Below are 144,179 nucleotides of genomic sequence, written 5' to 3'. Positions count from 1 at the left end.
GTCCTTTGGCACATGGGATCTGCGATCAAATTTGGGCTCCCATTGGAAGCTAATTTGGAATTATATTAATTTGGAAACTCATCTCCCCACCCGTGTCCACTCCATTATCACATGCATTTTGGAAGGATAATGGGAGCTGCTGACGGAAAGATGAGCTTCCTTTCTTGCCACCAGCAGCAGCTTATTGCATCACTGCATAGCTGAGCTTGCCAGCTGCTCTTTAACCACATCAGCTCTTGTCTTTTTAAGAACTGTGTACAGGCTCTATATGCACCCAGTGTGAAATGGAGAGGAGAGATTTTTGGCAAAATCATTTAATTAGTACAGAGGGGGCTGGACGATGCTGAAAGCGGGGATCAGGTGTCATGGTTTGAAAACAATGTCTTCCTGGAAAAGTGGTGCCTCATCACTGCCAGCTCCTTTCAGATAAAGAAAGGGGGGACGGGGAATGTGAGCCTTACTTGTTCATTAAGCAGCTAAAGACACTGGCTCTCCAAGTGACCCAGAGAAACAGCTATGTGTGTGTTTGTGCTTTGTCTTTAACAGTTGAGCTGCCTGATCTGTGTCTTGTCAGCCAACAATGCTCATAACTTATGGATTGTGTACTACTGTACATCTCCAACATTGAAATAATATGGATCTTTTTTGTAGTATAACTAAGGAGAGGCTGGGAATTCTTGCATCAGCACTGAAGTACTCAGGGGTTAAATAACTTGACCCCACATGGGTCATTCTATTCACTTCACTCTCTCTCTCTTATCCACCACAGTGACAGGCATTTTCAGTTGTCTTTTTTCTTTGCCATTGTTTTTATCACTATTTGCATAAAGTCTGGAGGAGGGCGGGGGGTCAGAAATGGGACAGTAATGTAAGGGACTGGGGACAGCTCTGAAAATCTGAAGCAGCTGCCAAAGCAGAATTAACAGCATATTTTTGCCACCACCAGCATCTTTCCTGCTCATTCATGAGGTTCCAAATACTATTGAATAAATATCTAAGCAGACAATAACATGGTAGATTGAATAGAGCTGCACTTGGAAATATTTTTAGATGAGATTTTTAGAAGTAGTTTTCTCAAATTATTATTTTCTATCAATTAAACTGTCAGAAAACACCTACATGTAAATATTCTAAACTTAACCTTCACTAATCATAGTTAAGCCAGATCATATCAGCCTTCAACAGGCTAAGAAAAAGTGCAGTTTCCTAGGTTATGTCAGGTTATGCGAGTTTTAGCAACATTAGCAGGTTATGGGGATGGCAAAGTCGGTCAACCACTTTAGTCAAGACTAAAACATCTAAATAACTATTGAATGGATTTTCATAAACAATTTTACACGCATTTATGGTCCCTAGAGGATGACTCCAACTTTGCTACATATTTTTAAAGTCCCTTAAGTAAATATTCCAGTGACTTTTGGTCTAATTTGTTTAGGTTTAATTAATTTTTTTTTTCCAATACCTTGGTTTATGATCCAATACTGTACCTGCAAAACAAATGACATTTCCACCAACTATACTTGAGTTATATGTTCTTAGCATGCTAACTTAGGGTTAAACTATGATGAACATGGCAAATGTCATTGCTAAAGATCTGCATGTTAGCATTTAGTTCAAATCACCATTATGTCTACGAACAGCCTCACCGGGCTACTGGCATGGCTGTAGACTCTTTTTATTGTTTAGTGCCAGCCTTCAAAATTAAGTTTAGCCTTATGACTAACACCACAATAAAATGACTAAACTTGTATCCTTAGTTGAACTACCGTTTGTGCTTAACTTGGAAAAGCATGGACCCTGCATGATCGCCTGCACAGTGTTAATGGAGCTACACCATGATCCTTTGGTACAGACCAAATAAATCAGGACTCTGCACACATATCACGCTGAATAAACCAGGTTTGCATTGACGGTTTCAAAGACATTTCCCCTCACATGTAACACAGAAGGCACTTTAAACTGGAGCGAGTGGTACTGATGTATGTACTTGCACTGTGGAATGTAAGCAGAAAGACATAAACGTTTCTCCTACTCATGGAAGATACTGCCATTTCTGACATCACTGGCTGAGAGATTAAATACAGGCAAATTATATATTTTATGTTAAAAGATATAGCATAAAAATGTAAATTCAATGTGATTGGTTACTGAAGGTTTGTTTTCCTTCAGATGCATTCTCCTTTAACTAATCCCAGCACTCAATAAGTGTCTTTGTGGATTAGGGAGGAGGCTCAGAGGCGGGTATCTGCATGCATGCATGCATGCGTGTGTTTGTGTGTGAATGTTTATTGCAAGACTGTGAGAGAGAGTGTGTGGGTGTGTGTACTGTACATGCATGCACGCATTTGGTGGATCAGTCGATTGGTTGATTATTTGGTTGGCTGGAGACAGACAGAGGGAAAGGACTAAAGAGGGCAGGATTTGGGGCATAAACTCTCTTTGTGAGACAGTCACCTGTATGCATGCTTCTGCTGGGTTTTGGTGCACCTGCAAACGACATAATTTCCAGGAAGATATTTCTGGTGTATTAAAACTAGTGTTAATCCTATGTCACATATCTAAACAAACACCTGGCATATATTTAACAGAAAAAGTTCAAATGGTTCAAACACCAAAAAAATGTGAGTAACTGTTGCTATCATGGTGTTTGCATACAGTATGCGTGGTGCTCTGCATTTCTAAGGCAAATATTGTGACTTATTGAAATGGGGCATGATAGAATTTCACCATAGGGGTCCTTCCTTTGCTTTCCCATGCCAAAAGCAGGGAAAGACTCCGTATTATCTTCCCATTGCTCTCTATTTTTGTGTGTGTGTGTGTGTGTTTGCTTCCAGCCTCTTTGTTTATGGGCCGGGGTTGCAACGGCTGGAGCTGAGTTGAAAAGTAATCTGAGATGTTTTACAGTAATTAGTCGTCTTTGTTGCTGCTGTGGAGACTGCTGCACTGACTCTGAATGGGGGAGAGGGGACTGCAAGGGGGTTGGGGGTGAATGTGTGAGTGGGTGGGTAGCAAGGGTGGGTGTGGGTCCCTTCTTTTGTAGGCTGCACTTCTCTCCCTCGCCATCGAGAGAGGGAATGGACTGAGGCAGCTGTCACTTAACATGTGAATGTTCCAAGGGCGGCCCAGGGGTCTTTAGAAAACTCTCCTTTTTTTGCTCCCCACCCATCCCATTTTTCAAGCAGAAGCAGCATGGAGTTTCTGAGCCACAGTCAGACCCAGAGGAGGGGCTTTGTTCGATGAGAAGGGGGAGAGAGTGAGAGGAAAAAAAAAAAAAGCTTGGGGTAGGTAAAGGGGGCACTTTGCCGCCTTGCCGCCTGGTACAGGAGCAACCTGAGCAGCAGCAGCAGCGCTGGTGAGAATGCCACCGCCTTGCCGTTATATGGAACCGGCTCAATCTGACCTCCATGTGAAAACTGCTCTTGGCTGGGAACTGTGGGAGTTCAACTGAGCCGTTGGAATACATTGTCTCCATCTGGGTGCACTATCCCATCGGCGGCGTTAACAAGGAAGGAATTCCTCTATCACAGCTCCCACAACAAAGAAGAAAGGGAGAGGAGCAGAGCTGGTGGGAGGAGAAGTGAAATGAGGGGAGGGGAGGGGTGCGCTGTGAGGGGAAAGGAGGACATTGTTTGCCTGTGACTGTGGGCAACGGAAAAGCATGAGTTATCAGGACATGTGTGAGTGTGTTTAGAAAGTGTGTTTGTATGTGGGCATGTGTGAATGAGTGGACTTGATTGAGTGTGCGTTGGAGGGAGAATGTATGTGTGTGTGAGCAGCGTTCATGTTTGGGATGGTGGAGCTGGGAGGCCGTTCAAAGGATGCTCAAACAAAGCTGGATTTTTTTTCCCCTATCTCTCTTTTCTGAATGGTGATTGAGGACTGGCTGGATTCCTTTACTCATGCTGTTTGGCTCAACTGTGCTTCTGGGTAAGTGTGGTTCACGTAAGCTTCAAACCGCCAAAACTGCCAGTAACGTAGGTTTGGCTCAGAGAGAGTTTGGTTTTGGACTTTGCGATTGAGGGAGCCATGTGACAGTGACGGAGTTGTTTCTTCATTTACTCTAGCCAAATGAAAAATACAAGGGCAGCAGGCAATAAAATATTCCAGTAGAGACAACATCATTGTGAATGGATCATTCTGATGTAAGTATATTTTATTTAGTTCAACAGTTTGCTCTTTGAAAACTGTCTTTTAGCTGCTTGGATAACTTGAAAGGATTCAGAATTCTGATCAAGATTTAACGCACCTCAGTAGGCATGGCCATGTTTAGTAACTATTCATTTTACCAAAGCCATGTTGACTTTAGATTCGATACAGTAGCTTTGTGTTGCATGTTCTGAAGGCTGTCTTTGAGGTGAATGTGTGACCTTGTACAATATCCACCCTAAAATGTTACGAGTCTCATGGGTGAATGAGCAGCTGCCATCCTTGATTAGGGACCACTACCATGATTACTACTTCAGGACCACCGTTAACCGAGGCAGACACACAGCAGTGACACAACATTATGGCGCTCTACTGTTGTGATTGATGATTATTGTTTTGCTGCTAATTACAAACCCACTCACAGGATGCTTCTTGTATGATGCAAATTGTTAAATTGATGCAATATGCAGGGCGAACATTAGATTTTTTTTCATAATATTCTGATAAGTGAGGCTTTTCTCAAAAAATCTGAATACATACATGTGTCTCCCATTTTGAGTTTTAGATAAGAACTAAACATGAAATGTGAAACCACAGTATTTGTAAACAATAATATAAAGATTTTTTTTCATATTTCGATTGCATGAAAAAGTCGCTAGACTGTGGTCGTAATCAAATTCATCAGGAAATGGACTGCAGTCATGTATCATAAATCACTGTTGAGAGCACAGAAAGGGCTGGTCTGAATTAAGGGCCCATTTTAAAATAGGTTAAGTAATGGGATGGGTAGGTCATTCGCAATATGAGTTAAATGGTGGAGAGGTTCTCTGGTTCCCTGGCTCTCTGGTTAGTATCATTATGCTAGTAAGTGTGAGGTGTATATCAGATACAGGCTTGAGGCATTTTGAGAGGGTTTCCCCGATTTGCTTTGACTGTAGAATAATGTAGGTCATGTCATGGTATTCTTATTTTGGGACTACAAAATGATCAAAATGCCCCAAAAATATGTTGTATATCAGCGTCTGAGTGGCCCAGTTAAGTAGACATAATAAAACAATAAGTCTACATATTTATTTTTTATAACATATTCCTGGTAGTGTGTCATGTGTGCTTTAATGAGACTACTCAGCATATCCTCACATGCATTTGCTATGAGATCACTGTAGTGGCAACTGTGTAATTTAGCAAACGACCACACATGCACTGCAGTAACCAGACCCGGCACACCCTCTCTCTTGAATTGTTAACCCATATGAACACAGCCACAGACACTCTCTCTGCCCTCCTCAGGAGACCACTGGGCAGTGATCTGAGCTAACTGGGTAATCATTGATCTTGAGGCTGAGGCTTTGTCTGGGCACCACTCTCTGATCTGACTGTGTACTCCCCTGTGGATCCACTGACTACATCATCTGCTCAGCAGAGACATACATGATGTTGGTAATTACTGGCCTAATGCACATGGAGCCATCATATTAAAGTAGGTCATTTTTAGATTCTCATTTCGTTAAAAGCCGTGATAAATCTTCATTTTAACTAGTTTGGGAGACACACGCATGAGATTTCCTTCAAATATGAGGTGGATATTGACAGTAGCACAATGTGAAGTTCTCCCTGGCTGCCGACTGTCTTTGTGTCTAACCTCTGGCAAAGATAAGACAGCTGCATATTTAGCATAATCTTGACTAAAGCATCTAACTGCGCTCATACAGCACCGCAAATCTGCCTCTTCTGCTTTATTAAACCAGAAGGAAAATCCTTCTCAGTAGCTCGAGGACCCAACATCCCAATTTTCCTGTTGTTGACCCACATTGCCCCCCCACAGGTCTTTAGTCACCAGGCATGACCTGAGGTGACCTGTTTAATTGTAAATGAACTAGTCCAACCCCTCCTCAGAGGGAGGACCCGGCCTCATCAGGAACCCTCCCTGTGATCTCCTGATGGGCTCACCTCAGCTCCTCTAGACCAAGATAATTACATTCACCTTTAACCCTTCTGTCAAAACAATGAAGGCACTGAGCTGAGGGGGAAGCAGACAGGCTGGCACAGTTTGATATTGTCACTGGCAATGAGTCTTTTCAGTATCATACTAATTTTAGCCAAAAAAGATGTTGACGATTTCATGGTTGGATTTGAAATTGGCATTCAGTAATGTGTAGTGAGAGAAACATCCTGTATCCTACCAGCCCCACTCGTTGATCATGATTGCAAAGCATGTAGTTTTGCTTTTTGCCATAAAAACACCATGATTTTACAGTGCACACGATACTGGTATACTGTTGATCGCTGTTGTTTTCCTACCTACCCCCCACTGCCCTCATACCACTCTGTGTTCCTACCCCACCTCCTCTTGTTTTCACCCCTGAGAAATGAGGCGATGTCTGCGTTTTTATGGCTGTCATATTTGATCAGATCCTTAACGGGTTTCCCAGGACTGGTCCAGGCTGTGTTAGAGAAAGAGCTGGCTCTTTGCCCATGGTTCTGCGTGCCAGGCTAAACAGTGGGATCCTCGACAAGCCTGTCACATTGATTTCTAAGCCCAGAATATTTTGGATGGTGATGTGAGATGGATGGGGAACATGTGTGTATGTGGTCTAAAGGAAGACAAAGGGAAAGCGAACATCCAGGCCAAGTATCTCTGCTGTGGTTCCCTCTGGTCTTTCAGTGCCAAGAAAAGGGCAATGTTGGCACAGAAATTTAGCAAATAAAGGATGCGATAGACTGGGTTCCTTTTGTCTCATGGCAATTTTCTGAAAATGTAAGCTGTGGCAAGCAGTATTTAGTGACTGTAAAGCAGGGAAGTCGTGATTTTAAGAAAGAATATCATTGGTATTTTTTTTTGTTGATTTACACACTTGTTCATTGCATGATGACCCAAAGCCCCCTTGTCTTATTTTAGGTAGCTGAAGGATCTTCCGCATGCATGGCCGAGGGGCCTTACCTCACCTATTACCTCACTAGCCTCTGGGCTGAAGGACTATGGGAAACCTCATCAGCCGGCCCAGTTGCCTGGGCCAGAAGTCCAAGCATGTGAGGTCAGACGAGGACTTCTTGAAGGAGTGCTACCAACGAAGAAGAGAGTGGCAGCCCCCTGAGCAACATGGGGAGGCTAAACCAGAAGTGGCTGTCAAAGACAAAGCAAGGGAGGATGCAAACAAGGAAGGAGAGGTGCAGAAAGACAAGGAGGCACAGGAAATTGATCATAAGAGGGAGGAGGGGGCTCATACTCCCATTTCGGACAAACCCCTCCGCAGCTCTCCTGCCTCCACAATCAGGAGCACCAGTACTTTGGATAATGTGTGGCACGGCAGCCCTTCTCCGATAAAAACATCCAGAAATGGGACACTAACAAGGATAACAGTGCCTCCGGAGTTTGCCAGATCCCCCTTGGCTCACCTGGACAAGAGCGCTGCAGAGAGGAGGGCCAGCTTCCAGAGGAGAGACTCCAGAGAGGGTAGCCCCTGGTCCTGGAAGACTCTGGCATCACGTGAGGTTACGGAGGTGACGGAGGTGACGGAGACGATCGTAACTGAAATCGTGGAAGTGACAGAGTATCCACATGGAGATAAAGGAGGGGACCCCATAGTCACCAGAACTGTAAAAGTCCTGAACGGTGTCGCTGCGGAACTCGCTGAGGTTGATAAAAACACCAACTTTCTACAAACAACACAACAAATCTCATCTGTCCTCCATTTCATCCTTCATTCCTGTCATCTGAACTTCAATTTCTCACCTATACTCGTTCTTTAAAATCAGTGTTTTGTTTCTATAACACCGTGGCAAGAAAGCAGTGACTTTATGAATTGAAACAACATGTGGACTGTCTTTATTTTGCAGCTCCAAAGTGATGGACACTCAAGCTCAGACCAGGATTCCAGCCTGGATAGATGGAGGGTATGTTTTTACCCTTAATTCTTTCCTCCTTGTGTTGTTACAGTAAAACTAGCCATGTATTACCTGGAGTAATTATCCTACAGTGTTTTTATTAATTGATACTTCATCTATTTTTTTGTTATGGTCTTTCTCAAGGGACCAAGATCTGCCTTGGCACTGAGGGATGTGTCAACAGATTCTGACACATTTCTTCAAAACCTGGACGCTTTGCTCACATGGGTCTGTGAGATAGAGGAGCTCACAGCCAATCAGAAACCCCCATCGTCAGAGGTCAAAGTTGTGAAAGCACAGCTCCAAGAACAAAAGGTTTGTTATCACCAACATCAGATCACCTCATTTCATGTTCCAAAAAACATATTTGAAGGGCTATAGTAGTGGGAGTACACCTCAAAGGTTTACCTATAGAAAGGTGTGCTGGGGTCACGGAAAATACAATATAAATTCAGTTCTATTCAGCAGTGAATGGGTGGCGTTCATAGCCACAATGAGCTTCAGTAAGTCTTTGTGAGTATTTCCTGGGGGTATGAAAAAAAGACGGGAAGTCTCTCACCTTTCAGCTGTAATCACACCCATTGTGAGCTCTCTGGATGAGGTGAAACCTGCCTGGCTCTTGACAATGTGAGCTTGACACACGAGACAGGGCTTTTCTCCACGCTGACCTAAAGGCAGAATTAACAAGAATGGGGCTTTGATAAATGTTAATTCTTACCGCAAGCTACGTTATGTCTCTGAAAGTAAAGGGACAGGCCATCCCAAAGTCAGAAATACACGTTTTTCCTCTTACCTGTAGTGCTATTTATTAGTCGAGATTGTTTTAATTAAAGTTGCAGAGTGTTGGAGATATACACTGCACAGATGCCATCTCTCAACTATAATGGAACTTGATAGCAATCAGCCTGTGGTGCTCAAAGCACCAAAAATGCACTACAAAAAATGCATGAGAAATCATGACCCAGTTTTTTTTATCAAACTATATGAACCAAACGTATCACTGAGCTAGCTAACATTACAGCACAGCTGAGGAGGACGCCATTAATGTTTACATTTCATGTTGTCACAAGCCTCATCCTCTCATCCATGAGCAGATGCACTCTTCCCTCTGCGTGGTGATTCGGTTGGCAGGTGTAGTCCAGCAGAAAGAAAATAGTTCCTACGTGAAACTGTTCACAACAAGGTCTGTGGATTATGTTGTTTACTGGGTCATGATTTCTGGAAAAAGATTGCTGTTGAGTTTTAGTGCCATCCAGTTCCATTAAATTTGAGAGAAGGCAGACATCTCTATGGCCGATATCGCCAACAATTGGCATCTCACACCAAAAAAATAGCAAATTCCTAACAAAATTAGCACCACAGGTAGGGGGAAAAATTGTAGTTTTGATTTTTGGGTGAACTGTCCATTTAAATATCAAATATAAGGTAGACATTTTCTGTAGTAATGGCAAAAATGTTTCGATTAAATTCAATAGTCACTTCATCAATAGTAAACCTTTCTTGATTTCATTAAGTATGGCCTTACCTGTTCTTTCACAGCTCCTGCAGCGCCTCCTAACAGACCGAAGGCGCAGCATGGACTCCATGATGTTGGAGGGCCCTCGGCTTGTCGAGGCCCACCCAGGAGAGGAGGGGGAGCAGGAAAAGATCAAGCTCTCCACTCTCAAACAGAAATGGGAGGCCTTACAGCTACAGGCAGAGCAAAGGTCAGCTCCCTTTACTCGCAATATCACACTTTCTTTTGGCAAGGCTCACTGCATGATGCATCTTACTCACCAATGGTAACAATCAGTGGACATTTTTGTTGTTGGTAGGAGGGCAAGTCTGGAGCTCATTCTCCCCAGGGCCCAGCTCTTCCAGGAAGGAGTAGACAGCTTGCAGCAATGGCTCATATCTGTGGAACAGACCCTCGCTGAACTACGCAATGCAGAGAGAGTGATGCTGCATCTGTCAGAGGCCACAGACAGGGCCAAGGTTCAAAATCTACCACATATGGTTCAACTGCATGTGCAGTACAGTAAATATGCATTGTGCTGTTTGAGTCGAGAATTATAACTCTGGCATGCTTTCACCTTTTTTTAGGCTGTTGTGGAGGAGATTCAAGTCAAAACTGCTGAGCTAGGGAAAATACAAAAGTCAGGACACGATCTGATGGAGGCAATTTCAGGTAATGTTTGCTACAAAAGACTAATAGACATTAATATTAGTTTTAAATACCAATCTTAATATTTTAAAATGTTTAAATGTATAGATAATAATATTAATTCATGCTTGTGCATTTGATGTCGTGTGAAATCTGATTAAAGTTTCAAAACAGTGTAACTGAAAAACTTCCATCAGATATCTGTGATCTGTGATTGTAACAGGTCAGTTCTGTGGATCAATACTACAATATTTATCCCTGTAAATAAAACCCTGTCAATCCCTAAAAATATTCTCTTATATATTTTTTTGGATATTGCCAGTGTCTGCACAAATATATTGGTTTTACCTCATGCTGATGTGCCCAGTGTTTGTGATCTGTCCTTTATTTCAGAGGAGGAAGCCCAGCAGGTGCAGGAGAAGATGGATGCTCTGCGTATCCGTTGCTCTGTGTTGAGTCTGAGCAGTCTGGATGTGCTGCAGAGGCTGGAGCAGGCCCTGGAGGCCTCCAGTCGCTGTACCTCTAGCCAGGAGGACCTCCACCTGTGGCTGGGCCGCATCGAGAGGGAGCTCCTGGGGGCAGCAGGAGCACAGACACATGCTGGAGATGCAGTACTATGTGCAGCTGAGAGACAGAGGGTAAGGTTCCCGCTCAATCCTAAAGTGAACCAGTCAGATGCTTTAGCAGTGTTGCTAACGTGAATTATTTTCAATGGAAAGTAGCTGAAGCCTCCTCGATGTTTTGCCAGATTACTGTACGTCGCGTTACAATTAACTGAGTCTGACTTTATGGTAATTACTTTTTTTCTGACTTTACACTTCTGAATAGAACACACATTTGTGTAAGCTAACATTAGGCTACATTTCAGTACCAGTGTTACAAAGTAACGTTAGCTTGTTAACTTCAAATGTGTCAGCTTTTTAACCTAAATAAAGTCACTTTTTTGCTTCTGTAGCTAGCTAACGTTACCTAACTCACGATAAGTACACAACAATTTAACAAAGGCAAAGCAAAGTGCTTTGGTAGATTTAGATAAAATTAATGCTAAATGCTAATACAACTACATACCTAGCTTGCTGTTCAAGTGAGCGTTGCTGACTCCCAAAGGTAATGTTAACGAGTTACTTAGAGCTAACATTAAAAGCTCCAACCGGTTGATTTATCGCAATTGCATTTAGCTATGTGGACATAAATACATACAGCCATACATCTTTCTAACTTAATGGACCTCCATGATGCCTGCATAGCTGATGTTTTAATGTCATTGCAGGAAAAGCAATGTTAATATAGGGATGGAGCCGTCGTTAGGGTGATTAGTTACACCTGGGCTTCTCCTGCTTTAATAGGTGAACAATGTCTGAAAAGGCGAAACTTATACTTGGGCACTAGTTATTGCCCTGATGTTACAGGCCTACTAATGCAAATACAAATTTTTACATTGGGTTTATGCTTCATAAAATACCTTTAAGGCTATTACTTATGTGGTTACATGTGTTTTATTTTTAAGGACACTTTCAAGCATTGTTTTATTGCTTTTATATTTTGATATGTCTATATATCCTGGCTCATATATTTAAATATTTTTTAAATGTTTTTGTCTTAATTTTAAAAAGCATATCAATGTTATTCTTCAATTCCTTTCATATGGCCTATTTTATTTATTTTTTGTATTCTTTACATAGTTTTCATTCAGTTGTGACTGTGTAACTGCTGTAATACTGTTTAACTGTAATCATTTGTACAAACTTATACTTCTCAAGGTTCATAAAGTCATTAATGTTCAAGAACTTTATGTGAACATAAAATCATCATTCGTGTACCCATCATATTAATGGCTTTAAATTTTAATTATAACCCAGATTTATATCATTGCTAGTGTGTTGCCAAGTGGTGTCAGATTTCAAACATAATAGTATTATGTCTCAATTATGATATTTTTTATACACTTTTGTGATATATTTTATATGTTATTAAAGCTATGCTAACGTGCAGTATATTTTGTATCAGCTGGAACAGGCGGTGGTGAAGGAGGTGGCTTGGTTCAGAGACACAGCGCTGAGTCTTGAGAAGCTGAAAACCATTCATCTGGATCCCGAGCTCATAGCAGAACAACTCTATGAGCAGAAGGTCAGGAGACAACACAAATAAAACTGACTAACTAATGAACTAAATGAATACTGTCTCACTTTTAATAAAAAACACTACATGATTATGTGTCTGTCATTTCTAATGTACAAAGATGTGAAGTATCAGATATTAATTTAAATGGTGTTTATCAGGTGAATTTAATTCGATGTGTTATTCCCTGAATAGATTTTGGCCGTAGAGATTCTTCAACACAGGTTCAACATTGAAAAGATGGTGAAGATTGCGGAAATCTTACTGACATACAGTGATGAAGGCGACACAGGCAATTTGCAGGTATTCTCTACACTTCATTTCATGTGACAAATTTACTGATATTGTAAACAAATGTATTTTTAAAGTGTTTACATTTGTATTTATTTTACTGTCACGTCCCCATGCAGACCCCACTAGAGGCCCTACAGGAACAATGCAACACCACCTCAGCCACCAATTCCCATGTGGTCCTGCAGCTTGAGCACGCTCAGTCGCTTCTTCTCCAGTTCTCCGAGGGCTTCGCTGAGGTTTCGCCCTGGCTTGAAGAAACTCAAACCCTAATTGGCCAGCTCTCCCTGAGCACAATTAGCTACGAGGCATTTCGGGAACAACAGGACCTCTTACAGGTACAAGAAACCTGCCTCTCCACATTACAGTGCCAGCTTTTTTTTTATCATACCTTTTTTGTCCAGATCAACAAAGAAGTCCTTTTATACTTCAGTCAGCCCCCATTTTCTCCTGGGTGAATGAGCTGTTCTATTCAAGTACAGTTCACTGACGTTATCTACTTCCTGATAGGCTTACTTTTCAAGAGACAATGTGTATGTTTGTATTTTACCTTCCTCTATACATTTTAGGGATTAGATTATGTCATGTTCTTTCTGAAAGAAATGTCTGTTCTCCACATTGTTATTAAACTTTTCTTTTATCTCTCCTCTGCTCAGGGTCTGAGGGAGTCTATAGCAGAACACAGACCCCTAATTGCACGCTTATGCTCCCTGGCAAAACGCTTGTCAGAGCTAAACCCTGTTCAGGGGGATGACTTCTGTCGAAAGGCTACAGAGGCCGAAGAGCAGCACAGAGCCATCAGAGACCGGGTCAGAGAGACTGCTAATCTACTGGAGGAATCATTGCCTCGATTCACACAGGTAACGGTGCTGGGATAATGCAGAAAATGTTTCATAATAGCACTACACTTGGCAGCATATCACAGATACACTTTGTATCTTTCCTCGTATCTAGCTGAATGAGAGGATGAGCCTTATCAGAGAGAGCCTTGGTCGCCTATGCAATCGCATGCAGACTCCCACCTCCCTTCAAGGCCTCACCCCAAGGATCCAGGAGCAGCTGCAGGACAACAAACACACCCTGGCTGAGCTGTCTAAGCTGGAGCTGGGCCTCGGCAGTGTCAAAACACAGGCAGATGAACTGCTGGCTAACACGCAGGCAGCTGGTGATGGATCTGTCGGCACAGGTAATCATCTTCTATTCAGATATGATGCTGTCCTGATAAACACTGGGCAACAAGTAGCAGTGCTGCTGTAGGAAAAGAGCCAATTCTAAGCAATATCTCTGCTATATCCTTGTGATTTCAGCAATCCAGGAGCGAGTGTCCAGTCTGTCCCAGCTGTGGGATGAGACACATACTCAGGCCCAAGAGAGGGAAAGCTGGCTGCTCAAACTCTTGGATCTTGCCCTGAAGTTCTGGAGCGATGTCAGCGATGTCACGGCTGCTCTCAGTGATGCTCAGCAGGCGGTTTTGGATCTCAACGCCAGTCGAACAGATTCCGAAACAATCCGCCAGAGCCTTGAAACCATGCAGGTTCGTCTGGAGGCTTCTGAAGGAATCATGTGTAAGAAACCTACATGGTTATATAAATATCACTGTATAACCTTTTCTGTCTTTTATTTTTATAGACTCTCAGGGAGGATATTGACAGTTTACAGGGAGATCTGGACACCCTTGGTGTTTTGGGAATGGATCTGATGTCAGCATGTGGGGATACAGACAAACCAGATGTCACAAAGAGCCTGGATGAAGTGAGAAATACATTGAAATAAAATCATTTTGGACTCATCATGTTGTGTTGACTAACTTGAAACCTTGTTTGCCCTCTTAAAGCTTTACTGCACATGGAACAACTTGAGCAAACTGTGGAATGAATGTCACAAAAAGCTGGAGGAGTCCTTGCAGATGGCACTACATTATCAAGACACTATGCAGGTGTGTGTTTATATACAGTGTATACTTACATCATAGAATCATAACCATATCAAACAGGACACTTGGGCCATACTGTCTGACTCAAGCAGTGTTATGGCACCCTGCCAGAGACAAAGCTAGTCTTTTGTTCTGTTGCAAAGTTCAGACACTGACTCCCTGCAGCTTCTTATTTTCGATTGACAGACGGACTGTGTGGTCCTCTGCCAAAGGCAAATGCGTTTAATGGCAAACTGCAAGACAGTATGAACATAAAACTATGTGGAATGTATCCAGCTGCATATGCCAACAGAGTGACATGTTTGGCTGCTTGTAATATAATTTATTCCCTGTTAAAATCACACAACATGGCAATAAGGGCTGAGTGAAACAACAGCTGAGTGATTATACAGTGTATTTTTTATTGTTCGTTAATGCACACTCTGTTAATGTTCTGCTTATAGGGTCTTTTTGAGTGGTTGAAGTCGGCTGAGCTGAGGTCTACTGAAGAGTTCATGGTTGGAACTGACCTGGAGTCAGTAAAAGAGCAGCTGTGTGATCTTAAGGTGAGGTTGATGTACACCTGTAACCATCAATGATAAAAGTTTTTCTGTATGTTGGTTTCATATTATACAGAGACAGTGTTTTAGGCTATGTGTGTTGTATTTTATTATATCAGTCACGATGAAAGTTAATTTCCAAACATATATTCTGTCTTTGTTGTTTCCCTCAGGAATTCAAGCGAGAACTTTACCAGAAGAAAATAGAGATAGAAAGCCTGAACCATCGCTTTGTGTGCCGCCTGTCTCCAGGCTCTGAGCGTCCAGGCTCCGTCTCACCGCTGTGTGATTTCAGACAGCGCTGGGACAGCTTGGAGTCAGAGACTGTCAACAGACAGGTAAGAACATAAGAAATTATGTAGTACTAATATTAGCACTATCATCCACTAAGTGCACAATGTCCCTATATTATTGATTAAAATGTGATGTTGTCTAATATATATAATATATATGTTGTCTAATATATAAGTCTAATATTTAACATTTGTTCCTGTGCTGCTGCCACCAGCATCAGCTGGAGTGTGCTCTGCTGGGTCTGGGTCAGTTCCAAAACACATTGGATGAGCTGCACACATGGCTGTCCCGGACTGCTGAACAACTGCAGGGCAGCCGGCCAATCAGCATCGACCTGCAGGCCTGTGAAATAGAGCTGGCCAAACACAAGGTTGGTGGTGGCCTAAATACGATGATATGTACTTCGTGTAATAAAGCTCCTTCAGACTTTGTAAACAATGAGTCCTGTAACCGTCTTATAGAGCTGTGGGTTTATCTGCTAGATAACACTTTGCCTTGGATGAATAACTTAGACTTCTGTCTCCTTAAAGTGTTCACCAAGGTTTCTACCATGTGTTACCTCTGTTTATTCATACTTACCAACACGGCACACTGCTAAAATCATCTCTTGGCCAACACAGCTCAGACCAGAAAACACTTAGCTCCTAACACTTCCAAACAATGCATTTGAATCACACTTTTCCTCTTATGCTTCTTCTTCTCCAAGGTCTTGCGAAATGATGTCATGTCCCATGTTCGTACGATGGAGTCCCTGAACAAGGCAGGCAGGGGGCTGCTGGAGGTCGGGTCCGGGGACAGTCCACATGGTTTACAGTCTCGGCTGGAGCAACTCAATGACAGCTGGGAGTTTGTCCGCTGTGAGACTGAACGCAGGCAGCTGGAGCTGGAGAACAGACTGAGTCAGGTGAAGAGAGAAAAACAGATCTGTTAATTTGCAACAGTAGCAACAACAGTCACAAAAGAGGATAGTAAAAAATTAACTATATATAGTATATTGTTGGACTATATGTAAGGATTTCCTCAGCACTGTTGCATATTATGTCATTAGCAGTTTATCATGGTGCCCTCTTGTGGTCATTATAAAGGCTTACATAAAAATGTGTAGAGGCACTGGTGCTTTTATTGTCATAAAAAAATTTAAAACATACCTATTATTAAATCATGGTTAGCAGTTGGCAACTGTTGCTCCAATTATGTATAGATAAAATATAAAACAAAGGTTATTATTATTATGATATTACATGATGAAACTTTTCCATAACTAACGTTGTAGTGAACTGACGGCCACATCACCATCGAAGATGCTGCATTCATTCTGTTGGGTTTTTTTTCTGCAGGTGCAAGATGTTACAATGGAGATTCAGGATCTCCTGCAGTGGCTGGAGAACACAGACCTGAGACTCTCCTCCTCCAAAACCATGTGGGGTATGCCGGACTCAGCCAGTGAAAGGCTCAATGCACACTTGGTAAGACTAACCAGACTTTTAAAATAAAGAGACATGCAATAAATAAGAATATTGTAACCCATTAAACATATACTTCCTCTCTATAAACTTTAAAAGGAGTTGTGCAATGAGATGGAGTCAAAGCTCCACAGCTACACAGATGTGAAGAACGCCATCCACAGGATGCTGGAGAGCAGCAACGTTGTGCGGGGATCGAGCACAGAGCACAGCCTATCTATCCTTGAGCAGAAATGGGCATCTGTTTACAACAAAGTCCAGGAGCGAAAGGTTACTTAACTTTTCATGTGTCATCCTGTAGATTTTTCATTAATTTAGTGCATGATTAAATCTGATTGTCATATTGTTCCCACAGGCAAGGCTAACAGAAGGACTGAGTCTGGCCAAGGAGTTTCACAGTAACATCCAGGAACTTCTCACGAAGATGAGCAAGTGTGAAGAGGCTGTCGGGCTTCTTCCTGCTCCCAGTTTTGTTCTGGACAAAGTTTGTACTCAACTGCAGGAGCACAGAGTGAGTCTTTTTACACAGGCTGTAGTCTTTCTATGTCTGCCTCAGATCCAGAGTTACATACATGTTTGGAAGTATTCATTTTTGCCTCATAAAATACTTTTATTTGTACAGACACTGGTGAATGAGTTAAACGGTTACGGGGAGAAGAAGACCACAGTGGAGAACACAGCCCGCAGGCTAATAGAACTGAGCAGGAAGGAAGACTGTGACATCATTCATAACCTAATCATGACCGTCCAGGATCGCCACAAAAAGCTACAGCAGCGTGTTTCAGAAAGAGGCAGGACGCTGGAGGAGGTCAAGAAGAATGCCAAACAGGTATGACATTATATTGAAGCCAATATAAATGGATGGCCATTTGTGCCACTCAGAGGAACTTTAACATATTTATCTTTTTCCTCAAATTTCAGTTCAGTGAATCATGGCGCCTACTGGTGGACTGGATGACGGAGGTAGAGCAGACGTTAGACACACATAAAGAGATCGCTGTGTCCCACGAGGAGATTAAACAACAGCTGACTGAACAGAAGGTGCAGTAGGCCTCACAGTGAATTCAACTTATGCTATATGTTTATGAATTCCTTCACTGATCCATTACTTTATAATTAGGAGTTCCAGAAACTGCTGAGGTCAAAGAGGCCCATGTACGAAGCTACGCTGAAGAATGGACGCAGCCTTCATGAAAGAGCTCAAACCGGCCATGATAGACAGCATCTGGAAAATCTACTGGCTGAACTCAAAGACACGTGGGACACCATCAGTGGCAAGTCTATGGAGAGGTATGACACTGTACTACAGTTGACAGGGACACAGTCAGATTTCTGTCGTGTATTTAAAAAGGGTTGATCTTGAAGATGTGCCTTGTGGTTTGTTTCTCTCAGACAACACAAGCTGGAGGAAGCACTGCTGTTCTCAGGTAGATTCACGGATGCTCTCCAGGCACTAAATGACTGGCTGTACAGAGCGGAGCCCCAACTAGCTGAGGACGTTCCTGTTGGTGGAGACAAAGACATGGTCAACAACCTAATCGACAAACACAAGGTACAGTGCCTATAATGCATTTTAATATGTGGCCTCAGTAATAAGCAATGCTGAACACACTGGCATAAGTACAGTTCAGTTTAAAGCTATAGCATATACATCATATTTACAATAAAATCAGGATTCATGCTAATATTTGTACATAATTTAATGCCTTGTTTAACTGCTGTAAACAGATAATTACATTATTATATTACGTTATTTGTTGGCAGTGATTATACTGGTAATCTGGTAATTATTTCTTGATATAATTTGCTATTATGCCTGTCCTCTCATGGCATATGTTGCACCAGTTTCTTCTCAATGCTGTCTTGTAGCGAAATTGCAGTTTCATAGCAAATGTTCTTTCTCTCAGGCCTTCCAAAAAGAGTTAGGGAAGCGAGCCGGATGCATCAGGACCCTGAAACGCTCCGTGAGGGATCTGACCAGGAGTAGCACAGCTGATGCTCACTGGCTGCAGGAGCAGATGGACGAGCTAGAGGGCCGCTGGGAGGCTGTGTGCAAACTGTCCGTCAGCAAGCAAGACAGACTGGAGGCTGCGCTTCAGCAGGTACTTCTCACATATAATAATAATAGTGGGCGATAAATGAGCTTTCAGTCTATACGCGACCAGAATTTTGTTCCCATTCCTTGTGTATTGGAAATGACTGATTTGCTGCACAGAGTAAGCTGGGATACCTGTGATGCCGATCAAGCTGGCATGACAGTTAGGAAATTTAAGTGGCAGAACTGGTGACTTTCTGAACAGCTCTTTGTACAACCAAGAAATGCTACAGTGAGACTGATGATACATTTACTGTAGTTGACAATCTATGTAAAAAAAAAATACTGTACTCATAAATACTGACTTTGTAAAATATGACAGAAAACACTGTTGCTCATTCGTAAATAAAACACTTGGAGCTCGGGGAGAAGGGCGCGGGGGATTGTGGGATGGACATAAGCAACTGGCAGGACAGTTTGGACATGAGTTTATGTGATATGATTGCATATGGTGGTTGCATGCACCCTAAAGCTGCTGTTGTGTTCCACTCAGAATGTTGTTAGGCTGGAAAAGTCAAACAAACTTCAAGTCTCATTTGAATAGACACCCACATGTAAAATTCTAGTTGACTGGCTGATATCTGACCATAAACAGTTGATAAGTAACCCCCTCTCTTATCTTAACCTTTCCCTTTGTTTTCATTAGGCTGAAAAGTTTGACGGCCTTGTCCACTCCTTCATGGAGCGCCTCACAGAGGCAGAGAGGATACTGAAATACGGGGTGATACCAGAGGAGGAGGACGGTTTGCTTGCTTTCCGCAATCAACACGAGGTCAGTATAATGTGATACTTTATCACTTCCTGAAGGGAAGTTGTGCTTCAGGGGAGGTCAAGGCTCTGGGTCAGCTGCAGAATACCTGATAAGGATCCAGTATTGTAGTAGGTAGTTAGGCAGGGTGGATATTTACGCGCTCTCATGCTTGAACTCATTCAACCTGTTGATGGATGGATACTCTGACCAGTAGTTAGTATCCTGCTGCCACAAACTGCTTAAACAATGTTTAAAATTAGTGACGTTCTATTGTACTGCCTATATGAGAATGTGTTTTACTTGATATAAAGCTGAATACATTTTTTTCTCCCCCTCTAAAGGAATCAATGGATGCCTTGCAGACTCAGGCTGTGGAGTTACAGAACATTCAGTGTCTGGGTGAGGAGATCCTGTCCTCCTGTCACCCAGACTCTATAATCACCCTAAAATCTTGGATCAGTGTCACCAAGACCCGCTATGAGGAGGTGAGCACTGTCATGCCTGCGTTATAAGTAATAGCAGATTATATATGTTCAACCTTTGTAATCCATGATAAATGAAAATGTTTTTACCGACACTGTTTCAATACCTTTGGCATTCTTAAATGTAAAACAGTGACAACATTTGAGAGCATCTGAATGGAACAAATGTAATTTCCTCCCCCTACTTGTTTCCTGAGTCAGGTTCAAACCTGGGCTCAGCAGCAGGGCCAGAAGATCCAGGCCAGCTTGGCAGCACTGGAGGCAGAGAGAGAGGAAGTCCAGAGGCTGCTGGACTGGATCTCGTCAGCAGAGGAAGCCCTCAACCTCAGAGAGCAGGAGCCTCTGCCTGAGTCCACAGAGGAGAACCAAGAACTGATCGAGCAGCACACAGTACGATGTTTCTCTGTTCTATAAGCTACCTACCATGTCACTGAAAATATTACTTTATTATTTGGCATCAAAATATGTGGTCTGAGGAATTCAAATAGCAACTTGGGAACTATTTAACCAAAATAGCAAAATTATTTTACAGAGATTTGTTTCGTTTTTTAATCCTACAATGTAGTTATAGCATACTTTACCCTTGTGAAATGGACTGCACTTGTATCGTGCCATATTAGTCTTTTAACCACTCAAATTGCTTTTTACGCTACGAGTCACATTCACCCAATCACACAAACATTCACACACTGGTGGCCGAGGCTACCGAACAAGGTGCCACCTGCTACAGAGCTATAAACACACTCACACACTGATGGAACAGCCATCGAGAGTAATTCAAGGTTCAGTATCTTGTTCAAGGATACTTCGACATGTAGACTGGAAGAGCCGGGGATCGAACCACTTGTCTTCTGATTAGTGGACGACCCGCTCTGCCTTTTTAGCCACAGGTTACAGAACTTTAAGAACGTAAAGGAGCATCTTTGCTGTACCATGTCATCACTGATCATTCTTTCCTGCAGGTATTCATGGAGGAGTTGAATAAAAAGTTTCCAGAAGTTGAACATGCGACAAAGTCCTGCAAACACAAGAGCATTTCTAAACAGCAAGTTTCCCCCAGCAAACGGCCACTCACAAGTAAGACACCATGAAAACAGCATTATTACAATTGACAACTTGATGACGATTTCATCTTACTGTTAATGAAATGAGTTGCCTGAGCTGATTCCAGGACTCACATGTTGTTGTTTCTCCTTCCAGAGAGGAGGAGCACTCTGAAGCTGCAGCCCACTGTACCTATTCCCCTGGAGCACCTTGACCCCCAGACCCCAGAGCTCAGTCAGCTGGTCAAAGAGTGGCAGAAACTTTGGCTCCTGGCTGTGGCGAGACAAAACCGTCTGGAGCAACAACAGCAAACACTCAAAGAGGTTACTGTACTTTCTGAAATGTTAAAAACAAAGCTGGCCAATATATTGTGGTAAAAGTCATTTGTGTTCGGTTTACCCAGCATTAATGACTAACATAGATGTTATTTATTTTATTCAGATGGAAGAATTTGCAAACTTCGACTTCAATATTTGGCGAAAGCGTTACATGCAATGGATTAGTCATTTGAAATCACGGATCTTAGACGTGTTCCGCAGCATTGACAGGGACCAGGATGGACGCATCAGCCAGAAGGAGTTTGTTGATTATGTCCTTGCTTCTAGTAAGTGCCCTGTGTTCAGTGTCAGAAGACAGCTTCAAGACAAGTCCATTTGAAATGATCAATGATTCCTTTTACTCAGGCAGATTTCTATATGACTATCCCCATTGTTTTGTGTATTAACTGTTGTTTAAAATGCTATGCTGCATACGTGTAAGTACACAGTTTTAAATCCTCTGGGGTTTACATCCCTCTGCTGTAGAATTTCCCACCAACTCTCTGGAGATGAACGCAGTAGCAAACATCTTTGACTTGAACAGTGACGGCTTTATTGACTACTATGAGTTTGTGAGCGCGCTTCACCCCAGCAGAGATCCCTACAGGAGAACACTGGATGCAGATCAAATCAACGAAGAGGTGTGAACAGTGTGCGCACAAGAAAACGCACAAATGCAGATTGATTTATTAGAGGACACTCACTGTTATACTTACTGAGAGATTATCTCATTGTCTTTAGGTGAGTCGGCAGGTGTCACAGTGTAACTGTCCCAAGAGGTTCCAAGTGGAGCAAATAAGTGCCAACAGATACAGGGTGAGTCATTTTTATGGACAGTTTTAAAACATATTATAGCAGCTTCTGAATTATATTTTAACGTCTGATTTCCATTGGCCCACACAGGAAGTGATACTGGTTACATTTCCTGGTCCTACAGAAGCATGTCATTTCTTGCAAAATGTAACAAGTTCTTTAAAAAGTATAACTTGCAATTTGTGTTTTGTCTCTTTGCTGCAGTTTGGAGATTCCCAACAGTTGCGGATGGTCCGTATCCTGCGCAGCACGTTGATGGTCAGGGTGGGGGGAGGCTGGACGGCTCTAGATGAGTTCCTGGTAAAGAATGACCCCTGCAGAGGTCAGTACACTGCTCCTGACTGCCAATCATATCCGCCTTATCATATCTTCATATCTATCTTATCATATTTTCTTAACAAAACACCTTTTAATCAATGTTATGTGCTGTAAAGTCTTCAGTGTCTGGTGGGACTAAATGTGATACCTGCTGCTTGGATCCATACATACAACAGATAACCTAAACACATATTTGGCGTCATGCTATCTGACAGTATATTTGTAACTAATGTCAAATATTATATATGAACATGTAGCATTTTTAAATGATCAAGCATGCATGCATCTTGCCAGGAACCAGACAAATCTGCCGGCTCATGTTTTATTTGCTCTGGCAGATGCGTCTGGTCTCCCTCCAGTTTGACAGATTTCCAGCAGCCTGACACATGTCAGGCCAATTACAACTGTTTATCTAGTATGGGGCAATGATTTAATATTTGGGAAGAAGACCATAAACAGGAGCGCTGTTGAGGCAATTAAAAAACAACCAAGATGGCTACAGCTGATGTGGAACTTTCTGCAGAAGCTGCTGTTGCATTGGTTTTAAACAAACTTAATCAGAATCAGAATTCATTACAGTTGCTCTGATGTAAAGAATAGAGTATTATGAGAATTAGGAATAAGAGTATCAAATAGAAGTATGTAAATATAAAGCAAAAAGATATAATAGAAATTAAAATGTGCATTAAAATAAAATCAAATAGAATTTGCATTATGTTACAGTGATTAACACTAGTACTTAAGATGTTAAATATAAATATATATATAATATATATATATAGTCACTGTGCTGAGGCTGTAAGGCTGTGAAGTGGACAATATAATGAATCAACTGCACTTAAAGCTTTCCTTGAGAAGAAAAGTGTATTTTCCATACTTCTGAAAGGTTTGACAAAAGTTAAAAACTTAGGGCAAGTCCCTCCCTAATGTGCTGTGTATGGCCACCTACACCTGGCGGACATGGTCATTGCCGTACATCACATGTTGATAACCTTTTGATAATGCCCCTTAGAAATCAAAAATGGACTGAGAGGTTCCAGACTAATTTTCATTTTTAAGTAGATCTGGCAGTGTCAGGCTACCATGCATCTATTAAAACTGCTCAAACATGTGTGTGTTCCACTTAAAATCTATTGCTGGTAAAGTTTTGATATTCTAGTATGTTTTCTGTGAGCATTACCTACATTTGAAGAAGTTTTTATACATATTGATATCGACAGTCTTGCTTCAATTATTTATGTTTACAGAGCCTGCTGGCTGCTATAGGAGGAGTGGCTGCTATACATTAAACCATGTTTATACAGTATTCTGTTAAATTCTCCTGCTGTGTCACCAACAGTGAAAGGCAGGACCAACCTGAAGATCAAGGAGAAGTACTTGTCTCCTGCAGGAAGCACTTCTAAGGGTTTGACTGTCAGCAGGTCCAACTCGAGCCTCAGCCTCTACAGCAGTGCCTCCGCCCCCACCAGCCCCATGACACGCAAGGCAAGACATAAGCTGTACCCCATTATTTTGTAAATTATTTAGAGGCTACATGTGCTAATTTAATACCAACATATCATGGCTACACCAGTTTTAAGACACTGTGGTTTTTACCATTAACACAATAAACTATCCCGAGGTGAGGCAAATGTGCTCTATTTACATTTTTCACATTGTCTTTAATAAACCATCTTTACATACATTTACCTCTTCTAATTTACAAATAAGACACATCATCCAGTTCTATTCTTGTCACTGCAAAGTTTCATCTTCTTGTTAGCTTGACTAGGGAAAATGCAGTTAGCAAAATGGAGTTTTCTTGAATATGCTTTTGAAGAAAATAAAATGCTACATGTAGTGACTTTCCATTAGCAGTTAAAAAATGCTATTGAAATATCTTAATTTAAGTAGTCTAATATTTCTTGCTTCAGGCGTTACTCCGCAGAAGTTTCTCAGGTGACCGCTGCATCCGTCCCAGAAGCTCCATCGCTGCTTTGGGCTCTGATCTACAGTTTGCCACAGCAGGAGATGACAATTCTCCCTCACCATCAGGTCAGCTAATCATTATTTTTAATGAAATTTGCTTTGTCATGCATCCTGCAGAAGTACAGTTCTCACTGGATACACAAACATGAAAAGAACTTGAGAACTGGTGAGTTAACCCCGTCCTTTCTGTTTTCTTTCATGTGCACCGTCTAGACGAAGCTGAGAGGTTACCCACATGATTAACTCAGCCTCTGAGAACCATGTGTGTGCTGCAGTGCGGAGCCCAAACACAGCCTTGGGGCCCTCGAAACAGAGTGATAAGAAGAAGTAACGTGATAGAGGGGCCAAAAACAATGCATCAGTCACGTCTGAAAGCAGACACTGACAGAAGAGTACAGAGAGGGTCACCAGAGGTGATGGTAAAGGGTCTTTAACTTTGAAAAAGCTGTGTGAAGATCATGTGTGCTCTGTGTGGAGGTCAGTCCAGATGCAAGGCAAAGATTTTATTTGTCCCCAGTTGCATTTCATACAGTAGTATCTGATTGCGTAGAAAGTAGGAATTGAAAAGTTCTGCATGGATGCTTATTGCATGATAGCCAGAGCCTTGCTTAAATCAGATTTAGTTTTTGTTCCAGCATATTCTTTTTTTAGTTGTAAAGATGAGCAAAGTCAGACAGTACTATAATACTCTTGTCATGGACAGTAACGTGAATTTTAAGTGACATACAGTGAGACCATGTGTGTACATGATATATAAAGGTGTTGTACTGTCTGACTGCCCCAACTAGCATCCAAAAAAAAGACACATATACCAAAATCATATGTATGTGAAGGGTACAGTACGCTGTCCATCAGCTTTGTGATATTATTTTATTTCATTCCATGAAGATGACGTTGTTGGCAGGGCCACACTGTTTTTGTCTTTTAGCTTTTTTTTTTTGACGCCGTGTTTTCAAATGATTATGTATTTTTATCGTTCTTTATTGTAAGGATGTTTTAAACACTGGAGATGGTGTGGTGAACAATGCACTGACAGGTCATTGTTGATTTATAGAGATTATTTTCTCAGGATTGGTTTTGCCTTTGGATGTACGTATTTCTATGGAACATTACTGTGAAAATGTAGACGTGTTTTCCTTTAACAGTGTACTTCCTGTGAAAGTTTTGTTTAGCACATACTTTTCATAAAAATGCACTTTTTCTGTGTCCTACTACTGAAGATAGGTTGTTTTGCTAAGTGGGAAATTTGGCAGTTGTCGTGAGTAAGAGAATTAATATTTCATGAGAATACACTGGAGGTGACACGTCTGGTCTAACTGTAGTTCTTGCTTGATTTCCTTTACCAGCCTCTTCTACCAAAAGCAGTATATTTTTCATTTTCTTTATTTCTGTCTCGCTGCTCTTTTTCCTTCAACCTCCAATCCATTCAGAAATTCTCACAAACATTTTGATTTTATGACTCTACTTTCACAGGTGTTAAAGAAACATGTAAGACGCTACATCTGTTTCTTCCAAAGTTTACTGATAATCCTGAAGATACCAATATGCATCGTTTCTGCAAAGAAATACTGAAATACATTTTCCCAAGAGAGAATCAACTGCAGCTCCACCATCAATACTGCAGAGGCTGTTCAGTGTTGCACTGTGCCTGGCTTTCGCTCTGGTTCTATTATAGAGCAGTTAATACGTTATCAGCAGTGTGAGGTCGCTGTATTTGTACGTGTACGTTTCTACTAGACCTACCTTACACACAAGACAGTAGCTTATGTACCCATTTGCAATTGGTCTATGCATTTGTCAAAAAATGATTTTTTAAAAGTCAAAACTGTTTTTACATGATGAACTCTCGGCCTCAATGTGTTGATGTTGGAGGAGGTTAAAATTTTACTGTACTGTAAAAAGCCAATAATAGCCAGATTTGACTCCTATTGCTATGCACCCTAATCTTTCTGTACTGTACATGTTTCTATACCCAGCACTCATTCTGATGTCTAATTTAGGGAAACTGTAGATGAATGTCACTAATAATTTTACGTCCTCTTGTATAAAAATAAATCTTTTTGTAATAAAAAATAAAAATAAAAAAATTGCCAAGCTTACTCCCTTATTGATATCGCACAGTGCTGCTTTCATGTTATTTTCCCAGAAATTACAGATGGAAGACAAATGATCACACTGACGCAGGCTGCCTGCAGTTAGACATATCTAATGAGGAGTTTATTTAAGACACACAGTGTGTACATTTGTTCAGTTTGGCTAACTAATATGTTGGTTTATCTGTATTTTCTAAGCTTACTATTTTGCCATTTAGGGGCAGCACAAACAAGCTGTGATTCAAAGACTGTATGAAAGAAGTGGACAGAGCAATAAATTCACCCATTGGTTAGTGGACTACTGTTTTGAAGCCCCTAGTTTGGCATTTTATCAGTCGCCATCTTGTTTTTTTTGGAGCCAGAAATGACCATATTTGGACGAGAGGGTGGAGCTGTGGAGGAGTGAGGGGTGGGTCTCACTGGGGACCACAAGGACTGAGGACTATGTTGACACAGAGCCTACGTTTTAGGTATGGCATCAATTCAATGCAGAAGTATAAATTCTACTTTAGATGCATTGGTCCTTTTCCAAAAAAAAATGACATCGTTACTAGCGGTGTTCAAACTGATGCCGCCTTTCAGAGTTATAATCTGATGCCACCCGATAGTGTACAATATTTCCACAAAAAGTGCCTTTTTTGTGTCAGTTTCTGATACCAAAATCACTGACAAAGCAGCAGTATTTGACAAATTGGGAATGAAAATAGGCTGGCTGTGGTAGCAACTGTTCAATCACAAGGTAGCCACGCCCCAAAGCACACTCTGCTTTATTGCCAGACTCGAAAACTAGTGATGGAGTCATTATTGTGGATCCCACTGCTTTTCATGTAAAGTCCTGCCCTACTGTGCTTCGATTCACTGTTACTAGCCATAACAATAACCTCTTTTACCTAACCCTTTCCACCTTCAACCTAGACATGCCGACATGATGAATACTAGCCAATCACAACACAATGAAGAAAAAAACGTTTACTTTGATAATGAATCAAGTGAGAAGTAGGGTTATTAACACATAGGCTAGATTTGTATACTATCAGACTTCTTTTTTCAACCATTGAAGTCGCCCCCTGCTGTCCCTTAAAGAGAATGCAGGTTTAAGGCACTTTTGTATTGGCCTCACTTTTCAGACCCAGACATAACCCCTCACTGTGAGCACCAAACTGATCACCTTTCAAGTTGAAAGTGAACTTGTTCGCAAACTCAAACTCCAGCACAAACTCCAGTACATAAAGAGCAACATTATACTTAAATTTGGAGTTGTGTTTCTGGCCACCTGGTGAATGTAGGTCCAATAGTGATTCTTCTCTTAGCTCTGTTTGTGGTCTCTACCCACCCCTGATAAAAATGATCTGGTTCTTTACCTGCTAAATGCTCCACTATGTGCACCAGCTATAAAGTTGTCTACCGCTGGTGCTGGACAGGTAGTGTACAGTGGGTTTATCATATCAAAGTGGGTTTACTGAAAATGGCTGCCTGCTGCTGCTGGAAATGATGCTATGAGAGCTGTAAGACTGAATCAGAATAAAGGTGCAGTCAAAGAAACCAAAACAAAGAATCAAAAGAAGTCATAAAGCTCTTTAGAGATAAGGGGAGCTGCAGAGTCGGGTGATAATTCTTTGTGGGTTTATTACTATGAGTGGAACCTTTCACATTACACACATTCATTTGATTAATTGTTATTTAAAGCAACTAATAATAATAAGTAACAAAATAAAATTGTCTGCTTTGTTGTGAAGGGAAAGATTAGCATCCAAATGATGTATTTTTTTCTCATATCCCATTATGTGGCATTCATTACATTCTGTTTTAGGGAGACTGTTATTTAATACTTTTTGTTCAACAATACAATATGAAGGTGAATCTCTTACGTTATACTGCTGAGTTAATTTGAAAGAATGCGGTCATCATAACAACAGAACAAGGATAAAGGTCAGGTCTAAATAGTCTTGTGTTTGTTATCTTATTTAATGACATATTCTCAATGGCACAAATTCAATCTGAGAACTCTGACTCACGTTGCTCTCCCGTTGATGAACAAGTGGATCTTTCAGACTCACTTGCACCATACATGCAGTACCAAAAACACAGACATATTTGTTTAAACACAAACCCCAGCAGGTTTGAGAAAGAAAGCAGAGTATTGTGCTTCTACACAAATATTCACCATGACTCCAGGCAACAGGAGCGCCCTGTACAGACCTGAGGTTTTATCAAAACAACACCGTCCTGTGACTGGACGTCACTGTTTTTTGCTCACAAGTATTAACACTGAAGATGAAGTATTATTTTTGAATGAAGCACAGCAAAGAGGTCACTAAACAGCAGGTTTTATATACTGTTGTTGTTGTTGTTGTTTTTTTACTGGATAATGCAAACATCCAACTTTTACAGTAGAGACTATCTGTGTAAACCACTGGTGTTACTGATCTCACACAGACACATTTGATGCCATTTAAACTGAAAACTTTGGATGGTGTTTAACTTAAAGGAGCAGTGTGTAGGATTTAGTGGCATCTAGTGGTGAGAACTGCAGATTGCAACCAGCTGAAACTTCTCACATGTGCAAAGCATGAACTCCCGGATAGTTCAGGAATTTTTACCAGAATCCAAATCAAATAGACCGGGTGATTAAAATCATTAAAAACACTGATATAGCAGTTTCACATTACACTTTAGTGTTTCTCTGACACTGTTTGGGCAACACATTCTCACTCCAACCTTGTCACATATCGACGTTTGGTCATGGACTTTCCACGTCAACATATAACGTGTAAGGTACGTTTTAGGATGCCGTGTCACCTTCTGGCAGTCACATGCATTGTCTGTTTTCAAAATACACTTCCATTTTCAAAGGAAATGTACAGTTCGTACAGTGTTTCAAAATAAAAGCACTGCATCAGTACAACACCGCAAATTGGCGTTTATTCCTTGGTTGTGCAGTTGGGTTTAGGCAACAAAAGTATGTGGTTGGGTTTAGGAAAAAAGAACAAGATTTGGCTTTACAATCTTACAGGAAGTGAACACCGGCCCTCCACATGAAAGTTGGTGGTTGTTGGATTCATCCACCACCCATCCCACCTGCCTTACTTGGACTTCCACCCCCATCAGTGTCTGACACCAGAAGTCACTGACCAAGTGCCCCTATTCGACAGCTTTGGAGTGAGACCGGGTTCCTTTGGGTTGTCGCCCAGCACCTGCCAATGTGTGCTCACCTTTTTTCTCTGATAACTTAAGATCCAGATGTTCACAAATTTTGTAGTGGGAGCCGAATTATCCGCAGAGGTCTCTTTCTCTTCGAAGCAAATGGACCTGGCGACTTAAACAGGTAAAAACACTAAATAAAGCAGTTTGATGTTACAAACTCTGGTGGCTGACACGATGCGCGACTGGCCCTATCTAAAGTTGGTGTTTGGTTTGTCCATTCTGGGCTACTATAGAATCATGGTCATACAATATTGGGGACTCAGTAGATGAGGATCCAATCCATAATAAATAGCTAATTCCAACGTATGAAAAACCAACAATCCTCATTTTCAAGCAAGTATACTCTAAAGAAAACACACATATTATATTATATTCCATTTCTGTCAGTATATCCCCCTAATCCTACACACTGAACCTTTAAAACACTGCAAAGGCAAGTACAACAGAATTTTTTGGGGGAAACAAAAGAACAGAAATTAAATTGACATTTGGCAGCAAGAAACAGTCCAGTGTTGTAGTTTGTTAGTAACACAGCAGTTGCCTCAATCCCACATCCAGCAAAACTCAAATCATTTTTATTTACAGTCTCAAAAGTAATTTACTTTGTTGTCATGTGCCTGAAAAGAAATGTTTTTATTCAGGAAGGGAACATGCAGTACCAGTCACTGCAGAGGTGGGTACAAGGGCACTCACATGAAATACCATGAAGTTAGGACCCAACAGGGGTCATTCACTTTGGCTGGAATTTGTTCTGAACAAAAGCCAGATTGACCCCAACCAAACACCCACTCAGAAAGCACAGAAAGCTGTCCAAAGCCATCTTCTGCTTGGCTAAGCTGTCTGCACTGGCACTCTGCAAAAAATGTAGAGAACCTTCATGTCTGTGTAGCAGACTCATTAGATTCAGTCTGTTCCTTTTTCTCTACTTTCTTACTGACATTTTCTAAACTCCCCTTTCCTCCATCCATCCATCCTCTATCTGTTCTTTCCTCTCTCTGTTCTCATTCCCTCCCTCCACCCACCCCTGCTGCTGAGGACTTTGGTTCCCAAACTGGACCCCTGGCTCAGCCCTCTGCAGTCACATGACACAGATTCAGAGACCCAGAGTAGTAAAGGACAAAGCACTCATCTCGATGTGCACGCTGCTCTACACATCAGAAGGCCACTGTGCTGCTACACCTCTGAACAGAGTAACCCTCGGCTCACTTGCCACTGCAGTTGGGTAAGCTCTCACCAGAACTGACTCTGCACTTCCTTTCCCACGGGCAGGTAGGTGGTGTCTTGTCTAATTTAGAATGATGAATAGAGGTAATTTAAATTGTTGAAAGGAGCTCAAACAGTTTATAGTGTTTTGTTTTAATGTTATATGAGGAACTTTGTCACATGGAAGCTTAGAGTTTTGGAGACACACTTACAAAGAATAACCTTTTCTACAACCAGGTTTGGCAGGGTTTACGCTGCACTTTTTAGGTTGTCCTTAACAACTGTCCTCTTTTACACAACCCCCTGAGTAAAAAATACACTGTGGAATATGTCATTAAGATGCTGTTAAAAAAAAATCAATGATACAAAAAGGCCAAATTTGACATTCTAAAGCAGTTTTATATCAATTAACATTCTCAGCCTTGTACAGGCAGCCCTCTATCCTCCTGTTTCAAGCTGACAACCTTGAAAAAGATGGTGCTTTGACTGCCCGTGGAAAATATCATCGCAGAACTTTTTTTAGAATATTTTTATACATTTTTGCTTGCTCCTTATGACAGTGCCATTTATTCAATTGGGAGTTATCTCAAAAATTACAATTTTAACAGATCATGGGGCTCAATGACAATTTAAAGGATCACCAATCTGTTGGATTCATCCTCTGGGCACCATGAATGCCTGTGTCAAACATCACAGCAACCATTCAATAGTGTTTGAGTATCCTCCAGGGTGGGCAAAACAAATCATAGTGGTAATGAAAGCCGACTGCTGCGTCGCCTCAGGCTGCCTGTATTTTGGCAAAAAGCTGCACTTGAACACACCTCAAAGACAATAACCAACTAGCATGCATGCTCTGCACCTGTATAGCAGCAGACGATGGTAGTCTGTATTCGTCATTTAAAATAAGAAACTGAACAACCAGGCGTTGAAGGAACAAAAGATATTTTCTGAGCGCTAGCAAACAATGACTCAAACAATTACAAGCAGTCTCTGCTGAAGAGCTCAGTGACTATACACCTAATGTAACAACTTTATTCAGTGCTCACGCCCTCTTGACTTTTGACCTCTTGACATTTGTTTGCTTTCCTCACCACTGCCTCTTTAGTGATTTCATTTAATGCCTGGCTCCGCCGTCTCCGACACTGTTCCACATGTTGAATCTGCTGAAGAACAGCCAACAAAGGCCGACTAGTGCCAACCGTGTGAGGCACAGTGCAAAACCTAGGTCAATGGATGCTAACTGGTTGGCCTGACACTGATTGGTGGATGGCCGTTGGCTTGGTGTGTCAGGGCCCTTAGGTAATAAAAGCACCCAGGCTTGCTGTGATAGCAGTTTGGCAGATCAGCAATAGTTAGGGTAGCAGGTGAGACCTAGCCTTTGTGGCCCCAACCATCATTTCACTGCGCTGCTTGGAGGGTGCATTGAAGACCAGAAGCCCTGCAGAACTTTTGAAAACACCTCCATCACCACTTCCTTTGTGTTGAAGAGTTCAGAGCGTGATGCTTCTCGCCTCTGCTCTGTCAGGCTCCTGAGGTCCTTCTTAGCCACAAAAGTAGCTTTGTGTCAAATGCGACTGACTGAAGAGGAGAAATGTTGCTCTATTCAGTTGGTTTAAACAAGCACCATGCTGTGTGTCGTGATACTTTGACTCACAGACTGATACAGACTTGTCTGATAAGTAACTATTTTCACACCAGAGATGACTATGAAACTAGATATGCAAACAAACATGCGACATACTGGCCTATGCAAAAGAACTGCTGGCACAGTGTGAAGCCATTAGAGGCTCAGAAGGCCATAGGTATAAACTGAGGCAGGGGCAGAAGAGTAGAAGGAAAGCCAGGGTGGTATTTCGAATATCTTGTAGTTTACTTCATACCCAAAAGCTGGTTCACTCTTCTCATTCACACTGCAGCATGTGTGTTTAAAGGAGGGCAGGCCACAAGCTTGTACGCTGGTTGGGGGAGGGAAAAGGAAAAGGAGGAGCCATTCTCACTGAGACCTGCCCCTTTACTCTGTTTCTTCCTACTGCTGAGCTCCCAGGCTCACACAGAGCACATGGCTGCATGATTTTGTAACCACCTTCCAATAGTAAGTGTCATGGTGGTGCAGGGCATGTGCGCCTGTGCAGCCCCTCCCATGTCAAGTGCAGCAGGGACACGGAAGCAGAATGTAAGCCTGTAGAGCCCGTGTGTGTGTGTGTGTGTGTGTGTGTGTGGAGGAGAAAAGGGGGAGGGAATCCATACACACATACTTGCGGCTGATGTAACAGAAAAAACTGTAATCACAATGGAGTGACGGCTTTTGAAAGGGAAGAGGGAAGAGAGGAGCTTCCTGGTTATGTTCTGAACTAGGTAAGAGGAGATATTCTGACACGTTATCGAAGTGTGTATGAAGGAAGGGAGGGTTATTGGATTTCCTGGTTATCCTGGAACCACAAGGCTTAACTCTTCATCCATATGCTCCGGTAATAGGAATGAAAAGGAACTAGAATGACTGTATAGTTTCAGATATAAAAGCAGGTAACAGGATGTTTCATCGTGTTTATCTCATGTAGTTAGCATACTTCCTTACTAGGTTCTTGTGTACACTGAAACATTTCATTGACATGGTCCTATGTGAAAGACCTTTACTATTTCAGTAACAGAATGTGCTAACTTGGAGTTTACTATTTGTTGTGGTTCTAATCAGGGCAAGTCCTTCACGATGGCAGTGGTGATGCAGTTTGATCGCACAGCTTCACAATGATTTCACTTCAATGTTTCTGTTTATGTCACAACCTCATGGGGGCTTTTTATGGGAGCAGTGTGTCAGTGTGTGAAAGGTCAGTTATCCCCTTTGCCAACAGCACATGAGAGGGATGAAACAGGAGGCAGAGTAAAGGGAGACTGGGAAGGTCAGTCCCAGCCACATGGGGACATGCTTCTGTCCTCAGTAGGAAATATGTAATAACATTCAGCCATGTTGTTCTTACTTAAGGAGACCATCTTTTTTATTTCAGTACTCTTGTTATTATGTATCTTAGCCAACACCATCCCCAAGACACTTTTTTTTTCTTTTTAGCCATGCTAGCTTTGTGGCTTTAGGAGCAGCAGTGTTACTATTGTTCGCATGCAGGATGGGGGAGGGTTACTATTGGATGGATGATCACGTTTTTTTATGACTAAATACCTGCAAAACTATAATGATATTCCCATCAACCTCAGCTGTACTTTGCATTCAGTGCTGACACACAAATGTTCGAATACTGACATAGCTATCAGATGGTGAACATGCTAATGCTAAAAGCACTGCATGGCCTCACAGAGGTGTCAGCAGTCAGCATGGCAGTAGATGCTTAGTCGTGTTTATGACTTGCAAACATTACAGCAATCTTAAAGAACTCCAAAATGCACTTTTGAAGCTATGTAATTATATGTACAAGTGGAAGCTGCTTTAGCCACTTGTAAGTGCTATATCACAGGCAACTGGACTTGCTTGCGTTTCTTGAAGACATTTGGGAACCCACACACACAGGGCAACTTCATACCAGTAGCCTGCAAGCAAGTCCAGTTGCCTACGATATAGCACTTACCATGACCTGGATGACTGAGAATCTTCACCAACAACATGCTTTAGCCACTGTTTTTGCCATTTGGTATTTTCTTCAAATGTGACCTAGTCTCGCTCACCAGACCTTTCTCAAGAAAAGAAAGGTCTGGCTGGGCCGACTCTCACTTTAAGACTGGAGAAAAAAACGCCCCGGCTGCTTGTATTTCTTTCAACCAATCACAATCGTTCTGGGCGGTGCCACAGCAACGGTGCGCTTGCAAAAATATTGCCGGGGGGAAACAGGTTTTGGTGTAACACGCCCACAAATATATCGCCTACAGGATGTGAACCATGGCAGAAAAATGGCTACATCCCCGCAAGATCAAACACCGCAAAAGTTAGTAAAGGACGTGTTGAAAGGTTGAAAACTGCTACACAACCGGAGGTGGTAGGGCAGGACTTCAGCGGGTGGCTTGTTCTGCCCAATGAGAGGCTGATCTCTGCAGCGAACTTCCATAAATGTGACCATACTCACTCCTGAGAACTTTGGAAAAAGTATTCTTTCAAAGTATTCCCCTACAAAGTCCACAACAGAATTTGCACTGTCAAGCATTAACACTCGTCAGTGAAAATATATTTTTACACCAAGTTCAAACAACTAGTTAATTATGAGACAATACATGTACATTTAGAACATAGCCATCATTGAGTTAGATGAAACTGAAAAGTTCAAATACCACATTTTAGTAAAATATCAGACTGAAACTTACGCTATCTACTTTTTTTTTCTAGATTTTGATGATGTCTACTAATGAACCTTTGCTGTGTTTGTATTCCAGATTGTATACATCTACATTTCCTGACCTCATTCCTCCATCATGTCGCTGCTTACTCATGTGCTGGCCTGCCTGTTCGGCATGGGCTCCTGGGTGGCCATCAACGGGATGTGGGTGGAGCTGCCCCTGGTCGTACCAGAGATCCCAGAGGGCTGGTTTCTGCCATCCTACCTCACAGTCCTCATCCAGATGGCCAACATAGGTCCTCTCTTCATCACTCTCATGCACCGCTTCCGCCCACGGGTGCTAGATGAGCGGCCGGTCATCTACTGCATTGTAGGGTTGGGGATTGTCGCTACATTCCTGCTGGCTTTCTTCTGGAGGCACACAGTGGCAATAGGGGGCTCTTTGCACAGCGTGCCCCTGCTGGTGTTAAGCTTCCTGCTCTCTGTGGTGGACTGCACCTCCTCTGTTACCTTTCTGCCTTTCATGATGCGACTGCGTCCGCAGTACCTCACCACATACTTTGCAGGTGAAGGCCTGAGTGGTTTGGTGCCTGCACTGGTGGCTCTGATTCAAGGTGTTGGTGTAGTACACTGTCAGAATGCCACTTTTGCTATCGCAGCCAATGAAACAGCTGATAATGTCACTACGGTTGGCAGTGGAGAGCTGAAAGCAATCTACCAGCCAGCTAAATTCTCTGTCCAGGTCTTCTTTGTGTTCCTCAGCGCCATGATGGTTGTGTGCCTGGTAGCCTTTATCTTACTCAACCATCACCCAGCTGTGGCACGAGAGAGGAAGAACGACCTGTACTTCAGTGGTGATCTGGCCTCTGAGAAGAGAGAACAAGGTTTGTCTCTGCACGCCCAGACACCAGAGCAGAAGCCGATGATCAGCCCCCTGGAAGACGCCAGGAGGGAGCCCAGGAGCTCTTTTGGGATGGGGACATATAGTAATCTGGAGGTGGTGTTTATCTTTGTTGTACTGGCTTGGGTCAATGCTCTGACCAATGCAGTGCTGCCCTCAGTCCAGTCATACTCCTGTCTGCCTTATGGGAACAAGGCCTATCATCTAGCTGCCACCATGGCAGCTGTTGCTAACCCAGTGGCCTGCTTCATCGCCATGTTTGTGCCAGTTAGGTAAGAATGATGAAACCATGACATGATCATTTTACATAAAGACCAAGATTTCTCAGTCTCCTCCAATGACATAAAATTCAAATGAATTAAAGTTTACCATTTGTATTGATTTTTGTTTCCAGGTCTCTCATCTTCATGGGTTTCTTGACCATGACTGGGACTGGATTTGGCGCCTACATCATGGCCATGGCTGCTCTGAGTCCCTGCCCCCTGCTGGTCCACAGCACCTTTGGAACTGCAGTCATTGTAAGACTCTGTCTTCTAATGAATTTAACTACAAAGACATTTCATTTAAACTGTGAAACATATCATTTAATAGCGTTTAATTTTGGATCTTGTGTTCTTCCTTGTCAATGCTATGCCTTATAAAAGAATAACAGAACAACCTGCCTGTCACAGTCACATGTGTGCTCAGATTTTTCGTGAGAATTTGGGAGTGTAGTGTAATTGGCAGGTTTCGAGTTCAAGTCGTGTCAACACAGTCCTGTCTAACTTGATTAAAGCAGTGCTGTCAAACCATGTTTGTGCCATGTGCATGAACATTAATGGAGCTTCAAGCTAAATTAAGCTTTCACCATCGCGGACGTGTTGATTCACATGTGTAGTGCTCTTGAACAGGGTTGAGTTTTGTCAGCATAATAAAACTTGAACAAACACCACCGTGCTATGTAACTGCTGTAAAAAGTCAATGGGATCACACACTCTTTCAAAATAAGGTTAACAGTGCAGAAAACAAAGCTTTAAAAAACCTCGGGAGAAAAATCCTAACAGCAAGGGAGTGGCATTTTTATTTATTAATTTACTTTTCTATGGATGATTGATCATTGGTTCTACATAAGCAAATCATGCCTAGAGCAGTGAAAATGAGGGAGAGAGAGAAGCGTACTGTGAAGCAAGAGGTGCTGGCAACTGCAGGATGAAAATCAGAAAAATTAAGCTTTGAAAGATTTTGATTCCAAGAAGTTTTGACATTCAACTTTTCTTTGGTTGGGCTTGTGACCTAACAAATCTGATATTTCTCTTAATAATGCATTATATTCTTTGTTTCTTCATTACTGGTGTTTGCAATTTTGCTCTATTTGTATTACAAGTAAGAGTACACAAAAAAAAATGCAAAAATAATGACACCACCACAAAATGTAAAACTACTACCAGAGTTATGATCACATGTTTTAGGCACAAAACACTTCATTGGTATATCAATGATCATGACCCAGCATGTAATATTAACTGGTAGCTTCTCCTCAAGAGAGGGGGACCTAACTGGTGAGTCAGTTTCTGATTGGAGTGGTATCCTCATGTCCCAACCTGTTCATGATGGCAAACCACTGAAGACTGTTGAGGTCAAAGCAGGACACTTTGTACATTTGATTAGTATCTGGGTGACTGGGTGTCAGATTGTTGTAATGTATAAAAATGACCTCTTCTGTGTTGCAGGTGCTGGCCTGGATCCTGTTTGTCCTGACCCTGTCCTACGTGAAGGTCATCATTGGGGTTATTCTGAGGGATGAAGGCCACAGTGCCCTCGTGTGGTGTGGGGCAGTAGTGCAGCTGGGCTCCATGGTTGGTGCTCTATCCATGTTCCCATTGGTCAGTGTGTATGGACTTTTCAAGTCAGGTGATGCTTGCAACACCAAGTGTCCAATGTAGTGATAAATGTGTTAAAGTTAATAACTGCTGTACGAAACAGAACTATAAAATGCGCTTATTCTAGATGCACTGAACTCATTGCAGTCGTGAGCTTTACATATTCCTATTTGTTTTAACAGATCTGAGAGCTCAGAGCTGTTTACCTTCAACAGTGTCACTCCCTGATGTTGTTTAACAGATTTGCTCTTATCAGAGTCTGATGGTAGATTTATGTTTTATACAGATATCTGTATTTATTGACTTGACTCAATCGCACAAGATCATGTGTTGCTGAGCATATTACAATTCCTTCTCAACTCAGAGGTCAAAGCCAGTGTACTTGAAGTGTTCAGATGATGTGAAAGTATAAGTGATCGCTGTTGCTTTTAAAAGAACTTATGGCTTTCAAATGTGCCTTAATTTGAGACTCTGAAGGTGTGTGCTTGTGTTTGATGTTCGTGGTACATTCTAACTTGCTTTGTATATGTTACTTGTGTGGAGAAATTGTTCAACAATACCAAATAAAACATGTTTTATTTCTGCCTCCATAAGTGCCATATACTATGAATCATCATAACATTCCCCGAATCCCAAGTCAGCAGTGGCAAAAGGCTTTGTATCTATGGGTACAGGAACAGAAAGTACCAGAGCAGGCTTAATGGCAGATTGGCCAGCAGAGGGAGACACACACAGCATGAACATTATAGAATGGTCAAAGTTGTCATTGAAATTTAAGGTGTGTTGATGGATTCAACTCATGCACTGAGTAACATCACAAGTAAACGTTCCATCTTAAAAGTTGCAGTTGGCCAAGTAAATTAAGTTTTTACAGCTGCTGCAAGAGGCAGCCAAACATCCTTTCATCATAATTATAGTGTACATACAGTCACATTATAAACAGTGGTTACATAAACTTTAAAACCAGCCACAACTCAGCCCTGAGCAGAGTGACCGTCCGCCACTGACCAATCAACGGTCTACAGTGTTCACAGCTCCACCTTTTAGTACCAGATCTGTGTGCTAGGTACCCGAGCAGAGGGGTGACCAAAAATGGGGACAGTAAGGAACGGTTCCATTGGTACTATCCATAACTTTTCACAGTGGAAACAGAAGAAAATGTACACTGAACTGAACTGAATCGTACCGAACTGCTTGGCAGAAACAGAGCTTTAATATCTCCTATTGTGTGTGCACACAAATGGTATTTTTACAGGGTACAGAGCAGACATAAATGCAGGACCAGAGGAGAATATGATATAAAAGGAGAAGTATGAAACAAAGAAAGAGGAGAAAAAGAGAAAAAACAAATAAAACACACACTTCATTCACACAGTTCAACCCATCCCTATTTCCCCTCTTTCTACACATCAACAGTCACAGTTTTGGAGATATGGAGACATGATGTGCAATTCCCAATGATATCTGCTATGTGAAGGTTACATAACACCAAAAACATTGGAGACTCAAAACCATGGCTAGATGTACCAATGGATTTTTGATTACAAAGGAGCCACACTGGACTTGGACTGACTACATATCTGGGTTGCTGAATAGTATCTACACATCATTGTTGTAGTCAGTGATTATAAAAGTAACAAGTCAAATAAATATTTCACTATAGTCTTCTCCAGTTAACAAAGTCCCTGCACTCTAATTTATGCACATACAGACACTATGTTTACATACCCATGTAGTATCTTGTAGTATTATCTGAGATGAAAGGTCAGATTAACTCATTAAACTCAAACTGTCAGTGATGACAGCAGGTGATTTTAAGGTCTGTCATAGTTTGACATGGCAGTGCACAGCTGTAAATAAGATTTTTTTTTTTAATGGTGTATTATGATGCTTCTTTAACCACCTATTTACACTGTTTTTCACACCATGGTAAAATAAGACATTAATGGTTCAAATCTATGTGTGCAGACTTTGTATGATGTGCCACTGAGCACTTTATTGGTGTAGGCAGCCTGCACGTCTTTGAAGCCACCACTAGATGTCACTGTATGATTAAAAGATCCCAATGAAAAACTGAGGCTCCTGAGTGTATGGCTCAGCTGAAGCCAAGATTCAAAGTTATGCCACGGTTTTGACTAAACTATTTAAAACAACTCCAAATTTGTTGGATTGAGTCATTGTTGCCAAACAAGAAAATAAGATTGTGATTAAATATAAACTGAAAAAATATACATCTAAAAAATTAAATTTGAGTTTTACAAAACTTTAAACACAGTGGAAAAAACAGAGCATACACATGAACTTCTTCTTCTCTGCCTTCATAGTGGGTTTTTCACAAAGTAAAGAGAAGTTGCTCAATCTCAGTTTAGGTGGAGGAGTGATGCATGTCTCTGGGGAGTTTGCCCAGGTCATGTCTGCATCACTTCCTCCTCACTAAATCAGAGGGAGAGTGTCTTGACCCTATAGGTGTGTGAGTGTGTGTGTGTGTCTGTGTGTTTATCCTTCCTCCACTCCACGGGGACAAATAGGAATGAGGAACTCACGGCCAGTCAGAGTCTGATTCAGATCCCAGTGGTTCCTCAGTGAACATCTGGGGTCATCATCTCCTGGTGTCTCACACTTCGCCTATTTCTCCTTATCTCCTCCTGCGGTTCTATGACTTATGATGTGCTGGGTTTAAAAGCTGCAGACCCTGTTTGGAATGACTTTGGCAACAGATAAAGTTTGGGGATTCATCAGGTCCATTGTTAATATGTTTTTCTAATGTGATCTGATAGAAAAATTGAACAGGTCCCTTTGAGTATTGTGAAATGATACAAATGCACTGAGATTCAGGCAGGTGGACAGTCTGCCCAGTATGAATGTGGGTGGCAGGATGACACACGTAGAAAGTGGGACTCTTCTTTATCTTCCTGCCTGCCTCTGTTTCTCCTTCACTCCAGCTATTTTGATATCTCCTTTTCCCCAAGCTCCTTGTCTTCCTCGATTCATGCATATGGCAGACTTTGTGACCGTAATTTCAATTTAAAACACATGAGGGGGAAATCCTAGCCCGCGCTGCTCTTTAATGGGCCGTCATGGGATTGGAGTATGCAGAGAATGATTGAATTTTGTGAGAAGGCCAGGAACGATCACGTCTCGCCTTCCGTTATGCAATCGACCATTCCCCGCTCACAACGCGACGTCTGGTAAAAACCTAGAGGAGGAGGAGGAGGAGGAGGGGGGGCTCAGGGCTGGAAACCTCAACGTCTAGACTGAACGACAGAAAAATATTTTTTCTTCTAAATGACTCAAGACTATATAAAAGAGTAACTCAGCTATCATGTATAAAAGGAGCCAAATGAGATGTGATCCAGCACATCAAAGGCAGATATGCTGAACTGAGCTGCTTTTAATGGTTGTAAATGAGTCTTTTTACACTGTAACGCATGACATCCTATATTTCCTCACAGACGGAAACATATGGATCCTATACAAAGCCTGCCATACTGTTTTATTTATATGATTGTGTCATGTCTGTTTTCTCCCTTGACTCACTCCACCTGTTCGTCCCACTTTGACAATGTCAAGATAAAATTCTCACTGCAGGACACTTAAAATTACCACTCTGTGCAAAACTTTTTCACACCCACTGTGTTGGATTACACCACCGCGATATATCCTTTCAATGAAGCAACAGAGACTACCTTTCCCGTTAAGTCCATTATATTCAAATGGGCCGGGGCCTTTTTCTTTTTTTCTTCTTCGCAACAAGACATAAAGTAATCAAAAGTTAAAAGCAAACACTCAAGGAGGCACTTAGCAAAAAGAAAAGCTTTTATGATAAAACATTCATATACAGTGCAGGAGACAGGTAATCTTTGAGGATGATAGGGTTGTCTTGTGGTCAGTTTCAGTATAGTATGGCTTGGGGAGCCTTGTAGATGAATGCTCCTAATAACATCCCCGCCCACCCATCATCCAGCGGAGCATCCAGGCAGAACAACTAATACCTGAGTGTATTTCTTCAGTGGTGTGAAGTAGGCCTTAAAGAGCTGTTGGAGGCTGCAGTAAAGTAGGGTTCATTACCTTGACAGACTGATGACAGCTACGACTGGCTGAGATGCGCACATATACATGAAGGCTAAATCATCTGCAAACCTTGTGCGATGCACACACAGTAGGATCTTTATGTAAAACAGAACACCTTAAAAAAGGAAATATATCAATATTTTCTGAGGCTCTAAAATGTAAGAGTCCTTTGAAAGTCATTTGCTGAAGGCATCCCAATCGATATGTGATAAACATGCTGCAGGAGCAGATAAAATATCTGTATTTGAAAAAGTTTAGTGGGAAAAGGTTGTAAAAGAATGCTTCAACATTTCTTGCTCAGAGCTAAATAGATGAGAGAAAAGATAACACACGGTAAAGATGAAGCTACAGCCAGCTTAACAGAAAGACCGTAAACAGGGGTAAACAGTTAGCCTGACTCCATCCTAAGGTAAAAACCTACCAGTACCTGAATGAAGTTATGTTGTTTGTTTAATCCGTACAAAAAACACAAAAAGTAAAAACCAAAAGTTGTGGTTTCATGGCTGGTTAAGGGCTTAACTATTTCTTGGCTGGTGGCAGTGACTTCCAGTGACTTTTACTAGTCAAGATATAAGAGATATAATGACATATAATGTGTAGGTTATGGTGTTTTTATGCACATTTTGAAGTATTGCATTAGAACAGTTGTATGGAAATGGCAAAATTTGTAAAAATTCCTTTGAAAGGTTTTTACACTCACCTAAGTTGGTTTTGCTAGTTGATGTGCTAATTGGGATATGGCAGGGGATATGCCGATTTAGTTCTGACATTACAAACATTTAACTCACTGTTTCTGCTGTCGGCGTCTTCCTGTGCACTAGAGTAAATGCATTAATTTGTCTTTATTGCCAGAAAGCACGAAACATGGCCTACACTAGCTAAGACGAAAGAACAATAAATCTTGCCCAACTGAAACAAATTCCTAAAGACCTCTCTCCATTTTTCTCTTGTAGATGGGTTAGGTCATTGACTGTAAAAATAATGTCTGTAGCTACTATGATGTCACGCATGGTTTGTGGATTGCCATTTTGAAGTTCGGCATTTTGGCAGTCGCCATCTTGTTTTTTTTTCTAAAGAGGTGAGTTATGTAAAACAGTGCAGTACAGCACAGTTTTCACTGAATTTAGCAATAGAGGCAAACATGTTTGTTTCTGCTCTAAAGTTGGACACTTCAACATTGGGATCTATAGGGAATCTGGAGCCAGCCTCAAGTGGTCATCCATGGAACTGCAGTTTTTGGCACTTCCATGTTGGCTTCATTTTTCAGTCCTGAAGTATGCCACTTGGATTAGATGGCTGAGGTGACTTTTTTCTGGTTCACAACCTCTACTTCTACTACTCTGTTTACTAGTGGATTATAGCCACGTGTAAAACATAGCCTGTCCCGCCAACTTGTGATGAAGTGTATCCATGTTTTGCGTAGCCTAGTTTCCAAATTAGCTGATGGACATGTGTCCAGTAGAATACTGCAGGGAAAAAAAGTTAATATTACACTATAAAAGAGCACACCACAGTTGCATGAATAATATTGCCACCACAACAAGGCTGTAAAGCCATGTGTAGTGTGATGTGATGACGTTGTGTAGTCTCGTTTAGCCACTTGTTAGCAACCACCTTTTGTATGACACATAAAAGCTTTCAAATTCACGAGTGGGGTATATACTGATGTATTTTATGTTGTAGAGCAAAACATGGTCTAAACGTAGTCTTTTCAGCTTTTGTTAACCACAGACCTTATTTCAGGCATCAAACCCAAAATCCATTACAAATAAAACACTGACTTCAAGACGAGGGTAACGTGAGTGGTAAAATGCCAACTCATTTATGGGTATGAGGATTTATTTCTGCACCACTCTATTTACATTTTTTTTCTTTGTGACATTTCAAAAGTTTGCAGAAAATTCACTTGACAATTTATTGGGAACATGGTTAGAGCAAGTTTTATAGGTGCAGGGAGGCAGCTTTTTTTTTCTTTCTTTTTATTTTTGGACAGAGCCAAGCTAAATCTGTCCTACAAATGTTATGGTCTTCATGCCAAGCAAAGCTAAATTCTCCTTTGCTGTAGCTTCATATTAATCCAAAGGCAACAAAATTGCAACAGTGACATCTCGTCGCCACAACCAGTGGAAACTCAAGTAAGTAATATGGCAGGCCAAGAAATAGTTTGAAAACCAGAACATCTCATTTTTACTACGTTTTTGTACAGATTAAACAAACAGATACCATGAGCTAGTAAGTGAGCTTTCGAGGTGCTGGTAGGTGGATTTTGTTACCTTTGGTCGGAGCAGGGGTAGCTGTTTCCCCGTTTGTGCTAAGCTAAGCTAACTGGCTGCTAGCTATCACCTCATGTTTACCTTCCAGAACTGAGAATGGTTATCAATGGTCTTATCTTCCTCTCAGTATGGAAGCAGAGAAGCAAATTTCCCAAACTGTCAAACTAAGACTTTAATCATTTGAGTAAAAAGCATACACAACGTTTTGGCTAGTGACATGTTTAGATCACATGGAATTTGTGTTTCTACAATGATTACAATTCCTCTTTCTTTTTTGACAAATTATAACCAACCTACTAAAAGAGAGAAATAACTAAAGCAGCGAACTCTCACTGCTTCATGTTGGGAAGTCAGGTTGCATGGGTTGCATGCGGGGTCAGCTTTAGGTCACACTGGGCATCCATTAGTGGCCTTATTTAGAGTCTTATTCCTTTAAGAGGAGTGATTGGCCAGCAAAGACAAAGAATCATTACCTTTGCCCGCCCCCTCCCTGCCAGCAGTCAATAATGAGGGATCATTAAAATGAATAGATGGACATTCCCCTTTTCTCCGGATCCTTATTGCAAAATCAGTGTCAGGGGAAATGAAGATTGAGCTTGGAGAAGGCGTCTAAAAGCCTCACAGTGATTGTCGTGAACTCATCTCCAGTGCCAGGCTCCTTTATCTACTGTAAGAGTCTGCACCTGCCTGAACTCTTGACTAGCAAGGGCTTTTACTGTAGCCCATTAAGAGCATCCCTAATGTGCGCTACAATGTACTTCAACATAAACATTCTGCATATGTACCGAAACATTTACAGCAAACAATGGAGGAATGATTGCTTGGGATGTCTTGGACTTTTTTTGTTCAATGAAGAAATAGTGCTCTCAGAGTGAACTAGGAAGGGATATTGAATACACGGACTTTGATGTGGAGGATAGAGAACTCACGTGTTGTGATCATATAAACAGACTCTTAAAGATAATTCTCGCTTTTCACATTTCTTAAGCTCAAACATCTGTCCCGCCGCTAAATTTGTATAAATCCTTGCACAACATTTCACGCATCACAAAAGAGAGAGCGAATCAAGCTGAATGATTGCAGATGGAGAATAAAAGACGGCACAAGATTTTTTCCAGGCCCCATCTGGTTGCCTTTCGGAGCGTCTCTTAAAGTGTCTTTTAAAACAGTGATTTGTCTGTGGGTCCGCAACGACGTGACCAAGTCAGCGGGTCATCTGCTGGTCCTGTCACACGTGAAAAGCTACCATGAAAGGGGTCCGTGTACACCTGTGGAGCCCCAGAAACCCCACCCTACACATTAAAAAAAACACATGTAAACACATGCTTAAATCTACACACATATGGTTTTCATCTTCTTTCTTTATCATTCTAAAGGTAATTGATAAGATGGTCTGTTTATCGTCATTTGAAACACGTCTCAAATGACCAAAAATTAAATCAAATCACAAAAACTGACTCAAGGGAGCAAAAAAGATCAAATGTAGAGCTGTCTTATGAGACAAAACAATCAAAGGGCCCTCAGTATGGTCGAGCAATTATCTCTTAAAGCGTCTCTTAAAGCCACCCCCATGGTTCTCTCAACATGCCCTTCATAACAGAGGTATATTGAGGATTTACTGCTTGCAGATGGCCGATGAGAGACGAGGGCAGCAGCTCCAGCGCTGTGCCTATGCACTTACTTTATAAAAGCCCAAATCAAGGGCTCTATGGGAATACAATGGGGGAGGAAGCGAGGCCGTAAAGACGCTATAAATCCACACAATGAAACTTCTAAGTTGTGCCCTCTGCCAGGTTCCGTGAGCATGCAGACCCTGGGGAGAAAATGGCACGTGCTACAATGATTATGATCAGGGAATGCTTTTTGCTCGTCTGTGCCGCTGTCCCCGCTGCAGGGATGCTGTGGCCTTTGAATGGCGGAGTCTGGGTCTGTCAGTTAGTCTGAAAGTCATTCATTCAGTCTGTCTGTCAGTCAAATCATTTGGTGTCTGGACAGGTGTCTGATTATTGATGACTGACAGAGCAGATGTGTATGCTGAAGCAGACAAAAAACATAACTGCCTGTCAAAACCACGACTTGTAGTTTTCACACAGTTTTTGCAAGGCTATGGATTAGTTACTGAGGGGCTGGTAGGCAGGCGGAACCAAGCTACCTGTTAGCTCCGTTTCCAGCCTTTATGCTAAGCTATCTCTCTACTGGCAATAGCTTCATATTTAACGGGCAGCTATGAGAGTGGTATCGATCTCATTTAACTCTTGGCAAGATCACAAATAAGTATAGAAGAAATGCAGCTCAGAGTGCTTTACAAAAAATGTAAAATGTACACCCTGGCCTATATACTGCAAAGTATAAGCAGATAAACCTTTTTAAGCATTCATTGTTGAAGCATGAATAATTCAGCTGTTCGCTCTTACAGCTGAAAACCAGTGAGAAAATATAATGCAATGACGCAAAATGCATGAATTCCACAAAATATTAAAAAAAAGCTGTGTTTAGATTCTGTGCCTTTGATCATCAGAAAACACTGCTGATCTTTCAGCAGATGTCAACAGATTTTGAAGCTCCATTTGTTTTCATATCATGGATATTCCACTGCTTTAGTTATTCTCCCTGCTTGACTGCCGCTCCGGTGGAAACTATGGCCCGGAGTCATCTCTCCACTGTGTCAAAGGGTACGGCGGCGTCAGAGGAAGACTAAGGTAAGGAGGACAGGGTGCCAGGAAAAAGGGGCGTGACTGCATCTGTAAATAGTGGGGCTATTTTGGGATCACCACGGCTGAACAGGGGAGCACCGCCTAGGCCTGCCTTCTGTCACTATGGGGATGGGCGCTTCATAACTTTGCTGGATGGAAAAAAGTCTGGAGGACTGGCAGGTGGTACACAGGAGCGTGGCACAGCTCCCATGGCGAGGAGCTGTTTCACTCATAACTACCCACCGCTAACAATACTCACCGGAAAACACACAGGTCTCTGCTTGTACTTGGCATATCAGCAGCTTGTTGCATTTTATCCTGCTAAAGTACAGTGTAGGTTTGTTTGGATTTGTATTTGAATCTACAGTGGAAGATAAAATACCATCTGTTGATTGATTTAAGTGCCCTCTCTGCTGGCAGTTGCATAGGAAAAATTGTAGATGTAAAACACAGAGTATGAACAGTTCAACTATTTGAAGCAATTGGAATTGTAATAAAGCAAAATAACGTAATGTAAATATTCATTTAAAACTGCGTAATATACTACATTTTGTGCACCCCCAAATAAATACATAAAAATAAATAAATAAGTGGGGAGAAAAAATAATATTTCTCCCTACACTTGTCAATGTCCAACTGTCTCCATTTCAGGTTTTATTAGGGATATAGGTACAGGTTGGAACAGTCAGAGGTTTACTAAGGTCAAGCTATATAACACAAGAAAATCACACGGCCAAGTTAAAGTGGAGGCCTTAAAACTAAAGCATAGCCATATGGGCCATACATGTAATAGTCAAAGAATGCTTTTAGAGGAGAAAAAAGTGAGGAGAAAAGACTGAAACCATTACCAACTGATTCACTGTTCTTTTTTTAACAAAATGCATTATCTCAGATAAACAGAACTCATTAAAGGTTCTGTATGTGACTTTCAGAGCATTAATAGCAGCAAAACACTATTTGCTACGTAAAGATATAGTGGAGTGATGGCGTCCTGGGCAGAGAATGAAGTCACGTTATCTCCTTGTGAGGAGTAATCTGTGCTTCTCTGTGGTTTGTTGTGGTAAGCTGGTCCGGCCTCGCGTGCATGTGTCTCACTGGCTAGCTCATCACTGCCACTTTGCACTGTGCTCGTACAGCAGTTACTGCTGATATTGGGATGGCATTGTCATGGAACTCTCCAGTCATTTCCATGGACCGTGATACAGAGTTGGAGGCGGGGCCCTGCTCATTCCTATGAAAGCTGCTCAGTGGTATGTATGAAGCCAACACAAAAAGTACCTGGATCCTCTGCACTGTGGGTCCCATAGAGCAAGCGCACTGGAGACTTTGGGCCACCTAGCATGACTGAGCAGCCCACTTCCATTGGCCAAGCTGCTGACTTCCGGTTTAGTGCTCCACTAACTTAATTGGGGATGAAATGAATCAATCATGCAGCTCTTCTTTCGAAATGTTATCGGACAGAAAAGATCAAATCCTGATTGTGAAACGAGTCATTTTGGGGGGTTGTGACAGTCAAAAAAAACTATCCACTGATTTACAGACGTCTCTTTCCCATTGTAATTCTATGGAAAAAAGTATTTTGGGGCCCCGTGGCATCGTGTGACAGACCTGGTTGTTGTAATTCCACTTTTGGCCACTATGTAAAATTGGCTTCAAAGCCAGGTGCTGTTCCTGGGGGCTTGGTTCCCACCTGGTTAACACTGTTAGCCTGGTCAGCACTGTTGCTGTTGTTTAGCACTGTTTATGGAGTTAACACCGCTAGCTGCTAGCCCAGCAACCTCCATGTTGAGAACCATTTCCAGACAACTCGCACTCTGATTTTCATATGTGGCCCCTTTGACTTTCTGCAATTAATTAAATACCAAACAGTAAAACAGTATTTTCATTAATCCTTAATTTTTTTTTTTTTTAGTTTTACTTATACCACCATTATGGTACATGCTTGAATAGTAATACGACACCAAAATAACTCAGAACTTAGGTTACGTATGGTCACCATTATGCCATTTATTAATTCATTGTTGAGAACACATTAAATGCACTTAAAACACATTTAATTTTTTTCATAAATATTTCATATTAAAGAGAAATATGTTTCACCTTGCGCCTACACAGAAAAAGCATTATAGAGTTGCGATGATCTCGTAGCCAAGAAAGAGAGTAAGGCACAAAATAGAAACCTTATTCATACAGTTTAGTCATGCTATTATACTATATGTCCAAAAATGTATTAGGAAGCTATATTGTAAGCTACTGTCAGCTAAATGATCCCCAACATTAGTACGATGTGCATGCTCCAAAAAGACAGATAACATGGAAAAGACTGCAGCTTTGTGAGAGAAGAGCCGACGTTGGTACGTTTGTGACACGACAGTGGAAATCAATCTACAATATTTGGTCTGGAAGCATGGAAACCTGCTCTGTTTCTACGGTAAAGTGCATAATGTTTTTTTTTTTTTTTTTGTCTTTTTGTGTGGGGGAACTGCTCTACGCTAAAGTTTCCGACAGAAAAAGGAAACTTGGACAATAATTTCACCAAAGATAAAATCCTTTGGTTTACTCACATCAATTATTGCCAGCTGTAAGTAACAGTCCTGCCAACTCCTCAGTGGAATCACCCAAGTGACGAGAAAAACTGAGCCTGCCGCATACTTAGGTTTTCCCTGTGCCTATTTACATGCAAACCTGCAGTGCAAGAAGTAAGAGACAAATATGTATTGTCCAGGAAGTTTTCTCATCTAAATTCAGCAGGTAAGCATACCATTGTTCAACTTTCTTATAGCTGGGGGGAGAAGAAAACTCTGATACCTGCCTTTATAAGCCCCTGCAACCAGGAACTGTTGTCATAGGATATGTACTGTATATTTCTCTGATTGTCTGTGCATTATTATGTCATGGTGTGGGTGGGAGGGCTGGAAGACCAGGGCAGGATGATAAAAAATAGGCACTAAGGTGAAAAGCATAATGCAGGGGTAGTAGAAATGGTACACATCAGGGGAAGACGAATGGAACAAAAAAGGGGAAGCTAAATAGGAAACTGCATGATAATAAGCATAAGGCATACATAAGTACATTTTCAAATACATGTTTATACAAAAGAATATCATACAATAACATTCAGTATAAATGAACAATGAGATAATAATGAGGAAGCAAGAAAAAAATACAATTCTAATCTATTCACATACTCCCTACATATTTTCCAGCCTTTTTATTCTGTTTCCCTGTAAACAAATCATTGAAATGATACAAAAATGTCATATAAAAACTTCCACTTTGGGTTACAATGAACCGATTGCATTTGCTGCTGTTGTTTGCTGTCAATATCGCTGCTGTAAGGCACCAATTTGGTTGTCGCCGACTGACTGCACAAACAAATGAACCAAAGTGATGAAGCATGACACTTGTTGTCCCATTTAGCTTGTCCATGCATTAACGTACAGATCACACTCGAAATGAAGATTGTCATTTTGTCAACGATAGAAGGAATTCAGTCTCATTGAGCTGTTTGGTCCACTAAAGAACATCTGCTGTGAATTAAGGCAAGTGTAGTTGTATACTTTGCCCCTGATATCACTTCCCTTTTTTTTTGTAAATATAACATTCATCTGTTTATTCAAATAGAGCTTGCCAGTGATTGTCAATGTGAATCTGCAGCCAGTCTTTGAGTGAGGAGGAGCTGATGGTGATGACGGTCAGGTGGGAGATCCTGGTCAAAACTTTATTCTTCATCATCTGGATCTCTGGGTTTTTTGTCCTCTTTTTGTTGCTGCTGCTTTTTATGTGTGTATGTGTGTGTGTGTGTGTGTGTGTGTGTGTGTTGCTGCAGAAGACTTCTGGACGTCTATGCATGAGTGTGCACGGAAATGCTGGAGAGGTCGTTCCTGATGATCTCGTTAACTGCGGAAAGAAGAGAAGTTGCGGATCATTATTAAGTAGTCACATTGAGTAACAATTCAGATCATTAAAACACTATCACATTTAATGAAGAGAGGTGGCCTGGAAGTTACAGAGACAAGGCTTGTGATGGGAAGGTTGTCAGTTTAAATCCCTGTCGATGATGGATTTCCAGCCAAGCGAAGTCAGCAACTGTTTTAGAGCCCTGAAACCCAAGGGCCCAGAGAGTCCTTGCTTTTTGTGTGTCAGTTGGTGTGTGCTAATTTAAAGGGTCATGCCACAGATTTTACACATTACAATCAGTTTATGTGTCAGCAGTTGTGCAGCGTCTTACAGTATGTGACTGTGAAGCTGAAAACATTATTTCAGTTTTGACTCTAGCCTTTATAGCAAAATATCTTTGTTGCAAACTAGGGGTGTGGAGTTTGAAATAAGTCTGTTCATCTGTTTTGCAAAAGGATGAAAGTCTGCAGAGTCTACTTGTAATTTTCTACACAAAAAAAGGGAAAATATCGGAGCTCATGGTGCTTATAGGTTATTATGTGATGGTTTTATTGGTCCGGCCCATCTGAGATCAAATTGGGCTGCATGCAGCCCATGAACTAAAGTTTGACATCCCTGATCTAAATGGTAAATGGACTTGCATTTATATAGTGTCTTTCTAGTCTTCCAAACCCTCAAACTGCTCTTACACTACACGCCACATTCACCCATTCACACGCACACTGGTGGCTGAGGTTACCATACATGGTGCCAAATGCTCATCAGTTAAGCATTCACACGCACTCACAGTATCTTGCCCAAGTATACTTTGAAATGTGCACTGCTGATCCTCCAATTAATGGACGACTTGTTCTACATGCCTCAGCCACAGAAGCCCCAAATGAATGTCATAAATCAAACTACCACATAGTAAATCTGGAGGAAGGTAGTACTGCAGTAACTGTAAATCTGAGTCATGTTTTATTTGCAAATTTTGTGTTAGATTTTCTATTTTGCCTCAATCCATTGATATCAGATTTGGCATGTATTTATCTTCACTGGATACTTGGCATAAATGTGGTCAAGCTGGATAACAGTAGCTGCAATCCAAACATATCACTGTCGTTGCCAGCCTTTAAAACTCATATCGGCCCCATACACACATCTCTGTTTTGAAGTCATCGTCTTGTCTTTCCTGCTCTAGTTCCTGTGCCCGCGCCTTTCCCACAGTCGGGCAGACACAGATCAGTCCCCAGCCTTTATCTGCTCTGTGTTCTTTGGCACAACAGAGGGAAGTGACTGTGAAGATGGCGAGGACCCTGAGCCCTGTGGCTCAACGCAAACAAGAAGCTCCTTAGTCATAGAGCTTGCCGTGATAAAGAGGACTGATGTAGACTGAGAGAGAGAGAGTGTGACAAAATCTGGTGAGACCACCATCTGCAGCAAGGAGCCGAGACAGGAAGTCCACCCACTCTGAGGCCTGCACTTTGTTATCACTAGATACTGTGTGGTGAACGGTGAAGCATCTGCACTGATCAAGACGAAAACATAAGGGGGTAAAAAAAAACAAGGCAAGGGCATTTTAATACCCAAACATTTCTGTGCTGTGAATATGGCACAGTGCCACAATGAACAGCTATGATGCTGATAGAAAAATGAAAATAACATACTGTTGCTTGTATAACAATGGCTCTGATGTTGGCTGAACTGATCTATTGGAAATGTGAAGACACATAGTAGCAACATGTACACTTAGTACCAAGGATGGAAACAAAAATGAATGTGTAAATGAATAAATAAATAAATAATGTGTCACGGACCACATTTTTTTTAAAGTAGGCCACACACCTATAATAGCATGCTGTGCTTTTTATATGCAGGCAAACACCCACCTATCCTCACACTCACACACACACACACACACACACAACACAAACAGATTGGTTGGGACTCACCTCCCTAAACAGGAGGAACTCCCATCGGAAAAATCCCACCTGTGCCAACACTGCTGGCTGTTTTCAACTCTATTCCGCTCCGGGCTAAACAGGCATTTACACGCTGAGGTTATTTTTAGCTCTGCCATCGCAGGACATAAAGGAAGTGCAAGCACATGTAACAATTAGATGCTCAAACTTTAATGTTGCAGCTCTTTTCTGTTAGCCAACGTGAGACAACAGCTCCAGGTAATTCTGAAGAAAGGAAAGGGAAAACCCAAAAGCTCTGCGGTAAAAAAAAGAAGCCACAAATATACTCTTTATTTTTTCTCAGAGGGAAAGCAGTGGCTTCCCCTCTTCTTTTCAGTCACTGTAGAAAAAAAAAGAAAGCAACGTCTCCTCCACCCACATATCAACTGTGGTGTTATTTCGCTGCACTTTATCAACTAATATTTTCCATTGGCATGCCCAGCGATGTTCCATTCTGAAGAAACAAGTGATAAAGAGACAAGAAAGGTAAAACTCTGGCCCCTGTGTTTTCATCTATGTACTCCGTCAGCAATGTGAGAATCTCAGAAGCAGGATGTGGCCAACTGTTACACCACAAGACAACACCAAGGTGCTATTTTTAGCTGTTTAATGGGGTAGCTCGTGTCACTATTTAGTTGCAACAACTTCTGGGAAATGAAGAAATTTGACTGGCAGATAAACAGGTAATGACTGTGAATGAAAATACGTGTGCATGCTATATTTCAAACCAGTCATGTTGTCTTTGGCAACAGCTTTTCCAATGCATTTAGTTTAATTTTGTTTATTCGATAGATTTTATTTAATTCAAATGTTTTGATTATTTTCTCAAAAACAAAAATCCTCACTGCTGACAAAAGAACCACAATCCGCTCTGCCAGTGCACATTTCTCTGTTTTTCCTTTTAAGTCGAACTCTCCCGCATGACAGCTCTTCTTTTTTGAGTCTGTCTCACCTTCCATGAAGTGACTAGATAACCACAAATATGCAGCATAAGGGAACTTGGACATGCTGGGGAACATTTTGTCCAGAGTGGAATTTGGCTCCGAAAATTCAACCCCTTGCATAATATAGACAGGCAGGGTACAAGGGCTTGTAAAGCTAGTTTTAAAAAACATGCCAGGTGATTTTTCTCTACTTTACTGGTCTATATATGATATTGTAAACAAGAATGCTAGGATACGATACACAATAGTAACATGTTTGTTGGCAGGTACGTACATAAATGAACTCTCTGTGGCCTGCCTTCCCTCTCAACAGCCATGGAAACTTATTTTGTTTTTTCTTTTTTCAGTTGCCCAGGTTAATAATGGAAAGCTGTAACTGGGAGGACACCCTCTCATGAATAAACAAAAACAGCGGAAAACTGAACTCCAAATATTCCCCTGCTGAAAAAAAAAAAGCACCCTGCTAGTCTTGGTTAAACAGAGTGACATCCTTTATTAGCCGCAGTGCCAGTGCAATCAGTGAACCGCAGTCTGGACCTGTCAGGACTTATAGTTAGGGCTGGGCGGCTGGGAGATCTATTTCAGGCAGGTGTGAGAGTGACACAAAAATATGACTGTGTGTTACTCTGGTGCCAGCCGTGTTGAACAGTTCAATGGACAATTCAGCTCCTTTGTGAAGGCCTACCAGTGTTTCTTGGCAGTGGCTTGCACCCCGTCTCCATCGGGTGTGACTGCTGGCTGAATGAATGTTGACATCGCTAAAATAATCCCTCTGTATCAACTGTGATGGGAAATTATTTGCCTCTACCTGCTTAGAAGGGGTGGTGCAGTACCTCCTGTTCACATGCTGCCTGTGTAGTGTATACATCAACAATACAGTACTAGTCCACCTTTGTAACCTAGGCATGTTGGTTCTCAAAGCAACCATGTAACACACGGGTGGGCCACACTTTGCTTCATGTGTTACAGGTTGTCTAAGACCGACCATTTCAAATGTAATCAACACATTAAATGACCCTTATCAGTTATCAATACCATTCTAATGCTTCAGATGGGACAAACCAGTTGGCCAGAGGTGAACATTCAACATTGTGAAATGAGATCGCAGTTTTAATAGGTTTAGGTACAAAAACTGCTTGGTTAGGTTTAGGAAAAGATCATGGTTTGGGTTAAAATAAGTGTGTTTGTTACATAACCTAAGTCATGGAAGTCAGTCAACATAGGTTATGTGTGTCAGCTTTAACTTTTGGTAACACACATCACATGAACAGTGGTCTCGTGGGTGAAAGTCCTGTGTTTGTTATGAAACGTAAGTTAACATAGGTTACATATGTGATGTATTTAAGTATGTTAGGTAAGTTAACTTATGTATGTCGCTTAAAATGAGTCAACTTTTACTTTTTGCAAACGGCTGTTTCCTGAATGAAAGTCCTGTGTTTGTTTGATGCCTTCACCACATGGACTTTGCGCTCTCTACGCTCCATCACCTGACTTCCTTCCTTGCTCCCTTCATAATTAGTCCAGCCACGAGAGATTGCTGCCTAACAACAATCTTAAATATGGGAGGCGGAGCAGGGCAATACTGCCCCAAATCTACACTACTGATGACAGCTGAGAATGGTGATTTAATGGGCTGATAACATTTGAAGCAGGTGCTAAGACCAACCGTAACAGAAGGCCCAGACTAAGTGGGCTCTCAGACCAAAAATAGCACAGCTTACAAAAACCATGAGGGACTGTGTGGGTGTGGGCATGTTGCTACAGGTACTGCTAACAAGATATAATCAAAGCAAGGAAGTGCATTTAGAGTAATATGTCAATAATTCTGAAGGCTTAACAGACGCCAGAACACTGCAGAGGGCTTTATAAACCTACGTACCAGGATTAGAGTTACAGTTATGACAGCTTAGCCTCCATTTTGACAATGATGGTGAACAGTAGTTAAAGCAAAAGTTGAGCCAGGCTTAACTTTTTGTTGGAGACTGCTTTGTCAGGACACAAATAGGAAAATTACCCTACCCCCTAATAAACAAGAACACAAAAGAGAATTTTTTTTATTTTGAGGCGTTAAAACCCCCAAATCTTCCAAACATGCAGCCACACTTCCCCTATTTTTGTGGCCATTTTTTCCATCACAGTCTTTTTGACTCTGGCACAGGAGGATGTCAAGACCAAAAGTTTTTCCAAACGTGAAAAATGAGCACAACACACCTACATAACCACCACCTGAATCGCTGAACAACTGTGAATATGGGCAGCGATTCTGATACCAGTCTAAACTAATATGACACATTGTGATTCACATGATAAGATAAAGTTACCTGTGCTTATGGAAAAAAGAACTGACTGATCAAAGGAACAAGAAGTTATGGTGGAGCTGCATTTGTGCCTCCTTCTTATTCAGTAATCCAAGCATGGGCGTTGTGACTTAGTTTGGCTACTCTGAGAGTTCAGTGTGAACCTGACCTGCACTGGGGATTAAGTTAGCATTATTAGAGGACAGCACTGTGCACTGGGGTTCGATAACAGCCAGGGCTTCCTCAGAGAACAGAGGATGCCCTATGGTCTGGTAAGACGCCGAGCCTCGAGGCCTGAGAGCCGCAAGGAGGTTCCGTGCTGTCGTAACACGATCTCCTTCGGTCAAATAAGGCCTGACTGGCAATGACCTGGCAGAGAGTGACTTCACTTTCCCCTGGCTTCCCTCAGCTGACTATCCAAAACACAACCCCTGAACTCAAGGTTGTAACGGAGGCTTCCTGCCAGGGATTTCTGTTCTCACTTGGAGTCTCCTGATACCAAAGTAGCGGAGGGCACCTTCCTGAACTCCTCTCACTTTCACTACATGAATAAGCTGCAGCTGTGTGAGGGTCAAGGACTTTCACACTGCAGCAAAGGGGGAGATTTCCTATGCTTACCCCTGTAGTAGCACATCAGGTTAGTGAAAATGAAGAGGTAGTTTCCTTCTATTGTGGCACAGCAGCATTTGAGGAAGTAAGCCTGAGTCATCGCAGCTCTTTTATATAAACACAGATAAACACTGGCATCAAATCTGTGCAGGCCTCACAAAGAGCAAAAGGAGACTGGCGGCAAGAGAGACTCCAAGTTAAACCTCATCTGAACTGCTTTCATGTGATTTGGTGGGGAAGCCAAACTAAAGCTCAAACTTGCTAGAGAGAGACAATTGAATTTCCTGGTACATATTACTTTTGTTTCCCTGCTATATCAAATCTTCTCTCGGGCCTCAGCAGAAACACTTAATGGACAATTTGCTGCCTCCCACGCACGGCTCAATCGGCTGGACGGAGAGAAGCTCGGACAACGTAACTTGTCTTGCGCTGATAACCGGCAGCGTCAGAAACAGGGAGGGGTCAAAGGTCAGAACACACACACACAAATGACACAGAGAAATAAAGATGGAGAGACTGAAAGAGAATGAGGGAAACGCAGGGAGACACAATCATTATTCCCACAGATAAACACAAATGGAAAGAGACAAAGTGTTCCACTAATGCTTCATCATGATAAAGTGCTTCATAAATTCATCTGTGCCTTGCAGGTAGACAGCTTCTAATCCATCGCAGGGATCCCTTTGGGCCTAATGATGTGATGATATGTGCAGACAGCATATTTCATCCCCACAGCTAGGCTGATGTGTGAAGCCCTGGGCTTTCCCATGTGGAACCACTCAGTCTCCGCAACTGACAGAGGAGATGAGGAAAGGAGGAAAAAAGAGCGAAAGAGATAGGGCCACAGAGCCACAGTTAGTTTCAGAACAAAACACTGCTGTGCCATCATCTCCTCACACTGCTGAGGTGAACAATGACGCCAAGAAATATATGATTTAGACGTAGAGTCAAGGGTGTTTTCCACTGGGGAAATCCTGTTTTTGTCCCCCCACCTCCACTTGATAGTTTCAGGTTGATTTTTTCTTTACTTAAGCCTCTCTGAGCATTGTTCTGTCCAGCTGCCACAGACATAAAAATAATCCTTTTGTGGGTGAAATATTCCTTTAATAATATTGTGACCCTTACAGCAGTATTTGGGACCATTTGGGGTCTAGACCCTCAGGTTAGGAACCACTGATCTAATACATTAACTGCCATACGTGCACTTGCATATTTACATATAGCGTGTCCTTTTTCAACAGAAAAGCGAAAGGATGCCACACTACCGCCCACGCAGTTTGATTTATATATGATGTCAACAAGTGCCGTGCAGATGCTCAAACGCTGAGCAGCAAAATGATGCTTTCAGTATGAGTCCACAGTTAAGAAGATCTGAGCTAATAAAAATGATGACAACCCAGTCATGGAAAGCAAGACTGCAATAAATGGGTGATCAGAAAGGAGAAGGGAATGGGAAGAGGAAGAGGAGAGATGGGATAGAGGAGAAACAATGAAACAATGAGACTGATTAAAGCAAAACAAACTAGGAATACTGTGTGGAACTGGGGTTTTTGTAAACTTGATTCAGCTGCACACAGAGCAGGGACGCCAAAAGAGGAGTGATACGATCCTTCTTTTGGAGAGCTGAAGAGAAAAGAAGAAATAAAGCACAGAGTGTAAACAGTAAGTGCTCTGATGTCACTGAAGAGATTTCCAATCAATATGTCTGCTGCTGTTTTTAGACAAGGGCTCCTGGCTCAGTTGGATAAGAGAACTGGAGCGGCCTTGAGAAATAAGGATGACACACTCTCTGCGCCTCTTGTGGAGACTCAAAGTGGAGCTCGGGCTCTAATCTCCACCTGTGAGTCTGTAATGCGTCTCACTCTTCAGAGGACATGCTTTATGGTCCTCTGATGTCAGCTGAATCTGACATGTTGCCAAAGCAAATGGTCTGACCCAGGAGGATTTAGGTGTCTGATTAAAATCACTTGAAAACAGCCAAATTAACTAGAAATGCTGTGATCCGGGCTTGAGGACAATAAAACAGCAGTATCCTAAATTAGAAATCTAAAGACAAACAACTTTTACTGAGAGCCCCACCAGTGATGTGCTTATTTTGGCCACAGCGGTGCATAACCTTTGTCTTTGATCTCGCATGGTGTGCTGCGCCTCTCCCTATCTCACCTCACTCTGTCTCTCTTTGTGAGCCTGCCACTTCCCTCTCCTCCTCCTCCTCTCATTTCCTCCTGGGCCCAGGAGGCCGCGGGTGTGCTCGCTTGAGGTCGGTCTCTGGGGAGGATGAGGGGGAGGTGTTTACATGGTTGGAGCTGCTCTTCAGTGCCCTCATCACTGACTTCTCTGTAATCATTGTGCAGTTGTTTTAGACTGAACAGCAAACAACAGCAAAATAAACAATATATTGTTACAGTCCAGAAACAATGAACTGATATTTGTTCTTTTTTGACTTTAAAGGAATACTTCACCCAAAAAAAGGAACATTTGAATATCAATTACTCTTAACGTTTGTTTGTAAAGAAAACTATGTTTCTTGCATGTCTCCATGGTGAACAAAGAACACAAAAATCGAGAAAGTTCTTGACGAATTGAAGTAAATGGGGGCCATGTTTAACAACAGCAAAACTATATTAAAACATCCCTTTACAAACTCTCACACAAGTTGTGCAGTGTAATCCAAGTCTCTTTTATCCAGTCGTATACTCAGTACCTCCCAAACACTAGAATTTCTGCGTACTAGTTAACACACTTCCACATAAACATGCTCAGGTGCATGTTTTTAGTAATATTTAAGTGAAAACGCATGTGTTTGTGAAGTACTGAGCATGCAACTGGATAAATGAGGCTTGAATCATACTGCATGAGTTGTTTGAGAGTTTGTAAGCAGTTGCTTTGATGTACTTTTGCTGTTGTTAAATGCGGCCCCCCTTTACTTAAATTCATTAAGACTTTTCTCTGTGTTTGGATTCTTCGTTCACAGCGAAGGCACGCAAGAAAATCTCATTTTTCTTTACCAATTCGACCTAGCATGAGTTTAGTAAATGATATAAAAAGTATGCTTTTGTGGGTGAATATTCCTTTAATAATCTTGTGATCCTTACATCAATATTTGGGACCCTTTGTCGTCTAGACCCCCAAGTTGGAAACCACTGATCTAATCACTGATCTAATACACTAACTGCCATAAGTGCACCTGCATATTAACATATAGTATGTCCTCTTTCAACAGAAAAACAAAAGGATGCCAGAGTACCGCCTACACAGTTTGACTGATAAATGATGTCAGTGAGTGAGGTGCAGATGCTCAAACACTGAGCAGCAAAATCATGCTTTCAGTTGTTTTCATTTCACAGCTCAGTTTGATTGTGTTGAGTTGAAAAGTATTTATTTAGCTCCAGTGGAGGAAAAGCACAACTCAGCAATCAAAGTGTTTATCAGAGGCAAACCTAAAAGTAAGAAGCTAAAGAGCTTCTGACATAAAATGTGTATGGATGACTCAAGACTGTGAGAAAATCAAAAGCTCAGTTCCACACAACTAGTGAAGCATAACAGCATAAAGCAAACACCAAAGCCTGAAAACACACCAAACTGAGTGAAACACACACATCTCTGTAATTGAGATACGAAAGGAGACAGATTAAAACTCTTTGTATGGCTCATTACCAGTGGGTTTATGGTAAAATAACTCAGCCATCTGATAAACTCACTGTGATTGATTCAGAATTAGAAACGTATGCCGACGCAGACGGCCTGAGATTTCACTGGTTTTCAAAATGGCACCCGGTGAACAAATATGAGCATATTGAAACAATCATACTTCGGTGGGTTGCAGCCGTCTGAGTGAGAATTTGGCAGCGCACCTGCATATGATACGATTTATAACTGCATTTGTATTGTGCTTCTTTAAATCACCTGTTGCCTGCCAGTCGTTCTGTGGGATTTCAGAATTGTTTTCTTTTATTTATACGTAGAGGAACTGTTTTTAGCGTGTCCAAAAAGGTTTACCTCAGTGCGAACTTTATGGTTCGCTATCCATCACAGAGAGATAGCTCAGAGAGGCTCCTTCCTGTTTTTTAATGTGCATGTCTGCCTGTGAGTGCGTATCTGCACACCGTGGCCTTTAGTTAACCTGTCTGTTTTGCCATCCAAGCCGTAGCTCTGCTTGCTGTCATCTGCTAGCAAGAGTTTGGCTCTGTAAAGATGCTAAAACTGGTCAGTTCGTTCTGTGTTTTTTGTTTCAAACTAAATTGCTTGTGAGGAGAAGCAAGGTCTCTGGGGAACCTGAGCATGTTTTTTAGACCTCTCCTCTTTTCTATCTTCCCTCTAAGTAGAAGAACTACAGCCCACTGGACATTCTGGCGCAGTCCTCTTGCTCAAACTGGCATTGCTAGTCTCTTATGGGTTGTTTTAAAGCTTTGAAAAGCATGCTCTGATGAAAGTCACATTTACACTGATCCAGCATCTGGATGAGATAGACAAAGGGTTTTTGCAGGTGTCAGCCTAAAGTCAGAGAAAAGGCACTAAATAGCATACTAAAGGTAACTAAATCTTTAAAAAGCTCCTCCTGCACACAAGGACATGGCCTTTCTCTTTTCAACATCCCCGCTGAGCTCTAGTACTCTGTACTGAAGCAGCGTGTGATCTGATTAACACTCTGTCTGCTGACCCCGAGAGCTGCCCTGCAACTTTAAATCCTCAGCGCCTACAGGGAATCAAAGACACCGAGAAGGAGGTCGCCTCAGGGCACATCGTGGACTTATTCAAGTAGACCAGACCGAGGCGATCTTGGCAAACGCTGCACTTATCTCCTTTCCATCGACCTCGCTTTGATTTCCATAGACAGACAAACTTTGATCCATCTGGAGACGGAGCAGTTTTCAAGAATCCCAGGCTGCGTTAGAGTCAGAGATGAAGACCAGGCTACTCTTCCAGGGATAGTAGGTGAGACAGACACGTTCGCTGTCACCTCTAAATCATACAAAGGCATTTTCACCTGCTTCTGTTCGTGCTGTTTCGAACCACACAGTTTTAACAGTTGCTGGGGCTCGGGGAGGGAACCTGCCACTTAAATACCTTAACAGAAGCCTGTTATTTCACTCTATGATGCAGTAAATCTTGCTGATTTAATTAAAATGTACATGACATTTTCATTCACACAGTGTTTAGGAGCTGAGCTTTCCAGCTCCAGCTCCCTGCAGATTTGATGTGACTGATTTACAACATGAGCAGAGAGAGTTGTCTTGTCTTCTCGTATTAGAAACTTCACTGGATTTGAGGAGTCAAACAGACAAGTAAGTTGTCAGTTTCAGCGTATCAAAACCTTCGCACGTCTTCCTAATAAGGCACCCTTTATAAAGTGTTTATAAATTGTACTTAATGGCTGTATTAATAGTTATATTAATAGTTATCAAATAAGGTAATTTTCTGATCACTCATAAGCTATACACGAATAACAAACATCATGAGAGATGTCGTTATTAATTGCTATCAGTATATCAATAGTTAATATATGGTTTATGGAAATGTAGTTGTAAGCAGATATTAGGACATTTTTAGTGTTTCTTTATGTACTTGCCAACAGTTTTTCTATGAGGCATTTGCAACTGGTGGTACATTAACCAGTGACAGTTAACAAGTGATTGATAACAAAGAATAGCGTAGTTGTAATTGGAACTGGGAGACATGTCCTGAAAATTATATCATGATATTTTTGGGCTATATCTCGATACACGATACATATTGCAATATTTTTGAATCTTCTCAAAAGCACTTTATCAATGCTAGGACTGTTGTATTTATGTTTGAAACAAAAATGAACAAAACAATATTTCTGATCAAATACCCTCTCTGATTTTGGTTTGTTTGTTTGTTCTTTTAGAAAATATTAACACAATACAATTTTTTTAATCAATAATCATCAATAATGTGGTCTGTGAGATGATAGTCTGGTAAGATGATACATTTCTATCGCTTCGTTGTAATGCAGCCTTTAAAACAAGGGAAAAACACCATTATGCCAGATCACGATACAACGATACCCAAAATCTAAGGCGATATATAGTCTCATATCACGATAACGATATAATATCGTCATATTGCCCAGTCCTAGTGTGTAATTCTATGATTACACACATCCTTGCAATTAAACACATGCACAAATCATTTATAAATGTTCTCATAAGTCATAAAGACACGTTGAGCTTTCACATGAAAAAATCTCAACTCAAGGTCCACTTGCTATATTTCTTGTGGGGCTTTTAGCTGCATCTCATGGCCTTCATCAGTGCATGAATGTGAGTGTATAAGTATGTAATTAATGAATAAAAATATAATATAAATAATCTGAGTCTATTAATATTTACATATGTTATAGATTATTATTGTTGACAAGTACATAAATAAACACTTACATTTTCCAATTACATTTAAGTTTGCTATAAACAGTTTATTACATTTTTTATATACTGCTATAAGGGATGTGGGAGCAGGGTTTGGGGGCGTTTGTTAAAATGTAGTGTTAGTTGCTTTACCATATTTCAGTACTAAACACAGCACAGCAGTTAGTTAAGACCTTTAACTGTGAGATTTGCATAGCGCCACTGTAGCCCTTCATCAGTTAATCTCTCAGTGCTTCACACTATAAAAAAAGGCTTACTGAACGTGAAAGGATTTCCCTGTTTGTTAGAACGTTGTTTTGAGAGGAACTGAGCTCAGCTGAGTACAATCAGGAGAGCCGGGGGACCCGTTGAGGTTTATAACTGCCGTGGGTCATATGTCAACAGTAAGACACTTACAGTTCAGTAGTTATGATCATTCCCTCCCCTGAAGTAAACCCATTCACCCACTGCTTGGTAAGTCTCGGCGCTGCAAGTGAGCCGCTGGTGGGAGAGGAAGAAAATTGTGATCTTTAACTTCGGCCGTGTTTATCTTTCTTTGACTTTTAGACTTTGGGTTTTAACAGTTTTAGCTGTGAAAGGAGCACAAAGTGTCTGTGCATCCATGTGTGTGTGTGTGTGTGTGTGTGTGAGAAGAACAGGGGCAGTGGGAGAAGCTGCCAGGGAAAATCACCAAGATTGCATGCTACTTTCTTCCACCTCAGATTTTCCCCTCTTTCTCTTAGTCTGTCTGTGTGTCTGTGTCTCCTTTATTCCTATGGCTGACCTGCTTCTTCTCATGCTCGCTGAATATTCCTGGATGTGAGGACATGATGAGAATCTCCTGACCCCAAAAATTCAAAACCCTAAAATGCATCTCACGACTCACAGCTGTCCCTCTGTTTTAGGCCCATAAGATACGACAACAGATGACACACTAAAAAAGAACACACTGAATCTCTCTTCCAATGTTTGTCTTGGGAAAGTGATGGATTGGGTATAGGGTGATTATTTTGCTTTTACGTTAACCTGCCTGTGTTTACAATCATTTGTCAATGGGCTGTAACACTAAAACAGGCGAAATGTGCCTTTGGTTTATAGTCTTGTGACAGATTCTACCGGGAATCTCACCTTTTTTAAGTTTCTATCTGCATCTGTGTTTCACTTTCCATCTTCATGCCCCCTCCTCTTCTCCCTCTTTATGACTCTCCCACCCTCTTCTTTCTGAGGTATCTGCACATGGAGGAGACAGCGAACTCCGCCAAGAGTTGCAAAACCCAACGGCTTTCCCCATCCCCACCGGCTGGATCAGACTTCTCTGTTGACATCCGTCGCTACAGGATACTATTTCACTGAGCTAACAAATTTCAGATGGGGAGCTGTTATTAAGTGGTCTGGGACGGAGACCTGCTCCTGTTTACTGATGCCGCAGGTATTTACATCCCCTAAATACAAAACCAAAAACACTGCAACTTCTTGGGGGCGAGTATCTCAGTGTGGTTATTATGTTCAAATGGGGAATCTCATCTGTGTAGCCACATTTAACTGTCCGTGACTGCTTACGTGTCCTTGAGCAAGACACCAAGCATAGGGATGTTGTCCAGAAGGTTTATCCCGACCCCTGACCTGCCTGTAGAGAGTCAGAAAAGAGAAATGTGTCTTTATGCAAATAAATTCTGCTTGTTTGGTGTTTGGTATGTTCCCTGGACCATATGAGTTTTCCATGTGCTCATATTTTTAATGCCAGCAGGAAATATCCAAGATTCAAGGCAAATTTATGGTTTCTGTGACTGTGCCGTGTTTGTGGTGTTCGCAGCAATATCAGTTATCTCCACAGACGAACAGTGTTTTATGCTGAATGCAGTAGTGCCGCAATGTTTGCATGGATTACACAATGTTCTTTTAAAGAGGACCTATTAAGCTCATTTTCAGGCTGATACTTGTATTTTGGGGTTTCTAATAGAGCATGTTAACATGCCTTAATGTTAAAAAAAAAACCAGTTAATTTTCCTCATACTGTCTGTGCTGGGACAACTGTATTCACCTTCTGTCTGAAATGCTCTGTTTTAGCACCTGTTTCTTTGAGCCCAGTCTGCTCTGATTGGTCAGTGTTTCTGGGCCTTTGGTATCTGAGTGTTTTTACATTATCACTGCAGCCAAGAAATTACTGTAACAAGGAATAGCAGCACTTTGTACTGTGAAAAATCACCAAGAAAAGCTTCTAAACATGTTCCAGCAGAAACATGATCTGAAATCAGTGAGAAATCAACAACACTGGCAACCAAGGTTACATGTTTCTCTGATGTTAGCATGTAGCTACATGTAGCGGTGTACGTAATGTAAACACTTGCAGTAGCGTGCCTGGAGCAGATGATCATATAAAATATTCTGTCTCAAGCTGATATCGGCTTGTCTCGAAAGTAGAAAAACCCATTGGAAATAGAGTATTCAAAATGGTCTGAAGCCTGAGATTTTTGCTGACAGGCATTACTTTTACATATGTTTAACTCATTATGTGAAACTTGAGCTATGTTTAATATGAACATTCAACACTATAAAATTATATAAATGTAACAGAAAATAAGAAAAAGAAGTAAACCAGTTCCCTTTGAACATAAAAAAACAGCTGCTAACGATCACCTGATCATAAACTAGGAAATGACAAAAGGGGCTTGAGTTCTGCACGTCATAAAGACCTTTTGCCTTATGGCACCTCGAGAAAAGGGGTGTAAATTGAGCCAGAAATACAGACAGCAGATAAGGGTAAACACAACCTTCACCAAGGCACAGGTTAACGACCTCACAGCCTTGTGGAGGAAGGAGATTCTGTCAGTGATCATGCTGTCAACGGCACTGACATATGTCATATAATGATTCAGTAATGAGAGTGTCTGACGTGAGGTAGCCCCATGATCACAGATGTACACAGAAAGATCCCAGCCAAGCCACAGGCCCCTGTCTGAGTCCTGACCCGCTGTGATCCGTGGGGCTCGGCGGCTTTTCAACGCGTGTTTCCTAAACCTCAGAATGTGCGCCACATAAACCGAGCCTCTGAACTGCTGTGTCAGGAGAAACTATAAGAAATACATGACGTACGATGAACGAAGTAATATAATTTTAATGAATAGACTCAAAGTTGTTTGGAGAAGGAAGCCCTGTGGCTTCACTTGGCTATATTTGATTGTATACTTCACTTAAGTCAATTTTGCTGGAGATGCCAGGTAATAGACTTCCATACAAAGTCCACACAGTGTGCCCACTTCCTACACAGCTTGGAGCAATGGAAGAAAATAAGACCCAAATCTTAACAGTAACAAATCTGCCTCACACATTTCTGACATTTGGGTAAAAATAAACCCATTCAAAATCAGAAGTGTCTCATCTAAACGTGTGCGTGTATCAGACTCCAGACACAAAAGAAACCCAATTTGTTTAGATAATTTAGCTGCAGTTTTTCAGCAGACACATTCTTTCTCAGTGACTGTGGATATTATGACGGAGCGACTGAAACCAGACCAGATCCTCTGGCTCACACACACGCACATAAAAGCCAGCACGCTGCGGTAATGAATGGAGTGAATTCTTACAGATTCATCTCGCTGCGCTTATCAAAACTAATAATATTCCCAATGGTTTTTACAAAGAGCTAAAAATCAAAGCGCTAATACTGTGACCCCATTGCCACTGTCATGTGTAACCACTTAGATCTAATTATTTGCTAAACTGCAAGCAATCTTGGACAATAGTGTCTATAATTGAGTGGGTTTCATAATATGTGTTGCAAAAAAAAAAAACTGATCACAACCAGGAATCTAAAGGCTCTTATGTTCAGCCAATGGGACAAAGATAAAAGAGTTGTAAGAGGAAACAGAGGGTGGTAAGGTAATCCAGAAGACTTCCACCCAACTGTGAAGGTGTTCCTCATCTATTGCAAAGACACAATGGTATTCTCTGGGTTCCATTACCGTGCGTCCATTGTAACTTCCACACTTTTTATTACAAACTAGTGTTTAAGCAGACTGTTATCTGCTTTAAGAGTCTCCGCAAGTTTCCAACTGTGTGCTGCTACAGAGTATAAAAACTTTTTTTACCACTAATTTTGGCTACGCTCCTCTTTTCCAATGTTATACAACTACAGTACAGGTCGCAAGTTTGTAAGATGAAGTAAAAAGCATGCGTTTTTAGTATTTTTTTTAAGCTAACTGACCAATTAATATCATCTATTACAAACAGATCAACACAGATTTTCATGTTTGCAACTGAGCACACTCCTTCAAGCACTTGGTGAGGTCTGTAATATCTGATAATGGGCAATAAGAGCCACAGCTGCTCTATTCGCACAGTAAAAGTAAGTAATGGTTTTTCATCCTAATGAGAAGAAATTGAATCAAATCTATTGCTGATCCCAAAAGTGTAGTTGTTGATCCATAGCTTAGGCGGTCAATGACTCTTAAAGGCCAGTCCTAGAGTGCAGCCGCCTATTAATTTTTCCTATGTCTATAAAACTTCTCCTGCAAGCCCAAACTTTTACTTATATCTCACCGTGTCAAGAGCTGCCAGGAAAGCAGGATCACTTATATGGGAACGCAAGCAATGACAACAAGAGTAAAGAAACCACATCCTCTTTGTAGTCATAAATAATACAAAAAGCCATCACCCTTCTCCTCGCACCCGTCAATATCACTATGTCTAGAAGGAGACTATGTTCTTGGCATTGCACTTAACCGCAAGGCAGCCTTTCTTTTGCTGCACTATTAGCTTGAGCTTGACCTGCTCCCGAAAGGCCAGGGGGTCAAAGGTGGAGCACTGTGAAAGTACAGGCTGTCACTGCCTCTTCTAGTGCTTCCACATCTCGCTGATTCTACTACCTACAAGAGACAAACACACCACACACACACCAGTACATACCATCTAAACATACAGGAGCAGCTCTGCTTTAGTGAGTCCCATTAGACACTTCAACCTCCACTTTAATGAACACCTCCCCCCTTCCCCTTAAATCCTCTCTCTCCTCTGCCCCCCTCCAATCCTGAGCCAGCCTTGCGGCACACTCCAATGTTAGCGACTCAGCATGTTTTCAGCGCGGTGCGGACGCGCTCTCAATCATCATTAGGGGTTTTGCAGAGTCCTGGGGTCTGGGCAACTTGCCAGGATGTGTAAAAGTTTCCATGAGGAAAGCCTCGAGTTGCCTTCAGAAGCAGTGGTGGTGGACGGAGATCCTCAGGAAGGTTAAAATACCTTTTTTTTTTTTTAGTTGCCAGAGGGAGCGAAAGGAGGAAAGGAAGGACGACAACAATTCTGTTTTCATTTTGAGAAAACAAGCCTAGTAGAGTTTCAAATGCACCAACCTTGAATTGAGGAGGAAACAATCACAAGGAAAACTACCCTGTAACACGAGGCAATCAGAGCACATATGTCAAATGTCAGAAATCAGCAGAGGCTGCATTGCACTCTGTGTTTTTCTTATTTTGGGGAATAAGGGCCCTCTGTTTCCCAGAGAGGCAGCTGGTAGAAATCTGGCCCTCTGATTAGCACTCGTTCCTTTGCTGTGTGCTGCATTCAGCTGCACTTCATGATATCACCCATCACAGCAGCGGCTAATGAGACAGGACACACGGCAGCAGCCTCACAAGGCAAAACCTCCTAGACCAGCCAGCACACTACTTCTGCTCGACACACAGATCTGCAGCAAAATACCTATAAACACCCGGAATAGAGGTTCAAATGAAGGGTTTCCAAAAAGTGATGTGGGTTATTTTCCAAAATCATTTGTGTTCAAAAAGCCAAGTCTAAGAAAAAAAGTGTACGTGTGTGTTTTTGTGTGTAAATGGACATGTGTGTTAGGGTTTGTTTGAAACAAGAGGGTCACCAGAACTGTTCCTTCAGACGTGTGACAAAGTATGCTGTCATTTTGGCATTTCTTTTTTTGGCCTAATTAGTGCGGCTAACATGGCAAACTTAAACGCTTCAGACTGTGTTTTTCATAAATTCTATTGTTATATACACTGATGTCATTTGACTGGCGTTTTGCTCACAGTCACACGCCTTGTAAAGTACAGATAGTGGGCTGTGAGTAAGTACAAAATGTCTGAAACTTTGGTTTTATGTGAGCCCCACCGTGCCTGGTTTACGAGTGAGTCAACAACGCATCCAGGCAGAGCCTTCCAGCAGCGATGGGTGTTTCATCCTCTTCTCTAAACCATGCTGATCTGCTTTAGTCCAGCTATGAGAAGTGAGACTGAAACAGGTGAGAGCCAACGTGCCACTGAGTGAAAATGGCTTCTCCGATGTAGATCTAACTGCCAACTGGATTCTTCCCACAAAACCTACTGCAGACACTAGAATCCTCGCCTCATGTCTCACACTATAGTTAGTAAGCTTCTATCACAGCAGAGGGAAGAGTTTAGCAGATTACAATGGAGACTGTGTATGGCAGTCAGGGGGGTTTACATCTCAGACTCCCTCCATACTAACAAAGCTCCTTGTGGTACAGTAGCTCACCGTTGATAAGTTGAGTGATTTCTCAAGGGCTGCGTAAAATCTGGGCCTGGCCAGAGAGACACATTTCCTCTGGCTGATGAGAGCCGGAGGCCTCGGCGTTCGAGCGTGGGAGGCGCTCCACTCTTGGGGAAGATCAAGTGTGCTCCCGCAGACTCCAAATCACCGGCCCCCCAATTGCTGGGGAGGAACGCTGCTCTACATGGCTGGCGTTAAATCACCGCCGCTGTGGTGAGGTCATCCGCTTGTCTTCCCTCTCTAATGGAGCGCTCAGCTCGCTAACACACGGCGGTAATGCGTGCGGACGGGGAGCGGGACGCCCTGCGAGCTGCCTTCCGATCTTATTTATTTTAGCTTAGGGCTCATTTGAGGGGTTTGGGATAGGGCCGGGCCTGGGAGCAGTAGATGCCTTTGGAGTATGCTGTTACCACCACACACTTACAGGGACTCCAGGAGCTCACCACAGATGCTTGCACAGACGTTAGGTGATGCTAAAACGGCAGCACATTGAGGTTTTTCGAGGGGCTGCCTCTCTGTCCTCGACCAATCAATACACATTCCTGTGCGTCCCTAATGCAACTGTAATCACTGGCTGAATACATTTGGCCATCGGGTCTGAGAGAGATTGAGCCTGCTAAAGTGACAGTGGATGGAGTAGTGGGAAACAGAAACAAGATTACCTGATTTCACCTTAGCACTGCTATGTACACTTAGTATATCTTCATACTGTTGGTGTAAAAGGACCCTTTCCAACCTCGTTACAAAATGCAAAATACAGCTACGGTTTCACTTTATTCAATTAATGCTGACATGAAAGCTTCTGCCTGCCATAGGTATTAAAAACAGTCAGAGAGAATTTCAAATGAGCAGTTTTGTCTCAAATTAGATTTACGGAGCATTGCTATGAAGTCAAGAAAATGAGGCAAGAGAAAAGAAAAGAAAGGGAAAAAAGGAAAGAGAAAAGAAACAGGAAAGAAAAAGTTGGAAATCAGTTTATAGAGCTGATAACAGACAGACACCCCCCGTCTCTGTACTGTCTGTTTATGAGGTGAGGACTAATGGGACTCATCAGGACTGACAGATATGCTGACAACTGCATTTCAACTCAATTACAGTTCCACAGCAAAACTCCCCTGATCCCCTCGTGCCTATCACCCCTCTACTCCCTGAGCTGTTGATTGAAGTGTGCACACACAAACGCGCACGCACACACACACACACACACACACACACACACACACACACACACACGCTCTAGTTGGTTAACTGAACAAAAAGGTGCACAGGAAAGTGATATTCCAGAGTTCAGTACGGACTTGTCTTCCCCCCTCCTCCATTAGGATGCAGGGGGATTTGAACATTTCAAACTGGCACAGCGCCATGATGTGCTCTATGCATACTGTATATATCATAACAACAAGTGGAGCCTCTGTTAACACAGATAACAGGTTGGTGACCTAAGAGACACGATGTTGGATGGACACAAGAGGCAATAAAGTCGACCATATGGTCCCTTGGGTGTGACTGGTTTAATTGCCAGAGGGAGACCAGTGACCCCACAGCCTCCCCTGATGACGACAGCCGCATGGTGTCGACTCCGCAGGGAAAAGACGGGAAAACAAAGCCTCTGCCTTCCGCCTCCCGGCATCCCTCCCAGAAAGATGGAGAGGGGGGGAATGGTTCAGTTCAGGAAACCCCTACCCATTGTTTTGCTTCCTTCATTAGTCGTTGTGTCAACAGTTTGCTTCGCTACGCGTGTGCCACTGTTTTTGTTCTCCTGCACCCCGGCTGACCTCACTGCTCTGATGTTTTGACAGATTGTTTCAAAATCCCATCAAGGCAATTTACTGTTCTAAAGTAAAGCAGCCACTTGGACAACATAAGCCGGACCGCTAAAAAGCAAATAAATCTGCCGGGGTCTAAAATTAAACAAACGTGACGTAAATCTGCTGCCAGGATTTCATCAGGAAATACTGAGAGGTGCAGCAGGGTGCGGCTACAGTATGTGTGGTGGCTTGCAGATAAGCAATAGGTGTTAAATAAATGTGATGTGCTACATGAACAGCCATTTTTGGCACAGACAGAGAGCTCCTACAGAGAAGCTTTCATCTTGAAAAATAAAATGCCTCCTGTTATACTAATTGGTTATCAAATGGAAACTTTAGATGTACACCTTGTTTCTTGTGACTCACCATCATCTAGGTACATCTGGTCCAGTTCCTGGGGCTCCTGTTTGACGGTGATGGCCATCGACGGGGGGCTGGCATCCTCGGGTAACAGGCTGGGTGAGCTCCCTCCGGTCTGGGCTGAGCTGGCTGCTGCCTGAGCCTGACTGGGGCTGTAGGCCTGAACAAACGGGCTCTCCGCAGTCGCACCGGGAGTGGAAGGGTGGGATACCGGGGAGGATGAGGGACTGCTGTTGGCATAGATAGGATGGTAACCATGGGGCCCTGGGCTGTTGAGGTGGTTGGGGCTGCCCTGGGAATGAAGCATCCCTAGGGAAGTGTTGTGGTCTGGCGATGCTGGGTGGGCGAGGCTGGGACGGCCAGGGGTCTCCTGGATGGGGGGCACCGCGGGGCCTAGTGGTGCTGCATGGGTGGGGCTGTTGGGGAGGCACTTGCTGTATGCCACGGGGGACAGGTCATGCAGGGTGGGGCTGGAGCTGGGGGACGACGATGGCATGGCAGCATGGCGAGGCGGGCAGGGAGCGTAGCCACCAACCAGACAGGCATCGGGATCAGCTACAGGCATGATGGGAGTGAGCCTGGGCTGGCTGTAATAGGGCTTTGAATGCATGTGCAGTCCAGCAGTCCCCAGAGAATCATATTCATCACTGGGTTCTGTCTTTATTATCGGCACTGGGGGGGGAAAAAAGTAGAAAGAAAGGTGGAGATATTAAAAAACGTGCAGGGAATCCACGTGGCACAGTGAGTGCACGAGTGAGGCTGACTAAAGCAGTGAGCAGGCACAATTGTGGCCCGCGATACCCTCCATAATCCAAACAAACAACCACCAGTGGATATGGGCTCGGTGTCAACTTGGCTGAGCTCTATAACAGAGAAACCCTCACGCCTCTCAACCGCCACCCCTCTTTACCACACCATGAAAAAAAGCAAAAGAATAGGGGGGAAAGAAAAATGGATGAGTCATCAGTGTGGAAAGCCACAGCTGGCTCTAATAATGAATAAGACCTATTTTCTTTGGACTCTCCTCCAGCTCTGATATCCAATAAAAGACTACTTTAAAGCACTGGGCTGCTGCTTTTGCTGCTGCTGCTGCTGTTCAAGGAGCCCAGGACCCCAAGGTTTCCTCCACACTCTAGAAGTAATTGTTTCTCCCAGGACCAAAAGATAGAGGGAGAGAGTGAAAAAAATGGAGATGATTTGATTTTGATTAGGCCGCCTGAGCTCCTTAAGAGGCTGTAGAGCTGCGCCTGTGGTTTCAGGAGCTTCAGGCCTCAGCTAATGCAGCAGAGTGCAGTGACCCCACTTGATCATCCTGCCTCCTCTCTTCTAATTTCTAATCCAGTGCAGACCGTCTGCGCTGCTTCCTGATTAGCTCTGACGGACAGGTATCACATGCTTCCTGTTCGCTGTCAAAAGCAGTTACTGAAAACAACTTTCTATTAATTGAAAATTTCAAAACAGAACAGTGTTGAGAGATGGAGAGGGATCCACTTTAACAAGCTCACCGGTGAGTTATTATATTAGTACATATGCACAGACTGTGCCAGTGCAAAACTAATAGGGCAGTGTTAAGATACCCAGATGCAAAGCAAAGGCTTCTGAGTCACAATGGACACACTGTTTCTATTTCTACACATTGTTAAAATGCGTTAATGGGTGTGGTGAGCGTTTGATGCCAACCATTAAGAGTTTTTGGCTAAACTTACTCCAAGTGACATTTACTCAGAGAGCACAGATGTCAATATGAATAAGATGTCTGTCTAAACTGTGTGTTTGCATTTGTACACAGTCAAACCTTTGAGCGATAGTAAAAGCAAATAAAATGTATGAAGCGTTAGTGTGTCATACGAAAAACAGGCTGTTATTTTTTTGCGGGAGTTGGATTTGAAAAGACATTAATCAAGTACTGCAGCCTCTGGGGCGCTGAGATGAAGGGCAGTGATAACGCAGCAGGGAGCACATTTACGTCAGCCCTGTCTGCTTTCGGAGCCCAGGGACTAGGCTTGGTGTCTGGGGGAGCATCGTAAGGCGAGTCCCATGATGCACGGGCCTCCTCTCCACAGCCCAGGGAATAACGAGTAAGTCACATGCTTCACATTGTACCCACAGCCACTACCCTCAGCGATTCTCTATCTCGTCCCTGCCTTGTCTTTACTGTGAATGGATGGGGCGGTGCCATGGTGCCGAGATGTGTAATGCCAAAGCTGTCATGTGGAAATGTCATAAACAAATGTGATCATTTTCACATTTTTGCCGCAATTCAAGAACTGCATTGTCATCTGTGAGCTGAGACACATGTTGACCTTTTGCCTCATCAAAGTCCTGTATAAATATCACAAAAAAGGTCATATTTTTGTTTAGAATGTCATGGTTTTGTGGCTGTTCTTGAAATATTCCAGAAGAGTTTGAACTAAGTAAAGCACACTCATCTTTACCAGTCCTCATGTTTAGTTATAATTTAGAGAAAGAAAAAGAAGCCTGAAAGAGGCAACTTGCCCAATGTTGGCAACTGGAGCTTTCTCTGGATGCCCTTTCTAAAATTAAACAAATCTGACGTACCGAGTCACAAGATTTCCTGCCTGTGACCAAAACTAACATGAGAATTTAATTTAACGAAATAGGGTGAATCAGCAGTATCTCAGAAGGGATGAGATGCTGTTGTCCTTTGCAGTCCCGCTTTGTAATCCAGTTAGAGTCTATTTTTAAAGAGTTTGCTTTATTGCAGAGAGTTCAAAGTTTTCATTCCCAGTGAGGTAATTTGTCAACATTATTTGCTTCTGACTATGAGCAAGACTGACGAAACAGGAAATCAAATCAAAGGTTGGACTAATGGCCTTTCTTTTAACTTTCAAACATTTTTTCCCGGAGATTCTCCCTCCGCTGCTACAGATATAAACAGAGGTCTCCCTCCAGCTCCATCCATCTGTGTGTCTCCTTCCCACTTTGTATGAGAGCTGAGAAAACAGATTCACCAGGCGAGTCCCAACTTCAGCTGGCTTCTATTTCCTCCCAACCTGTGGGTTATGGCCCACAGACAGTTGATGTTCAGCACATGTTTTTTTCTCCATCTCTGGCAGTTTCCCCCTCTGTCTGCTCGTATTAAACTGATCAGGCCTGATCTGCGTATTTTATTGAGCACTCGTTTCCTCTGAAGGGGAATGTGAGTCGGGACATAGATGTGTGCCTGTATCTGTGTATTTGATTAGGAAGGGCAAGCAAACAGGGCTTGTGTAGATTTGGAAATTACCTTCCAAAGGAGACCTTCTCTGCTTGTAGCCACCAGGCAAATGGAATTATGGGATGCAAAAGGTTCTGATTCTCATTTCCGATGCTTGTTGGTTGGGATATGACATTGTCATGTCACTAGGAAAAAATCATGGATTGTCTCCTTGCAGAAATGCTGAACTCATCTTGTGCTAACGGTGCAGTGACATTTAACATTGAGCAGGTGGTAGTTCATTAACTCAAAGGTACCTAGTGCACCGTGTCCCACTGTGTAGACAATCTGGTCACCCAGTATACTGTTGGCTTTAGCGTGCTGTAGGTGAGTCTGACAAAGCCCCAAGATGACAGAAACAGTTCAGTCTTTGTTCAATTTTCGGAAAAAAACATGACTGTGCAAATATTTACAAAAAAAGAACAATGTGTGGTTCATTAACTTTTTTCCTGTATGTGTCACAGAACATGTTTCTGACTTTCCCCCTCTCCAGCTCCAACCACAAACCAATGCAGCGGAGGGAGTCGGCACCCGTTTGCGTTAAGAATAGAACTTGATATTACAGAGGAATCTCCAAACGGCCTGTAAAAATAAAGGGGTTCCGAGAAGTTCTTGGCTCCAGCTTTTGGTCATTGCCAGAACTCTTTTTCGCCGTTTGTTGTTTAATGTGGTTGGTGAGAACTGTTTCTTATTTGAAGAGCGACACGTCACGTCTCTACTCACGCAAGAATGATTGGAAGGGAGCTTGGAAAAGCGGGGCTCATTCCGGGAGCCAGACAAGGACACTTGTACTGTGTGTGCATCTTAACATCACAGACAAGCAAACCACAAATACTGCTGATGGTACACATCAACAGCACACGTCTTCTCGATCTACTGGCTGAAGGCAGCTGTAACTCATATCCAATAACTCATGAGCAGCAAAAATTTGACATAATTGGCTTCACTGTTGTCTACTTTTTATTAGGGGTGTAAAATCAATTGACGTGGATCAAAGTATGGATTCATAACCAACAATCCAATATCATCAAGGCAAAGTGAAAACACTGATCCATATCCTCAGCCTTCAAGATACACCTCTATGTTGAAATTCCCATGGCATGTTTGTCACTATCAAACAGCACCAGGCAGATAATGGCAAGAAGCCAAGAAAAGAAGAGTATTTATTTTGCTCTCAAGAATAAATCAGCAGTGTGGATTTTGGAGTAAAGACGGTTCGCAAGTCAGAACATGCAGTATGTAAACAATGCTGTTACGAGATAAAATACTCAGGAAACACGACATACCTGGTGGGAATCTTACTCTGCTAAATTGTTGCTCTCGCTATGGCAACATCAGCTGCTCTGTTTCAGAAATGTTAGGCTGAAAAAAACAAGATTCATGCTGGCTGAAATCCAACCATGCTGTTCTGTTGGGAAACCAAAGTTGAATATAAAAAGTATAAATAATAGATGTCATTTCTTAAACTATGAGTGCAGTAAAAGTCCACTAGCTGCTAGGCTAATTTATGCAATGTAAAAGTGCTTAAGCTAATTATGGTGACTGTGGAAAATTAACTGTTTTGTCTCTGAAGCTTGACAGTTATTATTTAGCCATTTTTTTTTACCTCTGTTAACGCCTTGTTTCAACTTACATATGTATACAAAGACGCGGCACTGGGAAGACTATTGATTCCTTTGGCAATCTCTTTGATATCCAATGTGCCTGCTAAACTCTGTAATATATCAGTGCAAACTTTACCTCAAGTATGTTAAAAAAAAACAAAAAAAACTTTTGTGGTGGATTTCAGATCATTTGACAGTGTGCTAGCTTAGCTAATAGGCTGCTAACTAGCTAACAGGTTATTTCCTTCAATTCAGTTGCCTGTGTTGATTGTCAAGTGAGTTTGTAAGATTAAAACAACTTGTTTATCTATAGTAGTTTTAACACATTTTGAATCTGAGTTACGTTATCCTTCTAATGTGGTATATCGTTATACATTATGTACAGTCATATTATCATTATGACTCGTTCAGCCGTTCATATGTCTTTTTAATGAAATATTTAACAAAACATGACACGTACCTGGCAGGTCCTGTTTCTGTCATTGTAATGTACTGGATGGCGAAAAACGGACAAAATTAGCCTCTCCCTCATGGCTGCAAGTAGTTTCTATTGGGTATCTATCCATCCGTAAAGAAATACACTTCCTTGCGCTGGACACTAGAGGCATCATCTGTATATATACGGAACAACGGACACCACTCACATATTTAAGTGGAAACGAGGCGCAATTGTTCTTGTTGTTAAGCTGTGTTTTATATGTAAGTGGGGTCAATTTAACGTAAACTTTACTGCACTTTAATGTATAGTATGGGTGATTTTTTTTTTGAAAAAACAAAATAAAAACAAACAAACAAAAAAAAAAACATGTTTTAACTCATACTAATATAATCCCTCTCAATCATCACTTACGGCCTACTAGAAGTGTGTGGCAGAGGATTTATCTGCAGAGACTCAGTCCTCTGCCTGCATTATCTTATTTTTTTCTCAACATTTTCAACAACATTTTCTCAGAATTATTTAGTTGAACTATTCATTCAACCTATGCTGCCTACAGTAGGTACTGTTTTAAGAATTAAACCTTTTGATAAAACTGTCTGGAAGGCTGAAGTTCAGGCTCTGTTGTTCATTACAGCCCCAATGAAGGACTGCTTTGTTCATAAAGACATTTGACCTACGTGCTCCCTGACACATTGTACAGCGCTAATGGCACATTTCACAGAGGATGTTTCTGAGTGGCTCAAATCCTGTTTCAACATCACAATGCATTATTATGGCAGCATTTCAACAGGTCTACAGAACCCCTCTGCTCATATCACTGAAGCTTATCTTTGTCTGTCAGCTAGCAGCTACAATATGACTTCACTACAGACTGAATCTGATGCTATAATTCCACGTTGGAGGCAGGGCGAGGCCCAGAGAAGATAAGAATCTGCTTACATGTCTGAAACAATATCGTCTGTATTGAAATAATATTCTCATTGGAGCTGAGGGGAACATACAGCATAGTGAAACCAACCATCGGTGTTCAGCCCCAGTAGGTGCCAACCGCATTTGCATCAAAGAATAACAAGATGGTCACATGACCCGAATGGAAAATAAAGGTGGTTTTCACTAGCATCTGTGTCCCAGAGTGTTTGCTTCATCCTTCCGCTGTTTCAAACAAGTCGAGCTATTTTAAGGGCTGGGTTCGCCTTTTTATAGACGAGCAGACACCAGAGTGTGAAAGAAATGTTCTCTCTAAACAACGTCACTGGCCACAACTGTGCTTGAAGTGGGACAGCGGGGCCGGAAGAGTCTTTTCATACAAGCGAGCAAAAAAAGTGTTGACAACAGTGTGTGTGTGGGTGTCCTCCTCCCCAGCCCACCCCGAGTACCTGGCCACAGTGTTGGCTGTTTTCTCTCAGTGTTGACACACACATACTGAAACCCTCAAAAGCAAACAGCTTCACTAGGATTTCCTCATTCTTTGTTGCAGTATTGAAACCATGAATGTATTACAGTCATCATTGCCTCAGAGGGTCTGTTTACACTGATTATAACCTTATACACTATTCTTTATGAATGCCTCTTAATCAGTAAGCAATGAGCAAATACATTTTTGTCATTGCATTTATATTTTTAATCTACATTTATAATTACAGCAATAGAACTCACATATAGCCTTCAAATGTCACTGACAATGTATAGCAGGTGTAAATTATATTGCAAGTTGCATTTACTGGCTTTGAGGCAGCAACAGAGAAAATCTTTTTTTGTGGTCGCCCACGGATGTTTCCTTACTGAAATAAGATTATTTTTGCACACAGAGCAGTTCTGTCTCAGCTGTTGTAATATCACACTCTAGATTACGTCTTTGATTGAAATACTCAATATTTGTTTTTAGAAATGCTGTATATTTTACTGTGTGTCTTTAAAAATGTGGTAAATCTCAAAATAGAACTCAATGGCTTGTGATTCGCGGTCTCTCTGGCTGTTACACTTGTGAGTTAATTATGCTCCTTTAAGAAGACATCGGCCCTGCCTGTGTGGTCCACACTGTACTTGTGGTTTACTTGGCAGCAAAAGAGAGAACACAACAAGTCATCTTTTAATTAGGGCTGTGTTTATGCTCAGGGAAATGACTTAGAGATGCATTGTGGAGGCTGATAAGCCTCTACGTCTCTCTTTCTCTTCTCACTCTCCTTCACTGTGGAACTACGATATATGAAATGGATCTGCTATATATGGACACGGTTTGTCGGCTCCACACTGGTCCAGTTACCTACAGTGCTCTCATTCGTCATATAATCAGGCATCTCCAAATAGGGCCTTGCTCTCCTTTCTCTCAGAGCCTCATCCAAATTCCCAATCACTTATCTCCTGTGGCCGTAAATACATCTGCTGATAATCTAAATGCCACATCTTATTAACAGCTGTAGACTTAAGAACACAATGCATGCTCTCCCAGCAGCATTAGACCCATTAGACACTGATCAATGAAAACATGATATCATTGTTTTGATCTAATGGATTCTCAAAGGTTATCACGGGGAGGACGAGGGTCTTTTAAATGGAAGGTTGCTGGTTGGAATCTCTAAACCAGCTGGGACTATGTTGGGGGTGGGGAGTCTGTGGGAAACCCGCCTTCAGCAACTATTGTTCAGGTGCCAGAAAAGTTCTGCTCAACAGCCAGCAGCAAAGGAGTTTGGCACTATAAATGGGAAGCATTGTTTCGCTGAAAGAAGAGCAAGCATGCTTAGTCAACTTTTTCTGGATACACAATGATAAAACACTATTCAGGCTGGTTGGTTGAAAACGATACTGAAGCTGATATTTCACCTGCGCCCATTGTGAGGAGTCAATAGCTCACAATGTAATTTTGAGGCTGAACTCTAAACTCTCAGCAATACATTCTTCAAATTCCAATGTGAAAGCCATCTATAAACACTGAGGCCAGGGACACATGATAAACACAGAGAGAGGTATTCCTGGGTTTTCAGGTTGCTACATGAATGACAGGGCAAAGCACTGCCTAGTAGATGCATGTGTGTGAGTGTGTTGGTGAACTGTAGGGGGGGAATTGTGTGAGGTGGAGTGTGAAAGTCAGGTCGCCGGGGGATTGACTTCTCTTCATCGACAGCGCTCGGAGGCTCTGTCACTCAGCAGGTACACCTCATCGCTGGGGAACGCGGTCTCACTACAGAATAAACACACCTCACATCTTGTGCTCTCGCTCAAAGGCCATGGCCGAACTGTGCCAGGCCAAAACACGGACCAAAAACTGGCTGCAAATTTCACGTGTGAGCTTGACGGCTGTTGTAAACTACAGTTGATGGATGTCAAGAGCTGGAGAAATACTCTATGTGATGAGTGCAGAGTGTGAAAAGCATACGTGTCTTTCAGTGTCACTGGTGATAAAAACAAAAAGGTGGGAACACTTATGATGATTACCGTTAGGAGGCAGGTAGGTGAAGCGTTGGTACTGGCTCCTCTTCCTCTTGCCGTTGCAGACGTAGAAGTTAACCTGCACCGGGCTGGATATTCTCTGGTTCCTGTACGGCGGGATCTCCACAGCAAGAGAACTCTAATATACAAATAAGATACAGTTAGATATTTCAACAAGTGAGATAAGGCAGCTGCTGATACCATCAAAACATCATTAGTTTGATTTACTCATCTGATTTCACCGCACTCTCTCCAAATTTAAGTTTGTAGCATGACTTCCTGCAGAGTATTAATCAACAGCAATGTTTATTTTACAGCTGGCCTGCATTTAGGATACTGTTTCCAAGAGGCTGGACTGGGAACTGGTCTAAATGAGCTCGTCTGGACTGTGGAGACATAGTAGTGGAGCCCATGAGGTTGGTCCAGTGCCCGTGTTTGTGTCTGAGGAAAACCCCAGGGCTTTAGCTTCATCCCCAAGAGAAGAGAGAGGTGGCCGGCTTATTTGTTTGCACAGCCATGCTTCCCTGTGGAGAAACTCGCCTGTCCTCCTCTACGCCCCAAGGCCAGACCTTGGCAAGTCTGAACGGAGGTGAACTTTCGACTTAAATGGAACATGGAAGAGAATTTGTGAAGTGTTTGTGTCTTATTCCTTGGATTGCTGTCACGCTTGTGGGGTCTAAACAGGCCAGAATGGGGCACGTTGAGAGGAAGCAGGTTTCTGTTGGTCATCACTGTGGATGGAGGGAGGGAGCCATGGGATGTGGGCGTGCTGGAAGTGAGGGGGCCTGTGTCCTCAGCCCCGGTCTGCCCTCCAGATGACGACAAAGAAAACATGCAGGTGGCTGATTGAGTGTGTTAACTGTGTGTTTGTGTGTGCACATGGCTTTTCCCTCTCCATCCTAGCCAATGAAAGTTAGCATGCTCTGGATGGCAATAAAAACAGAGTCGGGCAGGCAGTCTGGAGCACTTTAGGGCAGTCTGGGAGCAACTGACATGAGAGGAAGGCCAGGGCTCTCTTGCTGTCTCTCCCTACTTGTTTGTTAGATGTACAAATAAACACAATGTGGTATTTGTCTTTCATCGACCTCGCCTCCCCACACCGCCGCCCCCGGCCGAGCCTTGCACGCCCACTAATTTTCCAGCATCTGGGACTCCAGCCACGGCACATCAGCCAGCCCTACAGGCCAATTAGACATCAGAGTCCATATTTACCCTCCTGATGCAACCAAGTCATTTACCTGAGTGAAATAGCAGCAACAACAAGGAGAAAAACACCCTGAAGTTGCAGCATTTAGATGCATGTGGTTTATTTTAGTCCCCGTGCAAGTGTAAATTGCCTCGGTTAGTTTACACAAAAAAAGGGGGGAAGTGGGGGAGGGAGGATGAGACGCTGCTGATGAAAGGCATCGGCAATTCAAAACATACTGTCATCGCTCACGAGCAAACAGGTTTTCGCAGATCCTGTACTCAACTTTCCTCACTGAAAGCAGACCTAACGAACCTCAGTGAAGTCTTAATTAACTCCAGAGCACTAGCTTTCTGTGACACGTAGAACAACATTTGCTTCATTCCCTCTCCCGACGATTCCCTTTCACTCCGTTTTATATTAACACAATCTGAATGTGTGGCTGAGCGTCAGTGAAACGAGTGCGCTGGTTTATTTTCTCATTACGGCTCTCATGAAAAGCAGCAGGTAAAAGCATGGGCGTAATCTACTCTTGGCTGCATGATTCCAGCACAGACGAGGTGTTTAAGTCCAATTCACCACACAACACTTTGCTGTGAACTAAACGTCTGGCTATGCTGGGAGGACTGTGCCGTGAGTGTGTGTGTGCGTGTTTATGCTCCTGTTTTGTAATCCGTGTGTGTGTTTAGAGGCAAAAACAATATGACAGCCTGTGTTTACTCCGTGAGGGTACAGAGATTTTGTGAAAATTCCACTCAGGATTGCATGGGCTAATCATCATTGTCTATGTTGCAACTTGTAATGCCTTAGCAAAGGTTACATCATTACAGGGGACAGATGAGGAGGAGACAGAGAGGAAAGGAGAAAGTGTCAAGGGAGGGTGGGACTGAAGACGGCAGGAGCATTGCCAATGAGTCACTTCATTGAGGTGTACTCACATTTTTGACAGAGTCCTTGTCAACTTTGGCTTCGGTCTCCCACAGATGATGCCCATCTATTGGGAAGAGAATAAAATACAATATTAAGTATGGCTCATTATACAAACAAGATGGACCTCAAATCAAGGGTGACTAATCTGCAGATGAACCTCATATCAGTTAAGAAGGAGAGATGTGCGCTTTGGCGGTGGGTATTAGGGGGTTTGGCATTCTGTTTGGTGCAGTGCTGAAACAGTTAGTCCATTAAGCAATAAGTAAAAAAATGTGACAACTGATTCAAATCCATTTATCAAGGAAACATGCAAAGTATTTGCTTACTACTTTTCAATTGCATTTGCTGCTCCTCCAGGTCTTTGAAAACAAAGGAAAGATGTAATTTGGGGATTTCAAGTCAAGTCAAAGTTTATTATAGCTCAATATCACAAAGCATGCCTCAAAGGGCTGAACAAATAATAAGGGGGATTTGACAAGGAGGGGGATATGACGTATGCCATAAAGCAGCCAAATTTTGTAGTCTTTTTTGTGTCCGGGTTCCTACCCGAACCCCAAAACTGCATAGTGCCAGTGCAAGTGAAACAGACACTCTCAAGTGATGACGGAGGTGTCATCCAACCTCTTGTGAGTTGATGTACCATCACAAGGATCTTGGATACAATACATAAACAAAGAAGGGATGCGTGGCATCAGCATAATATGCTAAAAACCTACAGAGAGAGACAGCTCATGTGCATTTTTTTTTTAACTTTTGAATGAGTCCAACTGAGCTATTTGTTTAGGAAGACCATTCCAAAGAAGAGGCGTTTGGTAAGAAAAGGCCCTACCACCTATTGATGTTATTTATTTTCAGAATGACATTGGCATTTTGGGACTGTAGCCGTAGCAGGTAGGCTGTATAAGGTGTGACTAGGTGATAAGTAGGATGGTGCAAGTCCTTGTAATATTTTGTAAGTTAAAAGTAGAATCGTGAAATCATGAACAGGGCGCCAATAAGGACAGGAGGAATATGATCACATTTTCTGGTTTTGGTTAATATCCTAGCAGCAGTGTTTTGCACACGTTGTAGTTTGCTGATATTTGATTTAGGTAAGCCAGAGAAAAGTGAATTAGGAAATCTGTAATTTTTCACTATTTTATATGAAAATATCATGAGGTGAAACACTGATTGCAGCCTTAGGTCAGTGAAAGTAATGCCTTTTTCTCTTTTTAATCTCAGATCTTCGACTGGGACTTCCCAGGGTCTATTTCAGTAAAACTTATCGCTATTTTTGTCCCTTTATTATCCTTGATTATACTTTCTTCCATTCTCATTCCTATTGTTAAATCTGCTTTGTGAAAAATATAAAAATAAATAAAACACACACAAAAAACCAGCAGCTTTTGTTTGTTCTCTCTTTCTTCTCATCTCCATCTTGTTGTGGTGAGGTTTCCCTCGCTGCCATGCAATAAAAGGCCTGTGAGCTGCTGCAGCTGTTGGGAGCCTGCAGAAGCTCAGCTCACATTCTTTGGGTTTTCTCTGTGATTTCATGCCACACCTTAGTGAACAGACTCTCTGGTCTCTGCTAGGGCAATCAGCACCGACCACAGTGCCATTTTTTCTCCTTTTTTTTCAGAACTGATGACTCATTAGGGCTGTCAGCAATAGAAGTGACACAGAACAGTCTTTGTGTCAGTGGCACACCATGTGAGGCAATAGCATGGGCACTGTGGCACTGCTGCTACTGTATGCTAGCTGGGGTAGGCAGCTGGTCTTTGCCGCTGCTGGGACACTTTGCTTCTGGGACAGGAAGCCATCAGATAAGATAATCAGAGTCAGTTTCCAAATAACTGATAGCAGAAGTCCAGCAGCTCTGGAAGATGTAAAACCTTTTTTTACCGAAGCATTATGTTTTTCACATCATGCAGCAAGTGAAAGAATAAAGGATCCCAGTTATGGTTGGCTTATTATTGTTGAGCCGTGGTAGTGGGGGCAGGTGGTCAGCTTTATTATTCAGGGAGTGAACATCAGTAGATATCTCTTTTCAAAATGGCCATATGAAAACTCAGGGAAGGAGAAAAACAGACGGTGAACAGATCAGATAAGGGCTTTCTATTTGAACTGGGGGAAATCAGAGTTGCATATGGAGAAGTGTGCCTCGCTGTAATGGAGCTGATGTGGAATAGAAGCTGGATCCTATAGGACTGCCATGGGGCACGGCTATGATATTGTGCATGTGGCAGCTGATTGAGATGCTCAAAGAATGATGCACACGTAATGCCGTGAAGTGGCTGGGAGCATGGAAGGGCAATTAGAGTGAGCAGAGACAGGGAGAAGGTCAGAGAAAGTGAGAGAGACAGAGACAAACAGAGATGAGCGTTCCTCATGTTACGTCTAGGGGAACCAAGAGGGAATCTCACCCGCCTCCGCTCTGGGAGACACTCCAAGAGGGAAACCTTAGACTACGACGTCAACCCCAAACTCCACTAGTAAACATGTTTTTCATCCTCTTTTCTCCCTCTACCTTTCCTCTTGATCTTTTCTCTCACCTTCTACACCTCTCTGTCACTTTGCATCCTCCAAACTTTTCAATGCTTAAGCCATCAGACTTAACAAATCTAAAACTAAGACTGAATTCAGATGGGGCCACATGTGGCATACCTTTGCGAGTCAGAGAGAGCTGTACGACTGATAACCGCAGAACTTTCCATTCACTCCTTCTTCCCTGCAACATCTGCAAAATGCTTCTGTTCCCGACAACACCTCCTCCTTCACGCAGCCTCCACCCACGCGTAATGTGCACACACACAGATGCAGGAGCATGCACATGAGCAGCCACAGTATCCTCTACCTTTGTTCTGGCCTTCAACTTGAATGATAAGAGGGGGAAGCACAAAACAATAGGTGGTACAGGAGCTGTGCCTGGAGAAACCCTGCTATAATCCAGTCACATTTAAACAGAAAAATGGATGGACACGTGCATGCACACAGACAAATAGACTTGCACTTATTCATAGGCTTTGTGCTTAAAGGTAACCCAACCATCTGCGGATTGCTCGACATGACTCACTTGTGCAAACGATATCCACCAAGACTAACACCAACACAGACAACCAGGACAACACACTCATTCATCAGGAAATTAGACCACATGTAGGGTGAGGTTTCTTGGAGTCTTCTTCAGTTCTTGACAACACATATTGTTGTGTACATGGTGACAACACAGCAACAGTGTTGCTGTTTTAGTAAATCTCACACAAACAAATCCTCTCATTTGTCATATTTTCATGGACTGATGTTTGGTTAAAGACAGAGATGAAGAGAATATTCCTTAGGATTAAGAGAGCCAAAGATAGCTGAGTAAGGCATCCTTGTCCTCATCGTGACCTTACAGGTTTTGGCTTTCCAGGGGTGATTTTCCACCTATAAAGTGTTGTGTAGTGCACAACAACTTCCACTGACCAAAGAGAATATTTTTGAGAATGGAAAATATTGTTCACATGCTTAATTGCGGAGGTTGTCTTGTGAAACAACCCAGACATATTTTGCAGCTATGTCTCTTTTCCAGAGATGGTTTTCAGGAGCATTTTTTCTCTCTTTCCTGTTTACATACATCAAGTTTATTTTCCGTTTGAGTAGTGCCGTTCTGCTGCTGCTGCCCGGACTGAGAATGCTTCAGTCATTTTACACATATTTTCACAGCAATTACCTTGTTGTCCAATAAGGAGCAAAACCGAAAGGCCAAAAGGGGTTCCCCAATGACTGATCGCAGAGGTGCAGCTGCTTTCCCCTTCTGAAACACCTGACCTCTGCCAATCTGAGGAGTGGTGAAATTGGAGAAATGTGGGTCTGCTTCAAATTGAGAGGCTTCCATATAAATTACGACCTGACAGTAGATTTGTGATGGGTTTATGGTCAGGAAGTGAGTTATTCTTGGTGTAAAACAAGGAGCATGAGCTGACTTGACCTGTTTGTGCAGACTGAGGAGGACAGCCAGTAGAGATGGATTTTATCCTTTGATCAAGACTCCAGCTGTGTGGCATTGGGTCTGAAAATGATCTAAAGATTGAGAGGGGTGGCTGGGAGATCATCCAAACTTTTACATTTGTATAGTGTTTGTGTTCACATGGAAGACATCAAGGTCGGTTGCTCTCCATGGTGTGCACAGAATATCAGAGCCTGGGAAGGGTCACTGCAAAACCCTAACGTATAAAGACTCGAACTGAGTGTATGGTAAAGAAGACTGCAGGTAGATGCTGCTTTGATATTTGTGCAGGGTCTTTAAAGGAATACTTTGCCATTTTTTAACAGCTTTGTATCATAGTAATGTGGGTAGTATGTGTAATTAACCTATGTCAAACTCCCCTCCATCTTGCGAGTGCCCAGATGTACCTGCTCATTCGAATATTCGCCAAATGACATGTTTTGTATCATACAAGAAACGTGTAATTCGGCAGATCTCTGATCCAGCATTGCATTCTGGTAGCTGTAGGTTTTCTACCTCTTGAGCAAAAGCAAATGCCATAGCCCTTTAACTCTGGTCACGTAGCACCAGTTCTTTTTAAAGTATTTACATCTTTCTACTGCATAGACAGCCCTGTTTTGTGAAGAGACCATCTTTTCAGCAGTGAAATACTTCTTTAACTGTTTGCAGACAAACTGGACCCAAAGTCCCATGCACTGAGCAAAGTTTCATCAAGATATATCACTATTCTTATTCCATGGAAATGGCATTTCTTAAGACCTGTTCCAGAAAAGGGAAATGGAAACAATTGTCTCTCTCTGATTTAAACAACTTTTCTGGCTATAACATGTTCAGACGAGTCTGAAAAAAGGGTGGAGGCCTAAGGACAATCGAGACATCTTTCTGTTACAATCCAACTGATCCCTTTGATGTATAGACGTGCCCAAAGCAGAGGCATTCCAATATGGGGCACTCGCCTGTTGCTGATGAAACTTTACATCATGAAAGAAATACATTTTAATGAGCCAGAGGTTTTGAGGGTAAGAGGCAAATATTCAGTTATTTTTCACGTAAGCTTCCCCCTATACAGGACATTTATATAATACAGGCTCAGCTAGCCACGTGAACCTCAGTAAAGAGGCCAGTAACGTCTCCCCCTAATGTACTATATGTCATGGTTCAATCTTTTAAGGGTATTGACCCATCCATTTCCCTTACAGCCACCTGCAGTAGTTAATGTATGCTTTATGGGGTATGGCACAGGCGCATAAGAGGTTAAGCCCCTACAGCTCTGTTAGAGGCTTCCTCCTAGAGCTATGATTATTATACATAATCATTGATTTTGGTGCAGTATACCATCCTAATTAGACAGGATACTGTAACTCACACTTCTTTAATCTTTAGCCTCAAGCAAGGGTGGTGGCTGACCTTACACTGCCTTGTGCCAAGATATGAGCCAATATTATGCAGGTTATCCTAGCCTAGAGCCAAAGGGCAGTCTAGACATACCGCTAGAAGTACAATACATCGACCGATTTGTCTGGTGTTTAGACTTGCCCAAGGTAGACATGTTCAGCGAAGTATAAACAGTCTTAGAAAGAGCTCTAACAACACAGCTCACAGTTGGTAAGACATGCGTTCCTCGAATTATGAAGGTATGAGAATCCAAATATTTCAGCCTGTTGCTGAGGAGTTTCCACATGACAAGAGAAATAGCCGAGGGGTATTGTTGTGGACTCGGCTGTCCTAATGTTACAGATTATACTGTAGCTGAGAATTCTCTTAGTCTTGGCTGTGAGCTCAACCAGCCTGAAGCAGAGGTGGAGAAGACCAGACTTCTCCCCGCTGCAGCCCAGGCGTGTGTTGGTGCTGCCGAGCTCCAGGCAACGCTCCAATCCGACCAGATGTAAAAACTATCCAGCTCACCAGGGAATTCCCTTACCTCCCCTCTGAGTCAGAGTGCAGGCTTTCCCCAGCTCTCTCTCTCTCTGTTTGTCTGTCTGTCTGTCTCTCTCTATTTTCCCTGCCTCTAGCACTCATTCCATCCATGGAAAGCAGGGCAAGCCAGAACGCACACTGCGATAGGTGCGCCAGGTATGTCTTCCTAGTCCTCCGCCAAAAAAGTGGTTTGGACAAACCGAAACACTGACACAACCTCAACACATACATATAATAAAAACCATGCGCAACTAAGCAAAAGAAGATGGAAAGTTTCAGAAATGCCCATATTGTGGCTGTGCAGAGGGTACAACTCTCCATTGCACAGAAAAAAATGATAAGGCCTATTAAAAATACAAGTCAACAATAATTACCATTGAAAAGAATGTTTACGTTACAGCAGAATCAAAAATGCGGACTTGAGGTTTTTGAGTCTATCATTATCTAGCTCCAGTCTGAATTCTTTACTCTTCCTATGTGTGGTCTATGATGAACTAAAAAACTAGGAAAAGCTGCTGTCCTCATTAATCCATTGAAAGAATAAATCAAGTTTATTCATAAAGTCACATAAATACATAAAACCTTTTGTTGGGATCCAGAGACACTGACCCTACGCTTGGTGTATACTCACTAAACAAGAGTCAACACCAGGGCAGGATCTCATCACTTCTATCCTCCGATGTCTCAGTACACAAGGTCACAAGCAGGATTTCTAAGGAAGCCCTGCCTCCCCTCTTCCTCTCCTCTTCCTCCCCTCTTCCTCCCCTCTTTCTCTTCCCTCTACCTACCCTCTGAGGGTCTTGTCTTTTCCGTTTCACCCCTCCACAGGGAATCCCTTGTGGATGACTCACTGAAAACACTTCCTACTGAACAACGCAAACAGGCCCACGGGCTAACAGCAGCGGCGTGCGCACACGTACACAACAACAAACACACACATGCACTGGATGCGCACAGTTTGCATCAGTTATCCTGTGGGTTATGGAGTGGAGCAGTGGGGCTGGACATGGCATTTGAAAAGTAGAAGTAATTATTTTTCGAGGCGCATTAAGGTCTCCCGCAGTGGCAACAGCTATGAGCTGTGCTCATTTGATACTGAGGACATCTCAGGGGGGGGACAGAGAGACAATCAAAACAACACAGGGAGAGGGAGAGGAGGATTAAAGTGGCAGCGGAAAACCAACAAAGAGAAACTATGATTTACTGTACTGGTACAGCAGGTTAAAAGAATAAATATACGTAGGTATTTCGAAAGGTCTCCCATTTATCTACTTTCCCATTAAGAGATAACACCAAAATGAACTATTTGCCCTTCAGAGATCATTTGTACTGTGGCATGTAATCATTAAAACAAACACTACTGTATGTTCCCACCAGTTTCTAGCTTTTAAAAAGTCTGTATCACCCATATTTACTATCTTTTTCACAAATCTTAAATTAACATCTCTTAATGTTTATCAGATTTTATATTATTTTTCTCTCTTTTAGGATAATGCCAGGGGCTCGGGTCCCCAAACAGATGTAAACTAAAGTGGTAACATGGCGCACCAGTGTCAGTGATTTGCCAAGGACTGGTGGATGTTTTTGGTGTCTCTGTTCTTATTAACCAGAAAGTGTTAATGGAACAATCTCTCAAACGTTGGTGTCATCCATTATTTAAGACTTCAGTAATGAATTGATATCACTTCTGTTGTTTTCAGAGTGGCAGTTCAGAAACAGGCATCTGGGTATGTTTGTGCTAAAAGCAGCTACATCATTGAGTGTGTGAAAGCAAATGGAAACAGTTGAAGAAATACATGTATTTATGATTTATGGCCATCTCATTTGGGCTAATAGGCTTTTGTTCTGTGTGTGATCTCCGTCTGACTCAACTTGGACGATTTTAACTGAATGTAATTATTCACACAAGTTGGATTGGGACACTCAAAACCCGTCTGTTGCTCCTTAGGATTTGTGGAATTTTCTGGAAGGTGTTTATTGGAGTCAATTTTGGAAAATGAGCAGCCGTCCTGACCTTTGATGGCAGCGACAGTCATGGCTGTCACCACTGTGGCGAAAGCAGTGATTGGTGTTGTGCTGTACAAAGCGCTCGGCTGTGCATGCGCATGTGCGTGTCCCACTGTGTGTATAAGCACATGTCTGCGAGTAGTAATTATTGCGGTGCATTGCTCTGTATTTCATGGGTGCACTTAGTCATGAACTTTTCCAGAGGAAAATAAAACCAACATTATAGAATAAATCTGTAATATAATTATAATTTTATTGGATTCTTCTTTTTCCCTTATTCCAGTTTGGTCCTTCTAAATCAACAATCAGAGAAATTTTCAGTCTGTGAACCTTCATGAAACAGCAGGATTCTCTGATTAAAATGCCAAAAGACGATATTTTGCAGTATATCTGGGTCATAAGTACTTTTCCACACTCGTACTTGCTCATAGATAGTTGCCATTAGTGAGTGACGTGTGTGTTCCTGTGTGTGCATGTGTGTTGGTCTGTCCGTAATGGGCTCTTTGACTTAGGAGACCCTGGAAGTGGTGGGTCATTAAAGTTTACATAAAAGCAGACTAAGTAGTAGACAGACAACCTCTCTTTCGATCTCTCTCTCTCTCTCCTTCTCGACACCACAGAGACGGAAAACAAACCACTGAAATGTAGATGGCAGGCACGAGTGTGGGGATCCCGCTAGCGCAGAGCTCCACACTGGCTAATGTCTTTAACGGGTATCGAGGATAGAGGTAAGAAGGGTGGAGGATGAGGGAATGAAAGAAGAGAATAAGAGGAAGCAGGGGGGAAAGACAGAGAAGGGGTGAAAAAAGGGTAACACAACCTAGAAGGGGTCATGAGTCTCAAATAGCAGGGAGTGAGAGAGGCGAAGGTGTTGTGTATGTATGGGCTTTCCTCTCCAGGGGATCCCCCTCCATGACTAAGTAAAGCCAGGAGGAGGGAGACCCCATATTACCAAGTTCAACCACCTCCCCTTACCCCATCCCTACCTATCCCTTATCCCCTAAGGTGCTTAAGAGTACTCACACAGGGTGAGTAGAGAGAAGTCTTTTTTTAGCATGTCGTCCTTTTTCAGTCATTTTCAAGAACATATTTCTTTTTAATTTGAGGAAATTGAGTAATGACTAAAGCCAGTCTTTTTCCATTCTAATGATGAGACTCAATTTTACGTGAGCTTTGATGAACCAGTGATGAGGGTTCATATATTTTCTACTGATTCGGGTAATTAATTCATCATCGAAAGTAAGTAACTGAACATGATTTGGGAGAAGTGGAAAGTAAGACCCATTTTCTCATGTACTCTACATACTAGGAGGACTTAAAAATGTCTGTTTTCCATGAAGAGGTTCCATACAAAACTGACTGTCAAGTATTTACTCTGATATCCAGCTTTATTTTTGTAAATAAGTCCACGTAGGGCGGAGGTCTGGGTGGATGGATGGGTCAAACAAACACAGGACTTTCACCTAAGAGACTGCTATGCGCGCCCTGTGTGAAACATGGCATTAACATTTTAACTTTCGTACATAACTTACGTAGCATACTTAGATGTCACGCACCTAACGTATTCAACTTACACCACATATATAGCAGAAGTTAACTTATGTACCTAACTTAACTTCACAACCGTAGTAATTTAACCTAAACTATGATCTTTTTTCTAAACCTAACCTAGTAGTTTTGGTGTTGAAACCTAAGCTAACAGTAATAGTAGTTATTGAATGTAACTCCAGTTCTATGAATATGTATGCCTGTTGCTGGTAGTCTCCATGGTCATGGTTAAATATGATGTTTTTTTGGAGTTATTAGTAAATGACATATTTTGCTGCATGAGGACGTGTTGATTTTGTCTACTTTATTTTTAAATTTCACAAAAATCTCATTGTGACCTTGGTCTAGGAAGGATCAGAAGTGTAGATGGTGTTGAGGGTTATTAAGTATTTTTGTGAGTTACTAGATTCTTAACCAAAATCATCACCACAAATTGTGAAATCTATGATTAATCAATTGGTGGATACTATCAGAGCTGCTTCCCTCATCCCTCCTTACTTGTTGCTCATCATTAGCAGCATGGTAGTATTTCAACAGACTTCAGTGGTGTCACTGTGCTTGACCTTTGCTTTGATTTAATGGTTGCAATCAAGGAAATGATCATTCACTTGCAAACTTGATCAGTGTTTTTACCAGTGCTCCCTCCCACACAGGGAGGAAACGAATGGCTGAACAATCTGGACAAAATATAAAAAGAAACCCCATAATCATGAATCACAGATGCTCAGCTGGGGTGAGTATCCAGTAGAATGGGTGGAAGAGGGAGCTCCTGAAAGTAACCGAGAGGGTTAAATGTCAAAAGCAAGGGATTCAGGGAGGGAGAGACAGCGAGGGAGAGAGGGAAAGTGAGAGAAAGAGACGTTGCACATGCCCTGGTTGTGATTCATTCCTTAACTTGTGGCGAGCACCAGTGAACAGGCAATGGAAACTTCAGCAAATGTAAATACGCTTTGGTTAAAAATATAGTGGCTTAATGCACACCACATGTGGCTCCTTGGCAGGGTCTGCTCTATTTTGACGGGAGGAGAGACTGAGGAAAGGCGATGGAGGCAGAGAGGGAGAGAGACATTCGAAAGAGATATTAAGAGGGGAAATTGAGAGGCAGTAAACATGGCTTACCCTGGGCCTTCTCCACGAACACCACCTTGGAGTCAGGGAGGAAGTTGAGGCCGCTCAGGAGCATCATTTTGCCTCCAGTGGCAGGGTAACTATCCACACTCTGTTTCTCCACCAAGGGAAGCTCCTGAGCTGAGCGCTGGGCTGTTTGAGGGGAAACACACACACACACACACACACACACATTTCAATACAGTGTGTGAGCGCACATAAACTCACTGCCTGATCTCCATTCACTCCAAGAAGCACAAGCCCAGTGCAAAGCCAGTAAAACAGCAGTTCTTGGTTAGGAAAACATTCTTATCAACTTTATTATGATGATTTCATGACCCCTAGCTAAGAGGTTTTCAGCCAACAGCTGCTCTTTAAAATGATATCGAAAAAGGCGGACCACTGATCAAAACAACATTTTCATGATCTGATCCTTAGTCATAATTTTCCATCAAGAGGCCTACAGCCAACCACCTGTCTCTGCTTTCTATAACTGTAGTGAGCTAGTCACCTTTAGCCTCTGGGATTTGGTGACCAGATTCACAGCCAGAGTCTCATATATTTATTATCACAACTGTGCATTTAATCCATTATTATCCCATTGCACAATTTCAGAATAGGAACTCAAGTTCACAAATCGGATTAACATCCACTTTAGACCATAAACTACAATGCCAGCTCCATTTCACCATCTAACTTTAATTGGCTTCCTTGGGTGCAAATAACATCACACCTATATACACAAATGAATGACAAAGAAACAGAGGTTTCTTTCAATGCGTTCATTCAACCGCGCCAAAACTAGGGCTGGCAAATGACCTTTGTGGAACCTGTGCTAATGGGGTAGTCTTACCACAATAACTTGTGCATTCAGTCATAAAATGTGAATTGAGATAGATAACACGTGTGTCTGGCATGGTGTACAATGCATCTATTGCCTTGGCAAATTGCTTTGATCATATAAAGCTTATTGGCTGCAGAGGCGCTGAATTTGCTCCAGCAGGTAATAAAATAGCAGCTCAGTTTATTGGATTACAACAATAGATGCCACCTTTTGCTTAAGTGGAAAGCCAAGAGAAAAGGCATGCCAGTTTGTGAGTTTGTTTCTGTGTGTGTGTGTGACTTACAGCATTCAATGGGGTTTGAAGCAACCTGTAGGGACACCGTCCTGCCGTTGGGCTGGTTGATGTGCACTCGGAACACCAATCTCACACGCGTGTTTTTACGTCCGATGTCCGTCTCTCCTTTGCGAAGCTCAATGTCTGAATTGCGCAGCTTCAGGATCCCTGCACAATCAATTCTGCAACAGAGGCAGGGGAGGGCACAATTCAACACCATATCTAAAGATGACATTATTCAAGATAATGGAAAATCATTTTGGGGTTCAAGGCAGATCTGTATGCTATTACAAAGCAATTATCTCAAGAAAGCATCAGTCACTGCTTTTCTTACTACCCAATGTATGGTCACGCAGGACGCTCCCCTACAGAATATTTTTAACTGGAGGCACTGTATGGACAAAGGCTGACATGAGAGCAGTTTTGATTTAGACACTGAGCAGAGTAGCACATCAAGACCAGCAGTAAAGTCCCCGCTGGTGTTACAGATCACACACTGGAAATCTGCTGGAGCGTGACCGTGTCATTATTAATCCAGCATGTCATCAAAGACAGAGTTGGACATTAATGACTTCACATCGCAGTTTTAAAGGGTCACGGTGGTCCAAGAATTAGCCGTTCTCTGGAGGAATCCTCTGGACTGAGCACACCACCATCAAACAAAGTCCCATCAGCTGCAGTCAGTATACACAAAGTCACTTTATTGCTATCAGAGTGCAGCAAACCTCTCCAGTCCCTTCACACCACTGAAGCCTTACACTTCATATGTTTAAAACCCCTGCGTGTCGTTGCCATGTGTAGCATTAGTCTTTTTTTAAGCTGTCTGTCTTTAGTTCATTTTGCAGTTCGGGAGGTAAAGGCATAAATTTTCTTTCCCTTTTCTTAGTGGAAAAAAGGCTTTCATTTTCAGACATAACCTTTCGTGAATTTAAATGAAACTAGTGTGGCTGGTAAAAAAGCGAGGGAATACAAATGGGATATGGTTTGGCATTTCAATTATTTTACATGGTAGCTTGTTGGCACTCTTCCTGGAACATGGTAAATGTCAGGTTTTATACTAATTCATTTCTCCCCTTGACTTTGGTTTGGACAGTCTGAATAAAAAAGAAAAAATAACATGTAATGCTGACTACCCACACCTTATCAACTGTAAGTAAGTGATGTGTGGTGAATTTAGTTTTAAAGCATAAACAAGTTGATGGACATCATGGATTATCTTGAAGTCAGTTTTCATAGACTAGTCTTCTCTGCCAGCAATGTAACAAGACAGTCAAAAATGTATTCTAAGCATCACCTTACTGATAAGGTTACAGGCATTTATGATCAAACAGCATGATATGAATTCGCAGAAGGGTACGTACTATTTTAAATTAAGCTACCGTATGTGTTTGAGATGGATTTTCCTAGAAAAGGAGAGAAAGAGATTGAAACTGTCTGAAAGTTTGATTGCAGTCCCCCACTGTCTGCATCCCACACAGCGAGCAAATGATTGCTGGCACGAGAGCAGAGGGATGGATGCTGCGTTATCAAGGCGACTGTTAAACAGCTCAGTGGAAAGAGACAGTTAAAGGCTTTTCTTTGACCTTTCAGATAGTCGGGGGAGAAAGAGAGAACTTTCACTCCTCTTCCTTTAGCGTGTGCGCTGACGATAAAGGGGAACAGAAACTTCCTCTAGAATATTTTTTCAATATCATATTCATCCCGAGGGACAGATTAAGTCAAATGGGTGAGGGGCGACCCTAAATATGATACAATATAAGGGATATTGTGGTATTGTTGGAAATGATATTGTAAGGCAGTGCGCATGTTAAAATCATCCACGCTCCAGAAGACAACTGCCCTGAAACTTTTATGTCCTATTAATATCCAGAATCTTCTGCATTTACACAAACATTCATTAGAGATGCATTAAATCATTATATAGGCTAGTATTTTTACAAAAAAATCAAGTCTTTTAAAATTTCAAACAACGACAGATAAATTTGAGGTGCAGTAAGAGGTAAAGGTCTTATGTAACCTATGCAGTGGTTTTATCCATAAGCCAGAGTTCTGGGCCCCAGTCCAAAATAATTCACTGCAGCCTTGTCTGAATGGAGCCCCAGGACAGGAGCTGCTGCCTGGACACACCGCAGAGCACAGTCCCTTGCATTACTGCAAGTCCGGAGAAAGGATGCGAGAGGCCATGGCTGAGTTAGCTAACGTATTAAAAGGTAAACTAAAGTTATATTTAGGAGAGAACTTCATGCAATTTTAACCACACTTTCACTAAGTAAAATATGTCTAGAAATTTCTGATTCAGCTTATAGACCACCACAACTCAAAATGAGCAGATGGCCACCTTAATTTGAGACAAAGTTAGCTTGTTAGCTAGCTCATTTTGCAGTACACACTAACATTAGCATTTATGTTAGCCTTAATTTATATGCCAACATTTGTCGTAGTAAATGTTGGCAAGCAATGGCAAATTGTGTGTCATTACAACCTTCAAGTGCTACAGGGCTAACGTTAGCTAACGATACTTTAGCTGTCAACGTTAGCTGTTTTTCCCCACTGCGACAAGTCAAAATGGGTGCTATTGATATTACTAAGAGACATACATTTTACTCCATGAGTAATTTCCTTTATATATTTTTATGGTCTTAAATTAACATTGCTTTGCTTTTGCTAAATGGCTACCACAATTGCCAGTTCTGGGCCTTATGACTGCAGCATAATTTTGGGGTGGAGTATTCCTTTCACCAGACCTGTTAGTTCAGTAGACCGAATGACTGCGACGTCACCACATCCACCTAACACCTTCGAGGAAATGATTAGCCACTGTTTTGAATTGCAAATGTGTAAAATCAGCAAACTTTTTTATTTCTGTTGTCATCTTTAGCTCCAGGTGTAACTGTAACATTTAAAGATATGTAGTAAAACACCATGGTCCGACCTATCTGGCATTTCTGTTGTGCTTATTTTATGTACCCTGTTACTTTGCTAGCATCTTTGATAAACCTAATCTACCTGCATGGAAACTAAGCTGTGTAGCTACTGCTGTGGGAGTGTGCCGCAGCAAGATGTATTTTAGCTGTCTAAAAAGACCTACCAAAAAAATCAATATCATTAAAGTGTATGCTATGTTGGGAATATTTTCACCGCTTTACCTACCCTAGACACTAATGATGGAGACTGGTAGCTTTAAGTTAACAGCGTCAAGTCCCTGTAGGACAGGGCTGTCTAACAGCATGTGAAAATATTTTAAATATAACGTACATGGGCCTATTTTATGCTGCAAAAAACTAACCAATTCAGGCAGTGTTTGCGTAGTGCCGTTATATTTTATTTGTTTTCTACCTGGAAGTTATTAACATTGGGATTCATTCTATATACTCAACAGGCTGACAAATATTGACCAAGCTTAATGTAATGGGACTGCGGAACTCTCAGCATGTCATGGCTGTATTCTAGTTGTTACTTTTTAAGGTATTATTTGTGCAAATATCCTATATTTGACACCCATGAGGGCTCCTGGTTGGACAATTACTTCGCAGCTGCAATAGCCTTTAGAGTCCCTGTATAGTTTGGTCAAAATTCAGTCACCCATGAACTCTGTGTGTTGACACATAATGGGCCTTTTCATTTCACTTCCTCAGAAACCATGCTTCTCTTCGGGTGAAAGCACAGATCTGAGTTTTGGAGGTCTATTCAGAAGTGTGCGCTGTACAGTACCTATCATCAAGCATTCTGTTTTTAGAACCAAAGCACATAGGAAGGTGCTGAGAGAGAGAAGAGTGTGTGTTTTTTGTGGGTGTGTTTCAAAGTAGGGGATATCAGTGAGAAATGTGAAAAGAAAAAGATTGATAGGTGACTCATGGAGGTCCAGGAGCACTCACATGGCTCTCATGTTGTTTTCAGGCAGCAGAGGGATCTCCAGAACTTTGGTGTTGGATTGCATGACTTCATGGCTGGCGGTGGAGACGGTCTTGCCAGTGATGCGGTGAACCTGGTAGAAGGCATGTGGTCGCAGGAGGCGGTCGTCTGCGGTCCCTATGAACAGCTGGAGGGTGAGCGGCTCGCTTTCCATGTAGCCATAAAGCTGGCGGGAGAACAAAGGTACCCAGGTGAGAGGCAACATCAGATTTTAAGACCCACATCTCAGGCAACCCCTCATTTAGGAAATAGAGATTGAATGCACATCAGCTACTGATAGTTAAAGGGGCCTTTAATGATAGCTCTGACATGGTAGAGGGGCTGCAAAAATAAGCCCCTTTTCTTTGTTTGTTTTTAGGTTGGGAAGGAGACCCTCTTTTCGATGGTCTTTGTTGTTCTTTTTTTTTAACTAGTTTTACATTCCTTTAGGAGAGAGTAAAAGAAAGTTTTTGGATGTCTCTGAGTCTGTCTGGGGTAAGGAACTCCTTGTTACAGAGACATGGAGGCCATCACTTCACTGTTCATTAAAATCTCACTGCTGCTATTTAAAAAAAGTGCCTACAGAGAGGCAAGCAGTCAAAAGTGACTCAGTGGAAAGTGACCTTAGATAAAATAAGAAACCAGGGCAATTGTCTTAGGTCTACCTCAAGAGACGTTTTTGGACCGGAGCATCTTTTTCATAGTTGAACGAACCCACTTCTAAGAACCCCCTTTTTTGTTGTGTTCATACTGCAAGAACCGGGGTCCTCGTAGTCCTTAGAGCGCCATTTTGAGGGACTTTTTATAGAGTAGGTACTCCCACAGCACAAAAGTAGCCATGAGTGACTTAAGTGTACAACAACGGTGAGACCAATTCAACACCAGCAACCGCCATTTTTAAAAACACATACAACAGCTCGAATTGAAAATAAAAAAAGAAAGAAAGAAAACACAGACAACTGGACTGACAGTGTAGCCTAGCCTTTGCCGAGCATATATTTGACGATGGAAATAGAATGGGATTTTGACTCTAAAGTGAAGCTGCTATGCCAGCTGCTGGCTAGCTTACGATAGGTGACTTTAGTATTCTTTTTAGCGGTGCAAATGCAGACAAAAAAAACCCCTTGAAGGTACATATTTCCGGAGGAGGTCCCCAGTAGGTCGTACCTCTCAGGAAGTACCCAGAACAGTTTGGTCCAAAAATGCCTGTGGTGAGATCGATAAAGTTTATATAGTTTGATAGGCTCCCTGTATGTATGAGTTGAAGCTGCAGGATGGAATGAAAATTCAAACACTGACAAACAGTACTTTAATATCATTAGTGTAAATAAAATGTAAACAAAATATTTTCTGTCTTTCTATGACAAATATTAACATAATGGTACAGTTGTTGCCAAATTCATCAAACTTTACAGCTAAATAAAATAACACCCAAACACTTCATGGAGCTTGGAATGCAGACGGGACCCAGCCCCTTTACCTTTGGGCAGTTATGAACATGCATTATGATTTCCATTAAAGCTCCGAGACTGTGTCCCACTGTGATGAAAGAGACTCCTGTATCAGAACCACCACTTCAAACAACTACCACTTCCTCTTGAAGGCCTCCATTAGCTGCTACTGCTCAAGTAATAAAAAGATCAAATCTTTTAAAAAAGAAGAAAAACTCCACAGCCACACATAGTTTGAAAAGTACTGTTGACTTTTGGGGTCAACAGCACTTCAAATATAAAGTGTAACTGCCAATTTACATTCAGCATCCCTGGATTATTTTCTGACAGTGTCTAATGTAACATTATTTGATGATTTAACCGAGTGTGTAATGGGTCAAAAATATGAACACACAGGCAGGTCCCAAATTCAAAAGCGTGGTGAAGGAGAGCTGATACTTTGTGAGGGATTTCTGACCAGAATACTTTACCAACCAAATGTGGATTTCTGTTGGAACTGAGTTTTACACTGCAGACCTCCCAGGATATACTTGCTCTGTGCAGTGGTCATTCGGTCATATGGGCGGATGTTGGTGTGGACTCAGAAATCTGAAAACTGCAGAATCCATCTAGTTCAAACTGAGAGAAAACTGAGAGCTTCTCATCGAGTGGACCTCCGCGGATCCACCCAGGTGGCTACTTGACCGCATGTGACATTTACTGTGAGGGATCACTTACTGTAGACCAAGTTTCACTAGGCCACGGCCATCTGAAAAATCCCACAAATTGGTCAATTACCCCGGCGCACACCAACGCATCGCTTCAGACCAATTTTCTTTGAGATCCATCCGAGTGAAAGCAGTGGTACCGTGGAATGGAATAAAAGACCCCTGTTGTTTATCTAAAAGACTGAGTCATATAACAAAATGCAGACCACATGTAACCTATGACATAATCTGATTAATGGGTTTATAATCATCTCTGTGAAAGCGGTCAGAGCTGGGGTGTGAGGAAGAGGTAGGCTGGTGGAGGACTGGGGAGCTACGTCATTAGTAGTCTGTGGAAATTAGTGCTGCAGTGTCATGGACACCTAATGTCTTTGGTTTGAGAACAAATTTGTCTGGATACTGTATTAAAAGTTGTCTGGTCCGATAATAAACTTGAAGGTTAAACGCCTTTGGTCTGTACTTGATGACAGATCTTTTGGATTTGGGACAAGGCAGAGGATGTGTTCTTTTTCTTCCCACTAGAACAAATTTCAGAATTAATTACGTTGACTAAAAATAGGACATGACTAGCTGCTGGAGTAAAGCATATATCCATATGTCTCAATAATCTGAGCAAGAATGGTTATCTGGCTTTGCTTTGATTCAGATATCGTTGAAGTGCAAAGGGAGTGGTAAAGCTAAGGCTGTCATTCATCTCCATTTCCAACCATCCTATTTTTCTCTTCAGCTCCACATAGTGTCTCTAGCAGCTGTCTTGACCCTGTGAGCTAGTCACACATGCTAGTCATCAGTGAGTTAGGCCGAGGTCAGGAGCTTCTTGAAGTCTTGGCATCCCAAGGGACCACTTCATCTATGTGGTGATCTCACCGGCAGACCCCGCTCTGCTTGTTATATTTTACTTATGGTGTCACCAGAGGTAATTATCCATAGCCACACATGCTACCAGTTACTTGTGTATTGACTCGTGAGAGCACTATAGTGGAGGCACAAATCCGAAACACCGGAGCGTTAAATTGCATGACGTTCCCTTATGATTTAATAAAACGCAGGCAGCCGCGCTACAAAGCCGTGTCGTCTGTCACTTTTGCCTCGGCAGACTTCTTTGGATATCTCGGTGACCTCCAACCATTACCTCAGCCGCCACGTGGCTGTAAGGAGGCCCACAAGAGAGGCAGGGGGGAGAGGGGGGTCTTTATCCCTTCACTCGTCTTGCGGTAGCGCACTATGACGGTGGCATCCACACTCAAAGCCGTAGTGACCTCATGAAGGAGAGGAAGTGATTAATGAGGTCAGGTAGTCCTCTTGGTGACGCTGGTCTTCCCAGCAGCAAAGGAACGTGGTCTAGTCCCCCCTAGGCGACCTCCCCCGATCCCTTTACCATATGTGCTCCTCTGACCCTCTCCCTCTTTGCTTCAGCTAAACTCCTTGTGATGCTCACTCAAATGCGCACCACAAGCAGAGCGCAAAACTTACTTCTTCATTTAATTCTCAAAGGGGGGATAAGATGAGGAAAAAAAGCGGAGATAGTGTCGTAAACTTTAAGTGTGGGCTGACGACAGAGGCTTCACACACACCTGTGACCTCAGCTCTGTATTTGTGTCTAATGCAGCCTGTGAGGTTGGAGCAGAGCAAGGCTAATTTTGACCAGATGAGCTTTTTGAGCTGTAACTGCAGCATATCTGGCAAACGTACTGTATATTTATTTTTGAGATAATCTAAACCGAGTTTGAATCGAGCCTTGATTTGCAGCTGTTTCAGGGTGCCAACTTCTGCCACTGTGTCAGCTAGATCCATTTACACCTCCCACCGCAAGCCACTGCTGCACGAGCCATTTCTGATAGCTGAGGCTCAAGTAAAACATTGTGGATATGGCAGCTGATGCATTAATTGTGTAATTGTAAGCAGCTGTATTGTCTGGGTCAGTTGGGATGATGTGGAGGGGTGTCGAGCTAAAAAAAAGGAGAGGAGGGTACATCCTGTCCACTTTCCACCATTCATCTCTTGGTCCCTTTGGACCATTACAGATACATCATTGGTATCAAAAGTTTCAGACCCTGATACACAGCCCCCAAAGCTTTTTTTCCCTCAATTTTTTTACTCACTCAAAATCTATTGTAATAAAATAACATCAGAGGGTGTTTTTTAACTGTTTTTTTTTTCATAGCACATTTTCTCTTTCAATTTCTTTAGTTGCAGTGACATTCTCAATGCTGCCTACGCCTGGCTTAGATAGTCCAAAGAAAGGATTTAAACATGTAATATTTAATAATGACTTGCTGGTTAATTAGATGTGTCTGGCCTTGCTAGAAATTGAGAGTGAATACACTCTACAGGCCTGCAGTGGGCTGCCTTCTATCCCTCCGCAGTGATTTCATCACTGCCTGGAGAAATGTCATGACTCGAAGAGGTCCACGTGGCGCAGAGAATTGGGGGAGAGGAGAAGCAGGAGACGACTGGAAGCAGCAGAGGAGGAGAAGGGGGGCGTGGGGTGGGGACTGAAGCAGGGGAGGAGAAATACAACAGCAGATTCAGGCTTTTTCCCATTATCACGCTCCTCTCTCTCTGTCAAGTGCTGACAGTCACACAGCCAGCCTTTGCTGTATCCAATTAAATGTACACTCATCCAAGTTGTCTCTCCTTCCAGACTTTACTCCATCACCCCTCTGCCCCTGCTAATGTCTCCAGTGCCTCGTATTGAATGCGTAAGGCAACATATGCAATCCTTTAATGCAATGCATATCCATAGCTCAGAAAGCTGCTCCTTTTTTATAAGCAACCAAACAGCTATATCCCTCAAAGTTTTTGTTGAACCGAGCCCTATAGTGTTATGTCATTGAGGGCATAGTTTCAAGCACAAGCCCATGTCTAGACCAGTGAGGGTCCAAATTCCATATAAAAAGAATGGCTACGTTACCCACACAGCCTGCCATTAGAAATATCATCCAAACCTACGGAGGATTTGAGTAAGATGATGCACGGATGATTGCTGTGCCCCCCAATAGCACAAGTCCCCACCAGCGTCTTAGCCCATAAATCTGCGGGCTGTCTGGTTATCACCTCAAACCAGTGAAAACGATGCACATTTCGCTCCATTTTTTCCACTTGCTATTAACCGGTAATTAGTGGTAGCCCAATACCAGTGTAAGGGAAGCCCCGCAGATGGAGAACCGCAATTTAAGAGTGGCATAAATACCCCCTTGGGCAACGAATAACAGCCCTGACTAAGCTGTAACAGCACTACAGGGTACGCCGGGCCTTTTGAATATCAAACAAGAGGCGGCAGTATTTAATGAGCAATTAGCAGCTACAGTGTAGGATGCTGTAGATCAGAGGGTTTTCTTTGAGACATTACGCAGCCAGCAAGCACCGGATCCCAAGGTGAAACCACACATGCGAAGAGCCGAGTGCACGTATGCCTAGGTCTTTCATGTTGTCGTGGCGGAAACATACTGCAAATTTGATGTGCATTACATACAGTTGCAGAGGAAGGGAGATGGGTATTAAGTCACGCACACGTTAATAGGGATGATGGCCACATCCTGCTGAAATTACACCATGTCTGTTGCTGCTTTAAATTTAATGAGAGGCTGAGTGTGTGTATGCGTGAGGGGGGAAAGCCCTATAGGCCAGTCATTATCCTATACGAACTCACCATATGCAGGACTGCAGTGTGCACTGCTCGATAGGTTTAATACTCCACAGGTGTTGCTGTCTGCTGTAACTAAGGGTCTGGCGGATGTCTGTGTGTTTCCTGACTGAGGTTGAACCTGAAGGCCTTTGCAACATCTTCAACTGAACCATATTTTAGATCAGAGCCGGGTCACATCCTCGGTCACTATATTCTCAATTAACGTAATCCACTGTTCTCCTTTGAACAAAACCATCAATCAATGTTGTGGTGACCAAAGGTAGACCAGGTTTTTTTTTTACTGCGCAAAATCATCTTGTAGACGTTTGGCATAGCTGTGGTAAGAGAGGGGAGAGTCTGGAGCAGTGTGAGAGGAGCCGATAGAGTACCCTAGATCCCCTTAATGGCGCTGTGGTCTGCTGCAGTAAATAAAGTGGAAAAGCAGCCACGGGGGTCACAGAGTGGACCAATCAAAAGAGAGGAGGTTAAAAGGCTGTGGATGCGGAAAAGGGGAGGGGGAAGGATGGAGTGCAAGTCCAGAATAAATGGAGATTTGGAACAGGAAGCGCAGAGAGCCGGTGCAAGCAGCAGAGAGGTAATGAGTCGAGGTAACCCATAATCTGGAGGTTTTCATCGGTGTGTGGCTGGAGTGCAGACACTCCATTCTCCCAATCCCACAATGGGTGTGTGGGGAAAAGCACCGAGTGTGGTGTGGTTGAGCTGCTGCAGCTTAGGATGATGTCAGAGCATATAGATGCTAAACCTTCCTGTGCGCTTGTCAAAAAAAACACCTCTGCTTGTTATTGAATAACAAGACAACAACAGTAATTGAGCAGTCGAGTGTCATGGTTTGATTATCTGTCAGTTGCTGTCTCTCCCGGGAACGTCGTAAGATGAAGAAACAGTGTGTCCCTTCATGTTTTTCATCTTGCTCCACTGTCGCTTTCCAACACACATGTCACCATCACTCATAGCCCGTGTGTCTGATCATCCATGAGCTTAAAAAAACATGAGCTATGGATGACTGGGCTTCAGCAGAGGGAGGCCTGTTGGTGCTGGTTTGGGAAATGGTTGAAGGACGAATGGCTCACAAGGAGTGACATCCTCGCCCCCCTCCAGGGAGAGAGGGAGGGAGGCACCAGTGCATGGAAAAGGGGAGGTGGTGTCCGATGGGTGCTGGCTGGGACTCCTACCCGCCAACCCCCGCCACCACTATGCTCAGTCAACCTCAGTGCCACCCAGGCCCTAATCAGCAGGATGCAGAGCATCTCCAGGGGCAGCCAAGCCAAGCCCCAGCTGCCTGGTGACTCCCTATGCCCCTTCTCTCTCCCTTTCTTTCTACTCACTCTGGTCCAAAGCATAAACACACACACAGACACTTCCTTAGCTGCTTCCTACACTCGTGTCCCTGTGTCATTATTGACTCATTCTCCTTGACTGCACCTCACCCATCCAGCGCCTGCACTCATTAACACTGTGCAGCGGGGACTATAACATGCTCTATCCTCTAAGATAACAAAATTTCACTGCAACAAAGACTAAGAGAAGCAACTGTGCAAAAACTCCCTGAAGATACAGTATATGCTCTCCTTCATTCTACCCTCTAGCATGTACACATGATTGCGTAATCCTTATAGATTTATCTTTCTATCAACTGCCATGCTTCCAGTGGTTTCCACTGTCATGACACCCTCAAGATATTGCGACTGACCGCACATGCAGGCACATAAATCACTCCTCAAAAGTAAGACTAAAGTGTGAGCTATGCGAGTGAAGGGGGAGGTGTGACAGTAAAGCAGCTGTCATCATATTTCCTCCATGACTACTACTTACTAATAATTGCTCGACATACACAGTAAGACTTGAAAACATCCTCGCAAAGTTGGCAATAAATCGGCGCCCGTGTAGAATGAAATAAACACCCCGAGTCATCGATCTAAATCAGGACAACACTGTGTATGCAAAGAGACACAGGACGCTTACTCATGAATTTTGTTCTCGGGCCCCCAGAGTGAGTCACAAAGTGGTGTAAACTAAATGAAAAGCAGCCTCACCTGCCACAGCTGTGCATGGCAGAGCAAGTCTGGTCAGCCTCACGGGTAAAATGTTGATTCACCCGCATGTGGATACACAAAGGTTTGTAATGAAGGAGAGTAATTGGCTGTATTTACAGAGAAAACCTGAAGTCTGACAGGCCTGTGTATAACACCACGTCGGCCAACAGCTGTCAAGCGCGTTTGACATCGAGCAGACCAGGATGTGTTGACAACATCTATTTACAAAACAGCTTTGGCACTTACAATGTCTAATGCTAAAGTGTGTGACAAGGAAAGACCACCAACCTGACTGTACTGGACCAAAAAAATTGTTTTCTCAGGGTGCAGTGTTTGGCTGCAGAATAAGATCTGCTACCTGAAATCTTTAAATCCAGTTCATAACAAAATCATCATCAGTGAACGCCACTGTGTTAAGATGCACCTTTATTTTGAATTGACGACATTAAAGGCAAATTGACACTTAACCTTAAGGACACACGAACACATGCACACTGCTAGATCCCCACCTTGAGTAAACCTAGATGTCAGCGCAAGTGTGATGACAGTGTAGCAGAGAAAGGAGCTCTGTGCTGCCGGCGAGGCTGACGTGTGCTCTTTAAGTGTTCGCCAAGCACAATAGTGAGAGGCGATGGTCCTGCTCTATACTAATTGAGTCAGCATGCACTGCTGCTGCTTAGGGCGACCTTTTGCAGAAGTAGATTGACTCCTGGCTTCAGGGAACATTTATAAATCAGCATACAAGCACATGCAAAAACATAAAGACAGTTGTGTGTGTATACAGAAGTGACAGAAATGGCTTGAGGGCTTTTGAGATCTGCTTAAGTGGCCTAACAAGTTTGCAGAGGTGACGTAAAGACACTGAATTTTCTGTAAGTTTAAAACAATTTACTGGTAGGTTATTTTTACTGTGGTTAATCTTCTGGGGCAAACGTTAGTAGACAAAGACAGATTGCTCAGTTCTGATTTTCTTGGGAGATCTGATGTGAGTCACATATTAATTCTGCAGAATGAGCCACAGAGATTTTTGCAGATGATAATGATCTGAAAGGAAGTTTACAAGTACAGAATTAAGTCTGACCACTCAAATCTGATTTGATTTTTCTGAAGGAAAAAAGCAAGAAAGAAATGTCATGGCTGCTCTGACTTTGCTCTGAGACTTTATGGTGTCAAAAAGTCAGCAACAGCCAAACTTCCATGTCACTAGTTTGTTGTTGGACAGAAAAAAAAATACTGCCATTAATCAGTCAGCCTGCACTTCTCTGCCTGTTCCCACTTATGCTGTAATGACAGCAAATTATTACACAGTTCAAATACACAAAGCTAACCTTGTTTCTGATAAACACAAGTGTGTACAGTGACTCTAAAAAGAACATTTCCTGGCTAACATAGTGCTGGTGACATACCTGTACTACAGGGTGGCTGCCACACAGCGCCTTCACCGCCCCTCGGCTGCCTTCGGTCTCATAGTGGGCCCTGTGGTGGGACTTTGGCTGCACCTCAATCTGTAGGCTGTACGGGCCGGAGCAGGACGGAAGCTGCCAGTCAAGAGCTGGCAGAGATGGGCTGCAATAAAATGACATCTTTTATTAGGATAAAATAGCAATACACAAAATGTCTGTTAATGCTAACTAATATAGCTTTGTAGTGATTTAACTTATAAAGATTTGCACTTCCTGTGCTCAACACATACTCTCTGGTTATTCTTTGCTCAAAAACAGGAAGTGCTGTGATTTGCATTTCCTCTTTGCTTGAAATAAAACCACAGAGGATGATTGTCTTTTTATCTTTTTTCTCTCTTTTTTATTCTATTCTATTCTTAAAACTGCAGACACATTTGATTTGCCAAAGTAGAAACTGCGGGGTTGCATTTTTTTCCGCGGTTCCATCACTGGAATCAGAAAGTTCTAAACTTGCTTTAAATTAGCCTCAAATTAGGACACTTTAGTGTAATCCAACTGGCTTGATCCTTCTCCATGTCATCATGGTCTGTAATCTAATCAATTGAAGTCATTCGTTGACGTGTGTAATTCCATGGGCCTGGGTAATAATTAGTGGCCCTTTTTTATGAAAAATAAATGAGAGACGAATGTGCCCTGGTTAGAGAGCAGTGTGTTTTGTATTATGGTGTGACAGGTGGAAACAGACACGGGGAGTTAAGAAAGTGACAGTGGGAGGAAAAGACATTTCTAGGGCACAAAAACAAATGTCACACACAACGGCAATCAGTCTGTCCCTTGATGCAGTTATTATCCATTCCATATTGACAACTGTAAAATTATAAAGCACAGCCATGGTAGTATTAAAGGAGCTTAATACGATATCCAGAGCTTTAATAAAGCAGAAAACTCTTTGCTTTGTAAAGATATAGTGGAGTAATGCGTCGTGAGCAGAGAATGAGGTCACACTACATCTGAGTATGTTGCAATTTGAGCTTCTCTGTTCTTTGTTGTGGTAGATGGTCTAGCCACATGTGCGTGTTAGTGCATGCGTGTCCTTGTGTGTGTATCTCCACTGTGCTTATACTCGTGGAAGCATAGTGCCCACACCCAGTCCCTGCACGGTTTACACTGTTAGCTCTGTCAGCACTGTTGCTCTTGTGAGCTCTGTCGGTGCTGTTAGCATCGTTAGCTGCCAGCTTCAGCCTCAGTCACCTCTATGTTGAGAGCTGTGTGCAGACAACCTCTGAATTATTTGTTTTTACAATTTTAACTTGCATTATTTTTGCTTGCACTCCATACATCTTAGGTATGCAGGCTCAGGGACTGTGCTGGACCATATGAATGCTTGTGTTTTTGAATATAGTGTTATTTATTTATGTTGCACCTCAATCCCAGAGGAATGCTCTCATTCTGCGTTGCTTAGAGATGTATGGTAAAATTACAGTAAACTGGATTGATTGACTCTGAACATCATATAGAGCTCCTTTAAAGACAGGGGAGTTATACCATGGAATAAGGTCAGCAAGCGCACCCTGCCTTGGAGCATGATATCTCTTTCTGAGAGCTACAGCTGGCCTCCCTTAACATCATTGTTCTCTGGGATGGAGAGTCAGAGCTTCCCATGTGAACACCGTGGAGATATCTAAACCAAAACAAACATGTGCAAGACAATATTTCGCCATGCCGGATGCCTGGTAAACGCAAACCCCTGACCTGAAGGGTGGCTCAGCTGAAAACAATCTCTGGCATCTCTGTGGAACTTGCGGGCTGTTTGTTGACCCAAAACGAACTGATTTCCCCCCACGGGGCTTTATCTGCCCAGTCAGTGCATGACATCAGGTTAGCTACACAGAAAGAGATGGGCTGATGGCGCGACAGGCCACAGCAGCGAGCCGGCTGATTAACCCACAGACTGCTTCCCCTTCAGTCAGGCCTGTCACCATTACTTCCTGTTGCTCGCTATCTTAATCAAACACTTGATTTCCGACAGAAGAGTGTGTTATTGGCTTGGGAAAAAAAGTGGACACAATTGAAAATGAAAAAGGCTTGTTTTGCTCAAAAGTCAAAATCAATGATATAGTTGAGTGCATGTGTGTATTTGTGTGATTGTGTCTATGTGTGTTATTATGTTCGTGTGGGGGTTGCCATAGCAACAGTGCCACACACATGCTGGGCAACTCCTCCCTGTGAAATATGATTTATGAAATAGTTTTCATCTTCAAAGAGAACTCCTTTGGAAGTGAAGAGCATGCAACTTTTGGATTTCTGCCTTTTGATATGGCCTTTGAAGATTAAAAACTACTGTAAAACTCAAAATCTTGTCCTTGCAATAAATTAACCACACTGACTGGACACAAATAGACAATGGAGCGAAGGAGTGGCATTATTGGATGAATTGTTTTTCCTTTGCACTCTCAAGTATTTAATCGGCAGAATGATAGAAGCACCGGTGATTGCTTCAATGCCTTCTCAAGGCAGTTTAGACACAGGACTAAAGGGTCAGTTTTACACAGTTCAGCTTTTTTACAGTTCTACTGTGTTGCTGGAGCAGCTCCACCTACCTGAGGTAAGGCTTGGGTTTAGACCACGGGTATGGGTGCTGGGGCACATCCAGGAACCCTCCACAGTAGTTCTCCTTCTTTAGGGCCAAGCGGGAGGGGTAGTCCTCATGGCAGAGCTCCCCCTCAGGACCCAGCACTTCGCCACCGGGCTCCACCTTCAGGCTCATGGAGGCTGAGTGGTCGAGCATAGTCTTCCGTGTCTTGATCGGGATTCCTTCCCCCATGTCGACCACTCCATCTGTGGTGAGAGCGTTAATGGCGGCCACGATGGCAGAGTTGGTGTACTGGTTGGTGTTGGCAAGCCAGTTCTCATCCGTGACGCTGACCCTGGGTGACCCATGTGGGGACGGGGTGGGCGACTGGTTGGGCGAGCAGGATGTCTGACGGTAGGTGGTGCCATTGAAGCTGTACTTTCTCTTCCCAATGCTGCCGCCACCACCGCCGTTGCCTCCACCGCCTCCACTGCAGGAAGGGGAGTTAGGCCTGGAGCCACGAGGTTGTGCTGGCCAGCCTTCCTCTGCCACGGCTCCTATCTGAGGCGAGGTGGAGGGTGAATGGTGAGGGGAAGCTACAGGGCCGCTGGCATGTGGGCAAGACATGAGCGAGGATGAGCCTTTGGGAGATACGCAGGGAGACTGCCAGGGGGAGGTCTGTGGGGAGTTGTCATAATTGTAGAAGCCTGACTCGTAAGAGGACGCCTCCGAGTTGCAGCTACGTGAGGAAATGCTACTTGCGGGGCTGAGGCAGCTGGGATCACGGTAGCCGTCGGCATTGGGCAGTGTCAGCGTCACAATGGAGTTAACGCCTCGTTTGATGATGTGGTCCTCACTGCTGCTCTCTTCAACCTCATCCTCGGGATACTGGCTGTAGGCAGTGATCTCAATACGGGGGCTTTCCAGGGCAGGGGCCCCACTGGGTCTCAGGCCGTGGGGCAGGTAGTAGCCTGATGCTGCATGGTTATCATTTTGGAGGCTGTAGCCTGTCTGGTGGCAAGAGGAAACTGAGATGACTGGGCTGGACTGTAAGGTGTGGTACTGGGTGGCCAGACAAGGGTTGCCCATGCCCAGTGGAAGGGACAAGCTGACATTTGGTGTGTAGCTGTATGCATCTGGAAAAAAAAGAGTATATTGTAAGTATATGGAAGTATGACAAAATGCCACTGCAAATGCTCAGAACCATTACATTATGGCGGTAATTAAGTCTGATTACATTTTAGAACAATACCCCTACACAGATCTTACCAATATGCCTCACAGCGAATGACTGCCTGCCTTCTTTACAAACATCTGGAGAAGCTTAGCAATCATCTCTGAGCAGTTACTGTATGTGGTTGCTGTGTAGTCGCAAGTTGCACAGCCACTCTGTTTGTTTGATCAGTTCATCTAAGGCTCTATTTGGCACTCCCTGCTGTCATATGTACTCTACACGAATTCCTCCAGCAGCGCTGATGGATGCTTTATTTGATTGATTGCATCACTCACTGAGTGAATTAGGCCCTCCCCTGTGGAAAACTGACAGCACTCTCGCATCGCTCTGAGCTTGTGATTAAGTCAAAGAGAGTTTGCTGCAGCGTTACACACAGATGCGCCGTGGTACACACACACACAAACGAAAGGGCACGCACAAGCAAGCGCGCAAGGAAATAACTGGCAGACAAGTGCAATGACATACAAACTCAGTCAGTGGAGGCACATGTAGCCTGGCAGGTATGCCACTTCAGTTAGCCTTGTAGCGTCTGACTGCTGTGTCAACAGTTGTAATCCTCACGTCTTTTATTGATAACGTCAATGAGGGTAAAAGTGGTCGACGAATGAATACCACTCAGTCTGAAACCCCGTGAAGGGCATTCCCCTTGATGCAGCGCGCTATATTTGTTAACCACAATGCTGCGCATCACATGAAATGATGAATCTGTCACACACCGCGTAATATGTGGGTAGGCAGTCTAAAATTAGTTTATGAGAGTCTATTTTCAGAAGTGATAATGCGGTGTACATCAGACAAGTTCAATATATCACAAGTTCACTGAAGCCTAGGACACCTTGTTATAGGTTGCCAGTACCAATTGACACATATTACTCACAAAACAGAGACTTCAGAAAGTTATTATGAAATTATAATAAAATGAATCATCTTTTCTGGGGTTAGCAGACTGCTAAATGCAGACTCTTTTACACAGAGACACACTAACTTCTAAAGTCTCTTTGATCCCAGAACGCAGGAGTGCCCTCACACTCTGCAACATACAGGACATACAATAAAGAAAAGACGCCCTCCACTGCCCTCGAGTACCCACCTCTCTCAGGTACATCCTGGACACCTTGGCTGTACTCAAACACATAGCTGAAATCAAACTCCTGCTCTTCATGTGGGAAACTCATCTCGGCCCCAGTGATCATACACTAAGTTTCGACATAAACACTAGCGTATCCCTTGAGCTCAGTCTCCTCTGATGCTTTTCTCCTCTGGTTTACCCTCTTCTAGTGCTGAACAGATGATAATCTCCTGCCCACTCCACCCGGTGTGACACACCTCCTACTTCAGGCCTGACTGACTTTGCTTAGAGTTGCAGCTGTTATTCTTTTGTTTTTTTTCCCCCTTTTGAATGTGTGCGCAGATCAGTGAGCTTCGCCGCAACATACTTGACTTCTTCTGCCACCCACTCAAACACACGCACTGGGGCTTTCACTCTTGTGTGCTGCATGATCTTGAAACTTGGCTTTTTCCGGGTCACACACATCACGTCTGCTGAACTAACAAAATCATCCCAGATCATAATTTTGTGGGGTGAAACAAATGAAAGAAAAAGAAAATGACTCACTCTTGCACTCAATTCAAAGCCTCTACAGTTGTTTGCAGTGCATTCAAAATGCGGCGCAAGCAGAGTTAATTTGAAAACACTGACTATTGCACAGATTATAGCGTGCTCTTTCTGTCCTCCACAATTTTTCTCAATTATGCTATCACGATCAAAACGCTCCCACCCCACAACCAAACCAGCGTGACTAAAGAATGGATGGGCTTATCCACAGGGATTGTGGTCGAGGCTGGGCTCAGACTGACGGGACCTCAGGGAGAGATAGGTGGTCGCCCACAGAAGTCATCTGCAGCCTCTGGAACTAAGAACCCAGGGGCCACTTATCACACATGGCTGCCTATGGGCTATGGCAAAACACCAGTAAAGTGTGTGGTGTGTGTGCTTGTGTCTACATGTCTATGTGTCTGAGTTTATGTATGATAATCAAGCAGCCCTCGGCATATTGCTGGAGCTGTGTGTGGTTAAGCACGTCTCATTGTCAAGCAAGCTACCCGGCATCCCTGAACGCACAGATCACAGCTCCCTCTCTCTCACACTCACACACACACACACACACACACACACACACGTCTGTTACCAATTATAAGGCTTAGGACTGAGAGACTGAAATGAATAATAATACAGCCCGCACCCGTCCGCCTGAAACCTCAAAGACAAAATGAAATTACCAAAATCCACAAAAAGCCAGTTACATCAGCACTGGAAGACTCTTTGAATTATGACAAGACAGACTATCAATGACTTCTGACGGACCAAATCAAATTTTGCTACCATAAATGCTGAATCAAAGCTTTTAAAACAAAACCAAGCCTTTCACTCTAATGGTAAACCAACGCGGAATCTTTAGGCAACCCCTGGTGTTGCTGTTCTGTGGTTGACCTCTGACCTTGCTGTGCATTTGGAGAATAAACTCCCTGATTTTTAATTTTCTTTAAAAAAAAAAAGAACCTCTTTTCAAGCGTTACATCAAGTTGTTGACAGCAACAGTGTGACCCCCATCAACATTCTTTGCACATGATGAGCAGCACCTGCACAGACAGCTGGAGACACCTAATGGTGTGGATGTTAAATGGGTGCATGCCACTCAATTTACTTGAGTACGTGCTAATTTGATCCTCATGCAGAGCAAAGATCAAGAGAAAGGTGTCTGCCACGAATGTGGTGGCTAGTTAGAAAAAATAGTAACACACCCCGGGATCATTTAAGATGGTTTCTCAAAATTAAGAGTTTTAACCTTTAATAAGAAGTAAGAATTTATCAAAGTGGCCAAATAACACTATAGCCAGTCAGCTGCCCAGTTTAATATTTGCAGGTGGATTATTTATTTTTATTCATCAAAAATAAAAAATAAATAAATAAATAAATAAAATTGTAGTTGTAGTTTACCTTAACTGACAGCCCTTTCCTCTGTAATATGAGTTTACTAAATGCTTCACCCAGACTTTACAGCAGTGCACAAGGTCCCTATCAGTTTGCATCATAGCCGCAGCACCTGGTGTAAACCTTTACGGCTTTGACAGCAAATTTATGTTTGTGTGCTACATTAAACTTAAAGCAATATATTTTACCTTCCTCTGCAGACTTCATATCGGCGGCGAGAGAGGTGAGAAAGTGGAGTCCCCGCTCCTCACCGGCTGCTGCTCCAAAGCTAAACTTGGAATTGACGCTCAGGCAGAAGGTATCCTGCATTCAACAAGCGATGCGCACCAACTTTCTCCGGCTGTGAGACTGCAATGCCGATGACAACGTTGCAACAGCTAGATCACTTCACACACCATCAAATAAAAGCATAATTCGGGCGAAGTTAAAGCAAAGCGAGTGTACAAGTTGGAAACACAGCGCGGTGTAGCGTGAACGGGGAGAAATGTTAGTAGTGGTGGATCGGGAGACCGGCGCAGGTAGGGCTGCTGAGGGGACCGCGGCTGAGGTGAGTTTGGCTCTCTTCAGCTCAATGAAGGTTTTCAAGAGTCTCCCCAGGTCGATGACGCAGCGCGGTTTGTCAGAGGGGCCGGCTCCGGTGCTTTTAAAGCTGGAAAACACCCTCCGTCCTCCCGTCAGTGCGCCGCCCATACAGGGATGATGACGCGACCGGCTCCTGCAACCTCCTGGACCGCCTGATGATGTCTTCTACCCAGGGATCCCATCGGTGGAGGTGGGAGGTGTGTGAGATATGTGTGTGTGCGTGCGTGCGTGTGTGTGTGAGAGAGAGAGAGCGACAGAGAGAGAAGCAGAGAGGGACCCTGCCTGCCACAAAGTTTATTTCTACTGCTGCAATTTTTTAGTCTTTTTACATCACCTATTTGGTGGTATACTTCTATTGTAAACACAATACTGCCACTATAACCATCCATAACACCTAGGCTACTGATATTCAGTGTTAGATTAAAAATACATTTAAATTCTGAAACAATTTCCACAAGTCAAAATGGATGCTGAATGGCCCCAAGCTGTCAATTAAACACTTTATTTATTATATTTCTGCCATGAATTAATTGAAATAACTGCCAATTTCTTTATTTCTGGTTATTATTTAATAATGAAAATATATCTAACAAAACAATCTCAGCACAAGGTCCATTTAGCTGCAGTTCAGGAGCTTTCAATGGGGCAAACTCCTCTCAGTAGATGGAGTTTGCCCAGTGTACATGGAGTTTTAGATGTTTTCTTTAAAGCTACAGTTGGTAACTTCTATGAAAATGACTTTTGTCATATTTGCTGAAACTGTAGCTATATTCTAAAAGAAGGACACAAGATCTTTGGGATAGTCTGTGTCTCTCCTCCTCTTCCTACTGCCTCTAATGACATAAGTTTGTAACCCAGCTGCCATGTTGGAGACAGTCAGACAAAGTACTAAACACTGTCTACTGGATGGACCAGCTTTCTCATTTTACAGCACAACAGTACACTAAAACAGTGGTTTTCAAACTTTTTTGCCCAAGGCACACTAAAGGGCGAGCCAAAATCTGTGCACAATAGCTTCTGTAACGTGTGTTATCACTCTTGTCGTCTTCACTAGTGCTTTGTTGTAATTTGCTCTATGCAGTAAAGTGATCCATTGTCCCACTCACTGCTTTCTACTTTTAAATGTTGTCATCCCTCACACTAGCTGCCAATCAGGGCTTTTAATGTGTCTCACACCTATAATTCCCATGCACAATCGGTGACTAACAGGTTCCTCCTGAATGTTTTTCCAAATTACATTAAATTAAATTACATTTTAAGCTAGAGTTTGCCTCTTTATTAGGAAATGGGTGTGCACAACATAGCCTACTGATACAGTGAACTTAGAATTCTTTTTGCATAACAAAGATAAGCCGTACAAGTGCCACAACTGTAACTGTGGTTATAAAGATGTGTGATTATCACAAAATCTCACAGCACACCTGAATTTGCATCATGGCACACCATTTAAGAACCACTGCACTAGAATATGTTTCTGAAAACACTGAGGCGAGAAAAAGGCAAAAGTTACAGAATCTTGATTCATGTTTGATCAGCTTAGTTTGACAGTTCATGAGAAATAATTGACATGATTGGCAGCTACGGCAGAGGAAAATGATTTTTTTTTTTTTTTTTTTTTTTTTTTTACAGATTATCTGTCTCTTTTAGTGCTGTGTGAATGTACTAGCAGTTTCAGCAAATATCACAAAAGTTATTCTGTGTAAAAGTTACCAGCTGTATGTTACTCTGGATATAGATAAAGTTGATTGATGAATCTCATTCCAAAGTCATCAGATACCAATGTTCTGGGTTGGTGGTTTGGTCGGACAATGAACCCAAAGCGTCGGTGCTTGACATCCTGGGAATGAGCCTCAACAATCAGCTCACTCTAGAGTTACATACAGTACAGTAAATGGCCTGTGTTCCATCATAGCTTGCAGCCAATAGCACTGAATTGGGGTTTTCTGAGGTCAAATGCCACTAGATTGCAGTCCCTGTTGATTATCAATAAATCTCCTGATTAATTTCAGCATAAGTGTCAGTTTGCCTGATATATAAACTTACCATAGCTCAGTGGTAGCTACTGGATACATGCAATGTAGATCATTTCCCCCCATGTTTTTCTGCAGCTGACCCTGACCAGTGACTTCCCTACAGAGAAAAGAGGAGGAAGAGGGGTTCCCCTTAAACGAACAACAAAGTATCATATTGCAGTAACTTCTACTGATATGAATATAATGTCCTTCCTCGTTAATGTTGGCAACGCTGACATTATATCATCATTAACATTATTCAAACATTCAGCGTATCCCCATGATCAAAATCAAAACACAAACGCTATCAAATTTCATCTCCAAATGCGTTTTCCAAGTGTTTGAGGGAAATACGGTTTCACAGATTCGCCCAAAATAACCATCCTGAACCGCTGAGAGCACAAACACACCGTGTTCCTCATCTCTGCTTTCCACTACTTTGTATCAAGTCAGTCCCCCGTGAATCTGCGGGCATAATGCCTTATGCTTTGCCTATGTTAAGGGAAAATACTGGCATTCACTATTCAGCATATTTTCTTAATTGCACTACTATTACCATTTATCAAAGTAATAGTTCCCATTATATGACTTTGTTGATATATTTTGGGGTCATAAAGTGATACTGAAAGGTGAAAGCACATGCTGGTGGATAAGACATGGCTGACACGTGCTCTAGGCATGCACACATTGCAGATATACACATTTAAATGGACATTTCTAAGCACTGAAATGGCGCTCACTCAATGCTGCCAACTGCAGAGATTTCCTGACAGGAACACTGAAGCAATTGGCAGAATAATGGACACTGGGAGCTAACATGGACAAATTAAGTTTTAATTTGTAATGATAATGTGTCATTATGTTACTTGATGGGGCTTTCAAAATTAACAGGGTCTGATGAGTGGTACCACTGAATGTACATCTTTTGGCAAGTGCAAAGCACTGAAAAATAGAGACTCCATTATGTGAGCTACAAATAGTATGGAAATGATAATGACAAGTAAAAAAAAAAAAAAAAAAAACCTCAATATTACAAGTAGAGCAGGAGTGCTGGTAGCTGCCATGAGTGCAATTAACAATGGCTTAGACAAGCTACAATGTAATTCCTTTTGAATGGAGGCCAGATTTAAAGAGAAAAATGACTCCCTTGAGTCTGAAATGTAGCTGGCAAGCTCGAGGATGATCACACATAATCAGAAGCAGACTGCCTTTTGGGGGCAGGCAGGCAGGCAGGCTGTGGGGCAAGCGTGAGCAGACTGCACGGGGGGAAAGTAATAGTACGCTGTGTTTTCTTTGCCTACAGTAGCTCTCTGGCGTCAGCTGCGGCTTGGCCGATGCGCACGTGTGAGCGCAAAGATGAAAAAGCAGCATCACATAGTTGAGGAGATGAATTACGATACAAACCAGCGGTAGGAAAAAAGTAGCTGCTCAACTGATTGGCACTGTCAGTGGGATGGGCTTGCCCCTGGTTGTTGAACAACTTTAAAACCCTGTGGTGTGGCATGGCTCAATGGCAGTCTGAAGGCTTATCTTGATGGATTCTGTGCTACTGAGTAAAGTACCATTAGCTGCCGTGTCTGTCAACAATGTCTATAGCAACAGACATTATAGCCGTCAGGTCATTAAGCAGTTTATACTTCATTAAAAACAATGCGTGTAATCTAAAAACCTGATGGTGTCATGCTTCTCCTAATGAACGTGTGATAAAACTAACTTTACCTTTACTTCTGGATTAGTTCATATGTCTGGCTTCAAATTCCTGCCACAGTTTAACTACACATGAGGTAATATTTTTATGTAAAAGACATCCATACTGTGACTGTGTTGACTTGCCAAAATACACCCTACAGTGTTGGACTCTTTTGCACTCTCAGGAAGGGCCAAATCATAACTTAACAGAGGTTCAAATCCAAAGTGTGTCCTAAACAGCAGTGAATGAAAAAGCTGTTAGCTGGTCTCTTTCCTTCCTGCAAAGTCACCACAGATGGGCAAAGTAACATAGCAGGCTGTTCTCATGTACTGTTCATACATTTTCCTATGAAAAGTAATGCGCCAAAATTTGTACATAGCTTATGTAATCATGAGCCAGCAATTCATGCATAACCCACAAATTTAGGAACACTGCAACTCAGTGGCATAAGGTAGTTACGATAGACCCCAGCGCATATCATCTCATTAAATGATCAGAGACTTGACATTGGATAACATCAATATACATATTACCTAGCAATCATCACTGCATATCTATATAGCAAAAAATACCAGTGAAGATAAGAAATTAAGAAATTATTAATTCAACAATCTTAATTATTCATAGAATAAGCATATTATTTTGTTATAGAAAAAAAGAAAAAAACCCAAACTTTTTCAAGGGCATATAAAGCACACAGCACTGTTTTTAATTGAATGCGAGTTATTTTTTGAACACGTGTTCTTTCAAGGTGGCAATCACTCATAAGGGCCCATTCTTCACCCTACACATTATTGGAAGGCCCACTGTATCTATGGGCCCCCACCTCATGGGCCCCAGTGCAACCGTACTGCCCGCAGGGTCTATATTTAGGCCCCTGCTGTGACCACCTAACTTAAGCGCTGATGGGAGTACAAAAGGATGCAGTTCCCATTATGAGGCAGGCTGGGGTCGTACATGGGTCACAAAACACAGGACTTTCCCCAGGAGATCAGTGTTCAGAGCCACATGAACTTTGAGTTATTTTAAGGTACGCTGTCACCATATTTCTTTTCCTAAACCTAACCAGAATACCTCCACATACCTGAACCTAACCTACGTAACTTTTCTCTAAGTTTGTAACTTTGTTAAATATGTTAAGTTAATTGTGGGCACTAATTCGTAAGATGTCATACGAACTGTTGTGTGTGCATTTTCGTAGAATATCAAATAAACTGTCAATGTGTCCTCATGCAATGGTTTGAATGATATACTAAGAAAATGCACACAAAACAGTTTGTATCACATCCTGGGAATTAGCAGCCCATGAATGATGTAACATCCTTAACATAAAATTAAGTAATAAAGGGAAGTAATTGTGGTTATGTTTAGAAAAAGACATGGTGAAAACGTACCTTAAAATACCTCCAAGGTCACACGGTTCTTGACATCTGTCTATTGTGGAGAAATGTCCTGTGTTTTGTGACCCATCCACCGCTCAAGCCAAATACAAATACAAATTTTTGGTGCTTTACTTTCCGTAAGATAACATAGAAACAGTGCATAAGAACAGCCTAGAACCATTGTATGAGGATATGTAGAAACTTATGTGCATAATTTGCTGAAGGCATTTTGAGGCACTTGAGTATTATACTGAGTAGTATTTTCATTGTATGTTACTTTATTCTTTTACTCCACTACATTTCAGAGGGAAATATTGACCTTTTTAGTCAGCTACATGTATTTGATAACTTAAGTAACCAGTTACTTTGAGGATTCAGATTAATAATACAAAATATAATCATAATTGTTGGTTAAAATTCAAAAGCTACCCAGCAGTATATAAAGTAATTAAAATCAGCTTCACTCTTACCAGCTGCAATATTAAAGTTTTGTATACATTAATGAATCACTTATATCCCAAACTATTAGAAATATCATTTTAAAATGGGCCATTCTGCATGAGGATTGCCTTATTTGGTACTTTAAGTATATTTTGATGCTCATACCTATCCCTGGGGTAAATGTCTTTTACTTGTAACAGATTACTTCTACACAGTGGTATTGCTACTGTACTTTTACTTGTGTGAAAGATCGGAATACTTCCTCCACCCCTTCTGGGTTCTTTTCTCTTGATATATAATTTTCTTTGACATAACTGTTGTTGAAGTTTGTCTTTGGGTCTGACTGTCTCAGTTCTTTGATTAGCTTTGATTGTCAGTAAAGATTAAGCTCTAAATGGTTTGTATGCAGCGTCCGGAAAGAATTCGCCTTCTCTTCACATCTTCTCTGGAAATGTAAGATTATAATTTATTGTGCTACTACATCTGGCCCTGTGACACTGCACGTACTGAGCAGCCACAACATGTCTGCGGAGAGCATTAGAGACACACTACGTCTTCTCGCGCTCAGATTTATGAGCGGCTTGCTCCTCGCTCGCGTGTTTCGCAGAAAATGATCATTGCTCGTGTCTTGTAAACAGACGCACGCTGCTTTTGCATTTGCACAGATTGAGATGTTGCTTTTGTGTTTTTGCTCTTTTTCCTTATGTTTAGCCCATAAAGCAAGGCTATTTTCACACACACACACACACACACACACACACACACACACACACACACACACATCATAATATGCCAAAGATAGTTCAGGAGTGTCCAATACAGAGTTTCCTTGAGGTTATCCTCCTGTTTTCTGCTACTGGGAGTATACTGCTGTGTCAAGGGACTGGAAATCTTTGCCAAGATTGCTGATGATATAATAAAGGACAAGAGAGGGTTTTTCAGTCCGAGTGCTATATTTAATGCCAGTTTCTATAATGTTTACTACCAGTGGTTTGGCCCAGAAGTCAGACTACATCTTGGCATGGCCAGAAACCATTTCTTAGAACTCTCCATAAAAAAAATTACATGTAAATGATGAACCTAAAGTTGACAGGTATAAATAATCCCATCTATGGCTCTTCAAGCTGTGAGCTTAGTCTTGTCGTACTTGTTTGTCTAGACACTAGGAATGCTACCATTTGGAAAAAAAAATAGCTTGTGGCAGATATTAATATGGACATGGACACTAACAAGACATTTAAACCGAGAGAAGTGTAGCTAACTCTGGGTGAATCCCTGTGATACATAAAATTCAAGGCTGCAAACCCGAGTTCTTCCCTCAAAGCTGCACAGTTAATCCTCTCCTTTTACAACATATAATTCATGTTTGACATATCCGGGGAAATGTGCACACTGGCATCTTGAGTTCCCTACACTATTATTATCTATTTTCTGAGTTTTTTCTATGGGCCATAACTTGAATCAGGCAGCTTTTAATAGCTGTAAACACTCATTTGTGTGCACTCTGTTGATACAAGTTTGTTACTCAGCCGTGTTGAACCCTGCAGCATCTACTGCAGCTACAGACGTGATGACTAGTCGGCCCTTTTGATTGTAGTCTAATATGAGTGCTGATGGTGTCTGCGGTTAATGAAGTTGTGAATGGCTGTGGTCAGATCCATCCTTTAGCATGAGTGTAAGCACACACACACACACGCACACACACTTCTCCTTTTCTTCTTTGTTAGTATTTCGACGCATGGATGTGCCACACATACTTGAGTGCTCACAATGGAGAACTGCTCGGAGCTATCTTAGGCATGTCTGGACACTGCTGTATGTTTAGCTGCTGGCTTTTTTCAGAGATTCCTCTTCTGAACAGGAAGTAACGTACATGTCTGGCTTCTACCCAAAGGAGCAGGGCTGTCATTGTCACACGGCCATTGACTAAGATTCTGTGCTGGTAGGAAAAGAGGAAGGAACAGTGTGAGCCTGGCACTTTGTCATGGTTGTTTACATGATACACTTCAGATGAATCTTTTGTTTAATATGTGCCTGGGATGTAGTCCTATTGTTGCAGGTTTTGTTTCATAAGTGAGATTAATATTCCTCTTAAAATTATTACTACCCACTTAAGCTGATATCCTGCAACTATACTTTATCATGAAGTCAATTCAGGAGGCAAAATAACTTTTTAAACACTGTAAAAAAACACAAAAAGTAGAAAAGTGTCCTCAGTAGTGTGCAGATTTCCACTGTCAGCTGCCCGTGCTGATTGTGTCCCCTCTAGACAATTCTTATAATTTCAGCAGACGCGCGGCAGCACATTTTAGAAGCGTCCCAGAAACGGGAATGGAATTAATCTGCAGATCAAAATGAGACCAGACTTTACTACAGATGTCAGCTTTTCAGCCACGACGACAGGCCAAAATATGGCCTGCAATAAAAAAGGTAGGGCTTGTTGTTCTTAGCCGAGCCGATTCCGGAAAAACTTGTGGCCCCTACCAAAGAAGAGTGAGGAGACAGTCAATGTCAGCATAAAAGCAGTCAGTAAAACAAGTTTTTCAACCATTTTGAATCACTGCAACCACAAGAGCTCTTATTAGAGCTCTTAGTATACTGTCATAAATGTGCACACAAAATATCAGGCTAATTGGTCCAGTAGTTTGCAAGATTTGCTGAGAAAAGAGAGATACACGCACACACATACACACACACACACACACACACACGTCCAAATGCATGATAATTATGGAAAAACATTGTAAATGCAACCAGAATACAAAACCCTGAATATAAGCCAGCAGTGACTACAAGTGAAAACAAAATCCTAAAAGTATAATAATGCCATCTATTGTTTGTTATTGTCTAGATTAAATACAGCTCCTCGGGGTTGAAATATCTGCACATTGTTTTTTTTTAACTAATGACCTATTACTGCACCCTGTCAGTGTTGTTTTCTCTACGACTGCTTTTGCTGACAGTGTGAGATGTGATAACAGCTCTACCATGGGCACTGTATCTTACCCACATGTGTAGCTAATTCAAAACCTGTGGCCAATAACAGCTTCTATAGGTCAAAGACATATGACCTATGAGACAATTTTCCGACATCACTCCTAACACAGATAATTACTCAGCCAAGACATCTGAGGAGGGCCATATTGTCAGTTTCAAACAAAACAGTATGATATAAGCTTTGTTTTTTTTCCCCCCCTCTCTCTACCGAAATGTCTATCCATTCAGTTTTGTTGCAATCCCAGTAATGGTTATGGGATTATGAGGGCGGATGGTTTCATTTTTCTAGCCTATGATTGTCACATCCAGGTCCATTACGGTGATTTAAACCCAAGCATATATGCCAAGGCCATTTTTACTGCAGGGGCTCTCCAGCTTGGCTGCTCTACATTAAAACACATTTATATAGTCCAGCACAGCCAGGGTCCTGGTTATGTGAAAGGGTCACTCACAAATCTGAGCTCAATCTCCCTGCGTCTTGAATCATTTTGTCGACTAAAGACTGAGAGGTGATTTGTCACAGGCAGTCATTGTTTCCATAGCTGTTTTATCTAACTGGAGGATGACAGGACAGAAGGTTCAGTGATGTATACTGTATTTAAAGAAAAACACAAGGTACTCGGTGAATTCCAGATGCATGTACACTCAGAATTAGTTAAATGAATACATACTTTGCGGACATATATAGTACTGAATGATACATTATACTGCATCATTTATATATTTATATATTTTTACTTATGCTGACTGCAGGCTCTTCAGGCATTCACCAAAGATCAGACTGCATGGTGCTACGATTACAGATGAGGATTAAACATTTCCTCTTCTACTTCCCAATTTTTAATGAGATCGCTAGCTCATTATTAAAGCAGAAATTTGATACAATGACTCAAGGAAACATTTAAAGGAACAGTTCCACATTTTTTGGAACTGCACTTATTCATATTTCCTGCTCAAAGTTGATGAAAAGAATAATACTACTCTGAGCTCAGGGAAAGTTTAGCTTAGCATGAAGACCAAATGCAGGAGGAAAGAAAAAAAAAATCTGCCACCACCTCTAAAGTAAAATAATTTACCAATAGCTCAGACTTAGAAAATGGATCACCAGAATATTATTTCTCAGTAGCCTCTCATGACTTCTGTACTAAACCTCTTTAATTAACTTTTTTGGGGCTGATGTCACAATGACGTCAGTTTGTTAGCTGGAGGCAAGACAGGAGTCTTAGAATATTGTCTTGTTGTGTTATTGGGCGCCAGGATAGAAGGACTCATGGCCCAAAACATAAATTTTTTTAGAAACAAGCCACCACTGCCTGTCAGCAAAAACAAAGACAACTATAGTTAAATGCAACAAGACGAAAGGACTGGCTGGAGGCGATCATCAAAAGTGCTCACATGTGCAGCACAAACTTCAGGTTAGGGAAAAAGTATTTACTGTTGTAGCCCTGCCTATCTTTTACAATAACGACGAGAAAATTATTAAATTAAAGAAAATATTAAAATATTAGTTATTGAACCTTAGCACTGATTGTTTTTGTTGGAACCTATAGCAGCAACAGCACTAAAATAGACACAAAAACGCAGGATTTATCTAAATGGGCTGATGCTTTACAGCCCATACTCCTAGAATCAGCTTCCAATCATTGTTGTCACATTGTGAGTGACAGGTGTCGTGACACGCCCCCTTGATTTACTGTCCAGTTGGGCTAAATTCATTCAGCCCAGGCCACTGACTTTTGGCCAATGACAGTGCGTGGAAGTACAGTGAGGGCCTGCCCGCTGTTACTGTAGTGGGAGAGTGAGCGTTGAGTCTTACGAACTGCGTTAGCATCATGCTGAACGAGGTGGATTATTTTAAATGCTGTCTACCGAGCGGGGCCTGATCCAAAAATCAGCGGACTTAAATGACTTGGTGATTAACCTGTTTGCATCCCATAAAGGCCGTCGATGTGAGCTTCTCTTCAAATAAGGTAGGCCCAAGTAGGGCTGGGCGGTATTCGCGGTGACAGTAACTTCCCGCAGTAAACAGGAGCCGAGGTACTGCTTTTGTGGTTACCTTCATACCACAGTACTCCGGCTACGGGCAGAACGGGGCCGGCGGCCAGCCTGGCCTCATGCACCTCCCTCGCTACGTGATGGAGGTGGCCTGGCCGACCGCCCCAAACCCAGGCCCGCGGGATATAACGTTTTATACACAATAATAGATGGATTAGCAACCGTTTTACTTCTGACTATAAATAGTTTCCATCCTAGACTTGTATGGCTTTTTAAATTGTTTTATTTAAGGTGTAAAAAAAAAAGAGAGAGAAGACGATACTGCAATATTATACCGTCACTGCACCCCCCCAAACTAATACCGTGATATTGATTTCAAGCCATACCGCCCATCCCTAGGCCCAAGCCCTAACCTCTTATTAAAGGAGCATTACTCCTTTCCTTTCTTCACCTTTCCTGTCTGTGTGTACAGCGGAAAATAGTCAGTGTGTGTGTGTGTGTGTGTGTGTGTGTGTGTGTGTGCGTGCGCGCGTGCGTGCGAGCGAGCAAGCGTGCAAGCCAGCGAGAGAGGAAGAGAGAGAGAGAGAGAGAGAGAGAGAGAGAGAGAGAGAGAGAGAGAGAGCTTTTGGCATCAGAACATTTTTGTAGTTAGCCTAATTCTCTAGTTTTGTTGTAGTGCATTGTTGCTGTAACCTGGTACTGTGGTACCAACAGAACTTGCTAGCCAGCACAAGCTATGTCTGTGGTGAATTGTTTTGCCTCCAGCTAAGCCCAGTTAAAGTAAAAAGGTTTATGTTATGAATGTAATAATCTGGACAAAATCATACATATAAAGTAGCATTCATCTCAGTGGTTGCTTTGCAACTTATGGTAACAAAACTCCTGGAAGTTACAAGCTATACCTCTTTTTTCAGTCTTATGCTATGCTAACATTCTTCTGGCTCCAGCTTCATATTTAACTGATGTGAGAGTTGTATCAATCTTTTAATCTAACTCTTTATGAGAAAGCTAACATGCATATTTCCCAAAATGTTGAACTATTCTTTTAAAGCATGTGCAGTAGGCAAATGAAAACAGAGAGGTGAAACAGTAGGTGTAATTACTCTGAAATAAATGTGTAAAATCAGCATGGTAAACAGAGCTGCCAGCTTTACTTAACATTTGGCATTTGTTACTGGGGCTATCAACGTGCACTATATTATATTCCCTAAGGCTTTTTCCATATTTCATTATTATTATGACTTCTGTCAAGATGCTGAGGTCCATTTGCTCATTTATTCTTTTAAATGTGACCTCACAAATGCAATTATCCATCATTATTGACCTGATTCACAGGAATTTGCTGCATGCACTCGATATCCCAAGAGGGGACATTTGGTGACTCCATGACCTTTCTTTCACTGGCATCATATTAAGCCAGCCTTTCAATTTTCAAATGACCCTGTATCTCCTGAGTCTTTGGTCATAAAACACACAATATTTGCTGTATGCTTTCCTGGTCCCAGCAGGAGGAAACCTATTGATTCTGATGACCTTTATCCTATGCTGCTGCCAACAGGCCAAACCTTGGCTATCCTAAAGTAGTTACTCAGTCATCTATACATGGCAGTGCTGACTGTGAGAGTGAAAGCTAGGCCTCTGCTCTAATCAGCACTTGAGCATTTATTTGTTTTTCTTCTATTATGGGATCTACTAAAACTGTGATTGGTCCCTTGAAATTAATCATGTCCCACAATGCAACACACTGCACTTCCTCCTGATTGGCTTAGATGAGATTCATCATTCACAGATGACAACACGTTCAGTCACTACCCTGTTTCTTCCTTAAATTTTTGACTTGAATTTGGAGTATGGAAGTAGTGGCTGGGTGTCCTGTCACACCAAGTGATGCTTCTGTCCGATCAGTTTTTGATTCCTCCAAACTGTCTTCATGTAGTCTCACATTTCAGAGGAGCAGCTTGTATTTGCACTCTCTTTAACTTTGCCAGACATGTAGGACACTCACACAGCAAGTTGAAACAAGATCCCATCCATCAGGTTATTGTGCTGCATTCTTCACCACTTAAGTTCATGAGCAATATCAGTGTATCATTCGTGGAATCTAAACATGTGACAGCAGATTGACAGAAGGAAGATGTCAGTTGAAGTTAGTGTTCGTCAATGCTGCTGCAGAGGTATAATATACAGGGCTTTTCATGTACAGACTCAAAGAAAGCTTGAGGCAGGTCGCTTCCACTGCTGTTGCTGTGATTCTATGACCTGTCCTTGGTGTTGGTATTGACATGTCATAAAAAGATTAAAAATAGCTTGATCCTGGCGTACAGTGCTGCAGCAAGTCACACTCTAGTCTAAGATCAGCCGACAGTCATTCTAACTGAGGAGTCGAGAAAAATAACCCCTGCTGGACATTTATGCGGGGGGGGGGGGGGGGGGGGGGGGGGGGGGTGTCAACTGAAGGACCAACCCCTGTCTCCTTCCTCTTTTTTTCTCCTCTTTTCCTGTCTCTAGTCCATGCCTTCCTATTTCGCGGCCCCTCTGATGGGATCCCCTCTTCTGTTTCCTGCTGTTTGTGTGGGTTGCTTGGAGACCATGGCAGCTGTCCAGTTGGGAGGGATTTTTTTCTTTTTACTGGTGTGACTGGGGGGGGGGGGTTACAAGGTCAGCACATGGGTGGGATGCTTTACAGTTTTTATGTAGGCATTTTGATATATGGGCACCAGTAATGCCATGTTCCACTAAATTGGCATATCCTTCTTTTTAACCATAAAATAGGGTAAATATCAGCATTTAATAGAAATACACACAAACTGATTAAAGTTTGGAGGAATTTAAAAGTCATAACTTTAAAAAGATAATTTACTTTTATTAGGGGTTGCTTACCAAAATATCAGCTGTTCCAAATTTACCGAGCTTTTATGTACCTCTACATCACTGCCCAAATTTGCCTTCAAGTTAAATCAATCAATATTCTTTCTGTATATTACCAAAGGAAAAACAAGGCTTTGTTCTTAGTGTTAAACCTGCAAAACCAATCGCCCAACTCTGTAGGCCCCCTCACACTTGCGGTGCTCGTCAATCACACCAACACCAAACAACAGAAAGACAAAGTAAGTAGTCAGTGAACACAGTTGAGCATTTAGCAGCTAATGAGCGGATTTGTCCTTTAGAAGTTGGTGGAAGCCAAAATTGAGCTAAAAGCAGAGTGAATATTGGACTTACATTTGCCAGGTTGCCAGATACAAGGCTTCAAATTAATACTTACGCCGCAATGTGTATGCTGGAGGTATAAATAAGCAAGTGCTTGCTAATGTGTTTGCCATACAGGCAAAGAGGCTCTCAGGAAGTTACATGGTATCTGCAGCTCAGTGCGTACGAGGAGATACATATTACTCTTTATTCACACAAAGGTATGTGAAACAATAGTAGGCTACACCTTCTGGGTATGTCGTGCATAGTATACGATTTTGCATGTGACCAGATTACATTTACACCTGCTATTAATATGTGTCACACATTGAGATCCAATTGAGATCGCAACATACCATCTTATCATCATTGATTCCACTGGAACTGTTGGTGGAGTCCATACTGATGTTAGCATCTTCATTCACCAGGTCAGAATGTGGGTCGGTCACCCAGCACTGCATCCAGTTCATTAAAAAACAGACAAGTTACCCTGCCCCTATAACTTTTCTTGTTGCTGTCCTTGGTTTTTCTGTATGCCAGTTTCATGTGTTTCATTTTTCGTTGACATCGCAGCCAGGACTGGCTGTAGCTGTTCTTCCCATTTGCTTAGTCATCAGATGGCTAGGTTGCGATATGAAGTGCCAAGATTCAGTTGTATACTTTTGTCACACCAAACTGAAGGCAGACACTTAGTCATGTCTTGACTCCGTCCATGAGTGTCTTTGACATCCATAAGCTTTCTTGCTTGTAGCCTAACTCACCTACTGGCTAATGGCTTCTACCTGGCTGGGTTGGAACAGTTGTGCGCAGTTACGTGTTTCTGCCAATGTCGTTTTTGTATGTGGATTTATAACACAATTGCATTTACATTTGTGTTCCGAGTGGTCACAGTGTGTCCCTGACCACCTCCGGAGGTGGTTTGGCCGACTGAATCAAAAGCTGCCCTCAATGTGTTTTGGATGCATTTACACTTACATTCATGTGGTCAAGCACCGGTTGCAATGCGATCACCCAAACAGCGTTGTAGAGCAAGGTATAAAAAAGATTTGCAATTTTAATTAGTTCTTTTTTTTGGTAACTTCTGGAACACAGTACAGAAGTTCTGCTTTGACTTTGGCTCCCTATAAAGTGATAATATGTCACAGTTATGTTTACAGATTGCTTTGTTGCCCCCAGAAGGTAAAAAAAAAGAATTATGCAGGTTTAACCCAGAATTTCAATTTCACTTTTATTTATTCTCTCCCAGTTGACTCTTATATCCTCTTGGAACAATAATCACCATAACCATTATCTATTATTAGACTTTATAGCAAAGTACTAAAACTTTAACTGCCATCTAAGCAATGGTTCTTCTTACATTGTTCAACACGTGCACACAGCGACAGCACACACAAAACCTTGTTAAAAATGTTGTGATTCACACTGTGCTATTAGTCAACCCTCTCCTTTGATTCACCCCCATCTGGCTCTGACACGACTGGGGTGAGAATGTATCACATGAGGAATAAGCCACATAGTGACGCTCAAGTGTTGGAAGTCTCTGCAGAGGCCGAGGCTTGACCTTCACATCCCTCACATTACCTGTGTAGTGATAGCACTGATAGCTGTCAGTTTTACACCGGGCTGTGTTCTGCATTTTAAGAATTTTACAAGGTTTAACAGCAAACACACATGCATTTGAAAGCATGCATTGAGTGTGCCGACACACAAAGTCCAATTGTGTGTGTCTGGATGAAAAACTCATCAGGTCAGAGTGACTCATGAGTGAATTCCACAAACTAACATATTCATACACACATCAACCCAAGAGGAGAAGCTGTTTTCCTTTTCTCTCAGTCCATTTTATGCCATTAAAACACTGTTGAGATGAAACCAGACATAATAAAGTGCTGCTCCGCTGGGAGAGAACATGCTGCCCTGCTGTGGATCCATCTGAAGTCATTCCCTTCAACCCTGCAGCCTTAAGCGTCTCCCCAGTCTCTGGAAACCTGATCAGGCGGTGTGTTTTTCACTTGAATCCTACAGCGGTGTTCCTGACCTCAGACAGTGATCCCAATCAGGAGGAATACCCTGATGCTGCAGTTTGGACCCTCTGTGCTGAAACCAAATAGTATAATCGTGTAATGAGGGATCCCTCTCCAGGAAACATACTCAAGTAGGAAAACTGGCTCCTGCTGCTCCTGCTGATAACTCGCATGGTTTATTATAAAAGCACAATTTCAGTAAGTAATAGTCTCAATTTACAAATTACCATTTTGTATTCAACGACTGTTGGGATCTGGGATTCATTTTTTAGTTGTTTCTCAGATGTGGCTGCCAATGTTACAGTCATATTTGCTACCCGCAGTACAAATCAGCATTTTCAGTTAAAACATTGTCATATTTCCTTCTGCAGAGTGACTCAAAATGTGATGAATCATGAATTCCAAGACTTTTCCAACAAGCAAACACTGACCAGAGTCTGATGTGGATGGTATCGCGGTTGTGTGGATGTTGTGTAATTAATAAAACATTCGGGGAAGAGCTGAGGTGAACGGCAGTGCACACTTCTAAGAATCTACACAATGAACAGGATACTCTCCTCCTGTTGTGTGCAAGCAGGAGAGTGTATCCAGGATTAGCCTTGACTGCATTGACTTTGAATGGGCAGGGCGGGATTGCGTGCCCACCTGCCTGGCAATGGGCGTTTTTTATTGACATGGCTGCCAGAGGTTGTGTGTTCTTGTGCAGGCTACACTGTGAAGTCTGCGTTGTTTTCTAACAGGGCATGGCTGCAGCTGAAGTAATTTGTGTGTACATAAAGATCACTAATTATACAGAGTGATGCTTGTTTTATTTAGTCAAAGCATGAGTCGGGACTTTTTTGTGCGGAGGCACATTTGTTTTGGTTTTTTTTTCTGCATGCCATATGGTGGATTTATCAGTCCTGTGTACGGTATCATATTTACAAGAGCACATGGCGCCTTTCTGTGTGGTGGACCTACATGAATGATGGATTTTGGGATAATGACGCATCCCCCTGAGTGAAAGATATGGGATTGCGAAAGTCCTGCATGCCTTCATGGTTTGTTAGCTTGTCAGCTCTGGCAGCAGGAGGCAGTGTTACTCAGCTGCTCCCATGTGTCACAACCTTGCCACTATCTACGTAACAGCTATGGCTTCTGGGAAACCGTCTGGGCCCATAATCATCGTCCAGTAAAAGGAGATCAGGAGCCGTGGCGCTGCCAAAGAAAAATATGCAAGAATGCCGAGAAACACACACACGCGCATGATCGAATGTACGTAAAAAAGTTGTGCATGCTACACACATGTGTGCCCACATGTCAGGTTTGTTGCCAAATATAATGGCTCTCTCTACTCTTTCAATTGTGGCAATATGTATAAATACATCTGGACAATATAATTTCACACATCGTCACCTACACACACCCACCCCCCTTCCCTCTGTAAGAAAATAAAGCTCAGGTCTTGTCAGAGGGAATCCCTGCTACCCCAGCTGAGAATACACACTCCATACTGGCCCCTCCGACATAATCCTCCTCCAACAGTCTGAAACCACCCTGACCCATCGTCTAGAATGACTCAATGCCTCGGCTTCCCGCACTTCCCAGAAAGCCATGCCAGGCCATGAGTGAGGAGACCTCCAGACGAATGAGATTTCCCACTTTTGCATCGGTTGGGCTCGAGATTGCTCTCCAATCGGAACACATTACTACTGTGTCTGTCTGTGTGGGAGTGTGTGTGCATGTGTGTCCCCTCTTGTGGGCTTTACGGAGCTCCAAGATCTCTACGGTGGAAAATTATCCCAGAAAGTATTTACATATCATCATATGAACCAGATCTGTGTCCTAGCTTCACATTAGGCACAGAGTGCAGACTGGCTGCCTTTTTTTTTTTTTTAAAAGTTACCAGACGGTTACGAAACTCACTGAGCAAATAGGTTATTATGTCTCAGTTATGGTTCCATGATGTGGTTTCAGAGGGATACGTCTTCCAAAGTCCCATGTTGGACAGGGAGTTCCTCCAGTGGGCCCACCAGTGAAGTCAAACCAAAAATGACCACTTCACTTTAAAAGTTGTTTTTTGTCTGTGTAAACTATTTACTTAGCTGTGACATCAAGTGTTGAGCTTACTAGAACATTTGTAGTGCAGTCACAGTCGCACCACTTGCTGCACACACAGACGGCTGTCTGTGACACAGTGTTAATGATGGAGTATTTTTGTGGTACACCTGCACTCAGAAGAATGAGTGTTTTTATATTGCAGTTGTGTTTGTGCTGTGATTCACACAGATTTGGGAGTAATCTATGGATCTGTGGAGTTCTACACAGTGGGCTGTATACGCTGTAGGTAAAGCTGAAAGCAATTAAATCTTCACAGAGACTAGTTTACTTGTCAGAGCAGAAAAGCTCTGTATCAGTTCACAGAGGAAATTAGAGTACAAAACTCACATCAGTAGATGTTGCTTTTTTCCTCTTTCCTCCGACAGAAACTCAGTTTTAATTGACTCCTGTTGTGATATGAGTCTTTGAGAAGAACACAATGGAGTATAGAAAAACAAAATCAGCCTAATAATAGTGATGATGTCTTTCAAACTTTAGAAACTCCCAAAATGGGTAAACCTGCTGCCTGCTTCCTTCTGACTGGAAGAGTACAGCATAACCCTGCAAGGAACATTTCCTTAAACCACACCACTCCTTTTTGTTCATGTAAATGTCTGGTTGCGTTTGCCACAGGATGTTGGCAACTGACAGGCAGGTCATCTGGATAATCAGGACATATTTGGATTTGGTGTCAGTCCATTAATGGCAAGTGATCTGGCACAGGGTTGGCTACCTGAGAGAGAGTGGGAGAATAAGACAGCTGTCTGTAATGCAGTTATTTTTAGTTGGCAAAATATCAACACACTGAAGGTGGCTCTTGACTAAAAAGAACAAATTTTAGTGACAAATAATCAGCATATTGTAGAAGTACTTCATGGAATATTTTAGTTAAACTCGCTTAGTTTCAGTGTCACACTGTGGCGGCACGGTGTTGCAGTGGTTGGCATTGTCGCCTCACAGCAAGAGGGTTCCTTCTGTTTGGAGACTGCATGTTCTCCCCGTGTCAGTGTGGTTTTTTTCTGGGTACCCACAATCCAAAGCTTTGGCCAAATTGGTGACTCTAAAATTGGCCTTAGGTGTGAATTTAAGTGTGAATGGTTTGTCCTTCTCCATTTGTTAGCCCTGCAATAGTCTGGCAACCTGTCCAGGGTGTACCCTGCCTCTCGCCCAATGTCAGCTGGGATAGGCTCCAGCTCCCCCAGCAACCCCTAATAGTATAAGTGGTTATGGACAGTGACTGAATCAAAAAGCTAAGATTAATAGGTCAGAAAACAAAAGCAACATACATTTTAAAAAGTAAAGACTCAATAATAGCCACAGAGCTAACAGGTGCAGTCTATATATTGGAATATTTTCTACAGTCAGTGGGTTCATGGTGCCAGTAGCCTGAATCTCTACATCCTTAATTCTCCTCAAGACATCCTTCAGACCTCCTTGAAATCAGTTTATTCAACCATGACATCTGTTTCAATCATTTACATGCACGCACGCACACACACACACACACACACACACACACACACACCATTACATAACAAAGACATCTATACTGTCCATCAGCAGTGACACAAAATTACTTTTTGAATTCTTCTGTGTATTTGTCTGAAAACACAGAATCTTTAATGGTGAGCTTTTCAGGTTTGACTGGCAGAATGTGAGACTGGTGTAAATCACTTACACGGTCATACACCTCCCTATTTGAATTTCCTGTGATTACACTATTTCAGAATACTGAAGGTTTTAGAATCTATTGTTCCATAAAAAATAAAAAAGTTGAATTTGCTTTCAGTTCACCTGCCATGTTGATCTCATCATCATCGAGTATTATGGAATATTAATAATTCAGAGGAGCCGTCACTTTACAGATTGTGTGGCCTCGCAATGCACTGACGGAGCAGATCTGACTGAAATGAAGTGTAACTAATTAAAGTTGTCAGTCGTCAGGTTGTATGGTTGAGTTAATGCATTATGATTTTTACATTATCTCGGGTGGATCAGTGACAGGTTGTGGGGATCTGCACAGCTTTTTTTTTTCTCCAAGTACAGACTGTCAGATGGTGATGCTGGTTCATGTGTTGTTGCTGCCATCTGCTGGGCTGCTGATTTATCACATTATTTCTGCTCTATGCTTTGCAAGCTGTTTTGTATTGAAGATAAATGAACTAACTAACAAAGGAAACAAATTAACTAACAAAAACCAACCTACCATTGTGTTTACACTAAGTGAATTTTCTTAAAGAGGAACACCACCTTGATTAAAAATCTGATATGTTTCTTCCAAGGCCAAGGCAAGTTTAATCTGAAGAGAATGAGCTACTGTCTCTCAAAGCCAGAAACCAGAGAAGTCTCAAACTTGTGATGTCAAAGGGTATAAAGCAGTGGTTCCCTTCTGGTCCAGCTTGAGGGTCCAGATTTTTCCTTAGTCATCATTTCAATCATTCAATCATTTTTGTGTTTGGCATGTCGTCAGGCTAGTTTATTGTGTCCGTTAAGTAGGTGTCACTTTGTTACTCAGTCTACAGCAAGAGACAGCACTTCAGAATAAAAGCTCTGAGCCAGAAATTCACTGTACTTAAAAATAAATTGTGTTTTTTTACAAACTTGACATATTTCAGAGTCACTTGCGGTCCATTCAGAATGGATCCATGAACCACTTTTGGACCACAACCCACCAGTTAGGAACCACTGGTATAAAGTCTTGTGCTGCTCCATAAAAAGGGGAACAAGAGAGTGATGTTGTAGACCAAGAGAATGTTTGTTTACTGATATTTTTGGACTGTCTTAGGCCATACAAATAACGTATGAATTTGAAAATGTTCCCCTTTAATTTTTGTAAAAATAAGTAATTGCTCCCTCATAAATAACACATTTATAAGTAAAATACAACATAAAACATGTGTCACATTCTTCTCAAACAAAGATGACTTCCATGGTTTTCCTAAAAAATGTATACTATGCATAAAAGAAGACGCAACAGAAAGGGCCTACTGGCTATCAGTTATGAAACCTTGCACCATCTGGTGGAGAAAACAGTCATTATTATCTATCACTTAAATTTTACCAATAGTACAGTAGTGTGAATTAGCATCAACAAGCACTTGTCGACAACAGAAACAATAACTTTCCCTGGGTTACCCTAACCCCACCCACAACTCTTCTCTGTGCGTCTACAGTATTTAACGCTTCACCTCAGCTGGTACACTGTAAAGGCTCCGAGAGGCATCAAGTGAAAACGTCACCATCACTGCACACTGACCCCTCTTATATAAAAAAAACCTGCTGCTACAGGCAGACAGTACTGCATTTCTTCAGCCCCTGCATGAACTGTACAGCCCTCTCCTCTCTGCTCTGCTCCCAGGCCTAATGCTCAGTGACTGATCCCATCATTGGATATGCAGCAGTATGGCACATTCCACGGGTGCAGCGTGTGTGAAATAAGGGAAATGTAATAGTGATTGAAATTCAAATATTTTGCTCATATTTCCCGCAACTGCCAATTTGTGTCTTTTAATTAAAAGCAGCCATGGTGATGTCATGCGTGGAAGGCGAGAGAGGGAGCAGGTCTGCCTCTCAGGCCCGCGTATGTCACACTGCACAATTGCCAGAATATCAGATATCTCGATATAGAAAAAAGAAGGGACGTGAGGTAGTTATGCAGATGTAAGGTAACCTAACCTACTGAGAAAATACCTGGAGAGACGGGTAAAAGAAAGGACAGGGACATTATTATTAGTCAAAACTCTCATGGGAACATTCGGCACTGTTAGCACAATATAGCTATTATACTGCATGCACTCTGATCTGATCAGGAGCATTTTCCCTGTCAGTGAAAGCTGCCTTTTCATTGAGTTAAATATAATTTCTATTCAAGTTCCACATATGCCCATGTCAGGCCTGTTTGCTTCTGAGTGATGACCCTCACAGGGCACAGATTGGTCTCTTCTGAAGCAACACTAACTGGTAATGAGCATCCGTGTCCATCAGCCGCTTGTCTGATACATGACTAATAAACATGCAGCGGGCTACGTGGGGCTATTTAAAGGCTCAGAAATGGAGGCGTTGGGGAGAGAAGAGGGTCTTTTTCTTGTCCTGGTGTCACTCTGTGTCAGCCACGTCGGCAGCGTTCATTAGCATGGGTCAGATCAGCGCTGTCAAACGTGTGAGGGTATGCATGTGTGCATCCAAACGCACACACACACAGAGACACACAGAATGTATGTGAACACACGCAGATTTATACACATGCATTACTTTACTGCCACCATGTGGCTAAGACATGACATATCGGCCTCTGGAAGCAAAAATGGGATGTTGAAGGTCCTTATCCTACACGTCTAACCCAGGAAATTTTAAGGTAGAGCTAATTTTATATGCTCATTTTTATTATGGACTGTATTATAATTTTTGTTAGAGCTGGAAATACTGTGATCAGAGCTTTTTTTTCTGTTTTAATTTCTGCATGACAAGCCAAAAATATACTTGGTCACAAGCCTTTCTTGTACATTATTTCTTGAAAGACGTCAGAAAAGTTTTTTGCACGTTGTCTCCATTATTTTGTGCTCTAATTACAATCAGTGGTGGAGGAAGTACTCAAATCCTTTACTTAAGTAAAGGTACCAGTACCACAATGCCACGTTACGGTTAAATTTTGGCGCCTCGAAGGCCCTGAAAGATGTCCCCCCTAAGCTTATGCAAACAAGATATGAATGTACAAACACGGTAATTGTTTGGAGAAAGATACAAAAAATATTTTAAATTTACAATGTATTATTCGTATCAATGCATGATGACCTGATGTAAATCCCAGCAGAGCTTTGCACAGCTCCAGGTCTACTCAGCCGCATTCACTGAAAACACCTGTAAGTGTGTGCAAGGCCTTTAATTTAAAATACTGTGTAATTATATGATAACTGACCATATGCAGATTTAAAATAACTAGTAAATAAAGCAACAGCAAAATTGTAGTGGAGCAAACAGCACAATATTTCCTTTAATATGAAGTGTATGAAGAGTGTAAGTATAATGTAGTTCAAACTGAATATCCCCATAAAAAGTACTTGATACTTTCCACCTCTGATTACTATATTAATGAACTGTAGTGTCCCATATATCCAATTATAAGCACCACCACATGGGACAGTGTTACCCAGAAGTCCTGTAATGTAGTTACATATTATGAAACGTTCACCATGATCATTTTAACAGCAACAGAAAATGGAAATTCCAATCGAGGCCCAAACACTCTGAATGACAAAAGGTCAAGAAGAAATTGTTCTTGAATATAATCAGCACGTTCAACATTTTAATTGTAAATTTTAGTCTTGAGGGTGTCACTTATCACTATGGTGTATTTGTATTGTTCCTTTATTTTAATACAAAACACATTTATATGTAAATGATGTCCTAAATAACATTCCCAAATTAATTATTTTGCTTGGTGATAGGTGCAACGTTTGGGGTGTAATCCTTAATTTAAAACAAAGACGACACAAACATAAACCTTTTTCCCATTTATTTATTTACGTATTTTAAGAAAGTGACTAAATGTCAAGTCTGCTTTGATTGGGATAGTTCATTAAGTCTTTGAACATTACACAGAAAATCTTTTTTTTTTTTTTTGTCCCAGCATGCTTTCAGGAGATATGAATATCTGAGCCCCGGGGTGTCATTTACGCACGCCTGTATTTACTGCCACAAATCAACACAGCTTTTCTTTTAATTTTTTAATAGAAAAGAAAGAACAAAGTTAACAGTAGTGAAATGTGTTTATTCCAGTATTCAGATAAAAATTGTATTTTTTCATTTTCATTACAATTTGTCAAAACCCAATAAAATCAGCACCGTGGGCGCAGCATGAATACACACCAGCACATAATAACTCAACAGGATGATTAACAATGACAAACCGCAGAGGGATATTACTTTGACCTGCTCATAATTTGCACCATTGTTATGATTATGACATATAGCCTGTACTTACTCCAGGGAGAGCAGTCTAATCAGGGCTACTAGTGTAATTAAATCAACCTGCCCTGGGCTCTTATTGACTCGCTAATATGGCCGATACAATATGACTGTTATGACCTGCCGCTCTCAGACATCCATCCATACATGTTAGCCAAGCAATAATTGCCTCAGTTGAATTAGACCGTAATGTATGAAGCAGCCTGATAATGATGAAGCAAGGGTTGGAAGGCGGTTTATAAACACACACACGCACACACACATGTCATACATACAGTAATTAAATGGATTAAAGGGAAACACTGCGACTGCTTCACCTGTATTTAGCAACAGGAAAGAAGACAGTAATTACTGCATTTTTTTGCATGCATGGTGTGTAAAAAGAAACAGAGCTCTCAACGCACATGCATGATGATGAAAAACTCATAATCCTATTTGCAGCTTATTAAACATACACACACTGGAAGTATGTTGTTGAGAAAAGGCTGCAGAAAAATGACTCATGTTTACGCCACGTGAAACACTTAAATGACAATCCTTATGGTTGTATGCGTTGATTCAATTCTGCAGATTTATGAAAATGCTTTACAAAACAGCAATTATCTCCACCTGAATTCACTACTTGTAGAAATGACGCATTCTTATTGTACACAGTGGTGCAAACACACCACAGATAGGGGAACAAAACTGAGGGTTATTGTAAGACCCAAGAGCAGAGATGCACAGAATCCACATTACTTACATTACATTATACATACACTGTGACTGGTGACTTTGCTATAGCCAGTCATTAAGGCTAAGTAACACTGAGGCTCTTATTTCACACACAGACACACTGTATGCTGTTACGGATATCTGCTGGACGAGACAATGGTCGTTATTCTGTGCGCCTCTGACTGGATATGGAGCGAGGGGATGATTGTGCTGTGGAGTTCAACAGCTGCTCTGTAGCCTGGTGATGCATTAACAAGTACAAATATTTTCAGGAAAAAAAAAAATCTCCTTTGTTATGCACTGGTTGAATAGCATGATGTATTATTCCAAACACATATGTTGATCATATTTATGTGCTAAAAATGTACAGTAAGATTTAGATCTGTGGATAAAGCAAAGCATAAAGGTGAGCAATTGTGTTTAAGGGGGCCCTTCTTAACTTTTTTACTTCATGCAGTTTATACACCCATCCTTCTCGGGGGAGTGATAAATACGATGTTGTCCTGCTTTTATCTATAAGCTTTGATGCAGAAACGCTGCATCAAAATTTGTGCTGCTTACTCTTATTAGAATTAAATACAGAATACTTAGTCTTTGTATTTACTGTACCTACAGTAAGTAATAATTAAATAAAGATTTTGCTCAAGTTTAACTTTGAGTGTCAAAATTTGGAGCCCTTTTATTAAGAAAAAACACTATTATCTACCAGCGAACGCATCACAGTTGGTCTTGATCATGATTGGCTCTCAGCATTTAAACTCAGAAACTTAAATTACCCTATCTGAAAGCAAGCAAAGTTAACCAGTCAGAATACCACTATTGTAAGGACCTTATCTTGAAAAACATTTATCTATGCCTTATAAAATAAAATAAGGTATGTACAAATCATAATGCATCAGGCTTATCTTGATCCATTTGATACCAGAATTGTATCACACTAAAGGATGCTGAATATATCTCCATGTGCTGACACAAAGAGAATAAAGTATATGCAACACACACACATTATTCACACACAGACAAGGTTAGGATGATGCTCAGCTGGAATGATACTTCTTAGGAGCATGCCCTCGCTCTTGTTTTTACACAATAGCCTCTCACAACTGTAAAAGAGCCCCTCTGTGTGGTGAACGGTGCACTCCTCTCCCTCATCACTGAGAGAATGACTGCGTGTCTGAATTGGTGTGTGTGTTGCAGGATTGAGAGAGAGCGAGAGAGAGAGAGAGAGAGAGAGAGAGAAAATGCTTGTATGAGACAGATGGAAAGCAAAAGTGACAAAAAGAAAAGAAGCAGGAGAGAGGAGAGACAAAAGAGATAGACCTCCTACTCCTCCCTCCCTCCCTCCCTCATTTTCTCTCCTGAAACTCCTCAACATGACATCACCAGCGCTCAGGCAGACATACAGCACAGTACAGTGCTTATTCATGTATTCAAAGCTAATCCCCAAATGATTTAATCTGTAACATGATTAACCGTGGAACAATTTAGAAATAATCTGTTAGCATTCAGAAATAACACTACAGTCTTAATCATCATGGGAAAAGAAAGTGGGGGCTGCGTTCTTGAGACCTTACTGCAATCATGACGTCAGTTTTTTCTCCTCTTTCTGACCGCATCAGACCTTTATGTGACTGAGAGGCCGGAGCCGGGGTCAAATGTCAAACTGCAATTGATGTCACAATGCTCACATGGCTGCGGCTGATGCATGATTAGTTAGATATATACATTTAGATAATGTGCTTGTCCCCTAATCTATTAGGAGCCGCTCTGCTCTTCGCCCCAGGACCCTAATGCACTCCAATGTATTTATGGTCAATAATTAAAAGGGAAAAGCATGCATTAAAACCGGTCTCTACTTAACAGATCTTAACTAATGAGATTAGGATAATGAATAGGCCACTTTACCAGCTTGGCCCGGTACAGTGGCCATTTTGCTGACAGCTGCTGAATATGACAAGGTTAGCATCATAAGCCTTTTCTTGCAGAGGGGGTTTAGGGCATGGATTAATGCCCCGAGGAACAGCGAAAAGAGGCCAGCCTATTTGTATAAATGCATTAATCCAGGAGAAAAATACACTGGACCTTGACTCGTTTGTTTTTGGATTCCATAATTCGATGAAAAATGAGTGGCATTTTGTTTTGCAAACGGGATCATCCGGAAATGTAACTCTCATACCTTATAGGCGCACACAGAGGGGCTGATTTATGATGACGCAAAACAGGCATATTTAAAAATGATATGCTGTGGAAACAGAATGTGAGAACAGGACGGCACGTGCCGCTCTCTCAGCGCTCTGTCTCACTCCTGATTTTCTTGGCTGCAATGGGTCCTGAAGAGTGGAGACAAATGAGAGAAAAACCCCAGAGTCATAAATATGATCTGACTTCATCACCACTGATTTCCCTCTTTCCCCCCTACAGCTTTTTTTTCTACCACAGCGAAAAACGCCTGCCGTGCATGTACGACATCAGCTGTGAATGATTCACTGCCACCAAAGGTTAATTTTCAATTTGCACAGCAAAGGGTTACCATTACATTTTGACCTGCAAATTGTATCTCCCCTTTAATACCCTATCATTTCATTTCGGGGTCCCTTTGTAGTTTGAACTGGGGCTGGCTATATTTGGTAGTGGCCATCTGTTTATTATTTAGCTGGTGCTTGGGTGTGCAGCCTGACTGCATTAGGGAGCGAGAGGGGTAGCAGGAGAACGGCTCTACCTGGCCCTGGTAGGGTCTTTACCAGTCTCCCCGGACCCATTAAAATCCTGTTAACTTTGATAATCCCTGGCAAGAACTTGGCCTCTGTGGACCACTGAGCAGGAGAGGAATACTTTAAAGTGCCACTGTTTAAGAGGTCATAACATCTTGTAAAGCTGTGTGTGGTTGTTGCTCAGGGTCACATAATGATACCTGAGAGAAGAGACAAAGGGCAAGCTGCCGAGCATTGAATATGATTTAATACTCCATTTTTTCCAGTGGGGAAACTCTCCTTTCTTCTGTGCGGCTGGTTCTAAGTCAACTGTGTTTCACCCTGTTTCAAATTTCTTTCATTAGCGCTCACTCTTGACCCTTACCCTTCTCATAGTCTTTTAGACGAAGCATAGTCTGCACCACTCTGTTGAATCTTTAGATGATATCTACAGTGGCATTATTTTCACACTTTCACACTTACTGAAGGGTTTCTCTAAATTGAGACCAACTTCAAAATAAGATGAAATGTCCTCATCACCAACCGAACACTGGTGGCCGACCATGTTATGCTGGTTTCAGATTACTTAGGTAAACGTACAGATAAACTAAATAGAAATACTTCAGGGGTGAGTGTTATCATTCACTGTCCATCATAGTCTCAACAAGCTATATTTTCAGCATGCCAAATTTCAAATGCCTCCATCCTCCTCCTTTCTATTTTTTTCTTTCCCCCCTGACATTTGCCCACTGACAGGTTCATATTAGTTAAGACCCGCCTACTTGACATTTGTCCAACCAATCAATAGGACAAATGATACGACCATGACACTCGCTAAACAGCAGTTTATATAAGCAAAATATAGCATGGAGGATCAAGGGAGACTGTCTTCACCACAAAACAACAGCATGGGTTGCTTGTTTAAATGTTTAAAATGAAACCAATGCCACTGTTTTCTAGTGAGGAGGACACTCTTGTTTCATCCCTTAAGCAGACTTGTCCTGATAAGCAATGATTTCTCAAAAGCAAAGGTGGAAGTACTGTAGGGTTACGATGGCAAAACCTCTGTTGGTGTGTTCAGAAAGAACGTGAAGTAATTTTTTGTCCTGGCCTAACTTCTGCAAATTTGACCACAGGACATGCAGTCTAAATTTATTCGGGCCAAAGGCCAATGAACTGAACAGAGACATGTTAGCTGTAGCTAGCTAACAACACATGCACCGACCGTGTGTGTGTGTGTGTGTGTTCAAGCTTAGAAACTCAATCACAATCACTCAGGTGATTGTCTTCTTTTCTTCTAGTTTCCCTCCTGTTTCCTGTTGTCACTGACATTTGGGTTTCATTAATGGCTCAGGGTCCTAGAGAACAACCAAGAGAAAATTTGTGTCTATCTGCGTCTATTCAACCTGGATAAAATGTTCTGTTTGAACACACCTCTGAATAGGAGGTTGGTGGAGGATGGTTGGGTGTTGGAAGTGTCTGACTTTGACACTGTTGGAGACCATTGTTCATATCATGTCTACTACAGAAGAGCATGATTATCCCTTAAAGGGATAGTGCACCCAAAAATGAAAATTCAGCCATTATCTACTCTACTCACCCATTACCAAGGGAGGCTCAGGTGAAGTTTTAGAGTCCTCACATCCCTTGCGGAGATGGGGCTAGCAACAAAACTCCACCTAATGGAGGCGCTAGACTGCGCTCATGTGTGTGTGCTTGTGCGAGACTGTGAGACATGGGCACCACCTTGATGTGTGTTCACATGCTTTCGTTGGTTGCGCACACATGAGCTCGGTGTACACAGAGGCAGTTAGAGCTACAGGCTACAATGAGGCTAAAAACAGAGTTTAAATGACGTTTTTCCAAACAACTTTTTATGTCGGGGCTTCAGGACACTTGGACCACTATGGACGAGCAGTATGGAGATATTCTGTTGTTTCAATTATGTGTTTTTTGGATGTTTTAATCTGGGGCGCCTTAAGCCTCCATTAGGTGGAGTTTTGTTGCTAGCCCCATCTCCGCAAGGGATGTGAGGACTCTAAAACTTCACCTGAGCCTCCCTCGGCATATGGGTGAGTAGATAATGGCTGAATTTTTATTTTTGGGTGC

At 42.2% G+C, this 144,179-nt stretch overlaps 3 protein-coding genes across 8 annotated transcripts in view; 2 read left to right on the top strand and 1 right to left on the bottom strand.

Annotated features, from left to right (window-relative positions):
* The window catches only part of LOC117265409 (plectin), a 199,793-nt gene extending 173,094 nt beyond the window's left edge, over positions 1-26,699 (top strand). The window contains exons 36-74 of the mRNA XM_078171229.1: positions 7,122-7,782; positions 7,984-8,040; positions 8,176-8,346; positions 9,571-9,737; positions 9,846-10,005; positions 10,114-10,198; positions 10,568-10,812; positions 12,182-12,301; positions 12,488-12,595; positions 12,703-12,921; positions 13,240-13,443; positions 13,538-13,769; positions 13,891-14,117; positions 14,213-14,335; positions 14,418-14,519; positions 14,960-15,061; positions 15,229-15,393; positions 15,564-15,719; positions 16,056-16,253; positions 16,687-16,815; positions 16,912-17,082; positions 17,168-17,323; positions 17,435-17,641; positions 17,734-17,853; positions 17,933-18,102; positions 18,205-18,364; positions 18,720-18,914; positions 19,554-19,679; positions 20,000-20,143; positions 20,342-20,530; positions 21,103-21,217; positions 21,341-21,507; positions 21,626-21,788; positions 21,988-22,142; positions 22,243-22,317; positions 22,519-22,636; positions 23,972-24,117; positions 24,546-24,666; positions 24,814-26,699. Of these exons, the coding sequence (XP_078027355.1) occupies positions 7,122-7,782; positions 7,984-8,040; positions 8,176-8,346; positions 9,571-9,737; positions 9,846-10,005; positions 10,114-10,198; positions 10,568-10,812; positions 12,182-12,301; positions 12,488-12,595; positions 12,703-12,921; positions 13,240-13,443; positions 13,538-13,769; positions 13,891-14,117; positions 14,213-14,335; positions 14,418-14,519; positions 14,960-15,061; positions 15,229-15,393; positions 15,564-15,719; positions 16,056-16,253; positions 16,687-16,815; positions 16,912-17,082; positions 17,168-17,323; positions 17,435-17,641; positions 17,734-17,853; positions 17,933-18,102; positions 18,205-18,364; positions 18,720-18,914; positions 19,554-19,679; positions 20,000-20,143; positions 20,342-20,530; positions 21,103-21,217; positions 21,341-21,507; positions 21,626-21,788; positions 21,988-22,142; positions 22,243-22,317; positions 22,519-22,636; positions 23,972-24,117; positions 24,546-24,666; positions 24,814-24,839 (6,355 nt within the window). The 3' untranslated portion in view covers positions 24,840-26,699. The remainder of the gene's footprint in view (positions 1-7,121; positions 7,783-7,983; positions 8,041-8,175; positions 8,347-9,570; positions 9,738-9,845; positions 10,006-10,113; positions 10,199-10,567; positions 10,813-12,181; positions 12,302-12,487; positions 12,596-12,702; positions 12,922-13,239; positions 13,444-13,537; positions 13,770-13,890; positions 14,118-14,212; positions 14,336-14,417; positions 14,520-14,959; positions 15,062-15,228; positions 15,394-15,563; positions 15,720-16,055; positions 16,254-16,686; positions 16,816-16,911; positions 17,083-17,167; positions 17,324-17,434; positions 17,642-17,733; positions 17,854-17,932; positions 18,103-18,204; positions 18,365-18,719; positions 18,915-19,553; positions 19,680-19,999; positions 20,144-20,341; positions 20,531-21,102; positions 21,218-21,340; positions 21,508-21,625; positions 21,789-21,987; positions 22,143-22,242; positions 22,318-22,518; positions 22,637-23,971; positions 24,118-24,545; positions 24,667-24,813) is intronic.
* A 4,302-nt stretch (positions 26,700-31,001) lies between these two features.
* Positions 31,002-38,721, top strand: slc52a3-2b (solute carrier family 52 member 3-2b). 5 transcript variants are annotated; one of them, XM_033639899.2, is made up of 4 exons: positions 31,002-31,119; positions 35,472-36,547; positions 36,670-36,793; positions 37,985-38,721. In XM_033639899.2, the coding sequence occupies exons 2-4, from the start codon at positions 35,511-35,513 to the stop codon at positions 38,195-38,197; spliced, it is 1,374 nt and encodes a 457-aa protein (XP_033495790.1). In that variant the 5' UTR covers positions 31,002-31,119; positions 35,472-35,510; the 3' UTR covers positions 38,198-38,721. The 5 variants fall into 5 exon arrangements, with proteins under 5 accessions (XP_033495790.1, XP_033495789.1, XP_033495788.1 ...); XM_033639898.2 differs by having other exon boundaries at positions 31,031-31,166; XM_033639897.2 differs by lacking the exon at positions 31,002-31,119 and adding an exon at positions 33,281-33,455.
* Positions 38,722-50,753: 12,032 nt separating this feature from the next.
* LOC117265565 (nuclear factor of activated T-cells, cytoplasmic 1-like) lies at positions 50,754-115,053 on the bottom strand. Of its 2 annotated transcripts, none has more exons than XM_033640114.2 (10): positions 114,503-115,053; positions 110,117-111,224; positions 107,520-107,679; positions 98,258-98,460; positions 94,392-94,564; positions 93,277-93,417; positions 82,727-82,782; positions 80,609-80,741; positions 71,923-72,588; positions 50,754-51,071 (listed from the first exon to the last, which is right to left on the bottom strand). In XM_033640114.2, the coding sequence occupies exons 1-10, from the start codon at positions 114,621-114,623 to the stop codon at positions 51,016-51,018; spliced, it is 2,817 nt and encodes a 938-aa protein (XP_033496005.2). In that variant the 5' UTR covers positions 114,624-115,053; the 3' UTR covers positions 50,754-51,015. The 2 variants fall into 2 exon arrangements, with proteins under 2 accessions (XP_033496005.2, XP_078028068.1); XM_078171942.1 differs by lacking the exon at positions 114,503-115,053 and adding an exon at positions 112,413-112,584.
* Between the last annotated feature and the right edge of the window lie 29,126 nt (positions 115,054-144,179).

The sequence above is a fragment of the Epinephelus lanceolatus genome, chromosome 10, assembly GCF_041903045.1.
Source record: "Epinephelus lanceolatus isolate andai-2023 chromosome 10, ASM4190304v1, whole genome shotgun sequence".
In the NCBI taxonomy this organism is placed as follows: Eukaryota; Metazoa; Chordata; class Actinopteri; order Perciformes; family Serranidae; genus Epinephelus; species Epinephelus lanceolatus.
This window is presented reverse-complemented; position numbering and strand designations above follow the sequence as displayed.

Excerpts from the sequence above, each read along its gene's own strand:
- LOC117265565 (XM_033640114.2), bottom strand. The coding sequence starts at position 114,623 with ATGCAGGATACCTTCTGCCTGAGCGTCAATTCCAAGTTTAGCTTTGGA. Across the intron at positions 107,680-110,116 it reads AAACCCAAGCCTTACCTCAG|CCCATCTCTGCCAGCTCTTG; the intron begins GTAGGTGGAGCT and ends ATTTTATTGCAG. Across the intron at positions 93,418-94,391 it reads TTCAAACCCCATTGAATGCT|CCCAGCGCTCAGCTCAGGAG; the intron begins GTAAGTCACACA and ends CCCCTCAAACAG.
- slc52a3-2b (XM_033639899.2), top strand. The coding sequence starts at position 35,511 with ATGTCGCTGCTTACTCATGTGCTGGCCTGCCTGTTCGGCATGGGCTCC. Across the intron at positions 36,548-36,669 it reads GCCATGTTTGTGCCAGTTAG|GTCTCTCATCTTCATGGGTT; the intron begins GTAAGAATGATG and ends TTTTGTTTCCAG. Across the intron at positions 36,794-37,984 it reads CCTTTGGAACTGCAGTCATT|GTGCTGGCCTGGATCCTGTT; the intron begins GTAAGACTCTGT and ends TCTGTGTTGCAG.